Source organism: Spermophilus citellus (assembly GCF_964194105.1).
Source record: "Spermophilus citellus genome assembly, chromosome: 5".
Classification (NCBI taxonomy): domain Eukaryota; kingdom Metazoa; phylum Chordata; class Mammalia; order Rodentia; family Sciuridae; genus Spermophilus; species Spermophilus citellus.
This window is the reverse complement of record NC_138186.1, coordinates 147,002,875-147,147,053: the sequence shown is the minus strand read 5'-3', so window position 1 is coordinate 147,147,053 and position 144,179 is coordinate 147,002,875. Positions and strand designations below refer to the sequence as shown.

Sequence of the window (144,179 nt, the reverse complement as noted above, 5' to 3'; positions counted from 1 at the left end):
AAGGCGATGGGGACCAGCTGCCGCCTGGACAGTCCTCTGCAGGCTGGCCCCGGGCGTTCTCTAGCATCTCGGGAGAACAGCAACTGGCCCTAGAGGGAGCAGAGAGAAGGAGAGGGTGGGAACACGATGTCCCCTCCCCTGACGGTCACCACTCCTCTGACGGTCACCCTGGCAGTGGGCAGGTGGGCAGCATTGGTGACTCTGTGTCTGGAGGCTGGTTTCCAAAGCAGGGGCCCACGGGGTGGGCACAGGGGGGCAGGGAGGGGAGGGCTGCGTTCTCCTGGGCTCCCCCAGGACAGGCGTCCAGGCGGGCAAGGGTGCTCAGGCCGCTTCCCTGCTCGTCAGCCAATCAGCTTCTTGAGGAAGGCCTCCAGCTGGTCCTCATCTTTTTTTTTTTCCTTTTTTTTATTGGTTGTTCACAACATTACAAAGCTCTTGACATATCATATTTCATACATTAGATTGAAGTGGGTTATGAACTCCCAATTTTACCACAAATGCAGATTGCAGAATCATGTCGGTTACACATCCACAATTTTACATAATGCCCTATTAGTAATTGTTGTATTCTGCTACCTTTCCTATCCCCTACTATCCCCCCTCCCCTCCCCTCCCATCTTCTCTCTCTACCCCATCTACTGTAATTCATTTCTCTCCTTGTTTATTTTCCCATTCCCCTCACAACCTCTTATATGTAATTTTGTATAGCAATGAGGGTCTCCCTTCATTTCCATGCAGTTTCCCTTTTCTCTCCCTTTCCCTCCCATCTCATGTCTCCGTTTAATGTTAATCTTTTCTTCCTGCTCTTCCTCCCTGCTCTGTTCATAGTTGCTCTCATTATATTAAAGAAGACATTTGGTATTTGTTTTTTAGGGATTGGCTAGCTTCACTAAGCATAATCTGCTCTAGTGCCATCCATTTCCCTGCAAATTCTATGATTTTGTCATTTTTTATTGCTGCATAGTACTCCATTGTGTATAGATGCCACATTTTTTTTTATCCATTCATCTATTGAAGGGCATCTGGGTTGGTTCCACAGTCTAGCTATTGTGAATTGTGCTGCTATGAACATTGATGTGGCAGTATCCCTGTAGCATGCTCTTTTAAGTTCTTCAGGGAATAGTCCGAGAAGGGCAATAGCAGGGTCAAATGGTGGTTCCATTCACAGCTTTCCCAGGAATCTCCATACTGCTTTCCAAATTGGCCGCACCAATTTGCAGTCCCACCAGCAATGTACAAGTGTACCATTTTCTCCACATCCTTGCCAGCACTCGTTGTTGTTTGACTTCATAGTGGCTGCCAATCTTACTGGAGTGAGATGGTATCTTAGGGTGGTTTTGATTTGCATTTCTCTGACTGCTAGAGATGGTGAGCATTTTTTCATGTACTTGTTGATTGATTGTATGTCCTCCTCTGAGAAGTGTCTGTTCAGGTCCTTGGCCCATTTGTTGATTGGGTTATTTGTTTTCTTATTGTCTAATTTTTTGAGTTCTTTGTATACTCTGGATATTAGGGCTCTATCTGAAGTGTGAGGAGTAAAAATTTGTTCCCAGGATGTAGGCTCCCTATTTACCTCTCTTATTGTTTCTCTTGCTGAGAAAAAACTTTTTAGTTTGAGTAAGTCCCATTTGTTGATTCTTGTTATTAACTCTTGTGCTATGGGTGTCCCATTAAGGAATTTGGAGCCCGACCCCACAATATGTAGATCGGAGCCAACTTTTTCTTCTATCAGACGCAGAGTCTCTGATTTGATATCAAGCTCCTTGATCCATTTTGAGTTAACTTTTGTGCATGGCAAGAGAAAGGGATTCAGTTTCATTTTGTTGCATATGGATTTCCAGTTTTCCCAACACCATTTGTTGAACATGCTATCCTTCCTCCATTGCATGCTTTTAGCCCCTTTATCAAATATAAGATAGTTGTAACTTTGTGGATTAGTCTCTGTGTCCTCTATTCTATGCCATTGGTCCACCCACCTGTTTTGGTACCAGTACCATGCTGTTTTTGTCACTATTGCTCTGTAGTACAGTTTGAAATCTGGTATCGCTATACTGCCTGATTCACACTTCCTGCTTAGAATTGCTTTTGATATTCTGGGTCTTTTATTTTTCCATATGAATTTCATGATTGCTTTATCTATTTCTACAAGAAATGCCATTGGGATTTTGATTGGCATTGCATTAAACCTATAGAGAACTTTTGGTAATATCGCCATTTTGATAATGTTAGTTCTGCCTATCCATGAACAGGGTATATTTTTCCGTCTTCTAAGATCTTCTTCTACTTCTCTCTTTAGGGTTCTGTAGTTTTCATTGTATAAATCTTTCACGTCTTTTGTTAGGTTGATTCCCAAGTATTTTATTTTTTTGAGGATATTGTGAATGGAGTGTTTTTCCTCATTTCCGTTTCAGAAGTTTTGTCGCTGATATACAGAAATGCCTTTGATTTATGCGTGTTGATTTTATATCCTGCCACTTTGCTGAATTCATTTATTAGTTCTAGTAGTTTCTTTGTAGACCCTTTTGGGTCTGCTAGGTATAGAATCATGTCATCTGCAAATAGTGATAATTTAAGTTCTTCTTTTCCTATTTTTATGCCTTTAATTTCTTTCATCTGTCTAATTGCTCTGGCCAGTGTTTCGAGAACTATATTGAATAGAAGTGGTGATAGAGGGCATCCCTGTCTTGTTCCAGATTTTAGAGGGAATGCCTTTAACTTTTGTCCATTCAGAATGATGCTAGCCTGAGGCTTAGCATAGATAGCTTTTACAATGTCAAGGTAAGTTCCTGTTATCCCTAGTTTTTCGAGAGTTTTGAACATAAAGGGATGCTGTACTTTGTCGAATGCTTTCTCTGCATCTATCGAGATGATCATATGGTTCTTATCTTTAAGTCTATTGATGTGGTGAATAACATTTATTGATTTCCGTATATTGAACCATCCTTGCATCCCAGGGATGAATCCTACTTGATCATGGTGCACAATTTTTTTGATATGTTTTTGTATTCGATTCGCCAGAATTTTATTGAGGATTTTTGCATCTAGGTTCATTAGAGATATTGGTCTGTAGTTTTCTTTCTTTGAGGTGTCTTTGTCTGGTTTCGGAATCAGGGTGATGTTGGCCTCATAGAATGAATTTGGGGACTGGGGATGTGGCTCAAGTGGTAGCGCGCTTGCCTGGCATGCGTGCGGCCCGGGTTCGATCCTCAGCACCACATACCAACAAAGATGTTGTGTCCGCCGAGAACTAAAAAATAAATATTAAAAAAAATTCTCTCTCTCTCTCTCACTCTCTCTCCTCTCTCACTCTCTCTTAAAAAAAAAAAAGAATGAATTTGGAAGAGCTCCCTCTTTTTCTATTTCCTGAAATAACTTGAAAAGTATTGGTATTAATTCTTCTTTAAAGGTTTTGTAAAACTCTGCTGTATACCCATCCGGTCCTGGGCTTTTCTTGGTTGATAGTCTTTTGATGGCTTCTTCTATTTCATCCATTGATATTGGTCTGTTCAAATTGTGTGTATCCTCCTGACTCAGTCTGGGCAAATCATATGACTTAAGAAATTTATCAATGTCTTCACTATCTTCTATTTTATTGGAATATAGGTTTTCAAAATAATTTCTAATTGTCTTCTGTATTTCTGTAGCATCTGTTGTGATATTGCCTTTTTCATCCCGTATGTTAGTAATTTGAGTTCTCTCTCTTCTTCTCTTCGTTAGCATGGCTAAAGGTCTGTCGATCTTATTTATTTTTTCGAAGAACCAACTTTTAGTTTTGTTAATTTTTTCAATAGTTTCTTTTGTTTCAATTTCATTGATTTCCGCTCTGATTTTAATTGTTTCTTGCCTTCTGCTACATTTGCTGTTGTTTTGCTCTTCCTTTTCTAGGGCTTTGAGTTGGAGTGTGAGCTCATTTATTTGTTGGTTTTTTCTGTTTTTGAGGAATGACCACCAGGCGATGAATTTTCCTCTTAAAACTGCTGTCATTGTGTCCCATAGATTCCGATATGTTGTGTCTGTATTTTCATTTGTCTCTAAGAATTTTTTGATTTCCTCCTTTATGTCTTCTGTATCCCATTGATCATTCAGTAACATATTGTTCATTTTCCATGTGATGTAGGATTTTTCCTTCCTTCTTTTATCATTGATTTCCAGTTTCATTCCATTATGATCAGATAAAATGCATGGTATTATCTCCACCCCTTTATATTTACTGAGGGTTGCCCTATGGCATAATATATGGTCTATTTTTGAGAAGGATCCATGTGCTGCTGAGAAAAAAGTATATCCATTTGATGATGGTTGATATATTCTATATATGTCAGTTAAGTCTAGGTTATTGATTGTGATATTGAGTTCTATAGTTTCTTTATTCAACTTTTGTTTGGAGGATCTGTCCAATGGTGAGAGAGGTGTGTTGAAGTCACCCATAATTATTGTGTTGTGGTCTATTTGATTCTTGAACTTGAGGAGAATTTGTTTTATGAATGTCGCAGCACCATTATTTGGTGCATAAATATTGATAATTGTTATGTCTTGTTGGTGAATGGTTCCTTTTAACAGTATATAATGTCCTTCTTTATCCCTTTTGATTAACTTAGTCTTGAAGTCGATTTTATTCGATATGAGGATGGCCACCCCTGCTTGCTTACGAGGACCGTGTGCGTGGTATATTTTTTTCCCATCCTTTCACCTTCAGCCTGTGTATGTCTTTTCCAATCAGATGTGTCTCCTGGAGGCAGCATATTGTTGGATTTGTTTTTTTAATCCATGATACCAGCCTATGTCACTTTATTGGAGAGTTTAAGCCATTAACATTCAGAGTTACTATTGATATATGGTTTGTACTTGCATCCATGTTTGATTATTTATCCTTTTTTTAAAAAAAATTTAGTTTGTTTCTCCATGATTATCTTTCCCCTCACCCTCTGTCTTTACCGAGGCACTTCCCACTGATGGTTTTGGTTATTGTTTTTCATTTCTTCGTCGTGTAGTGTTTTGCTCAAAATGCTTTGCAATGCTGGTTTTCTGGCTGCAAATTCTTTTAACTTTTGTTTATCATGAAAGATTTTTATTTCGTTGTCATACCTGAAGCTTAATTTTGCTGGATACAGAATTCTTGGTTGGCATCCATTGTCTTTCAGTGTTTGAAATACATTGTTCCATGACCTTCTTGCTTTCAGTGTCTGTGATGAAAAATCCGTTGTTAACCTTATTGGTTTACCCCTGAATGTAATCTGTCTCCTTTCTCTTGTAGCTTTTAATATTTTCTCTTTGTTCTGTATATTGGATATCTTCATAACAATGTGTCTTGGCGTTGGTCTACTGTGATTTTGTGTGCTCGGTGTCCTGTATGCATCTTCAATTTGTATATCTGTTTCCTTTTTTATTTCTGGGAAGTTTTCTGTATTATTTCATTTAGTAGGTTACTCATTCCCTTGGTTTGAATCTCTGTAACTTCTTCTATCCCGATGACTCGTAAGTTTGGTTTTTTTATGTTATCCCATAACTCTTGGATGTTTTCCTCGTGATTTTTTACCAGCCTTTCTGAGTTGGCTAGACTCTTTTCAAGATGATATATTTTGTTTTCATTATCTGACGTTCTGGCTTCTACTTGCTCCACTCTGTTAGTGATACTCTCAATTGAGTTTTTAATTTGGTTTATCGTTTCCTTCATTTCTAGAATTATTGGTTGATTAGTTTTTATAATCTCTATCTCCTGATAAAGATGCTTAACTTCTTCTTTTATCTGTTTATGTAATTCATTCTCGATGTGTTCTTTCGCTGCTTGAATTTGCTGTCTTGTATCCTCTTTAAGGTTCCATTCCATCTGTCTAAGGTGTTCCTTGAGTTCTTTATATGACCATTTTTCTGATGACTCTAGGTCCTCCTGAATATTTAGGCTGTCCTGCATTGTTTGTACTCCTTTTCTTCCTTGCTTTTTGAAGCTGCTCATGTTACTTCTTGTTCTGTTTGACTGCTGAGTTACTGTTTACTCCTATAAATTTATTTGATGCTGTAGCTGCAGGTTTCAATGGTCCTCATCTTTGATGCCTACAAACTTGTCCACCACATCCCCATTCTTGATGGCCAGCACAGTAGGCACAGCTGACACCTCGTACTCAATGGCGAGGTCTGTGTGGTCATCAATGTCCACCTTGGCCATCACCAACTTCCCGTGCTGCTTGGCCACCATCTTCTCTAACCGTGACCCTAAGATCTTGCAGGGGCCACACCACTGTGCATGAAAATCCACAACCACTGTTGTCTCACTGTTAACAACTCGGTCTTGAAAGTCAGGTCCATCCTGGACATTAAAGGTTGTCCAATAGACTCTGGTGGTATATTGTCCGGGCTGGGCTGGGTGTTACTGTCAGGCCACCAGAACAGCATTTGGGGGTCTGCAAGGCCTTGGAGGTGAGGGGTGCCCACCGACCCTGGGGGAGCTTCCTGGAGATGACAGAGGCCAGGAACCTCCTCAGGAGAAGTCGCTGAGCCATCTCCCGGCAGCGCGAGCGGAGGGATGCACAGCCCTACCCCCACCTGTCCAGGATACTAGAATTAATTAGAAATTATTACCCTATGTGCATATATGACTACATGACCAGTGTGATTCTACATCATGTACAACCAAAAGAATGAAAAGTTTTACTCCATCTATGTATGCTGTATCAAAGTGCATTTTGTTGTCATGTATAACTAATTAGAACAAAAAGAAAGAAAGAAAGAAAGAAAGAAGTGAATGGCCCAAATGAGAGGGAAATACATCCTTTTGCAACAACAACAACAAAAAGGTATAACTTCCATAGTAAGACCAAAAATTTAGGGATATTCAGGTCCTCACCCCAGTGCCTGTGTTATCTAACTAGATGTTCTTGGACATTTATGTTTGAGATAACGTAATATGTATTTGGTGTTGAGACAAGCATTGTCTTAAGTTATTTAGTATTAAAGAATTTAATCTTCACAACAGCCCTGCTAGTTGGATGCCATTATTATTCTCACTTTACAGATGAAGGAGTTAAGGCACAAGCAAATGAAGTGACCTGCTTGGTGTACCTGAGGCCACCCAGGCTTATATTTGCCAGGAAGAGTCACAGAACTCAGCACATCGTTAAAAGCATGGCTATGATTTATTACAGTGAGAGGGTACAGTGGGAAAAGGTGCATGGAGTAATATTCACAGGGAAACAGGCCCATGCTTCTGAGAGACCTCTCCCTGTGCAGCCACACAGGTGTGCTTCATTCCCCTGGCACTGAATGGAAGGGTGTCTACCAGGGAAGCTCCTTAGAGACTGAGCACCTAGGGTTCTTATTGGCAGCTGGTCATGTAGGCAGCCTCTGCCCGGGAGGTTTCAGAACTCCAGAGTCGCAGAGGGAAAGCAGGGGTTGAGCACAAATCATATAGTTTGCACAGTTTAGCCAAACTGAGCCACTCTCGTCAGTTCTGAAATTGGAGGTGACCCTCGTGAAATCCAGGTTTTCAGATGACAGTCAAGGGCCAATCTGGCAAGAAGGACTTCCTAAGGACTAACAGTCAAATACAAAAACTCTTTTCTGCACATATGTCTGATGAGTGGAAGAGCTGGTTTCTACTTAGAGATAAATTCTGGAGGCCAAAGACAGAACAGCTGTCCTATATCACCTGTCAGAGATGCCCAATATCTGACAGATTCAGGAATCTGGAACTCAAGGTAAAAGACTTAGGTGGGACATTTCAGGGTGGAAGTTGTGATGTTGAAAGCCATGAGACTGACACAGTGCACAGAGGAAGTGAAGGCAGAATAAAAGTGGTCAGAGCACTGTGCCCTGAGCCCTTCAACATCCAGGGGCAGGTGTACAAACCCTAGTGCGTACTAAGGAAAAGCCAGAGAGCTCAGCAGAGCAAGAGGAGGAAGTAGCAACCACAAGTGAAGCAGGCATCCCAAGAAGGCAGAAACGGACAACAGATGCTGCTGGCAGACAAGAGGAGGAAGACTGGGGACTGATCACTGCGCCTAACAACACGGAGGTTGCTGACTTTGACAACCACTTGGAGGGCAGACCCTGATAGAAGTGTGTTTGAGAGAGCGTGAGAGGAGGAGTGGGGTGATCACAAGTGTTAGAAACTCCTTTGAGGAGTTTTGCTACATGAGGAAGAAGAGGAAAGTAGATTTCCATGTGTGTGTGTGTGTGTGTGTGTGTGTGTGTGTGTGTGTGTCTGTAACCTGGGAGATACTTCAGTGTTTGTGTGCTGGTGGACAGACCCACCAGAGGCGGAAATTAATAACGCATGACATTAAACGGCATCGGTGTTCCTGCGTAGGTGGAAAAGGATGGGATGTATTGTGCAAGTCCTCAGATTGGCTCATGGAGGAAAAGGCAAAGTCCGTGGCACAGATGCAAAAGAGCAGGGGTTGAGGAGTGGTAGTGTGTGAACTCTCTCGTCTGGTTTTCTCGATTTCTTAGTGAAGTGGGAAAGAACAAGTTCATCTGAGAATGAGGAAGGGGGAGAATGTGATGGAAGATTTTAGAGGCAAGAGGTGTTATATGACAGTCATCAAAAGGGCAGAAGAGAGAGCTGACGAGGGAAATGTATAACTACTTGGGCTACTGTGGACCCAAGAGAATCTTAGGCATCTACTGCCATGAATTTGGAATAAAGCTAGTTGCTATGGTTGGGTGATTCTTCCAGCCACAGGCAGCTGCAGGGTGGCTGGCAGTGACAGAGAGTGGGATCTGACTCAGGTTGGGTTTTGCCAGACAAGTGTGAGGAAGGGAGAAGGTGGTATGGAGATTGAGGGTGGGAGCTCACCTGAAGAGGAGTGGCAGGTGTCGGGTGCAAAGCCCTTGTCTTCCTTGGAAGATGGTACAGCCAGCAGGTTAGTATTGGAGAGCCTCAGAGGGTATTTCCCTTAAGGCCTAGTGTGTAATCCACACAGCACAGATGATGTAACACTAAGGGTACAAGATTGATCTGAAATGCAGCCGATTGCTTTGGATGACTCTGACTTGGCTTTGGACAGTGGCTCAGTCTGTGGTAACAATCTTTGGTTCTGAAGAGGAGCATCAAGGACAGGTTGTTGCAAATGTATCAGCTGCCTCAGACCACTGTGCATGTTGCCCCAAATAGGAGCAGGCATGCTGTCATATGACCCTTGCCTTTACGGTCAGCACACCACTCATCCTTCCCTTAATGGGAAGAAGTTTCCCAGTTCCTCCCTCACCACCTCTGTACTTGTCAGAGAAATTGGAACAGTTTTTTGTCTTCTCATTTAACCCAATGCTTCTTCTCAAGCCCATGCCTCTGGTCTTTCTTTATGACAGGATGCAGTGACTCACCCTGCTTTCCTCATCTTTACTGTCCTCTAGGGCCAGATCCCTTTACCCTCTCCCTAGCTCATTCCCTTGCTGGTCAACTCTAAAGATAAGTATTAAGGTCCTTTTGATTTTTAAAGTATACACACACACATGCACACACATACACACACACACATATGTGTGTGTAAACATATATACATATATATGCGTATATATGTACATTTGTATGTGTATATATACACATACACACATATATATGTGTGTATATATGCACACATATATACATATGTGTATATGTGTATAGCATATGTATGTGTATATATATACACACACATACAAAGACACACACATATGTGTGTATATATATATATATATATACACACACACATACACACATATGTGTATACTCACATAAATGACAATAAATATGGCACAGATACAAACCTTGGCATGGTGCAAAGCTTCTAGAATCCTTTTAATGTTTATACAGTAGTGATCTAATTTATGGTTTGGGTTCCTGCTGTGATTTGATGTGTGCATATGTGTTGGGGGATTGAGTTGGAGGATCTGGTGATAAGGAAATGGATTAAGTGAATTCCATTTTTAGACCTGCTCTGTTTAAGGTATTCACATCACCAGAGGGATACAAATGGTTGGGAGTTTTTATTAAATCTCAACTTTGTATTTTGTGAGAAGACTCCCTCCATACAATAAAGGAGTGAACATTTGTATTGTTGTATTGTTTCATTAAACAAATACTATTTTTACCCTTCAAAATATCACTCTAATGTCTGAGATGTATGCAGCTCAGTGGGAGAGTTCTTACCTACCATGCACAAAGCTTTGGGTTTGATCTTCAGCCCTGCAAAGAAAAAATGAATCTGTGTTTGTGTGTGTGTGTGTGTTTGTGTGTGTGTGTGTGTTCCAAAGTACTTAATTTTTGGTTACTCAATATCATGGTTTAACTAGACAGTTACCTTCTGTTAATACAGTAGAACTTGACAATAATTCATAATCTCCCAAACCTGAGAATTTCCTTCTAAGGACTACATAGGCCATAGATCTATGCCAAAGTTTTGTTATATGTTCAGATTTTTCTATCCTTACTTTGGGAATAAAGTATGCCTCCTGCCTGAGAGAAGTCACAGGTTTTGTGGGGAGAGGGACATAGTGTTGAGGATGGGGACTTCAACTGTGTGTAATATAACCTTGATCATTGGTTAACTATGGGGCAAATTCTTGGCTGTGCATTTTCAGAGATTTCAATAACTCCTAACTCTGAATTTTTTGCCCAGCTGAATATCTCAATTTACCACAAGGTGGCAGAAAGATGCTTTTAAAAAAAGATGACTGTTATTTATTTTATTTTATTTTTTTCCTGGAACCCTGGTAGAAACTCAGGGCTAGAAAGCAACCAAAACTGAACTTTTCATCTTGTTCCTATAATTAGAGGGAAAAAAAGGAAAGAAGTGACAAAGGAAGGAAGAAAGAGAGTCAGATGGAGGAAATGCGAAAGGAAAGGAAATAAAAAGAGAAAGTAAAAGAAAAAATGTTCAGATTCAGCTAGATTGTATTTAATTATGAAAAAAGAAAATAACTGATGTAGGAAATTTCCAAGAGAGGAAACCATACTATAACCACATTTATTCACAGCCCCAAGGTGTGAGTGCGAGGTAGACATTTGACCTTCTTATAAACGCAGTTGTCTCTTTGGGAAATTATGAGAATGAACTCACATTTACAGGGTTTTCTCCTTTTTTTTTAAGTATTACATGAGCATAATCCTGAGTTTGTATGTAAAGCTTTTTATTCAATATTCTTCAAGGAGGTCGTAACATTGGTTTACATGTTTATTTGTGTGTGTGTGGGAGAATAAAAGAAATTGTTTGAGGGAATGAACTGTATTCAGACACACGTTGACAGCAGTGCCTTGGTGTAGTAGAAATGAAAAGGTTGCTTCTAGTGAGCCGGGAGCCAAGAGGAATTCCTCCACTGGCCATCTACCACTTCACCTTGACCTTCTCTTTGTCTTTCAGAAATTTGTTCTCTCCCTAGTCCAAGGAACTTGGTTTAGCAGAGTTTTAGTAATGGTGATTGCCTGGGCATCTGGGGACTTTGGATTAGGATTTTTCAATCCTGGCACTAATGACATTTTGGGCTAGATAAATCTATTTTAGGGAGCAGTGTGTTGCCCTTTCCACTGTAGGATATTTAGAAGCATCCTTTGTCTCTACCTACAAGATGTCAATAGCATCCTCCAGTTGTGATATCCCAAAGTGTCTCCAGGCATTGTCAATATCCTCTGGGCAGCAAACTTGACCCCTTTCCCCATTTGAAAACCACTGCTTTCAGTAGACTCTAATTTTAGGAATGAAGGCAGTTTGTTTGTCTTGTCCTATTCGTGGGCAAAATTCTTACTGAATCATCAGAGAAATGTCTTCTTCATATCTCTGCTTGAGATTTCCAAGCATGAAATCTGGTCATTAAGTGTCCTTATTACAGCCAGGATGATGTTCTCTATACAAGACAAAGTGAGAAAATATTTATTGTGATTGTTTGATTGGGATAAAACTTATTTGTGTAGGGATACAAGGCTGTAGAAGTTTTTGTAGAAATGAAAACATTAATGCTGGTTGAAACCTTATTAAGTGTCAGACACATTTTCTGTCCATTCTATTCATCTCCTTTAAACTTGCAATTTCTCTATTAAGAAGTCTTACTTGTATGCGGTAGATGAAGAAACTGAGACTGAGAGAAGTCTAGTCACTAGTTTAAAGTTACATTAATAGTAGGTGTCAAAGGCCAGGTTAAACCCCATTTTCTTTTTTTTTTCTGTGCCTCCTATTTTTTTTTAATTTGTTCTACTTAGTTGTACATGACAGCAGAATGCATTTCAATTCATCATACACAAATGGAGTGCAACATTTCAATTATCTGGTTATACACAGTGTGGAAACGCACCATTCGAGCAATCATACATGTACCTAGGGTAATGATGTCCATCTCATTCCACCATCTTTCCTAAAATCCCATTTTCTAACACCAGTCTGGATGTGCTCCAGTTCTGGATATTAGCCCTTGAGCATCTTATGTCTAGTTTAGGGAACAAGACACATACATAGAAAAGATTTTTAATGTCATAAGACAACACAAGATCTAACCTAAAAGCCATTCAAATTATAAGTGCATTTCTGTAGACTAGAGCAATCCAAGAAATTGTTAGAACATCATGAGTTGGCCTGTGTGTATTTGGAGAATGGAGGATTTGAGAGATAGGGAAAGTGGGTGCTATTCCACACAGGGGCAGACTTTTAGGAGCAGTGGGACCACACAAGAGTACTGTCAATGGGTAGAGTGATGGGTACCATGCTATGCCCCCTGCCCCCATTCATATTTTGAAACCATATTCCTAATGTCATGGTATTGGGGATTGGGAGCTTTGGGATGTAACTAGATCATGAGGATGGAACTCCCATGATGGGATTAGTGTACTTAGAAGAAGAAAAGGAGAGCCAGTCCCCCTCTCTCTCCTTGTTCCCTGCCAGGTGAAGACACAATGAGAAGACAGCCATTAATTATCTACAAACCAGGAAGCAGGCCTTCACTAGATGCCAGATCTGCTGGCACGTTGATCTTGGGCTTTCTAGGAATAAGTGATTTAAGCCACCCAGTGTGTTGTCATTTGTTACAACCTGAACTGACTGAGACAGGTGAGACGGCTAAACAGAGTGGAAGACCCCTACTGAGAGAGCAGGATACCAATAGGGGCTGGCAACTGAGGGCTGCCAACCTGGACAGAGCCCAGATGTCATGAACTGGCAGGCCAACAGAATGAATTTTGTATAGCTTGGAGTTTTAAAAACTGTAGAACTAGGGCAGGATGTGGAATGTGTATTTCAGAACAGTCTTGAACAAAAAGTTACAGCCACACTGGGCCTGTACCTTGGCTCTTAAAGTCAAGGACTTGCTGTCATTCTTAGGGTCTATGTTCTCCAGTTCACCAAAATCCCATCATGCCTTACCTTTTTACTCTGTTCTTGCTTCATTTAATTTTCTGCTTAGCCCCTCCAAACAGAATTTGAAATCCTAAATTTAGAAACAAATTTAAAAATTAAAAAATATTTTAAAAATTTATCTGATAACACCAATAAAAACCTGCTATTTCTTCTGATAGTCTTCTAGAAATGAGAGACAAGAGCACATCTCTATTCAGTATTTCCCCATCTGTCCTAAGATTGCTATCAGGGTTTCTCTTCCTTCCTGTCTTCTCTACTGAAATGACTCCTGGTTTGTGTAGCCTTTTCCTGTGGCCATTGTGCCGATGGATGCTCCATGCCGGAATTGAGGCTGATTTTCATGTTTTTGTAAACTGTAAGCACCCTAGCACTTATGTCATTTCCTTTATCCAGGACTTGTTTGTGACATCTCTGCACAACAGACATTTTTGTGTGGCGAAAATGTACCAGGAACTGTCTTAGGAATCTGAGCTATCCCTCAACAAATAGACCAACCTGAGGAATTAGAATTTCATAGGAGAGACGGTCCATAAGCATTGAACATAATAAACAGGCAAGTTGCTTATTTTGGAAAATATCTGCCAAAGAAAAAAACAACAGATAGGGATGAGGGGGCTGGTGATGTAGGGCTGCAATTTTAAATAGGGTAATTCAACATAGGTCTCATTCAGAAGGTAATATTTAGGTTAAGACTTGAAAGGAGGGCTGGGGATGTGGCTCAAGCGGTAGCGCGCTCTCCTGGCATGCGTGTGGCCCGAGTTCGATCCTCAGCACCACGTACAAACAAAGATGTTGTGTCTGCTGAAAACTAAAAAAATAAATAAATATTAAAATTTTTTAAAAAAGACTTAAAAGGTGTTTTTTTTTTTTGTTTGTTTGTTTTTTTTACCTTGAAGCAATGGGAACCTCCAAGTATCGAACAAGCTGTTCTGTTAGGGAGCAGAGAGAGGCTCACAGATCAAACTAGGATGCTCAAATCACACAGATTATCACATCAACCTAAAACACACAATGGGATGCAGGAGTCAAGGAATGATGCAGGTTAGTAAACTTACGGTATGAAGCAGGTAGAAGGCTCACATTGTGTGAATCCTGGTTTTACATTGTGAATACATTCTCTCTCTCTTACCCCCCACCTCAGCCTTCCCCACTGACTTGAACTTAACACAAGAGCTCAGCAGGCTGAAGGTGCCTGGGGCCAATACACACTTGGGCTATCAGAAAGACTCAGTGCCAAGCACTTCTACTAATAGCAGTGGCTTAGGTACTGGTGATCAGCTGTGAGCTCTTTCTGGGTCTCTTGAGCAGAGCAAATACAGAATCAGAATGGAGACCTCAATGCATATGGGTGGCCAGTTGAGAAGATAGCTGTCACCCCATGGAGGTGGCACGAGACATACTTTATCACTTCCTTTTTCTACCCCTTTATTTCCTTGATTATTCTGTGTTTTTATTTATTTTTTATTTATTTTTTTAAAATTTTTTTTATTGGTTGTTCACAACATTACAAAGCTCTTGACAAATCATATTTCATACATTAGAATCAAGTGGGTTATGAACTCCCATTTTTACCCCAAATACAGATTGCAGAATCACATCGGTTACACATCACATTTTTACATACTGCCATATTAGTGACTGTTGTATTCTGCTACCTTTCCTATCCTCTACTATCCCCCCTCCCCTCCCCTCCCATCTTCTCTCTCTACCCCATCTACTGTAATTCATTTCCCTCCATGTTTGTTATCCCATTCCCCTCATAACCTCTTTTATATAATTTTGTATAACAATGAGGGTCTCCCTCCATTTCCATGTGATTTCCCTTTTTTTCTCCCTTTCCCTCCCGCCTCATGTCTCTGTTTAATGTTAATCTTTTCTTCCTGCTCTTCCTCCCTGTTCTGTTCTTAGTTGCTCTCATTATATCAAAGAAGACATTTGGTATTTGTTTTTTAGGGATTGGCTAGCTTCACTAAGCATAATCTGCTCTAGTGCCATCCATTTCCCTGTATATACTGTTAAAAGGAACCATTCACCAACAAGACATAACAATTATCAATATTTATGCACCAAATAATGGCGCTGCGACGTTCATAAAACAAACTCTCCTCAAGTTCAAGAATCAAATAGATTATTCTATGTTTTTAAAAATCAGATTTCTCAGGGCTGGGGTTGTGACTCAGTGGTAGAGTGGTCACCTAGCGCCGCAGGTGAGGCTCTGGGTTCGGTCCCCAGCACCACATAAAAAATAAACAAATAAAAATAGAGGCATTGTATCTACTTATAACAAAAATTCAAAAATCATATTTCTCATTGTATCTGTCCTTTCACGTGTCTTATGGGATACTTAATGTGTCTTATGTTTAACACCTTAGGAATTTCATTCATCCTGTTTTTTTTTTTTTCATCTTTCACTGTGGAATCGAATATTCTCCAATCCTGTAGTAAACATACAATGCAGAGATGGAAGAGTTAGACACAAGGGGAAGGCATATGAGCCAAAGGAATTAGCCAAAGCAAGAGTGTGCCTGGCATGTTTCCAGGACTGCAAGAGAGGCAGCATGGCTGGGGAGGAGGTAGGGGGTGAGTGGAATTGAGCAGAACAGGTCTTCGGATTTGCCAGAACTCATGACTATTTTAAGAACGGTAAAAACATACCAGCACAAATCAATCCTCTGCTGAGTTATACAGCCAGCTTAATTGTCCCACTCTAGGAATTACCCTTCACTCATGAGTAGGAGGAAAATCACAGTAGTGTAGTGTCATGGAAGTCAGGGGAGAGAAAGAATTTTGAAAAGAGGTCAACTGTGTCAACTGTCCCTGAAATGACTTTGATAAACAACACGCTTTGGCAGATGATGATAATGTGGTGGAAGAAAAAGCCATTTGAATTAGCAATAAAGATGTCATTGGTGACCTTCAAGGGACAAGTTTCGATGAAGCAGTCGGGGCAGAAGGCTGAGTACTGGTGTTGTGGAGGAAGTGTGTGGGGAGGAAATGGCTGTATTGCTTCCTCAAGCCCAGTGATCTGTCACAGGTTATTGTGTCTTCTTGTTGCTGGTATGAGACAGCCCCTCTCCCCTGGAGCACTGTGGCCCTGACAATCACACACTTCCCAGCAGAGTCCCACAAACTCTGTTCCCACGTATCACCTGCTGATTAAAGTATTTCCAGCAAAGTCTACCAGATTCTTTGAAAGGCCCCTGAGTTCCTCATTCAAGGGAATCCTTTTATCTGCTATATTTATTTTGTATGAATGAAGGGAAATATGAGAATAGTTATTCTGTCTGATAATTGACACATTTATAGGACTTAAAAATCTTATCATCTGATTCCAAAGATTATCTGCATTTCCATCCATCCACCCATCCATCTATCCATCCATCCATCCATCCATCCATCCATCCATCCATCCTCTTCTGAAAGTCATCTCTATGACAGCCTTCCCTTTTCTGAGGTTAGTCTGTCAACCTACACTATGGATTCCACCTCCCACCCCACCACTTCCTTCTCTCTCTTCTCACTCTTTCCCAGGGAACTTGCAAAAGACAAATTCCTTTTTATTTCTGATCTTCATTCTATTCCTTTCGCAAATAAACCTAAGATGTTCTTATCTTTCTGTTTTTAAAATGACACCCTCCCATATCCATCGATAGTTGTCATCTTAGGGTTCAGAACCAAGTTCCTTGAATGCAACATCTGCATAATTTTGTATCCACCCTTCCTATCTCACTAAAACTGTGCTCCTAAGTCCCTGACACATTCCAGGGCCAGTTCATAACACCTGCATTTACATTTTGTATTTCATATTGTAATAGCCTGATTTCTTTTCTGTCATCTTCATTAAACCAAATGCACCAAGAACAAGAAAATTTCCCATTTACCTTCATCCCAACACCTAGACAGTTCTTTATCAACACATATTGGACAGTCAATGTCTGATGAATGAATGAATCTGGGGTCAACTGAATGAATGAGTCTTGTTTGTGACCTCTTTCACAACTGACTCAGTTCACTGTGTCCTCCTTTTTAAAAACTATGCTTCCATTAGTTACTCAGATGATAGTCTCTCTGATTTTCATGCTAACCCTCTGCCAGTCCTTTTGTGGTTTCTTATCTTTAAATGATACAGTTTCCTAGGGGTCTGTCTTTGCTCTTTTCTCAACACTCTGCTCTACTTGGGCGAGTTCATCTGTGGCGTAGCTTTCATTATAGCCTTCCTTCTCCTTCAGCCCTGATCTCTCTCCTGCTGTTCAGACCCACATATCTAACTGCCTATGAAACATCGCTCAGGGACTTCAAGTACATTAGTGAACTGAACTCATAATTCTCATCTCAGAGAAGCTGAAATGTGGGACTTTTCTTAGATTATCTCCTTCCTCTTCCATCTGTCCCGTCTGATCAGTCATTACTTCTCTTTTAAGATGTTCTGAGATGTATCCTCTGCCTCTCCATTTTTATTGTCATTATCTGGAAGTCTTGGGTGAGAAATTAAGTTTGTTGGAGTTCTGCTCATATTCCTCCTTTGGCCCCTCCCTATACAGACACTCTCGAGCTTGTGTACACAAACAACCCTGTGTGTGTACACACACCCAGAGAGCAAGGATTCCAATTATGACATAACAGATTCCAGGCTGCAGACCTTCCAGCCATTTGTGAGACACAGTGGTAGAAGAGACCGGGAAAAATAGGATAAGTCTAATGAAATGGCTGTCCCTCCAAACCCTCCCATCCCCATCCCAAAACCTTTTCCTTTAAAAGCAATATAAAATAAAATAGGGGAAGAAAAACAGTAAAAAGGAATTAAGAGATATTTGATTGGGGCAATTCCAGCCACACATTTCACAACCCCTTGTTAACGTCCCTGTCTATTTTACTCTAGTGACTATCCCTTAATAAAGACGTCTCATTTCAGAGAAGGAGCATGTTCCTTGTTTCTGCATCATGTTAAAAGTTCCTCAAATATTAGTCAACTTCAGTCACGACCCCTACTGCAGGGTCCTGGGGACGGGGCAGCAGAATGATGGCAGGAGGGTTGGGAATGGCAAGGACACAGCTGGGCACAGGGATGGATTCCCTGTTTTCCCCTGGACTTTGAGTGAAGGAAAAGTGGCGCGGGGACTAATCACACACACACCTGGGATAAGAAGCAGGTTTATTGTCAGGAGCCTGAGGAGGCTGCTCTGCACAAAGAGAGGGACAGCGGCAGCTGGGAGGGAGAGCAGCAGCGACTCCCCCCTTGCATGTTACCTAGAATAGGCTGGAATCATGGCCGCACTCCTCAGCATCCCCTGGTCTTGTGGAAGGCAAGTTTGTTTCTTGGGAACAGAGACAGGCAGTTTTCCCTTCACTCAGAGGGGGAGGTCCCTTTATCTTCTCAAGGAGAGAACAGGGAAAACAGTACGTCCCCATCTCAGGGGCCAGTAAGTTGTCTCCTATCTCTCAATGAGAAAACAGGCAGAGATGGCATGTCTCCAGGGTGACAGGTTTTATCTCGGGCTAATTTCTATTTCTTGGGAATAAGAACCGTATTCATAAAGTGGGGCTGGGGCTTCGAAGGAAGATGGCTGCAATTCTGCTAACATTGAGGAGGCCATCAGGCCATTTAGTGCAGCGTTTCTGCGACTGTGTAATTTTGCTCATGGTGATTCTACGTTGTTACTTCTCTTCTTTCAGTTTTGGGGACTGAGATGGCTGGATGTTACCACTAAAATTCAGGGGATGGGAAAGGTTTCAGACTTTTATACTAAAACAAAAGGGATCATGCAAGGATTTTAAGCATGGGGATGATTGGATCAGATTTAAGTATTAGAATAACAGTAATAATATTTCATGTCTATACTACTTTTATATGCTAAGCATTGTGGGAAATGCCTTACGTGGGTTATCTTATTTAACTTTTAATGTTGAATAGTTCACAGTAGTTCTATGAAGTAAGTACTCTTAATTTTCTTCTTTTTATAGATGATGAAGCAAAGACTTAGAGAGGTAATTTGTCTAACTTCTCACAGGTAATAGGAGTGGAGTTGAAATTCAATCCCTGGCTCATGAGATTCAAGGTCACTTTCTTTTTTTTTTTTCAATTTTCATTTTAAAATTTGTTCTAATTAGTTATACATGACAGTAGAATGCGTTTTGACACATTGTACACAAATGGAGCACAACTTCTCATTCCTCTGACTGTACATGGTGCAGAGTCACACCACGAGTGTAATCATCCATGTATATAGGGTAATAATCTCTGTCTCATTCTACCATCCTTCCCATCCCCATAGCCCCACCTCTCTCCATGTTCTCCTCTGCATAACCCAAAATTCCTTCATTCTTCCTTATCTCCTGGCCCCCATGGATCAGCATCCGCTTATCAGAGAGAACATTCAGCCTTTGGGTTTTCAGAATTGGCTTATTTCCCTTAGCATCATATTCTCTAGTTCCATCCATTTACCAGCAAATGCCATAATTTCATTCTTCTTTAAGACTGAGTAATATTCCATTGTGTATATGTGCCATATTTTCTTTATCCATTCATCTGTTGAAGAACATCTAGGTTGCTTCCATAGTTTTGTTATTGTGAATTGAACTGCTATACATATTGATGTTGCTGTATGCTGATTTTAAGTCCTTTTGGTATAAACCAAGGAGTAGGATAGCTGGGTCAAATGGTAGTTCCATTCTGAGTGTTCTGAGGAATCTCCATTCTGCTTTCCATAGTGGTTGTACCAACTTGCAGTCCTACCAGCAATGTATGAGTGTGCCCATTTCCCCCCATCCTTGCCAACATTTGTTATTGCTTGTATTCTTGATAATTGCCATTCTGTCTAGAGTGAGATGAATCTTAGTTTTGATTTTCATTTCTCTAATTGCTAGAGATGATGAACATTTTTTTTTCATGTTTGTTGATCAATTGTATATCTTCTACTGTGAAGTGTCTGTTCAGTTCCTTAGGTCATTTATTAGTTGGGTTATTTGGATTTTTGGGGGGGTGTTAATTTTTTTCAGTTCTTTACATATCCTGGAGATTAGTGCTCTGTCTGAGGTGCACATGGTAAAGATTTTTTTCCCATTCTGTAGGCTCTCTCTTCACATTATTGATTGTTTCCTTTGCTGAGAAGAAGTGTTTTAGTTTGAATCCATCCCATTTATTGATTCTTGATTTTGCTTCTTGTGCTTTAGGAATCTTGTTTAGAAAGTTAGGTCCTAAGACGGCATGATGAAGATTTGGGCCCACTTTTTCTTCTATCAGGCATAGGGTCTCTGTTCTAGTGCCTAAGTCTTTGATTCACTTTGAGTTGATTTTTGTGCAGGGTGAGAGAGAGATGGGGGTTTAATTTCATTTTGCTGCATATGGATTTCCAGTTTTCCCAGCACCATTTGTTGAATAGGCTATCTTTTCTCCAATGTTTGTTTTTGGTGCCTTTGTCCAGTATGAGATGACCATATTTATGTGTGTTTGTCTCTGTGTCTTCTATTTTGTACCATGGGTCTACATATCTATTTTGGTGCCAATACCATGCCATTTTTGTTACTATTACTCTGTAGTATCTGAAGGTCTGGTATTGTGATGCCTCCTATTTCACTCTTCTTACTAAGGATTGTTTTGGTTCTTCTGAGCCTCTTATTTTTCCAAATAAATCTCATGAATGTTTTTTTCTATTTCTATGAAGAATGTCACTGGGATTTTTATAGGAATTGCATTAAATCTATATAACATTTTTATGGTATGATTAAGGCCATTTTCAGTTATCAACAGAACTAGGACAAAGGTAGTGAATGAAACATTGCTAGGTTAGGTTGCTTTTTTCTTTTCTTTATTTGAAGCTCTTCCATCTTCCTTATTTCTTTGTCCACCTTTCCTATGTGTTTAAGCTGTATAACCATCATATCCAAACATGCCAGGCTCTCTCCTGTCCCTAGGCCTTGGCATACGCTAGTGTCCTTCAGGAAATTTCTTCTCCTCTCAAAGATGGCAGCCATCCTTGGTCCTTCAAGATTGCTGAACCATTAACTTCTCCAGTCCACCCTCTGTTGACCCTTCTCACATTAACTCTACTCACACTCATTCTGCCGTCCATCCATGAGGGTCAGCTTCTTCCCATGCTCTTCTGGCATTGATCTTCAAGCATGCTTACTTTTCACTCTCTAATGCCACTTTTAAAACTTTGTATGGCCTTGTGCATTTTCAGGTACATTCACACACACTGAATTTCCCATTATAAGCTTAAATAGTTACAAAGGTATAATTTTTGATGTATTGTAAATGATAAATTTTTGAATAAAATATTATGCCACTTTAAAACTATCTAATGGAAAATAAATACCATAGCACCTGACTTCTGTCATTGTCCTTTGTTAAAAAAAAAAAGTACATGGGCAAGCACTTCTTTGACCATTGGGGGTTTATACCATCCCTTTCTCCTTTGAGTTTGCATTTCTGTACTTATGCAGATTTTAATCACCAACGTGATATATTTTTAGCTTTGAAAAGAAATAAAACATGATACTTTTACCAAATGTAGGTTATTAGGCAGATCAACTTTAGGAAATAGGAAAAATGGATATGATGATCTGGAATTTCTTCCTAACCATCCATACCCACATAACTTTATGAAGTCTTGTTGCTGCCCTGGGGCATAAACATTCCGATTTAAAGACCTCCATTCCCCTGTACTGTTTATGCTTTCCAACATTTTGTCTCATTGATTTATAATTATTATTTCCCTTGTTTTTATCTCTTGAACCAGTCAAGTTTGGAGACAATATCTTATCCCTGTCCATGTCTCTGGCACAAAGCAGACATTTTATAAAGGTTTGCTGAACCAATGGGTTAACTAATGCTGTGTCTTGTTCTTTTATTCCATGTTGTGGTTCCTTTTTCTGACTGTGTTATTCTGAACACTCTAGGTCAGGGCCCTTCAATGGGGGAAAAAAAGGGAATTTCCAGCAGGTGAATATAAACAGTTCACTTCCTCACCTGTAAGAAAGAAGGAAAGAATTTATGACCCAGGTGATGCTTTTGGAGCCTGGGAGTTCCAGTTGGATAGTGTGATCACTACTCCAAAGGAACTAACCATCTGGCACAGGTGCACAGACTGGAAAGATTAGCCAATAAAGTGTTATAAAGCAGGTGGGGCAGGAGTGGCCATTCTCTTTTTTATGCTAGAGCAAGGCATGCTATCAAGTTGGGCAAGGTCATAGTAAAGTGTTATATTCATTAGATAAGCAAGCCATGCTTTGGTCCCCCATTATAGACATTTTAAGAAGTGTTATTCAATTCAGTTTATGAATTGGAGAAGGAATCTGAGTGTCTCTTGGTGTGGCTAAAAATATCTTTTACAAGAGGCAGTGGTCTAGAGCAGACGGAGCAGTGACTTTGGCACCTGGCAGATTTGAGTTTGAATTTAAGATTTACCACAAACTTTGGCAACTTGGGCAGGTTCTTAATCTTTCTGAGTTTTTGGTTTCCTTGTCTATACAATCATAATAATGATATGTACCTCAATGTGTTTAATAAAAATGTAAGTGAGATTGTACATTTAGAGTTCCTGACACATGGAAGTCACCTACTATGTTATGGTTTGGATGTGAGGTGTCCCCCACAAACTAATGTCTAAGACAAGACAAGAAGGTTTAGAGGAGAAGTGATTGAGTCGTGTGAGTCTTAACCTAATCAGAGAATTAATCATCTGATGCGGTTAACTGAATGGTAACTAAAGGTGGGTATGGTATTGTTGGAGGAGGTAGGCCATTGGGGCATGCCTTTAGGTATATATATTTTGTATCTGGCAAGTGGAGTTTCTGTCTCTGCTTTCTGATCCATCATATGAGCTGCTTCCCCCATCACATTCTTCCGCCATGTTGTTCTGCCTCACCTCAAGACCCAAGGAATGGAGCCAGCTGTCTGTGGACTTAGACCTCAGAAACCATGAGCAGTTGTTCTGATGGGGTCTTTTAGTCACAACAGTGAAAAAGCTGACTAAAACACAATATATCCTTTTTGTGTGGCTCATAATACTTTACATGTACTTTCATCATGTTATTACTATTTTTATGTTTGTGAATTTGTTTCTCTTTCTTCTGAGGTCCTGGTTAATTTCTTTGTATATTTTTCAGACGTAGCAACATGACATAGTGCCTCCCCCATGGAGGGTGACCAGGAATATTATATTTGATTAGATAATAAAACCACCTTGGAACATCTGCTACAGAGAGCAAAAGAACATCTATTTTCAGGCCAAATTCTTGACCTTGGCTCTGAAATACTCACTATTTAACATTCCTTTGGGCAAAGCAATAGAAAGAATTCTCCTTAAGTTATGCAAAATGTTTATGGGGAGAACAGTTCTGCAGTCTGATAGGAGAGCTGACCAATGAACCTGGGTAGGATTGCAGGGAAGCTCCAGCACCTGTCAATATAGGACCCTCACCCTAGGCACTGACATAATACCCACAGCTCCAAATCTGTCCTTGCTTGGATTCCTACTAAAGGTCCAGACTCTCAGAACAAATGCCAGCTTGTATCAGGTACCCTTATGGCTAAAGCACCAAGAGCTGATCACAGAGGGAAGCAGTTAACAGTTTCATATCCTAGATTCTGGGACTCTCCCAGGACATGGGTCCTCCTTGGTTTCTGCAGAAGTCTGAGTGCTTTCAATTGCCACCTATTTATAGCATCTGTGTCGGATGTCAGGTCTCATGGCATCCCCTCCCAGCTGACTATGAAATAATATCAGGTCATGGGAAGCAGCAGGAAGAGAAAATGCCACAGAGAACCAAGTCCTAAAGCTAGGAAAAAAAAGTCGCTCATACTCTCTACCATCCTCCCTCCCTTCCTTCCTGCCCCCAGAAATATCCTTTGGTGTCTATTACATAGCAGCCACTGTGGGGATTCTAAGATGGGTACAGCATGAGTGAGTAGGCATTTAGTTCTGGAAAAATAATTGGTTCAAATTTTCCAAAGCAAAAATGGAACAGCTATTGGAGGGGGGAGGATGCTGGGGAGAAAAGTGTGAGTTAGGTAATGGTGGTCCACTTCTGTAATGGCAAAGTGGTATTGTCATCCACGTACGATGGAGGATCGTCTCAGGCTTCTTCCCTACCTGCCCCAATCTGAACAATCTGAACAATGCCCAAATAAGTATTTTTTTAGTAATGATCCTGGGCTAACATTATTTATATACACATGCACTGTGAATTGGGAGTTCAAATGGCCCCTTGCCCTAAAAGTTTTTTCTTGACTGTCCCAGTGTCTGAAGTTTCTAAGTTGGTTAGAAGGATTGTTCCCAGTAAGGTACTATGTGGGCCCCATTAGGATGCTAGGAGGTAACACCTCCGGGCCCTGATCTGATAGCAAGCACTAGCCCATCTATGGCAGTGGCTGGCTTTCTGTTAGCTGTGAGCTAGATCCACAGGGAACCAGTCTTAAGTACAAGGCGTTGGAAACAAGGGGTAAGAAGTGCTGAGGCATGAGACACCAGGCATCTTACAGAAAGAGCTAGACCACAAAGGAAAAAGAGAGAGGGCAAGAGGAAGGAGAGGTAGGGCCCTGGAGGAAGACAGCCTTCCTTCTTATGATTTAAGGGCACTGTCTTTGGAGGGTCCCCCAGGAGTACCAAAAAGGCATTCTCTAGCCATAGACAACTGGGGAAAGATGGATTAAATAAAGTATCATTTCTTATTCCTAAAATAATTATCAGATTCTTAATTAATTATGCTAACACATCTATAAATCTTAGTAAAAACATTATTAATATCAATACTACTACTACTAATAATAATAAGTGATATCTATTGAGGACTTGCTTCTCAGTGCTTTATATGATATCATTCTCTGAAGTCTTAGAACCCTGTAAATGCTGTTAATACAGATACTGTTTTATAGATATAAAAGCAGATGTTGAGAAGAGTTTAAAACACTCTCTGGGGTACAGTTGACAAAGCTGTAACACTGGACTCTGTTTGGAATTCTTGCTCTGGCTGCAGCCTGAAACCCTCAGCCATTGGAGTGGGGTCATGTCCTGCAGGGGCTGAAGTTCTAAATATGGGATGGAGAACTTTTCTGGCAAAGGGCCAGAGAGTAAATATTTTTGGCTTTGTGGGCAGTGTGGTGTCAGTGACAACTCCACCACTCTGTCACTCTAGTGAGGGCAGCCATGGTGATGTGTAAGCAGGCAGGTGTGCTTGCCTTCCTATCACACTGGACTTACAGAAAAGGACAATGGCCGGTTCTAAAGAGGTACAAATGGAGAAAATAACAGAAGATGCTTGCAAGCAACTACTTTAGCAATATTGGAAGCTCCCTTAACAGGGTAGCTGGGCCAATGGAAGAACAACAGCAAAAAAGTTAATATTTTTGTGTCTCTTTGCACTTTAGGGGTGATTTTTGTATTCCTTTGATGGTGGAGGACCAAGTCTAGTATGAAATGGAGAAAGAGAAATAGAGGATGTCAAGGATTTGCATTTTACTTTCTTTTGTGCAGGGTGAGGGCAGTTGAGTTCTGGTAAAATTAAAGGCCTGAGTGGTGCTGTTTCACTACATGTTCTTTTCCAAATGATTTCACTTGATTGTGCTTTGGGAACATGCAGAGCATTTTATGAACTTCAATATTCCTGTAACATTTTTGAGAAAATGCTTGCCTGGGGTTATTTCTATATTCCCTCCTTGGCCAATGGGAAAACTATATTTAGAAAGTCAGAACTGGAAGAAGTGGTTCGGGGCTGAGTACGGTCAGTAGGTGGTCCTGGGAGCAGCCTACTGACCAGATATTGTGGGGACATAACCTTTCTGGATAATGGATAAAGTTTATTGGAGGCATGTAACAGTGAATTCCTTCAAACTTATGGGGACATAATGTTTCATTTTAATTGACTTTAGGAACTCAACTTGGATCCGATTTTCAGGGAAAACAAAAACTAAACCCAAGAATAGAGAAAGTATTCCTGTTTGGAACACCTGGAAAAGTACTAAAAATGTTCTTTCATGCATCATAATATCTCCCAGCTGGGCGCTGGAAGGCACTAAGACAGATTTATTCTAGTGATTGAAGTTGAGCTTTCCAAGGCTTCCATCTTCCATTAACAAGCAGCTTTGGAGGTGGGGACAAGGGATGCAGATGGTGTGATAGTGCAGCACCCGGGCACCACAGTGGGCAGCCTGGCTCCATCCAGGTCAGCCCCCTCCGTGCTGTAACCTGTAGCATTCCACCCTCCAAACCCAGATGTCTCCACTGTAAGATGAAGGTGATAATAATGTCTGCTTCCTCAACACTTAGTGGGTATTAAAATGTTGCCTGGGTAAAGCATTTAGCGGGGGCTCGCTAAGCCTAAGCTACTATGATAAGCCATTAGAGAATCTTTGTTAGCCAGTATCATTGAAGCACAGTTGGTTTATCAGATTGATTTCCACAGCAGTAGAGCACCAAGAATATTGGACAGAAAAAAGAAGAAGGGGGAATTTTGCTTCTTGTGGAGGAAATGGAGGTGTTATATTTGTGGCTTAGGTGAAAAAAGGCTTAGTCATGGAACCAAACCTGAATTCCAATCTGATTTTACTATTTGTTCACTTGGGAATTTACTTCGCTCTTTGAGCCTTGGTTTCCAGGTACATACAAAAGTGAAAGGCAAAACCTGCAAGTTTCTCAAGCAGTGTCTTGGAGGAAGGTAAGTCAAATGAGTAGGTGAGAAGTAATAGCTACTTGATGCGGGTGTCAGCATTTTATTCTTTTGGGGGGGAGGGGAACACTGGGGATTGAACTCAGTAGCACTCAACCACTGAACCACATCCCCAGCCCTTTTTTTTTTTTTTTGTGTGTGTGTGTGTGTGTGTGTGGTTTTTGTTTTTGTTTTTGTTTTTTTTAGAGAGGTGGGGGTCTCACCGAGTTTCTTAGTGCCTGGCTTTGTTGAGGCTCACTAAGCCACTGGAGCTTTTACTCTTAATGTTGAGTTACAAGAAGTATCAGGTACTAGGTGTGAGCTGAGTACACTAGCAAAAGACATCACAATGTGGCAGATGGACCCTAGGAAAGTAGAAAGAAGTAGATCAGTGACAACCCTTATTTACTTCACAGTTTTATTCAAAATTAGCCTGTTAGAGTTGTTTTGCTTTTACCGAAACTTTTTTCACCTTTTAATATGTAATGGACACATGTGAGAGTAATGACTTAATGATTTGGATTCAGCTTGGTGTAAACTGACACAGATACAATGGTGAGGTCAGGGCAGTGGAGGAGGCTGGCAAGGAAAGATCCTCATGGGCTCTGTGGGTCCCAGGTGGGCTGGAGATGACAGGGTGGGCAGTGCGTGGGTGGGTCATTTTGAAATTAGATGTACATATTCACCATGACTTGCCATTAAAGAAATAAAAAAGCATCTAAAAAATCATGTTCCCAAGAAGAAAGTCATGTTTTAAAGTATGGAAATTAAGAACGTTCTGTTTGTCTTGAAGGCCATGGTGTGTACCTCATTTGCAGTGAAAAACAGTCTATTGTTTCAAATAGCACAGATTTTTTTTTCTAAGTTGGCAATACATGTTTATGGTTCAAAGATTAAAATGATATAAAAGGATATACATGTCCCCATCTGTCCTATCCTTTCTCAATTCTCACATCTTTTTATTAGTTTTGGTGTGCTGGCCTATTAGTTTATCCTTCCAATATTTATATATGCACATGTGAATAGATAAGAACACAATATGTTCTTTTCCCCACTCACTTTATCACATGAAAGGCAGCGTACCATAAGCACCGTCCTGCATTCGTTTTCTTTAGTCAACAGTATGACCTGAATCTCTTTGTATCGGTACAGAAAACGTCCTCATTACAATTTGTGCAGCTGCATAGTATTGTGTAAATGAACAATGGTTTACTTGGGTCTTGACCAAGTTCTGCCACAATAAGTAGTTGTGTACATGTTCATTAATATGTATGTAGATTTAACTGTAGGAAATATACCCAGAAATGGGGTTGCTGGCCCAAGGGATCAGTGAATCTGTATTTTGGTAAGAATTGCCTGTTCCCCTTAACTGATAGACTATTTCCTCTTCAATGGTAAACGGGGATTTTAAATTGTATATCTTGTATTGTTTTGTATTCTATTTGACCAGATTTATTTTCTTTGTTGTGAAATGTCTACTCATGTGCTTTGGTTATTTTCCTATTAAGTTATTCCTAATCTTTTTAATTCCTGGGTGGTCTTTAAGAATTCTTTATCTATTCAGGAGAACAATATTCATTGTTAATAGGATTTGTTAATGTTTTTTCCCCCAGTTTATCATCTTATTTACTTTGTTTGTGGTATATTTGCTTTGGCCATAAATTTTAAATAAAATTTAATTTACCTTCTTTAATTTTATGGCTTTTGTTTTTTGGGTCATAGACAGCTCTTCTTCACTGCAAAGTTATTAAGAAACCCACCCATATTTTCTTCTACAACTTATATTTATTCATGTACTTTAAGTTGTAAATATTTGATGTAATTGAAGTTTGTTTTTTTTTTAAGAGAGAGTGAGAGAGGGGGAGAGAGAGAGAGAGAGAGAGAGAGAGAATTTTTAATATTTATTTTTTAGTTCTCGGCGGACACAACATCTTTGTTGGTATGTGGTGCTGAGGATCGAACCCGGGCCGCACGCATGCCAGATGAGCGCGCTACCGCTTGAGCCACATCCCCAGCCCCGTAATTGAAGTTTTATCCTCATATACTCCATGAGGTATAGCTCTAATTTTATATTTTCTTCAAATGGACAATTATCCCTTTAATGTCTATATTCATCTTTATTCTACTGATATTAGATGCCATCTTTATCATATAAGAAATTCCTGAATATATTTGTGTATATCTAAACATTTTATTCTGTTACACTGGTGTTTCTATTCATGTACCAACACCAGATAACTTAATTATTAAGAGTTTGTGGTTCATTTTAATATCTGGTAAATTGAATCTCTCCATATTTCTTTTAGTTTTTGTAGCTATTTGTTTATTTTTCCCACATGAACTTAGCATACAGAAATTTTTATTGGGATAATAATACATTTAAAAGTCAACTCAGGGTCCATTGCTGGATAAATAGTTAAGCAAATGGGGGGATATATATGTAATACATATACACAGTAAAATTATTATTCAGCCTTAAAAAGAAGGGAAATTCTGACACATGCTACAACATGGATCAACATTGAGGTAAATTATGTTAGGTGAACTAAGTCAGTCACAAAGGGACAAATACTATAAGGTTCCACTTTGATTAGGAACCTAGAGTAGTTTAGAGGTGAGGTACAATGTGCTTGTTAGGAGCTAGTGGGGGCGGGAATGGAGTTATTATTTCTTGGGTTCAGAAGTTCAGTTTAACAGAACAAAAGAGCTCTGGACAAGGACTGTGGTGACGGGGGACAACATTATGAATGTACTCCAGTCTATTAATGTGCTCTTCAGGAGACTTTAAAATCTTCCGCATATACAGTTCTTGTGAATTAATTTTGCAGTGCTGAGGATCAAACCCAGGGCCTATCACATACAAGGCAAATGCTCTACCACTGAGCTATACCCCAGCAACTGTTAATTTTTTAACCTTGACATCTTCTCTTTTTAGATGCCACTGTAAATATGGTCTTCTATTCCATTTTATCTTCAGAACAGTTTTCATTTTAAAATAAAACATTAAAAAGCACCGTGAGACAGACCATGATCTCAACTAAGTAACTACTAAGGTCAGTTGAAAAAAAAAAAAAGCCAGAATGAAACAGCTCTGAAACCACTTCAATCAGTAAAATTTGCATAGACACTTATCTCTACCAGTAAGTTACTGTAATACAAGCTAGCTAAATAGCATCTAAAGTCTTAACAACAGAGAAGCTGTTATTGGAAATAATAATATGCCAGAGCACAATTATAGGTATAATTGCAAAATAAATTTTTTTCTCATCTGTAACTGTCTAATACCTTCTACTTGGTGGTCTTAGTGTCTTAGTCTTCTAAGGGACCTCTGTTTTGATGTAAGGATACAAGTTAAGAGAATGTTGGGTTGAATGGAAATAAATGGTTCAGGTATGAAATGGAAGAGAGGTTTAGACTTCGGGGAAAGATCCCAGAATATGAAAGCCTGGAGTCAGTTGGGCTGGAATTTTGAGGGGGAGAGACTGAGAAGGAAGTTGGATAGACAGTTTGGGGGGTAGAAGAAGCATGCCATGTTGGGATCTGAGTTGTGTATTGAGAGATGGGTCATGTTGACCTTACCTTTTCTTTCTTCCTTTTTTTTTTTTTTTTGGTTCTGGGGCTTGAACCTAGGGTTCATCCACATCCCTTTTTTATTTTGCAACAGAGTCTTGCTAAGTTTCCTAGGGCCTCTATAAATTGCCTATTGCCTCACCAAATTTCTGAGGCTGGCTTTGAACTTGCAGTCCTCCTGCCTCAGCCTCCTGAGCTACTGGGATTACAGGCATGCCCCTGGTGCCTGGCCATGTTGACCTTCCCCGACTCCCCTGAGAAGTGATTGTTACTGGTTTAGAAATCTATTATTATGGATATTTGCATCTATTTTTAAAAAGCAGTCAATAAACATTTATTTTTTCCAGAATTAGGTTACTTCTCCCATCCTGACTGAATTCATTCCTGTTTGTGAAATAAATTTTTGAGGTGAACAATGTTATAGAACAAGTAGTTTCTCTTTTGTTTATAGAAATTGACTCTAATATGTCCAGTTCTTGTTGCATTTTGGATAAAGAAAGAAGGGAATTGCTGCATTTATTTTTGATTTTTGTGGCTTCCATCTTGTTCTTCTGATGACCTCTACTGTTAGTGGCTTCTTCTTCTTGGGTAAGTTCTCAGCTCAAATGCTGTCATGTTGTATTTTTATTTCTAGGATATACCTGCATCTAAAATTATCTTAATTATTTTTGTTTATTTCTTAGTTGTAGCTTCTCTTAAAGGCTTTGATTTTAGACCTGTGTGGATCTTGTCTGCTTTGTCCTCTCTTCCATTCTTGACATTCAGAACAGTGGCACATGGTAGGCCCTTAGTATGTATTTGTTGAATAAACAAATAAATGAAATAGGATTCTGATTCTGTATTTCTTTTGCTCTTTATACACTTTATTTTATTTTTAAATTAAATTTATTTTAACTGATATATAAAAACATACAATTGTACATGTTAATAGACACCATGCTTTGATATATATATATATATATATATATACACACACACACACACACACACACACACACACACACACACATTGTGTAAAGGCTTTTGCTCTTTCAAGTTGCTCTTTTAAGTCGCATCTTCATTTCAACATTTACTGAATTATGTAACAGTAGTGAATTGAGAAAATGATTTTCCAATTTCCCTTCTTAGCTTTTCTATATTAAATAACTTCTAGTATCCCTGCAAAATGATAATAATAACAATAAGTAAATTCAAAACAATACTGAAAGTTAAAATTTTGGCATCTTAGAGAAAGAAAAGAAGGTTTATGGAAGAAAAGAATAGGTAGACTTGGTTTGTACTTGAAATTATTTCTTTTAACTCGCTAATGGATACCCCACTTTTCTTTTTTATGATATGTAGACTGTGATTTTTAGTAAAAAAATCATTTTAGTTCAGTTATAAAATATATTTTTGTAAACTGATCTAATAGTTGCAAAGTATTTGAAGGAAAATAATTCAAAGCAGAAAAAATAACTTGGTAAATTTGGAGTAAGATACATTTGATCTTAAATTTTTTCTAGGTTTAAAATTGCCTCTCATTAAAGCAAAAAGTATTAACCCACATTTATTGAGCAAATGTAATAAGACAAGATGGAACAAAATAAGTCCACTCTCACCACTTTATTCATTATAGTACTAGAAATTTGAGCTGGATCAATTATGCAAGAGAAGAAAATAAAAAGGATAAAAATGAGAAAAAAAAGTCAAATTAGCACTGCAGATGATATCATCTCATACTTAAAAGATTCAAAAAGCTCCACCAGAAGACTGCTAAAGCCAATAAACAAATTCAACAAAGTATCAGGTTACAAAATTAATATACAGTTGGGAGGCTGAGGCAGGAGGATTGCAAGTTCAAGACCAACCTCAGCAATTTAGTGTGGCCCTAAGTGGCTTAGTGAGACTCTGTCTTAAAACAAAAAATAAAAAGGGCTGGGGTTTTGAGTATGAATCAATGGTTAAGCACCCCTACGTTCAATCTCAGGTATAAAAACCAAAACCAAAAAAAAAAAAAAAAACAACAAAACAAACAAACCAACAACAACAAAAAGAAAAAACACTAACATACCTGTACATCAATAATAAATCCACTGAGAAAGAAATCAGGACAATAATACCATGCACAATAGCCTCAAAAAATACCCATGACATCCTTCATAAAACTAGGGGGGAAAAAGTCCTAAAGTTCATTTGGAAAAACAAAAGACTCTGAATAGCCAAAACAAAAAATTCTAAGCCCCCCCCCGCCTAAAAACAAAAACAAACAAACAAACAAAACCAACCCACCAATGCTGGAAGCATCATAATACCTACAGAGTTAAACAAAAACTGGATGGTACTGGCATAAAAAAACACATAGAATAATGGAAAAGAGTAAAACATACAAGACAAACCCATACAAATACAGTCAACTGATCCTTGATAAGGGTGCCTGCCAAAAGTACATTGGAGAAAAGACAGCCTTTTTAACAAATGGTGTGAGGTTAATGGATTATTGCAGAAGAATGAGACTAGATCCTTATCTCTCACTCTCCATAAAAATCAATTTAAAATGAATCAAAGATCTAGGAATTAGACCAGAAATTATGCAACTCATAAAGAAAACATGGGGTCAACACTCCAGCATGTAGGCACTGGCAATGACTTTCTCATCTGGATTCCTAAAGCTCAGGAAATATTGCCAATAATAAATGGGGTGGCATCAAATTAAAAGGCTTCTTTTAATTCTGCACAGTAAAGGAAACAATTAAGAATGTGAAGAGAGAATCTACGGAATGGGAGAAAATTTTTCCTAGCTACTCTTCTGACAAAGGATGAATATTCAGAATATATGAAGAACTCAAAAACTTAACACTAACACCTCCAAATAATCCAATTAATAAATGGACAAGTGAACAGAAAAGAAGAAATACAAATGGTCAGCAAACACATGAAAAGATGCCCAACATCTTTTGTAATTAGGAAAGTACAAATCAAAATTACACTGTGACATAATCTGTTAGAAGTCAGTCATCAAGAATATAAACAATAATAAAGACTGGGGGAATGTGGAGGAAAAAGAAACCATTTTACGCTGTTGGTGGAATTGTAATTAATACAGCCATGAAGAACTCAGTATAAAGGCTCCTCAAAAAACCAGGAATAGAATCACCATATGACCCAGGTATACCACTCCTTGGTATTTATCATAAAGAATTAAATTCAGCATGCTAGAACAATACATGAATACCCATGTTTATAATAGCCCAATTCACAATAGCCAAACTATGGAACCAGCCTGGGTATCCATCAGTGGATGAATGGATTAAAAAAAGTGATATATATATATATAGATGCATATGTGTACAATGGAGTTTTATTTGATCATAAGAAGAGTGAAATAATGTCATTTGCAGGAAAATGGATGGAACTTATTTTACTTAACACTATGTTAAGTAAAATAAGCCAAACTCAGAAGGTCAAGGGTCATGATGTTCTTTTATTTCATATGGGGAAACTAGAGAGGAAAAAGGAAAAGAAAGTTTTGGGGAGGTCTTATGACATTTGGAGAGAGATCAGTAGAGTAGAGGAAAGGGATGTGGGGGAGGAGGGAGTGAAGAGGGGAGGGGAAATGGAAATCCTGGGGAATGATATTGGCCAAATTATATTGTTATATCATGTGCATGTATGAATATGTAACAATGAATCTCACCATTCTGTAAAATTATAATGTACCCATAAAAATGAGAAGAAAAAATTTAAAAATTTGAGGGATGAAAATAAAATAGGCATTTGACTCAAGATTCTAGAGAAAAATGCAACAAATTACATGAAACACAGGAGGAAGGAATGAATAAAAAAGAATGTAGAAATAAGTGAGTTGAAAGCAAGTTCATCAACTTGAAGATAAAAGTTAATGTGTTAGATTACATCAAAAACAAAGATTTCAAGGTGGGAATATTGGGAGGCTGAAGCAGGAGAATTGAAAGTTTGAAGACCAACCCAGGCAACTTAGCAGGACCCTGTCTCAGGGAAAAAAAAAAAAAAAAAAAGGAAGATGTTGGTTAAAGAAAACATCTTACACAATGTTAAGAGACACATAATAAGAAGAAAGCATTTGGTTTATTTATCATAGACAAATAATAAAGTCTAGCAAATACAAGAAAATACTACAAATAAATAACAACAATACCAACCACTATCACAAATGAAAAGTGAAATGCCCTGGAAGAAAATGAGCATGTAGTCCAAGCAAGCAAGCAAGTATATCATTAGATATAAATCATACAAGCAATCAGAGTGCTTCAGTGAAAATCATGATAAACCCATTTTATTCCCATCGGAATAGTAAATAATTAGAAAATCAGATATCACCGAGTTTTAATAAAGATGTGCAGAAAATAAGAACAGTCTTGCACTGCTGGGGGAAGTGTGAACTGATGCAGCCATTTTGGAAGGAATGGTGTGTGCTGACACACTGTGAGCGATCAATAGTTCCCCCTTGTATAACCACAGCTTGTGAGTAGAATTGTGGCCCTTTAGGGAAAATTGGTTCCGGGTACCCTAACAGGGGTGGACTTGGCAGAGACCTTCCCATGGGATTTATATTGTTATGGAATCTAGGCCCTGGGCACTCTTCCAGAGAATGGGGCTTGGTATTTGGTATCAGTTTCCCCCAGCCTTCATTGTTCCTCCATATACTGCTGAGAAACTTTCACACAGTTACTTAAGAGTTGTATTATAGGATATTACTGAAGAGATGTCCAGGGTAGTAGTTGTTAATCCCTAGAGATATGGGTAAGTAAAATATGGTGTATGTATAACAGAGAATACTACAAGCTATTAGAAAACACAGCCTAGATGTGGTAGGTGCTTCATGGTCCTCCAAAAATGGCCATATTCTAATTCCTAGAACCCGAGCAGCTGGGATTAAGTTAATTTTGTGATGGAGGAGATTACTTTAGATGATCCAGGTGTACCCACTGAATAGCAGCAATTCTTCACAAAGGAGAGTAGTGGCATCAACAGTCAGTGGTAGGAGATGTGATGAAGGCAGCAGGAGGTTGGAGCGAAGCTAGGGAGACAGGAGCCAAGGGATGTAGCAGAGCCTCCTGAAAGAACCAGTTCTGTTGAGCCTGGAATTCTGTCCAGCAAGACTAATTTGGGGCTTCTGACCTCCGAACTGTAAGAAAATATTTTTTTTTTGTTATTTGAAGCTAATAATTTTGTAATGATTTCTTATAGCTGCAATAGAGAACTAATATATGCATACAATATGGATAAATTTTAAGATCACAGGTGAAATAAGTTTTTAAAAAGATGTATTTTTATAGAACACACAGAATTCAATAACTGGAAGAAGTCTATTCAGGAGAATAGAATGGAGGTAAGGATTGTGGTAATATGAGAAAGTAAAATAGAGGGCCTTGTACAGAACAATTATAATTATGGATAATGAAGTAGAGAGAGTATGATTAACTTACATCTCTACACCTCAGATTCCCCATAAAACTCCTATTAATCTAAAAATAAATGAAAGAAAGAAATGGAATAAAATTGAGTATAAAAAAACAAAGATGGTTCTGTGAAAAAAGTACTAATAAAGTGTTTTCCTGGCATTTGTGTTTGGCTTTGGAGAAAACAGCCCGGCATAGTGGTACACACCTGTAATCCCAGCTAATTAGGAGACCAGGGCAGGAGGATTGCAAATTCAAGGCCAGTTTGAGCCACTTAGTGAGTGAGACCCTATATCACAATAAAAAATTAAAAGGCTGGGAGTGGAGCTCAGTAATACTGTACCCCTGAGATAAATCCCCAGTATCAACAAAAAAGAAAACAAAACAAAAATAAAAACAAACACAGAGTAACACACACTTTGGTGTGAGAAATGGGTTTTGACTATAGAGAAATTAAATACCATTTATGACATTAAATACATAAATTGAATATTTAGATGAAATGAATACTTTTTTGGAAGGGAAAAAGAAATTATAAATTATCAAAATTGACTTAAAATATATTTTTAAAAGCAATTAGGTGGAAAAAGTCATAGAGAAATTGAAAACATTTTCTAGAATCTAATCCTCTTAAAGCTACATTATGATATTTTGAGACACCGATTTTATCAATTTCTTTTAAAAAGAGATGATTTCTGGGCTATTTAGTCTCATTCTAAACATAGAAAATGAGGGCATCTTCTGTTTACCACCAATAGTAAGATAAGATTGGTGGTGTGATTCAGAGGAATCTGTATTTAGGAATCAGGTGACTTTCCCCCCAAGCATGCATATTCTCCTTACAAAGTGTGCTCTCAAGGAAGTCCTCTAATATCCCTTAGCCTTATGGCCTCATTTGTCTACAGGTGTATAATGAGTGTTGCTATCATCTCTGCCCTTTAATTCCCTAGCTGTTTTAGTTAGGTTTTTTTTTTCCTTTGACCAAAACACTTGACAAGAACAACAGAGAGGAAGAAAAGTTTATTTTGGCTCATGGTTTTCAGTCCATGGTCAGTGGACTCCACAGTTCTGGGCCCCAGGTGAGGCCCAACATCATGGTAGAATGGTATGGCAGAGACAAGTTGCTCAGGACATGACAATCAGGAAGCAGAGAGCTCTGCTCTCCAGGGACAAAATGTAAGTCCCAAAATCATACCCTCAGTGACCCAACCTCCAGCCACACCCTACCTGCCCAGTTACTGTCCAGTTAATTCGTACCAGTGGATTAATGTACTGATGAGGTTATAACTTTCACAGTTCAACCATTTCACCTATGTTTAGGCTCCATCCCAAGCCAGTTTCTGACCCAGTACTGACTGAGAATAGTTCTAGTCCCCTTTTTGCTGCCTCCTTAATCGATGGCAGACTAAGACTTTGCAACTTTCATAGGTTGGGATCAAGAGGAGACTAGGGTGGCCATTAAATGCCAACCTACTCCCTAACACTCACAGTTTCCTCCTTCCCATACTGTTCATCTCCATTTCCATGTAAATAATTGTGCCTTTTCCCCTGCCAGCCTGTCCAGTTCTAGTTCAGGTTTCTTATGCTGGTGGCTATGAACACATGTGAGGTTATAGGCAGTAGTTGCCAGGGACAGGTGAATCCTTTCATATACTTGTAATGATGATGTGATACTCTACCAAACACTGTTCATAGATTGAATATCTCATTCACATGTGATGCCATATTTTTTTCCAAATGAACTTCTATCAGTCCAGGTACAATCAAGAGCCAAAAACCACGTGGTAATGTAAAACAGAGAAAGTTTACTATAAAAACTATTAAATGATTATAGAGGAGTAGCTATGAAAATGTAAGGAAAACTTTAAAGGGTATCCTAGGATTGAGGGAGAGGTCCCCAGGATAACTTCCCTCCCAGTGTATGGCATCTAGATCTTGTTAGAGAAGATGTGTTTATACTCCACCACATGTCAGAAAATATACTGCTTGCCAGACCAGGAAGGTGCACAGAACCAGGCCACCCCTGGGGATGTAAGGACTGGAGTAGGCAGTGCCTGCCTTGCAAGACATGAGAATGTGGTCATAGGCCCAGGATCAGGCTAAATCAGCACTGAGGTATGGTACCTTTAGGTCAATGGCAGGTACAGGGCTCTGCTGGGTGGCTCCACACATGGTACCACTGACCAATTATGTAGCAGGAGCAAGACAAAGCAAAATGCAGCACACCAGAACCAGGAGGAGATGCTCCCTTCCTCCTGCCAAGTTGTTCCAGGGGTCTCGACTAACATAGCTTATCACTGTGCTCACCATGAAGGGTAAACTCTTAAAGTGTCCAGACCATGTTTGTAGAGCAGCTACAGAGGGAATTTGAAACTAAGAGGCAATAAATTGGGAACTGGCATAGTACTGTTAGAAAGAGTGAAATAGAAATTTATTTTAAAACTCTATTGATTCCTAGTTGATCTTCACTGCTATGTATTTCCCAACTAACAGATTTTTATTATTACGTATTTCTCAATGAACAGATACAAACATAACAAGTAGCATGTCGTCCACAGGATACTTTGATGTTAAATACTAGTTCTTCTCCTTGACAAGATGGAAATGTGCTGCTCTAACATGCTTGCATCCTGAACCCCAGGTGATGGCCACCTGTTGGCTTGACTCTTAAAATAGCATCCTGCTTGTCCAGCTGTCAAGTTTCTGTAACTCTTGCGCTGTTCACAGTAATGTAAATCATTTGCATAAATTATGCTGGTGACTTCTGAGTCCCTGTGCATCACCTCTTGGTCTTCTGAGTTTCAGGATACAACTGTCTTCTGCAAATACCTGACTTTTCCACAAACTACCTGTCCATTTGTCTCAAAAAGCAGTCTGTACTTTTGTCCCTCTCATGAACGGGAACAGTGAACAGAATGAATGATGTCCAAATACTTTCTGCAGAGTTCTGAGGATTATTATAAAGAACATATACAGAGCAAATGATATGTGAAAGTGTCTCTAATAGTATAAATCATCATAACTGCAATTGCTAATAATAATATAATTTTAAATAAAGTTTTTGCATTTCTTATTTGAAAATTGGTACTTTTTTTAAAACAAGAGGTTTCTACGTTTATAACCAAGCTCAGTGATAACTAAGAAATTAAAAAATTCTGTGGCATTTGTGTTACACAGAGGATTCTGTCATTAGACTACTCACTAGCAAATCCATGTGAAAATATTACAGCCTCAGTGACATGCAGTTCCAAATGCTCCATCACCTGATCTGGAAGATAAAAACCATCTCATATTGTACCTGAGAACTCTGACCTCAATGGCATTTTTTCCAGGAAGCAGGCTGAAGTAGGGGAGAGGAGATCAGGAGGGAGAATTAAGAGCAAAAGTTAGTTTCGTTTAAAATGAAACGAGTAGGTTAGCTGGCAGCGTGCTAACTGAGCCTGCTCACTTTGCAGGTTGAAATTTTACCTTAAACCCATCTTTTCAGAAGAAGAAAAGGAAGAAGACAACTCTGGGATACACATTGTGAAACTTGTAATGATGATGTGATACTTTAAGTTGGTTAAAAGGCATGACAATATAAGTCAGTACAACCCTTGGCTGACACAAATAAAGAGTTATGCTTAAGTGCACCAAAGCTTTCCCATGAGCCACTTGTTTCCGATTTTAATAAGGCTCCATCTCTCTAAGCGGATTACCAGTAAATTCTTTTGCTAGTTTAATACTAGAAAACAAATGAGAAACTTGAGTTTTTTCCCCCCAAAGATGGCTATTTCTAATATCAAGATTGTCACAGAGATTTGGAGGATGGGAACATAGCAGCGAAAGAAGGTTTCAGAAACAAGTTTTGAGGTGGGGAAGTAACACGAAAGAACTCACGCTTACAGAAGAATATTTTCATAGACAGATAGTGTCTGCAGCTACTCAGCCTACTAAGCCAGTATGGCAATTCAAGTGTAAAAGTCTTCAAGCCTCTTTCTAATAAATGAGTAAGCAGCCCTAGAGATTATAGGGGGACTTGACCAAAATCTCATACTGGCTGTTGGCAAAACTGTCTACAGACTGGCCCGAGAACTTTTGTTTACTGCTCTTTTTGCCAAACTTCACCAAACTTTAGAGCTAACATGGCACTTGAATTTTGAATATTTGACTAGCAATAATAATTGTGTTTATCAAACCTAAGGGTTATAGATCTCAGGGGATTATTTCCCACTTGGGATCTCAGTTGTGAATGTTCTGTTCTCTGATAAAATGTCTGTACAGGTCTTCCCTCTCATTCCCCCCCCCCCAAATCTTCTCCATTTGTTTGTCAGCCAACCATAGCACAACATAGTTTTGTGACATTAGATAAGTTTATTAGTTACTCTGTGTCTCAATTTCCACTGTAAAGTAGAGAAACACATTAGTTAATATGTGTAACGTATTTAGAACTGTGCCTGGCCTATAAGTGTTATACAAATTCTAGCATTTTTTTTTTGTTCTATTCTGAAAAATTCACAATACCTGAGCCTGATTTTACAACCAGCTTTCATGTCCTGCAGTTAATTACCTTTTTAAGAACCTCATAAGGAGCTTCCAAAATGGGATGTTGTGGAGAAGGGTCTAGGAATAGAAAAGAATAAAGGAAAGGCCCATGGGATGGGGAGGTCGAATGGACAAGAAGAGGGGAGGCCCATAGGAGAAACATGCAGAATCTTTCAGTCCAAAGGAGTATGGTTGTGTTTCTGCCAACAGACTCTATCTGCACAGATATCCATGTATCCATAGATGGCATTACAATCACAACTGAGTAGTTATTGTTTTTAATGCTCAAGTCTCCAACTCCTGACCTGTCACCTGAGTAAAAGTTCTGCATCTTCAGTAGTTCACTGGGCAACCAGTCAGCACAGCACAAGTTCTCTTTCTGGGAGACACTTCTGTCTAAAACCCTTGTTTATGTCCTTGGTAACACTTTTCCTCCAATCATCCAGGCCTAAGATCTGCATTTATTTGCAACTCTACTTTCAGAATTCAAGCTCAAATGTGTTCTATGTGATCTTGATTGAGCTATTTCTATTTCTTATCTTTGTTTCCTTATCTGTGAATTATAGTAAATTTTAACTATCTCATAATTGCTGCTGGAAAGAATGATGATATTACAGTACCCAAGAGCTGATAATAAACATATGGTATTGGAATTAGTAATAATATAAGAGCATAGTAATAATAATAGTGGCTAACATTTATTGAACTCCTAACATTTTCTTATTTAATCCTCACAGCTATTCTGTGAAGTAGACTGTATTTTTATCTTTAGGACATGAAACTTAAAAATGAGGCTTATAGAGGTTCATACCATTCAATACTTGTTTACAGAGTGCCTCATCTCTGCCAGACACTCAGGAGAGAACCTTGAAACTCACTAGTGCATAAGACAGAGCCCTCGCTGTTGTGAAATTTACACTGTAGTAGGGAAAACCAAGTCAACAAATAAAATAATCTCAGACTTGGGATATAGCTCAGCTGGTAGAGTGCTTGCCTCCCATGCACAAGGCCCCCTGGGTTCAATCCCCAGCACTTCCCCCCTACACACAAATAATAATAATAATAATAATCTTGGATTGTGATGAGTCCTATGAAGTAAACAGTAGAGTCACGATAGAGTAATAGGTGGGTCAGTCTAGTATGTATAGAATGATTAAAGAAGGCATCTGGAGCCTGGAGAGGGCTGCAGGAGTGGGGCCAAGGCCTCTAGATAGGAAGGAGCCCAGCTGACCTGCCTGGGAGACTTAGGCAGTGGCTGGAGAAAGCAGGGGAGAGGGAGGTGGGAACAGCCCCCAGCATGAGGAATCCTGTGCACTCTGGAAACTTGGAGTTTGTTCTCATATGATGGGAAGGTTAAGCAGAGTGAAAGCTGAGTAGTGACTGATCAAAATTAAAACTTGTAATATTCTTCTGGCTTTAGGTGGTGAGAGGCTTCTAAGGGTGTCAGAGACAAAGTTGGGAGACTAGATGGGCAGCCAGTGTGGCAGTCTAGGCAGATGACAAGGCTTGGACTAAAGGAGCAAATGGAGATGGACACAGAGAACAGAGCAGGTACTTGTTTAGGTAGAGCCCTCGGCTGGCTGATGGGTGTGGAGGAAAGGGAGAGCAGAGGGGATCCAGAACAAGGCTTCTCATTTAAACAACTGGATGAATCCATGGCCAATAGTCAAGTTAGGGGGACTAGAGTAGCAACAGGTTTTGAGAAAGGGAAATGGGATATGCAAAGATGGGCAGGCATTAAAATGAAGAGGTCAGTTACAGGACTGCATGCGTGCATCTGGATGAGAAGTCTGGCAGGAGGTGGGTATATGGGATTGTTTGCAGATACATAGTGCTTAGAACTTTTGACCAGTGGAGAAAATAGAAGAGAAGGCATATCTGGCCTGAACCCTGAAGAACTTTAATATTTGAAGGGCAGGCAGAGAAGCATCCAGAGATATGAGCAGAGAAACTTGTCCCACTTCAGCCAGTTAGTGAAGAGCTGAGATGTGATCACTGGTAGAGTTTAGGAGTCCTGCAGTCTGCGGCACAGAGCACCTGCTCCTTGCAGTCTGCAACAGCCTCTTCCACCTCAGACTATTCCCCTTCCTACTCTGGCACCACAGATGCTCCTAAACATCCTGTAACTTACAAACTTCTAAATGCTTACAGGGTACTATTTCATGTAATAGTTGTCGCTACCATGACATTCATTGATTTGACAAACACTGAGTGCTTGCTAAGCATCAGGCCCCACTATTCAAACCATGGAGGAGACTCCAGAGAACAAAATAGATGGAAGTCCCTGCTCATGTAGGGGTTTCTCTGTTCTGTTTTTCTCAAAGGCCTCCCCATGGGTCGTATTCATTCCTATCCCACAAATGTTCATTCTGTCCTTTTCACCCTTCTTCCCCCTCTGCCACTTGTTCAAAACCTCCATTTCCCTAAAAGCCAGCCAGTCTTAAAATAGCATCTGTTATGTTCCTGCATATGAACACTGATTTATCTAAACATAACCTCCAACTTCTCACCTCTGCTCCTGCTCACAGAGATATGTACCTAACAACAGATGGATTGAGAGAGCTTCAAACAGAGACACCAATGTGGAAGTCTTTGCAGAGATATCCCAGTTTCCACATGCAAACCCATCAAGAGGGAAACATGGGAAAGGAGCCCAGAAGAAGAGGCCTGGGAGCCTCACTTTGGTGAGTGAGTTTAGGGTGCAAGGGGGGTGCTGAAGGGAAAAGGCCTAGGGCTAGGGAGATGGAGGACTGTGTAAATGAATGGTGAGCCAAACAATTTCAGGATGCTCATACAGAATGGTAACCCCAGCAGGCCCACCGAAGAGGTCCTGGTGGTCTTCCAAGTTCTCATGCTTTGCTCATTACCTACTTCCAAGATGCCAGAGGCAGTGATAACCACATTTCTCAGGAGCCCAGGCTCAAGGGAGGGCTCTTACAAGGAAGGTCAGCTCATCTCCAGCAGGTACAAGCTATATTAGGGAAATTTCTCAGGGTGTTAACCTATTTAGAACTAAAGCCTCCTCAGCCATGTAGATTAGTTTAATGCTCTTGCATGAGGCTACATAGATAATTCTCTCATATGCTTACCTACCCAACTCCCATTAGCACAGCTGACGTGGTCAAATAGTGAATTATGATTTAACATACATAAAGGATCATCTGTATTAAGGAACAGGGGGACACTGGTGAATTTTCTTATATTCCAGCAGGTGGAGCTATAGCTTGGAAGCACTCAATATGCTTCCATGGCTGATGCCCACCCACCCACCCCCCCAAAACTACAAGCTAACAAACAAAAAACACAAGAAGAAGTGAAAGGGAAAAGGTGGAGAATAAGAAAGAAGAAGGAGAAGGAGGTGATGGAGAAAGAGAAGATTACTTGGTATATTAACTATTCTATGCTTGTCCAAGTACCTGTCAAATGTCTGACCCATAGGACAAATCAACAAATAGTAAATGAATACATGTGACATGATTTGATGTCTAGACTGTGGTGTGAGATTAGAAGAGCAATTCTCCATTCCTTACCCTGCTTTGCTTTTCTCTCCTGTCTTTTTGATCATTTGCATATTCATGTCCTTTGAACACCCACTCCCATTAAATGTCATGGAAAAATTCTCTGAAACTTGCCTGTGGGGTCAAACCGATGTCAAAGGGAGATGGTGGGAAAGGCATGTCATAAAAATAGCCCAACGAGTTTCCCACCTGTTTCCCAGGCTTTGATGCCGGCTCTAAGTAGCGTTTCTTGAAGTGTTTCCCCAGCAGTTGGCATCAGAATCATTTGGATTGGTTTTCAAAAAGTCTTATCTCCAAGCCACATCTCCAAAAATCTGATTCAGTGCTTCTAGGCTCAGGCACACCAAGTGGTTTCTTCTGCAAAACCAAGCTTGAAAATGCTGCTTTCAGGGGAAGGAGAGCCAGCAATATTTTATCCACATCCTGAAATCTAAGGACTACTGAACACTCTGAAAAAAAGTGCAAGTTCTTCACAGTACATTTTGGGAGCAAAATCTGATGGATAAAGTGATATGAAACTATGTATGAACTTATTTATTGCCTATAATGCAAACAGTCACACACTTTGCTTCAAAAATACTAATGTGTTTGAATAGAGAGTGCTGCCCCTGACTTCCTGGAGGTGTGACGGGATGTGTAATATGAACTTCAAACTGTCTTCCTAAAATTCAAAAACTTTTTGAATTCAGAAACACATGTGGCCTCAACAGTTCCAGGTACAGGTCATCTTCACTATGCTTTCATGTCCTGACTGTAGGTGGTATTTAAAGCAGAAGTCTGATGATTTAAAGAAAGTCAAAATGCCTAGTAAAAGAATATTGGATTGGGAGTCAGGATACTTCACTTTTCTGTCCTCAGTTCTTTGAAAATGATGAAAGATGTCATGTGAGGCCTTCTGTCTAAAATTTGTATTTTCACACCTACTTGCTGTCTTAAGAAATGCTTGGTATTTCTTAAGAGAAATACCAATTCAAAGATTAGATTGTGGTTTTATTATGTTCTTTAAAAAAATTTTAAAGGTAAGATTCTTTCTCTGTATTTTAGATTTTTCAGACAGATTCATTTCTCTCTGTGCTAAGAAAGGACATTTACCTAGGCTTTATAAAGAAGGTAATAAATTATTGTATTCAGCAAAACCAATATGAAACTATTAGGATACAGAAGTAGACATGAACTCCAGCAAGTTCTATGGAACATTGTGGAAGAAATTGTTTGTTAATCATGTAGGACCAAAGAGATGTATAAGGAAGCTTAAAAAGCTTCCAGTACCAGTATAGAGCTTAATTAATACAGGGGCAGCTGGCTGTCTAGTAATATCCTTGTGACCCAAAAGTACACATGACTGGTGTGTCTCTCTTTATCCCTCTATGTAGTATTTAATACTTAAATAGTCACCCTAAAGCCCTGTCAAGTTCTGAAGGAAGATATTGAAAATTTTCCTAAATTAAAAAAAAATTCCCAAATATGAAATAGAACAAAACAATGAGCTCCAGTTTTCCCTGTCAGAAACGGATTGCATTGTGTCACCTGCAATATATATGTTGAAGTCTTCACCATGAGAACCTTACAGTCATGTTCTTATTTGGAGATGGGGATTTTAAAGAAGTAATCAAGTTAAAGTGAGATCCAAAGGAGATTTGGATACAGACATGTTCAGGGAAAACACCGTGTGAACATGAAAGTGGCTGTCTGTAAACCCAGGGAAAGGCCTGCATCAGATTTTCCCCTCACAAGACTCACAAGAGACCAATCCTGCCAACAACTTGATCTTGGACTCCTAGTTTCCAGAACTGTGAGATGGTAAGTTTCTGTTGTGTGATCCCCCTTCTATTATGGATTGGATCTGGAATGTCCCTCAAAATGTTCATGTATGAAAAGATTGGTCTCCAGTAGTGCAAAGTTGAGAAGTGGGCTTGTATCACAAGAACTCTGACCTCATCAATGGATTGATCATAGTTAATCAATGGCTTCATAGTTTAAGTGGACTATTGCAAGGTGGTGAAACTGTAAGGGATGTGATCTAATTTAAAGGAGTAGATCCTTGGGGGTATATCTTTGGGGACTATTTCTTGTCCTAGGCCCTTCTGCCCACCCCTTCCACTTCCTACCAGCCATGAGCTGACCTGCTTTCCTCTGTTATACCCTTCTGCATGATGTTCTTCCTCATCTCAGGCCCAGAGCAATGGAGCTGGCTGACTATAGGTTGAATCCTCTGAAACCATGAGCACAAATAAATCTTTCCTCCTTTAGTTGTTTATGTCATGTATTTTTGTGACAGCCATGAAGGCTAGCACATCTGTTAGGCAATTCTGGCAAAATAATCCAATAGACTGAGACACCTATGATCTCTTGGGCACCTATTTCACTACTGGGTTCCCATATACCCTGTTCTTTTCCATTAGCTTCATTTTTAAAAATTAAGTAACTAATTTTTTAATTAGGCATATATGACAGCAGAATGTATTTTGATTCATTTGCACACAATTGCAGCACAAGTCCAAATTTCTCTGGTTGTACATGATGTAGCCTCACACCCTACGTGCAGTCATACATGATAGGGTAATGATGTCCATCTCATTCTACCATCTTTCCTGCCCCCATGTACCCTCCCTCCCCTTTGCCCAATCAAAGTTCCTCCATTTTTCCTATGCCTCCCCCTTCCTCATTATGAATCAGCATCCACTTATCAGAGAGAACAATTGGCCTTTAGTTTTTTGGGATTGGCTTACTTTGCTTAGCATGATGTTGTCTAACTCCATCCATTTGCCTGCTAATGCCATAATTTTATTCTCTTTTAATGCTGAGTAATATTCCATTGTGTTTATATACCACATTTTCTCTACCCATTCATCTATTGAAGGGCATCTAGATTGCTCCCACAGTTCAGCTATTGTGAATTGAGCTGCTGTGAACATTGTGTTACTATAGTATGCTGATTTTAAGTCCTTTGGGTATAGACTGAGGAGTGAGATAGAAGGTCAAACGGTGGTTCCATTCCAATTTTCTAAGGAATCTCCATACTGCTTTCCAGATTGGTTGCACCAATTTGCATTCCCCCCAGCAACATATGAATGTGCCTTTTCCCCCACATTCTCACCAACATTTATTGTTGTCTGTATTCTTGATCACTGCCATTCTGACTGGTGTGAGATAAAATCTTAGGGTAGTTTTGATTTGTGTTTCTCTAATTACTAGAGATGTTGAACATTTTTTCATATATTTGTTGATCAAATGTACATCTTCTGAGAAGTGTCTGTTCTGCTCCTTAGCCCATTTATCGATTGGATGTTTGTATTTCTGGTGTTAAGTTTTTTGAGTTCTTTATATTTTCTGGAGATTAGTGCTCTATCTGACATGTGTGTGGCAAAATTTGCTCCCAAAATGTAGGCTGTCTGTTCACTTAATTGATTATTTCTTTTGCGGAGGAGAAGCTTTTTAGTTTGAGTCCATCCCATTTATTAATTCTTGATTTTATTTCTTGCACTTTGCAAGTCTTGTTAAGGAAGTCAGGGCCTAATCTGACATGATGAAGATTTGGGCCTACTTTTTCTTCTATTAGGTGCAGGGTCTCTGGACTAAATCCTAGGTCCACTTTGAGTTGAGTTTAGTGCATGGTGAGAGATAGGGGTTTATTTTCATTTTGCTGCAAATGGATTTACAGTTCCCCAGCACCATTTGTTGAAGAGGCTATCTTTTCTCTACTGTATGTTTTTGGTGCCTTTGTCTAATATGAGATAACTGTATTTATGTGGGTTTGTCTCTGTGTCTTCTATTCTGTACCATGGGTCTACATGTCTATTTTGGTGCCAATACAATGCCATTTTTGTTACTATAGCTTTGCAGTATAGTTTAAGGTCTGGTATTGTGATGCCTCCTGCTCCACTCTTCTTGCTAAGGATTGCTTTGGCTATTCTAGGTCTCTTCAATGAGTTCAGGAACCAAATTCCTGTACTTTGGCTATTCTGGGTCTCTTCAATGAGTACAGGAACCAAATTCAGTATAGTTCTTTGAAACTCTAGCCAGAGCAATTAGATGAAAGAAATTAAAGGGATACGGATAGGAAAAGAAGAATTCAAACTATCATTATTTGCTGATGACATGATTCTATACTTGGAGGATTCAAAAAACTCCACCAGAAAACTTCTAGAACTAATTAATGAATTCAGCAAAGTAGCAGGATATAAAATCAATACCCAGAAATCAAATGCATTTTTTTGCATCAGTGATAAATCCTCTGGAAAAGAAATTAGGAAAACTTCCCCATTCACAGTAGCCTCAAAAAATAAAATAAAATACTTGGGAATCAACTTAACAAAAGAGGTGAAAGAGCTCTACAATGAAAATTACAGAACACTAAAGAAAGAATTTGAAGAAGACCCTAGAAGATGGAACGATCTCCCATGCTCTTGGATAGGCAAAATTAATATTGTCAAAATGGCCATACTATCCCAAATGCTATACAGATTCATTGTGATTCAAATTAAAATCCCATTAGCTTCATTTTTAATTTTTTTCTCTATTTAAAATTTTTTATCATAATAGCTATATCTTTATAAGGTGCCTGATATTCCTTTTAGGTTTAGAAATGATATAAATTGGTAAATAAAGATTATCTTGTCTTGATCATATTTAGCTCAAACATCACTGATATAAAACAATTAAATATCAAACTATTAATTATACAACAAACTAACTAGCAAAATATAACTCTCCTGGAGAGACTCACTAGCACTGTGAGTAATGGTAAGCCTTAATTTCATAGAACAAATAATTTCTGCCCTCTGGAAAATAATTCTTCAGGCAGTATGTGACTTTAAAATGAAATTGAGTCCCCAGTTTACTTCAACTTCTCATGACACAGAGCACAGAGAGGGAGCTCATTCCTAGATAAAGGACTGTGGCGGGGAGTTCATGAAGTGCATAAAGAAGTCAAGTAATAAGAATTATCATTTATTCAGCATCTGCTATACACCAAGCACTTTGCTAGATATTTTTAAAATATTTGACCATTTAATTCTTATAATAATCTTGCAAGGAGATATTTATAGACCCTCAATTTAAAAAATATATAGCTCAGAAAAGTAAAGTTGTTTAACAGCAGACAATTAGTAAAAATTGAGCTGAGGATTTGCTAGAGAGAAATCTGACTCTCAGCTCCATCGTTCCACATTGCCTCCTTAAAGTCCACACATTGTTTGACTCTCTTCAATACAGATCAGGATCACCAATCTCTATAGGTTTATAATTGTTGAAAAATTCTGCTTTAAATTTGAACATTTAGAAATTTTAGGTCCAGAGATTAAAAAAAAAAGTATCAGAACTTAGTACAAAAATATACAAAGAATATAAAAAGAAATGATTATACCTTAATGGACCAATGTGACATGTTAAAAACTGTGTCACATAAGGGAGTAAGAAAAATATATGGAATCATAACAATAAAAGTGGAATGATTCCAGACTCCAGCTTTCATCAATTCGTCAGTGAGAAGGGATTGGAAATTAATTTCAGAACCATTCTCCTGCCAACTGTGGATATTATATGCCGGTGCTTGGAAAATAGAATGCAACAGAAAAGACAGTTGCCTTGGTCATTCTTTCTTAGAAGGACACATAATTTCCCAGGCAAGATTTTTTTATTTTGCAGCCTTATCTGCAGATAGGTGTAACTATAGACTTGGCTCTGGCCAGTGGACTGTGAGTGGGACGCTATGTACCACTGTTGGCTGCGCTCTTAAAGCTCCTGTGCTTTCCACTCCATCATTCTGCTGGGAAGCTGGTGTTGTGATGGCAGCTAAATCAGTAACTGTGGACTTTCAGATATTATTAAACAATTATTAAGGATGAAAGAGCAACAAAAAGATGAGTCTCAAGATTGAGGAGTTCCTTCCCCAGCCTGGATCAACAACTTATACTTTTGCGCTGGGGAGAAATAAATAAAAGTGTATGCCTTTAAAGCTGTGATTATTGTGAGTCTCATTGTTACTGCAACCAACCCAATATTTTAACAAGCTATATTATAATTAATAATTCAACAGAATACTCCACTTCCCAAATATTCTGAATTTGGGTGTATGTGAAAATTCTCTACAGAGAATTATATTTCAGTATTAATTTTGTGGTCAAGTTGCTCCCAACAAATAGAAATATTTTAATATTGGGTCTATTTCATTTCTTTGGTTCCTGTACTCTTCAATGAAAAGTCTACTTAGGAATTCTGATTTCTCAGGTTGTCCTAAAGGAAACTGAACTTTGTTTAAAAATCCTGACTCATTTGTTTTCATTGTAGGATAGGAGGAGCAATTGGGAAAATGAAGGCACCATGAGGCAGATATTAGTGATTTTGTTTAAGCTCAAACAGTACAAAAAGGAATGGAAATTTCTGCTATGATCTGACCTATAAGGACACCTTGAAACTTGGGCAGGGTGTTGGATCAGAGGTTTCTCAGGCTTGTCTGAGGTTTCTAGAGATAGTACATTGGCAACTTCCGGAAAAGGTGTGTGTGTTTGTGTGTGAGGTGTTATAACCAGAATTCCCCTATGGTCCCCTTTTCTAAAATAGATTTTAGAGAAGATGTAAGAGGAGTCCCACTAAACCACTAAGAAGTCTCAATTGTAAAACTTATGACTTATTGGTGAGCACATGAGGTCAACACCTTCAAGTTCTATAATCAAAAACAAAAGGGCATTTGCATCATTTCTTATGGATGTTTTTAACAGGCTGTTGCAGTAAGCAAAACTACAGGAAACTATCACAGTGTTTTAAGCAGAGTTGATTTCAGGTGAAACCAGGCATTTGCAGAAGTCTTTTGAATTCTTTGTCTTCATATTATGTATTTCATAGCAGAACACAAAAGGCCAACCTGAATTAATGGGTACAAGAATTAAACTGGATGAGATGGACAAGGCAGGGAGACCACCTAGGCAGATTAGCTAGAGCCAAAAAGATGGGCCAGGTCACTGGCAAAATTACTGATGAGGAAGGAGATATTAGAGTTATTGGGGTTTTGGGTTTGTTTGCTTGTTTTGGGTTCCGCAAGGAAGAAAGAACTGAGAAGAAGAAAACCATAGAGTCCACTGAATTAAGGAAAATATCAATAAATAATATTAGAGACTACATAAGACTACAAAGAAAGAAATAAAGAAATCAATCAATCAAAACAAAGCACCAGTAACTGAAATATATGATAATTTTATAATTTTAAAGAAGCTAAGTAAACTGTAAGAGATCACAAACGGCTAAGAGAGTGGGGTGCTAGGGAAGAGTAGAGTTACTTTACATTAGGTAGAGAAGAGTGAATAAAGGGGAGGGGATATGAAGATAGGAAGGATAGTAGAATAAAACAGATATTATTACCTTATGTACATATATGACTGAATGACTGATGTGATTCTACAACATGTACAATCAGAAAAATTAGAAATTATATTCCACTAATGTATGCTATATCAAAGTACATAAATGCATTCTACTGTCATGTGTAACTAATTAAAACAAATTCAAAAATTATTTTAAAAAATCATCACAACACAAAAGAAGATAGCAAGAAAGGAAGAATGAAACAAAGAACTACAAGACAGAAAACAACAAAATGGCAGTAGTGAATCCTACCTACCAGCAATCACTTTAAACATAAATGGATCAACTTCCCAACTTAAAGACAAAAAAAATGGCTGAATGCATAAAAACCAGGTGCCAAGTATGTGTTGCCATGAGAGATTCACTTTATCTTAAAAGATACACATAGGCTGGAAGTGAGGGAATAAAAATAGATATTGCCTGCAAATTGTAACCAAAAGAGTGGGGGTGGAAAAATAGACATTAAGTAAAAAAAAAGAAAGTCACAATAAAGAAGCTCATTATATAACATTCCATCCAACAGGACTAGAATATACATTCTTTTCAAGTACATATGAAGTATTCTCCAGGTAGATCATATGTTAGGCCACAAGACTTAACAAATTTAAAAAAAAATGAATCATATCAAATATCTTCTTTGAGAACAGTAGTATCAATTTAGAACTCAGTAGCAGGAAGAAAACTCAAAAATTGAAGATATGTAGAAATTAAACAACATAGTTCTGAACCAACAAATAAGTTAAAGAAGAAATTTTTAAAAATCTTAAGATAAATGAAAAGAATATATCAAAACATAGAGAATGTAGTGAAAGTAGTTATAGGAGGGAAGTTTATAGCTATAAATTCCTATGGAAAGAGAAAGAGAAAGATCTCAATCTAATCTTATACCTCAAAGAACAAGAAAAAGTCTTGCTGAAGAAAAGAAATCATAAAGAACTAAGAAAAAAAATGAATGGAATAGAGGCTGGAAAAATCAGAGAAAAATTCAACTAAAAGTTTATTGCCTGTAAAAATAAACAAAATTGACCATCTAGACTAATAAATTAAATAAAATTGCAGAAAAATGAGAGAGGAGGCATTACAACTGATACCACAGAACTACAAAGGATCATATAGAGACTTTTATGAACAATTGTACAGAAATACAAAGGATGATCATATAGAGACTACTATGAACAATTGTATACAACAAATTTGATAATATAGAAAAAATGGGTAAATTTCTAGAAACATATCACCTTATTATAGTGAATCATAAACAAATAGAAAAGCTGAACAGATCAGTCATGAGTAAAAACTTTAATCAATAATCAAATATTTCTCAATGAAGAAAAGCCTAGGACTTGATGGTTTTACAGGTGAGTTCTACCAAACATTAAAAAAATACTTAATACCAAATCTTCTCAAATTATTCCAAAAAATTAAAGAGGAGGAAATACTTCCATACTTACTTTGTAAGGCCAAATTTGTCCTGATACAAAAGTCAGATGAAGAAAATTGTAGGAAGGTTTACCTGATGAATATATATGCAACATAGTATCAAACCAAATTCAACACCACATTAAAAAATCACACCCCATGATTAGGTGTGATTTATTCCTGAGGTACAAAGATGGTTCAACATATATAAATCAATACATGAGATATACCACATTACAAAATGATGGATAACAATCATATGGTCTCTTTGTAGGTGCAGAAAAAGCCTTTGACCATATTCAGTACCCTTATGTGATAAAAAAAACTTTTAGCAAATTAGATATAGAAGGAAAGTACTTCAATATAATAAAGCCCATCTGGCAAATCCACAGCTAATGTACTTAGTGGTAAAAAGTTTAAATCTTTTTCTCCAAGATCACGAACAAGACAAGGATACCTACACTTATCAATTCTATTTGATGTAGTACAAGAAGGCCTAGCCAGGGATGTTAGGCAAGAAAAACAAATAAAAACATTGATGAAAGAAATTGCACGAGATGCAAGTGAACAGAAAGATAGCCTGTGTTCATGAATTGGATGAATGGATAGCATTTAAATGCCCATACCACCTACAGCCATCCACAGACTCAATGTAATTCCTATCAAAATTCCAATGGCTTTTTTTTTTTTTAAAAAAAACAGAAGTTGAAATAGCAATTTTGTTAGCTTTTTATGGCGGTCACAAAAATATCTGACAAGAACAACTTAGATATGAAAAAGTTTCTATGGTTCATCATTTTAAAGGTTCAGTCTGTGATGGGCTGTCCCCTGCTCTGGGCCCAAGATAAGGCTCAGCATCCTGATGGAAGGACAAGGAGGAGGGGTGTTTTCTGCTCACGAAGGCCAGGAAAGGGGTGTTGGGAAAGACCTCAGTGACAATTAACCTTTCCAAAGCATGTCAGTGACCCCCTCCTATAGCCACACTCCACCTGCCTACAGTTACCACCCAATTAGTCCATCCAAACTAGGATGGACTGATCAGGTAACTGTTCTCATAATCCAATTCTTTTACCTCCAAACATTCCTTCATTAACATAGGACCTTTGGGAGGATACCTCATAACAAAACTATAACAACAATCCAAAATTCATATAAAACCAAAGAGACCCCAAATAGCCAAAGCAGTTTTGAGCAAAAGAAAGAAGCTGAAGGCATCATACTACTTGATTTCAAAATATCCTACAAAACCACTGTAATCAAAACAGCACATAGACCATATTTTAAAAATACACAGACCAAGGGAACAGAATAGAGAACCCAGAAATAAATCTACACATTGATGGTCAATGATCTTCAACAAAGGTGCCAAAAACACACAATGGGAAAAGGACAGTTTTTAAAAGAAATGGTGCTGGGAAAACTGAATAGTAACATATGGAAAAATGAAATTGAATCCTTATTTCACATCACCTACAAAAAAACCATCCTGTAATGGATTAAAGATTTCAATGTAAGACCTGATACTGTACAACTACTAGAGAAAACAGGGGAGAATCTTCTTGACATGGGTCTGGGTGATGATTATTTTGGATGTGACCCCAAAAGTACAGACAACAAAAGCAAAAATAGACAAATGAGATTGCATCAAACTAACTAGGGTTTACACAGTGAGGGAAACTGTCAACAGACACTCAAAGAACTTAATAGCAAGAAAATAACCCAATCAAAACATGGGCAAAAGACCTTAACAGACATTTCTCAAAAGAGCACTTAAAAATGGCCAACAGATGCAAGCACAGTGATGCATACCTGTAATCCTAGTGGCCAAGAGGCTTAGACAGGAGAAATGTGAGTTCCAAGCCAGCCTCAGCAAAAGCAAGGTGCTAAACAACTCAATGAGACCCTGTCTCTAAATAAAATACAAATTAGGGCTGGGGATGTGGCTCAGAGGTTGAATGCCCCTGAGCTCAATCCCCAGTACAAAAAAGAAAAAAAAAATGGCCAAGAGATGTGTGAACAAATGTCCAATATTCCTAATCATCAGGGAAATGCAAACTAAAACCTCAATGAGCAAGTGTGGTGGTGCACCCCTGTAATCCCAGTTACTCAGGAAGTTGAGGTGGGAGGATCCTAAATTTGAGGTGATCCTGAGCAACTTAACAAATCCCTATCTCAAAATTTAAAAAGGGGCTGGGGATGTAACTCAGTGATAGAACACTTGCTTAGGATATGCAAGGTCCTGGGCTCAATCTTATTTTGGTACAAAAAAAAAAAAAATCCTCCACAGAACTTCAATGAAATATTCCTTAATACCTGTTAGAATAGCCATTCTAAAAAGACAAAGATAACAAGTGTTGGAAAGGATATGGAGAAAAGGAATACATGGTATTATAGTTGATGGGACCATAAATTGGCACATTTATTATTAAGGTTCCTTCCAAAAAATTAAAAACAGAACCATGATGTGACCCAGCACTCTCATTTTTGCAAAGGAAATGAAATCAGTATTGTCAAAGAAATTTGCACTCACCTTGTTCATTGCAGCATTATTCAGAATAGCTAAAATATGGAAAAAGCCTAAGTGTCCATTGATGGATGAGTGGATAAAGGAAATGGGATGCGCTCAGCACATGCTGGGATATTATTCACCCTCAAAAAGGAATGAAATCATACAATTTGTAACAATGAATGAACACAGAAAACACTTTGCTAAGGGAAATAAGCCAGGCACAGAAAGACAACTTCTACAGATTTCATTTATATATAGATTTTAAAAGTCAAACTTAAAAGCAAAGAGTAGAACAGTTGTTGTCAGGGGGTAGGGGAATGGGAGCTATTGGTCAAATGATACAAAGTCTCAGATCGGTTGTATAAATTCTAGAGATCTAATATAAAACATGGTATCTATAGCTTATATTACATTGTACATTTAAAATTTTCTAAGACAGCAGGTACTATATGTTCTTACCTCCCCCACACACAGACAGAAGGATAACCATGTAAGGTGAAGTATATTAATTTATTTGTGATAATCTCTTCACAATGTATACATGTATCAAAAAAATCACATTGTGTACTACATATACACAATTTTTTTATTTGTCAATTTAACTCAGCAAAGCTGGGGGTAAGGAAGAATATTGAGAAAAAATTATATTGTAAGGAGTTATTAAAGTATAAATTCCATTATCTTTGCCTGAGAAATCTGTTCAGCTGGGTGTAGTGGCTCATACTTATAATCCCAGAAATTGCAAATACAAGGCCAGGCTGGGCAACATTGTGAGATGCTGTCTCAAAATAAAATAAAATACCCATTCATCAAATTAATAAAGGACAAGGCTCTATGACTAACTATTCAAATAATATCATCACATAATATCTCTAAATCTTGGACAGATAGTAGGTGAAGAAAATTACACAAGTAAGGCACCTGCATTTGCCAATGAAGTCCAAGGCAGATATCAGTGACCTAGTTTGAGAAAAGTTGTACACTGTAAGCTGTACGGTTTGTGTCTAATTCACAATGTTATTTTCAGCATTCTTGCCAGAATGGTATCAGCCCAGAGAAACTCCTGCTGCCCCGAGTTAAGCTACAATTCAGAAATACATGGGTTAATAAATTTTCTCTAACAGAAGAGCAAATTATGCAAGAAAGTTGTTTTAATGGAAAGTAATTATAAGCACCCTAAGAAAACTTTGCATGGTTTTATTTTTATTTTTTTGTTGTCAGGGTGTTGCCAGTAGAAAAATAAATATTCTGGAACAAACTTGTGTGAGCAAGTCCCACATGTGGTTTCCAGCCAAAAGTCCCATCGTTGTACATGGCAAAAGAAAAACACCATAATTCTCTGAACCTTTCCCCAGACTGCCTGAAGTCCTTTGTTTACTGCTGATACAAGTTGGCCTCCAGAGCCAGTTTTACTGGCCAACTCTCACTTGGCAGACCAAAGTCTGCTCTTGTCTCAGGCTAAATACTAAGGAAGTGCCCAAGGCTAGAATGATTTGAAATAAGGGGAAAGTTGGAGTCGCTGTCCAGTTTATGATTCAATGAAACCAAACTCTGAAACACACTAGTCAAAAATTGAGAAGCAAAAATAGGAAGGGTTGAATGGAGCGGTAACCCAGCTGTCCTTGATAAAAAGAGTATCTGGAAACAGGTGGCATAAAAGATTAAAAATACCAGGCACAAATGGATTAATTAAGAATGACAGGAGCCAGCCAAGTAAGGAAATAGGGGTGGGTATGGAATAAAGCTTGGTTTATGAAGCTAAGAGAGCCCAAAGTGTTTCGGATTATATAAATGGGCTCTACCTTAGAAGTATGTGTTGTAGCCTACATGCAAGTCACAGTAGCGATTAAGACAGAAGAGTAAGATCTTCCATAAACATTTTTTTTTTGACACTGTGAGCTTGTATTCTGTGAATTGTAAATACTGACTTGCGGCAAAAGAAGGCCTCTGATAGATAGCAGTGTTTTTTTTTGTTTGTTTGTTTGTTTTTTGTTTTTTGTAAGACAGGAGAAAATAGATAGGAACTTAACATTTTCATTGGAACAAGAAGGAAAAATATATTTTTGGCCAAATGCGTTCAACTAAACATTATAATACCATTTTCTAACATATTTACTATTTTTTTTTCTCACATGCTGTTTCCTCAGGCTGCACTGCCTGGCAGTTCCTGCTTAAACTTTCATATTTACTATTTTTTTTTAAAATTGTTATATATGACATCAGAATGCATTACAATTCATATTACACATATAGAGCACAATTTTTCATATCTCTGGTTGTACACTGTATTTACTAATTGAAACCCTAATTTGGTTGAGTAGAAAATCCTCCACAGGACCCTAAGGGACCTGACTGTCACCAAATCAACATGGGACACTAGTCATCAGAGTTAACTTCTATAAGCTTTTAGTTTACTTTGCTGAAAAATGGTTCTATACTTTGTAGCTAACTTGAAAACTATAAATCACTATGCAGATGGGATGTATTATTCTATGAATTTGTCACTCTTTGCCCATAGAATCCTGGCTTAGATATCCCAGGAACCAACTGGGTTTCCTGTTATACTAAAAATAAAAAAAAAAATAAAAACAAACTTTGCGACTCTCTCATTGAGTTATAAAGAGTTCTGCTATTGGTCAAATTATCTAAATTCTACCTAGAAATTATCTTTCTTTTTCCCTTTTCCTGAAAGACAAGATTTGTGTACAAATTATCTACTGACAGTTTTCTGTCCTTGCTACTAACTTCAAAAGGCCTGAACTTTGAAAATAATTCTTTTCTCCGAAAAGGTATCATTAAGTTTAGCTTAGCACATAAATATTATTTGTTTCCTTTGGATCATAAAAAGGAGCATTCACGTTCTCTCTTTTCCTTGAACAGAACTGTATCCAAATACTTCAAGTCAAATATTTAAAAGAAAAAGATACAACAGAAAAAGTATTTAGACAATAGATGATAGATGAAGATTCAGTTTATAAAACAGCCCTTCATATTAAAAAGAAAAAAAGGACAATCCAAAATAAAAGTGGCCAAATAACATAAGCAGACAGCTCCTAGAAATGAGTACACAAATTATTCATAAATGCATGAAGTTAAAAACAATAAGATATATTTGCTTCCAATGAATAGTCTGAAATCCAAAAGACTGATAAGATGCAATGTGAATAAGAATATGGGAATATAAGCATACTCTATATTATTAATTGGGAGTACAAATTACTACAATCTTTGGGAAAAAAATCTGTTGACTACAATAATTCTAAATACGAGTGCTAGATAGAATGGTTGACTGCCATCTTCATTGCTTTTCATGGAACATTTATTGCTTGCCTATTTGTACCAGAGATGCAGAAGTGAAGGGTAGAAATAAATCTCTGCTCTTGGAGGGTGAATAATTTACTGGGAAAGAGAAGATAATAAGCATAATAAATAAGCATAGTACAAATTATATAAGAAAAAAGTAAGTACATGAAAGAAGCAGCAGGGTAAGAAAAAAATCTACAGTATTTAGCTGGGTGGCATGGGAGGCAGTTTTAAATAGGGAGGAGTCTGCGTAGGTATAGGCTACGAAAGAGAAATTTGAACAGACTTGAAGGAAATGAGGGAGTGGTTATACACATGTACAAATGATTAAAGTTTTAGGCAGAGGAATCAGCCAGTATGACTATAAATACAATCAGACCTCCATATCCCTAGAAACTTGGATTGGAAATATTTAAGAAATTGTATCTGTACTGAACATGTATAGATGTTTTCCTTGTCATTATATAACAATAGTATAATGACTATTGACATGGCATGTACAGTGTTTAGGTATTGTAAATAATCTAGGAATGAGTTGTGTGCAAAGGTTGTATACAAATACAATGCTATTTTATATAAGGGACTTGAACATTTATGGATTTTAGTCTTCCTGGGGGTTCCCAAAGCAAATTCCCTGAAGAAACTGCAGAATGACTGTACATCTTAATAGATATAAAAGAAGAAAGTGGTTGAATACAAATATAATGTCAATGAAAGAATGGATAGATATTGCTTCTTTCTCTTCAAAGGTTTACTATTTCTTTTTATCAGTCATTTTGGTTATTGCAACCTATTTTTACAGCATCTGAGGGGGGGGGTGTATGTTAGCCAACTTGCTGCCACTGTAACAAATACCTGAGATAAGCAAATTCTAGAGAGAAGGTTTATTTTGTTTACAGTTTTGCAGGTTTTAGTCCATGATTGGTTGGTTGTCCCTGTAGCCTTAGGGCCTATGGCAAGGCAACAGTCATGGTGGAAGCATATAGTGGAGCAGTCACTCACCTCATGGCTGAGAACCTGAAGAAAGGGAGGAAGAGATGGGGGTCCTGCAGTCCCTTTGAGGGCATGCCCCAATATCCTGAAGAACTCCCGTGGGGTCTCACCTCCCAGTAGTGCCAAGCTGGGAATCAAACTTTTAACACATGGGCCTTTGGGGAATATTCCAAGTCCAAACTATAATAGAGGGTGTGTTGAACCTTTTATTTAAAAAAAAAAAGTATTAGTTTTGGTCAGCCATGCATACTTGCCAAGGTCAGAGATTTGGACTGATTATTTCCTCCAATAGAATGACCCATTAATCCACACAGAGTCCACCTGCAACAAGAGCAGCTTGAATCCTGGTTTCCAGGCTCCTCAGTACTTTTCCTAACTCCTCTTCTACCCTCAGAATCTTCTGGAAACATCTTCAGAACCCAACACTTTTATCCAACTCCTAGAGGAGGTTTTAGATCCTTTATATTGTTCAGTGAGGAACATTTATGGGGCCAACAAACTTCTCTCTTGCTAATATGAACTTCTTTTGTTTCATCAATATTATTGCATTAATAGTGCAAATGAAAATGCCAATATATTCCTCTATCCAATCAGAGATCTCAATGACAATATGGTGGTCACCATCATGCCTCACAACATAATGGTGTATTTTTCTTATACTTACTGGCTCTTCTGATCAATTTTCATACTTCACAAAATTTCTTCTATTTTTTAAAGGTTTAATATACTTTGAAGTGTAGTAGGGATGAATTTTAAAATGTGGATTCACCCCTTTAATGCCACCCATATTAAGCTATAGAATATGTACAGCACCCCAGAAGCCTTTTATGTCTCCTTCCAATCAGTAACTACACCAAAGGAAGTAATCGTTGGGTATCTATCACCATGGGTTAATGTTTGGCTGTTTTTGGAAATCTTATCAATGGAATCATTTTATAGGTACTCTCCTGTGTCTGGTTTCTATAATTCAACACTATTTTTGTGAGATGTGTGTTTGTTATAGATAGCAATCCTTTTTCATTTTTATCATTGTATAGTATTCCTTTGTATAATTATATACAAAGGAATACTATACATTTGTTTATTCTACTGTTGACAGACATTTGGCTGGGTTTCAGTTTTGGGCAGTCATGCATAAAACTGTTATAAACATTCTTGAACATTCTTTTTTTGTGAATATATGCATTTATTCTCTTAGAGAGGAAGTAGCATACTTTTTTCTGTAAAGGGCCAAACAGAAAATACTTTAATATTTGCAGGTTATATTATCTTTATCACAATTATGCCATTGTAAAAATAGCCATAGATAATGAATAAACAAATGAATGTGGTTGTGTTTCAATAAAACTTTATTTAGAAAGATCAGATTTAACTTGCAGAACATAGTTTGTTGAACCTTAATCTGCTCTTAGGAAATTCTAAGTGTTAGGACAGTTGTATGTTAATTATGTCTTACCAGTTTTCCAAAGTGGTTGTATCAATGTATTTTTGCACTGACAATACAAGAGAATTACCTATTTTCACTAATATTTCTTCATTATTTTAAATTCCTGAAAACATTGTTTTCCCCCTCTCATTTATAAATAAGAATCATCCTTGCTAAAATGATAAAATATTATCCTTTTCTTCTTTGGGAAGTCACTGTAGCAATGACCTATCATTAATGTCTCTGATTCTTGTAAAGGATTGTTGATGACCTCTGATAGTGTTTTTCTGTACATTTGGTTTTATGGAGACAAAGGGAACTCTATTGCAGATGACAAACCTAAGCCAAGCTGCTCTATGACTTTGGTATTGTAGTTTCTGTGTATCATTTTCCTAATCTGTAAAATGGGGCTAACAACATCTGTCCTGGATGTTTCTCTAGGTTTTTATATGACAAATAAAACAATGTATGAATAAAATTGAATGGTAGGGAGATAATTACAGTATAATAGCTAGAACACATCATGTGATTAAACAGTATATCTAGAATGAACCTAACTATAGAGGTGTATGGTAGCAATGTATGTTTAAAGAGATAGAATGTTTTCCAATATGTAGAGTGATGGTTTAAGAGAGATGATATATATCAGTAATTTAATTTTCTTCTTGATGTTTTGCCATATTTTCCAGAATTTCCAAAGTAAACACGAATACCTATATAATTATTAAAAAATTAATTTTTACAAGTACTTCGTGTGGCCTGAGGGGCTGCATCTCCTCTTCCTTCATGAACTACCTCATTTGTACTATGTTTCTTGATCCTTGGATGAAAAAAAAAACATCAAGAGCTCAATCAAAGACAACAGAACCCAGAGTATCCTAAAGCAAGGGATTATGCTGAGGAGCAATGATAAGCAGTGCAAGACCTCTGTCTGTGGTTCTGTAAAATGGGATTTTAACCATTCTCTCATAAAATATAGGGGGTTTTGAGATACAGTTGTGCCTTAGGATTCAAAGAGGATTGATTCCAGGACCCCCTGTGGATACCACAATGGAGAAGCTCAAGCCTCTCCTGCTGCATGGAGTTGCATGTGTATTGCTAACTATGCATCTCTTCCTGGATGTTTTAAACCGTCTCTAGGTTTCTTACAAGGAAATAGTTATTATATTGTTTAGGAAATTATGACAAGAATTGTTTAGAGGATTATGACATGTTCAGAACAGGCAGTTTATTTTTTCCGAATATTTTCCATTCTCGGTTGAATCTGCAGATGCAGAACTTGCACTTACAGAGGGGGAAGTGTGTTATGTCAGGGATTTGCAGTGGAATTAAGTGAAGAAAAGATAGCTTAAAACTGCCTGGAAGCAGGTGACAGAGGCAAAGACCTTGTGCCTGGCCACCGTCATCCTGAGGCTGTTCAGTGGAGGATGGCCTGAGGCCCTTGCTGTGAGTGGCAGGGACCTGTCCTGAACCCAGTGGAAGTTGCCACAAACATCAAGAATGCAGAAGTGTCCCCAGCAGGCTGATTGGCATCCTAAATATAACCCAACTCAGACTGAATGTGGAAATGAACTTTGAGAGACAGGGTAAAGACACAGGCAAGCTCGGCTTTCTTTGTAAAGTGACCGTCATCTTTCCTGTATTTATACAGGAAAAGAAACTGCTGCATTTCTTCTTCAGTCTCTGGTAGAGGTTACAGACATGTATGGAGTACAGTTTCCAAAATGCTTGATTTTTTGAAAAAGAAAAGAAAACAAATATAAGCCATTTCTGAGAGAAGCACTGGCAGAAGTCCAGAATCTAGAACTGAAATGAGGTTTGAAAAGAAATGCTTTAAGGGATGAGTGTGTGACTTGGTGGTAGGCTCATGCTTAGCATGAGTGAGGCCCTGGGTTCTATCCTCAACATACACACACAGACACACACACACACAAAAAAATCCAACTTTAAGAGTTTAAAGAGAAACCTCCCTTCCATTTAAGGGGAACCACACCAGCACTAGGGATTTGGCTTCCATCAGAGGCAGCCTGTAGGCACCAGGTGTCACGTTTAACTGATAGAGCTTTTTACTGACCTTGTGGGTAGCAGGAAGGAAGAGGAGTGACCATGGCATTCAGCAAAAGACAGGCTTTGTCCTATCGCCAGAAGTTGAATTCTTAGATGGCTCCACCACAGGGTTGTGTGGTGAAAACGGGGATTTCCACTTTCAAAAATAGTATAACTTCAGTTAGGTTAGAGATTGCCTTTTTGGGAAGTTTGTTATATTTAGAAGGTTTCTCCCCCTTGGTAAGGCTTTTAAAGTCCATCTGCAGCATGGCATAAAAATCCTCAAAATTTTAATGACCTAATTTACTTCGGGGTTCAATTTAGAATCAAGATGTTTTCCTAAAATGTAGGAAGCAACCATTGCATTGACAAAAATACATTTTAATCAAAATGCTGAAAATAGTGAAATGGTCAGGGATCTTTATTCTTCTTCAGGGTTCTCTTTACTTTTCAAATGGTCTATATTGTGGTTTTCACAAAGAAGAGATTGCAGATGTGGGCATTGGGTTCTGCCAGCTCAGTATGATACTTGTGAAGCCTTGCTCTGAAACCAGGTAGCCACAGGAATCTCCATGTGACCTACAGTATCAGTTACACAATTTGCAAAAATGAACTGTAGAGAGCATTTTTGGTTAAAAAGTGAAATAATAATAGTAATAATGTATTGTTTGCAAAGGGAAAAATAATCCCTTTAATGTCAGTGGTCCCATAAGGACTGAAAGGTCAGTTTTCAAAGATGATTACCCCTGCATGAAATCTACACTGACAGCTTGCCTCTAGTCAAATAGGAGTTACTTGGTTATGTTTGGTTACTCAGTGAAGTTCACGGTGAGGAGCAGTTGGATCATGTATCATCCTGGATTTAATTTTGGATTTGGGGAGACATATGGTCTGTCCAACACAGTTTCCATTTTTTCCACTTTCCTCCCTTTCTGTGCACCTTTAATGTTCCCTGGCCTTCAACAATCTCAGCTTGCAGTGGATGGAACAAGAGTAGGGCTCTTTCTCACTGAATTATTAAAGGATTCATACAAATGAATTCCTTATCTCCATTAAAAAAAAAAAAGGAGGATAAACATGTTCCCCTGGTTTCCTGTTTCTTCTCTTGGAAGGCTGATACCAAATTCTTTGGTCAGTGGTTGTGGTTTTGCATCCAATATTTTCAAATATCTCTACCTGAGCATCATGAAGTTGAAATGACCAATTATTTCTGTTTTGGTGTCACCTCGCCACTTCCTCTGATCAAATTTCTACAGAATGTTTTATGACAAATCTTCAGTCTTCTTATAACAAAAAGTTGGTTCTTAGTTCCCAAGCAGGAACATCAGCAGCAGCTTTTTGGGGTAAACCTCAGACCACCTTGTTCTGTGGGTGGAATTTAGTTGCTATCAGTAGCAAGGCCAACAGCCCAGCCTGCCAATCTCAGAGAGGAGCTGGGTGGAAGATGCCTCTTCCCTCATGGAAACTTTCCTTTCATCTACCCTATCCCTTTCCAAAGCACATTCCAAGATGTTGACCAACTCATCTATTAATGAGCTCTGGGAGGGAGTGAAAGGGAATTTCAGTGCATTTTAATGAAGCCTTGTAAATGGACCTCCTGTTGACTGTAATGGTTATCACTGCACCTGGCACAGGGAGGGGACTGGTTCTGGCAGGTCAGGATAGAGACCTGTTTTGGATTTCCCTCCTTCCCCCTACATGACATCCACAGATGGTGACCAGCAACCACAAGTGTCTACGGAAGCCAACCAGAGCTAGGAGGTTCTGAGGTTATTTTCTCTCTAAAGCTGGACTTCACCCCCTATTCTCAGCACAACAACTTTATTCTGACCCACAGAGATTTGCTTTGTTTTTGCACAGTGCCTCCAACAATGTCAGCAAAATCCCTGGCATACAGGAAGTGACAAGTGACTGTGGCTGGAGGACAGGGAACCAGTCGGTTTCACTGAAGGGGAGGTGATTGGAGCAGTTTGGGGAAGGAAGCATACATCCCGGAGTGAGGGAAACATCCCTGGGGCCAGAACAGTCTGGGTGTGATCAGTACTGGAGCTGGCATTTGATGCAAAGAGCCAAAGGGCAAAAGCCTCTTCCTTGTCACTAACGTGTAAATTTGGCAAATCACCTACCTTTCTAGGGGTCACTTTCCTTTTTCAAATTGTGGGAATTAAATGCTCTGGATTAAATGCTTTCTCTGAAAGACCCCTTCCAGCTTTAGGTATTTCAGCAAGATGAGTTTCAGTAAAACTTCAAATTCAATGTCCGAAGTTCCTGGAAAGGGAGTATGGATGGGATGGCTCTTTCCTACACTAGCTGTGTCACCTGAGGATGTTATAGGGCCTCTCTGGAACTTCTTCAGCTGTATAGCATAAACCAGGACCATGCCAGGTACATGTGGAAATTGTGAGGCTGACCTGACGTAAGGATGTGAAGACCTGGGCTCAGTGCCTGGGAACATGTGCTGCTGCGGTTAATCTCGTGAGGATGCAGTCAGAGGTGAGGCAGGAGAAGAGCACATGGAAGATTTCTGAGACTCTGTGACTCAGGGAAATCCCTTCCAGAGGTAGGTTCTCTGCTTAGACAATGAAGCAGTCAGTATACACTAGGGGAGACTGGAAGAGAAAAAAACATATAGAAAACAGGTCCCCAGGGCCAGTGGCGCTGCACCAGGTCGCAGTGGAACGTGAAGTAAAAGACAGATTCAATTAAACTGGCCTCATCTTTATTTAAAAATTCATGAATTTTTTGCATTGATTTTTATTTCAAGATATGATTGAAAACACTATTCATCTTGGTTCCTGAGTTTTCTGTCACCTTCTCAAATTCTGTGCCCAGGGTAAGTGCTCCACTAGTCTCATCCTCATCCTAGCCCTGCCTAAAGCAAGGTTGGAGATTTGCTTAGCCCTCAAAGTGAACGCTATAACAGAAAAGAGAGTAATTTAATATAGAAGGCCCAGTGCCATCTAAATGATTACAATCAGAAGAAGAGAAGGAAATAATTTTTTTTTCTACTATGAAAGTCAGAGAATAAGATATTCTGTTGTCTCCCCTCTCTTGGCACCCACTTATCATAGATAAAAAAAAATCTGGGTCTCTTACCATGGAAAAGATAACTAGTGCCCGATAAATATAAGCTTTTACTCTAAAATGGCAGGTATGAGAAGATTCTGCAGCAGCCTTCTAATTTGGAGAGGGAAAGGGAGCTGCTTTCTGGGGCTTGAACAGGAGGGCTAGGCAGGTCAGTCAGCTTCAAGGCTGGTAGGTTAAGTAAGGGTTTTCTGAAGAAGGAAAACGTTGTTCCCATAGAGTGGCAGCTATGGGGCAATTTAGATGTTTTCAGGAGGAAGGGAAATGAGCAGTTAGGGGCTGCAGTCTTATATAAAGGGGGTTTGAAGGAATGGCTATGAACCACAAGGACAGGCAAAAAGCCCCTGTGACTGATGCCCAGCCTGCAGGGCCCTTCACAGGTCTGTCCTGGGGGTCCACAGCAGACCCCGACAGGCAAATCTGCATTTTCAAAGAGGCTCTGACATCACCTACCACTGTAGGCTCCGCTCTGTTTTCAAGGCAACACAGGTTCACACCCATCCACCAATGCTCACTCCTGGGTTCCATGCCAGCCCTCGGGCTGCTTCTAAGGGACCAGAGTGCTGCTTTGCTATCCAAATCATTGTGTAGACCACACAGATGGTTTCATTGTAAAGAGGTTTTGTACATATTAACCTAGTTTTAATTTTTACTCCAACACTGTGGATAGGGCAACCACTGTTAGCCACTTCTTATATGAATGAAAAGACAAATCCATAGGGTGGTCAAGTGGTTTGCCCAATACTATTCAATTGACTAATTAGAACACTGAAGACTGAGTTTCCTGATTCCCTTTCTATGGCTATATCTAGAAAGCCATGTAATGGACAGTTTGCAGCTATGGACATCTCTAGCCTTTAAAAGCTCTCCATTCATCCCTCAATATAGTGCTTCTGTTCCTCCAACTCCCTCACACAGGCTGGGAGAAGGCCAATTGCCTGAGTCCACCAGCCAGCTCTCGGGAGGCAGAGACCTCCAAACTTCCTTTCATGCCTTTCTTCCTATCTTTATTCCAGAGAAGGAGAAACACCTAGGTTTCCCCATCACTGGCCACCAAGTTCATTTCTGATTGATCTCCGTGGTCTAATCCTGGTTCTTTCTCTATTGGAGGAGAAATGCAGCAGAGGAAAACCCCACAGTTCACAAGGTAGTCAAATTTATTCGTTCAATGATAAAATATCACTTCCAAGCCAAAAACATCATCATCATATCAATAGCTATTAAAGTTTCTCTGGGAACTTCCTACAAGCAGGGAGACGGAGGGAGAAGAATAAAGAGATGATATCACTTTCTAAGATTGCTGAGGGACGGATGAAATAGGTTCTGCAGTAGGAACAGAGAGGAAAAGGTGCCTCAGTCACCTTGAAGGTGTGCTAGAAATCAACTCTCTGCATACAGATCCCACATCAGGTTGAAGTCACATGGGTATCTGTAGAGTGTCGGGGGAGCATTGTAAAGGAGATCCATTATGTGTAGGTGAATCCTACCTAATATTTTGAATTGTTCTTGGGGTTACAGGGTCACCCACAGTCCTGTAGCCAGGATTGACCACCAAGTTAAGTAACTGAATAAGAAATTCAGTGACAGTTTTGACTTAACTTTACGTCATCCCTGGGTAGTGCTCTGCTCTGCTTTACAATCACAATTTTACTACCCAAACAGTTTATTGAATGCCTTCCTATATGTTTGGTATTCTGGGAACTAGGGTAATTTTGGTGAAGAAAATAGAAAAATGGGATTTATATTGTAGTGGTATATGTTGAATATGCTTTTCAGATGACAGGTTTGTCTTGAGCAGCCTTCAGAATCATTGGGGAACCTTTCAAAAAATTCCAAAGCCTGGCCCACCCACGCCAACTTCAGCATGTCTCTGAGCAGCTTATAGGGTTTTTTTAAGATCCTCAGGTGATTCTCATGTACAAACATGGTTAAAAACCACTGGCCAGAAATTCTGATGCACTTCCCTAGGGAGGCATGCCATCTCCTCCCCACCTCCCATCAAGCATTTGAGAGTCATTTATATAATTCACAGATGAGGAAACTCAACCTAAAGCCTCAGAGTGATGAATCTAAAGTAAGAGGCACATTCAGAGAGCTGCCAGGCCAGAACTTGAAACTGGGTCTTCTAAGTCTATTTATGATTTTCATCATGCTTGAATTAGTTGAGAAAGAATGCCTTACTGCTTATCGCAAAAATCCTAGGGGCTCCCCAGAGGAGTGGGAGGGATTCTCTGCAAGCCTTTGGGTCACTTCCTGTCACACACTGAAGACTTCAGCGGCTGAATCAGTCTTCATCCTCTTAAGAAATGTGAATATCCAGAGGCCCATCGACCCAGAGCCCATTCCATGACTCTTTCTGTGACCTTCTCATTGCCAGGACATTTCTCCTGCACTCGGTCTCAACCATCCAATCCCATAGACAATCTGTGGACACCACCATGATTCATGGTTCCAACTAGAACTTCTCTAATGAGAAACCTCCTCCCTTCTGGGCTCGACTGGAGCTTCCTTGCTGTTGGAGTCCTCCAGCTTGCACCAATGAGCTCACTTGTTCTTTTGTCTTCTAGCACTCCCATCTTTTATTTCCTGACTGACTGACTGACTGACTGAGTCCCTTGGGCCATGATTTTCACCATTGTAAGGTGAACTGTAACTTTCATGGCCACCTCTCCCATCACACTTTACTTTGAACACCAGTCCTAACACGGGCTTTTATCAATGCCTGGTTCCTCTTCCCATATCACTTGTCTAACGAACCATCTTTTAGGTCTCAGTTTAGTTCCTTTGAGTCTAACCCCCAACCCCTCAGACTAAAAGAGAGGCCTCTTTGTTATGCCACTCCTTCCCAACTCTTATCAAATATTGTATTTCTACATGTGTTTGCATGATACTTTGTTTAACATCTTACTGGTATGGGCATGGGGCTCTGTGTTTCTATTTATTGTTGTATCTCCTGCTGTTGATAGACTTTCTGGCCCATATTAGGTCCTTTACCAGTATGTGGATCAATGAATGACTTTATTTATTAACATTCCAAAAGTTACTCAGAGTTATTCAGTAGCAGAGCCCTAAAATGTCCCTTTGGTTGTGGTTGGACCTGAGATGATTTTCTACCACAATTAATTCTGCACTTGAACCTCCTCGGGTACCCATTTACATGGGTCCTACTGCACAGGACTCCACCAGAGGCAGAGCTTGCCAAATAGAGTATCCTCAGCTCAGTTAAGTAGTCCATGGGATGGGTCATGGACCCTGGACTCTGTACTGCATCACAGGGGACAGCTGAGTGTCACAAGTTCAAACCATTGTTCTGTTCAGCTCTATCATTAACCCCAGAGATGGCTCCTCAGTCCTTTCCTAGACCAGGAAAAAGGTATCTTGCTTAATATGTGATTTCTCTGCTTTAATCCAATACTAAGTGGATCTTTTAAAATGTCATTTAAAAACTTTTTTCACATAAAATATTTGTTGACATAGAAGGACCTTTTAAATTCTGAATGGGCTCAACTTCTCTCTAGAAAATGCTGCCTTCTGGCAGGGCTCCCAGTTTTCATTCATATGAGTTATAATGATTTTTCCCCTTGGGAGATTATTTCAGATTCCTTAGGAATCTCAAACTTTGGCTGCTTCATTTAATATTTATTTAGGGTCTGACCGAGAAGACTGAGTCTAGGAGAATGATAAAGCTACTTCCTTAATGGGTTAATTAAGCACAAAAGGGAGGCTGCCTGTGGTCATAGTTTTACAGAGAGTAAGAAGGTGAACGACTTGGAAAGAGTGGGATGATGGCCATCTAAGGTGAGCTAGGGAAGAAAGGCGCCTTTGTTCTCGGCTTGAGATCCCACTGGGGATGACATGCACTTCTGTTACTCATCAGGCATCCAGGTGGAACACATGATCAGTGACTTCTGTGACTACTGTTCCCACAGAGGGCACGCGCGACCTTGGCTTCCACCCCTAAATTAATGGTGATGCTTGAACCTTATCTCCAGAGATCTGATTTAGAAGAGCCGAAAGAGGCATTGGATGTCTACAATATTAAAAAAACTTTTGAGTCAGCTGCTTCCAGCTTTATAGAAATCGTTGAGCAGGAAGACTTTTGTGATTTAGGTGACTGGTGGGACATTTTTTTTTTCCTTGTAAGAATCATCTAGTCCCTGAACTTCAGAGAGATCAGCGTTTCACAAACACACACACAAAATGAATCTATTGAAGAATACATGGGTGCTTCTAGTGTTTGGTATCCACTGCCAAGTGTTGGCCAGATGTATTGTCCTTAACTACAGTGGAGTATAGCAAATAGCTCTACTCAAGCTCCAGGGAAACTGCAGATAGGAGTTGAGGCTTGGGGGCGGCATCGAAATCAAGGATAGACTTCTCTGAGGATAGACTCTACGGAATCCTCCTCTCAACACAAGTTCCAATTACCCTTAGCCCATCTTCTTTCTTCTTCCTTTCTAAATCTGCTCAACTATTTTTTAGCTATGCTAAGATATTTTGATGAAAAAGGAGTGCTTCATTTGAAGTGCTTTCTTAGAAGGTCCGTTTTCCTTTGATAAAGAAACCAGGGCAAAACCAACAGGCAAAACCCCGTTTGGGTTGTTAGTCTTTATTGAACCATGAATTCCCCTGGACCAAGGCCGATGCTGAAATCCCTCATTCTTCGCATAAATAAACAAATAAATAAAACCTTTTGACTGGTACCTAATAAAAAACACATACAGGTAAATCAAGTTTAGTGCATATCCTGGGAAATCCCAGCTTTCAAACTTCAATAAGGTAGTCACAGGGTATCCAACCCAATTAAGGCGCACACACAAAATCCCCTGTTAGCCTGACAAATAACAGGGTCTTCACTTTTTTTTCCAGACCCTTTGATTGTGGTTTAGTGGCTAAGACTGAGATTAGTGAAGAAAAAATATTACTAATCTGAAAACTTTTTTCTTGGGAGGAAAGTGCCATTAAGTATCAAGATGTCCTAAGCAATTATTCAAACAAAACAAAACCAGGCTAAAAAATGATCATTTGGCACAGACATTTGACACTCTTGGCTGCTTCTTTCAAAAGGAATGAGGGGAAGAAAGGTGGGCATCGTACCCTTAACCTGGCCATATGGTTTTTGTTTTATTTGGTAGGTTGGGAATGAAACTTGTAAAAATAGAGATTGATCAGCTTCCTGCCTTTCAAATAATGCCAAACCAGTATATATCCCTAGCTTATTTGGGCCCCAAAGCCCATACCTAGCACAAAATGAAGAAGCATCAGAAGACTAACTTATTTCTAGTGGTAGACCTTTCACATTTTTAGTTTAGAAACACTGGTCTATTGTGTCAGAGGTACAGATTAAGATCTTGAGGGTTCTTCTACTTTTCTTCAAAAGCACATAATGTAGTGATTCTCAACCACAGCTGACTTTGTTCCTCCCCAGGGGCATTTGACAGTGACTGCAGACAACTTTGATTGTCCTGAAATGGGGAGGGGGTGATTGAGGGCGAGGAGGGGTGGGTTGCTCTTGGTTTCTAGAGGAGAGGGATCAGAGACGTGGTTAGACATCATACAAGGCTCAGGACTGACCTTCACAACAAAAAATTATCTGGCCCAAGATGTCAATAGATGAGAACACCCCCTGACTGGAGGGGTACCCTCAGCTGGCTTCAGAGGTTACTCTGGAATGGACATTCTCAGTAGAAAGACAGGAAATAATAATAACAACTGTTATTTATTGAGTATTCCTTGTGTACCAGACATTGCACACACAATTTTTCACTAATAGTCTTTAATTGTTTTTGGTTGTATGTTTACAGAAAAATTGAGCAAAAATTGGAAAGTTCACATAGTCCCCTCACCCACCCAGCAGTTTCCCTCATTATTAACGTCTTATATTGGTGTCACGTATTTATAACCATTTATGAGACCCTATTGATACATTATTTTTAACTAAAATCCATTGTTTAATGACAGTTCAACATTTGTGTTTCCAGATTCTATGGGTTTTGGCAAATGAATAATAACCTGTATCTACCATGATAGTATCATAAACAAAAAGTGCTTCACTACCCTCAAATCCTCTTCCTTCTCCCCAAACCATTGGCAGCTACTAAATTTTTTATGTCATTTAGCATGTTGGCTTTTCAAACTGGTTTCTATCCCTTGACGATGTGCTTTTACAACTTCCTTCATGACTTGAAGGAAGTTGTAAAAGCACATTTAATTTCAGCACTGGATAACATTCTGTTGTTTTTGTTTATACATTCACCTATTGAAGGACACCTTGCTTGCCTCCGATTTTTAGCAATTGTGAATAAAGCTTCTATAAAATGTGCGTGCAGGTTTTTGTATAGACATAAGTTTCAGATCATTTGGGTAAATACCAGGGAGTGCAGCTGATATGGCAGATGTATGTTTAGTTTTGTTAAAAATCTGCCAAACTGTCTTCCAAAGTAGCTAAACTGTTTTGTGTTCTCATGAAGAATGAAGGAGGGTTCCTGTCGCACCAGGTCCTTGCCAACATTTGGTGTTGTCTGTGTTCTGAATTGGGGCCATTCTGCTGGATATTTAGTTGTATCTCAATATTGTTTGAATTTGCAATTTCTTGGTCACATAAGATGTTGAACATCCTTTCATATGCTTATTTGTCATCTTTATGCTTTCTTTGGTGAGGAATCCAGATCTCTTGTTGATTTTTATTTGTATTTATTTATTTTATAAGAGACTGGGCTATATTGCCCAGGGTGGCTTTGAACTCTCCATCCTTCCGCCTGCCTTAGCCTCCTAAGTAGTTGGGACTGCAAATGTACACCCCATGACCAGCTTCACAAGTTTTTACATTGGATTGTATGTCTTCTATTGTAGTTATAAATGTTCTTGATAATTTTGGTTATCAGTCTTTTATCAAATGTGTTTTGCAAAGATTTTGTCCCAATCTGTGAATTTATTCTCATTTTTGTACCAATATCTCTTTTTAAAAATTTTTTATTGGTTAATGTTAGCTATAAATAACATTAGGATTCATTTTGATGTAATTATAAATATGTGGAATATGATTTGCTTAAATTCAGTCCCCAGTATTTACCCTTACCCTCCTCTCATTCCCTCCCCCTGTTCTCTTTCCTGTACTCTACTGATCCTTCTGCTATCTACTTACATTAAAAAAAAAAAAAAACAGTGTCTTTTGGATATACATAATGATGAGATTTGCTGTAGTATATTCATGTATGTACATAGAAAACTTACATCAGATTCATTCCACTGTTTTTAACTTATCCTGTCCCTCCTACCTCCCCCTTCTTCTATTTCCTCAATCTTTCTTTTATTTTGATAGAATCTGTTCCCACCTGTTCCTTCTCTCCCTCACCCCTCTCTCTTTCCCTTTATTTAATTATTTGATACAGGGTTTGAACCCAGGGGTGTTTAGCCACTGAACCATACCCTTAGTCCTTTTTATTTTTTTATTTTAAGACAGTCTCACTAAGTTGCTTAGGGTCTTGCTACATTGCTTAATCTGACTTTGAACTTGTGATCCTCCTGCCTCAGCATCCCAAGTCATTAGGATTCCAGGCATGTGCCACCATGCCTGGCTGGTTTTTTTTCCCCCCTTTATTTTAGACTTTAAACCTTCGATTTTCTGAGTCTGGCTTATTTTACTTAGCATGATAGACTCCAGTTCCATCCATTTACCAGAAAATGACATAATTTCATCCTTTTTTTATGGCTGAGTAATATTCTATATGTATAAGTACTGAATTTTTAAAATCCATTCATCTTTTGAAGCACACCTAGGTTGGGTTCTATAGTTTAGCTAGTGTGAATTGTGGTGCTATAAACATTGATGTGACTGCATCATTGTAGTATGCTGATTTTAGATCTTTTGTATATATACCAAGGAATGGGGAAGCTGGGTCATATGGTGGTTTTATTCCTAGGTTTGTGAGGAATCTCCGTACTTTCTTTCAGAGTGATTGTATTAATTTACAATCCTACCAACAATGAATTAGCATCTTTGTCTCCACATCCTTTGTATTCTTGATAACTGCCATTCTGACTGGAGTGAGATGAAATCTCAGTGTGGTTTTGATGGGCATTTCCCTAATTGCTAATGACATTGAACATTTTTTCATATATTTGTTGGCCATTCGTATTCTTTGAGAAGTATCTGCTTAGTTCTTTTGCTCATTTATTAATTGGGCAATTTATTGTACTTTTTGTATTAATTTTTTTGAATTCTTTATGTATTCTGGATATTAATGACCTATCTGAGGAGTTGGTGGCAAAGATCTCCCTTTCTGTAGGCTCTCTCTTCACACTCTGTTTCCTTTGCTGTGCAGAAGCTTTTTAATTTAATGGTGCCCACCTATTGATTTTTTTTTTTTTTTAGTTTTATTTCTTGCGCTTTAGGGTTCATGACAAGGAAGTTATTTCCTGTACTTACATGCTAGAATGTTGGGTTTACATTTTCTTCTTTTAGTTGCAGGGTTTCTGATCTAATCCTTGGGTCGTTGATCTACTTTGAGTTGACTTTTTTGCAGGTTGAGCAATGGGGATCATTTCATCTTCTACATAGGGATATTCAGTTTTCCTAGCCCCATTTGTTAAAAAGACTCTCTTTTCTCCAATGTATGATTTTGGCACCTTTGTCTAATATCAGATAACTGTATTGATGTGGGGTTTTCCTCTGTGTCTTCTGTCTGTTTTGGCGTCAGTACCATGCTGTTTTTATTATTATAGCTCTAACTGTATCATTTATAGAGCAGGAGTTTTTTTAATTTTAATAAAGCCCAACTTGTTAAAATTCTCTTTTAAGAAAGAGGTCATTGCAAAACTGAAGGCCTCTTAGATCTTCTTCTAGGATTTTTATAGTTTTGTGCTTCACATTTAGTTCTATGATCCACTTTGAGTTAGCTTTTGTGAAAAGCACAATATCTGTCTATATTCATCTTATTTTTGGACATTATTTTTAATCCTCAGTACAGCTTTTTGATATTGGTATTCTTGTCATTTTAACTAGAAGAAATGAAGGCTTAGAAGAGTTAAATATTGTGACCAGTTTAATTGTGTATTAAGTGATGGACGTGAGATCGAATTGAGGTGTGTTTTGGGGTCTGATACTGAAAACCATAATCTTTCCCAAACACGGTGCTTTTTTTTTCAAATTGAAACAAGAATGTTTTGGTGGGGAAGCTTTTACAAGGAGCCCTTCCCCTTTATCCTGTTTATTGCCCCACCTCTTCCTGTGTGTAAAACTTCCATCCAATACAATGATTACTTAATCTCCCCCTCCAATTCTGGCAGCCCTGATGGCTAAGTATTTTTTCTTGGAACTGTATGCATTGTTCGGGGAACCCAAGTGAAGAAGCGTAATTGTGGAAGGGGCAGTGCTCCTTTGTGCAAGGAACCCTCCCCAGTGGTGTTCTCAAATCCTGGCAGATTCACTTCATTGTTACGTAGTCCAACCAATTCGTAAGCACCACAGGGAAGACATCAAGAACAATAAAGAGGAAAATGTACAAAGGGAAAAGTGATCGAATTATGACATTAAGTCTCAAGTATGGCTTTCAATTCCTGTGTGGTCATCCTCAATATTCACTGGGATATGCTCAAGAAATGCATTTCACGATCATCTGACAGATGGATGGATTTACCGATTCTCACATTAGTGGCACTCAGCTACAGCGCAAGTAGCTCTCAGTGTTCATGGGTTCAACATTGAGAATGCACGTGACCTTGTACTGAACCAAGAAGGGCTTGGCTGGGCCATTTTAAATGCAGTACAAGACCATCATTGTGTGCATAGACCAAAGGAGCAAGGAGCATGTTAGAAAGAGAACAATCATGTCAAGTTGAAGCAGTTTAAAAAATTACAGGATACACACAGTCCTCTTCTCAAGAAGCCTCCTTTCTAACTGGAGAGAGCACTTAGTACACTAACAAGTGGAAGAAGGGCCCTGGGAATGCCCACCCTTAGGACACACAGAGGTGATCTTGAAGTTGGGTGGGATCAATGGAGTCTACTAGAGGAAGCATTTTCAATTAGGCTGACAGAGGGAGGCTGCTTTTGGATATAGTTCAATTTGATTTCAAAGGGTTTGGTTAAGAGATAGTTAAAAATGATGGAAGCTGTGGTAGACTGATAAAAAAAGGAAGCAGTCCTGCGTCTGGACAGATTTGAGAGCACGCCCTCAGGGCCTGCCCATGAAAAATCTCTAAACAGGAAATGAATTAAAATGGAAAGAATGGCCACCAGAGAAGAAGAGCTTAAGGGGCAGGATGGAGACGACTTGGCTCCGGGATATCGGTTGTTTCCCCTCACATCTTCTCTGCCTGTCCTCCTGCCAGTGGGCCTGCTTTGTAGCATGAAGGTGTTTCCCCAGCACACAAGAGCAGGGAAGGTGCCAAAAATCAGTCCAGTGTTAGCCATCCACCCTCACTTTCCTTCATTTTCTAAATCTGCTTGTTTTCCTGCTTGACTTGGTGGGAGGGGATTTTCTTAGCCTGGTGAGCTACACTGAAGCTAGGGAGGGACTTGCTCTATGATCACACCTGGGCTGGGTGTTTCAGCAGACACTGGCTGGACATCATATGGCCAGGCAGGGCATTTCAGATCCTTTCAGTTCATTTCCATCCAATCTGCATTTGTCCAGTGTTGACACAGAAGCCCCACCTTTACCTGGAGGCTGTGCCAGGCACAGAGATTTTGGAGTCAAGGTAGTGTGCTTGCATTATTGGGTTCACAGCACAGTCCACAAGGCAAAGGATTGTGCAGTGGAAACATGAGAAATCATGAAGCACAATGAAGTGGGTGGCAGCCCAGCAAGGAGAGTAGACAACTTTTTAATGGGAAATAATGCTTAAAACAAAACAAAACTCTGAGTTTTGTTTATTTATAGGAAAATCAAAAGGGAATGGAAAAAAGTCCTGTTGCTAAAAAGAGTATAAGATGATTGGGTAGGGGGAGACTTTTGAGAAATTACAGAATTTGTGGGGACATAGTTTAACTAGTGAACACAATAAATAATCTTTAAATAATTTGCTTATAATTGCAGCAAAACCAACTATAATTACATGATACTTGAAACTAGAAGTTTCATAGTTGCTAGATGTCAGGGCAAAGACAAGGGACCTAGAAGCCTATCAGCTGAGCAAAATTTCCTGGAATGCATAATATGGGTATTATAAGACAAAATAGAGATGTGCTGGCCTTATTTCAGTTGGTAAGAGTTCCTTAGGCTTCAAGTCTATAAAAGGAATATACTTTGGAGATTGTGCTTAAAGGCATGAAGGGAAAGGAGAACAGAGAGAGCCTCAACTAGGAAAAAATGAGGGTCTGAGAGCACTGGGGCTCGGCTTTCCCAGCACCGTCTATAGCTCTTCTCTTTCCTATTCCCTTCAGGCAAGCTGAACAGACAGAATTTCTTTCCCACACTCTTTTGTAGTCAAGGAAGTTTATTTCCCATTTTTTGGTGAAGGGAGCATTAAGTAGATTTGCAGGGAAATTTTGGTTAAGTTATTTTGCTCTCTGATTAAAAGGACAGAAAATTTCTCTTGCCCTAATTCCTGTCTGAGATGCTGAATTAAGGGCAAAATCTTACAACTGTAAGGCAAAACTGCAAGGACAAAAATACCCTGCATTTGACTAAGCAGAAAGGTAGATATGGCTTGGGAGCCCAATTGTCAGTGAGCCATCTAATGAACATGGAAGTGATTGTCTCCAGATTGCTTGTAAACAATGTCACTGAAAGAATGATTTTTCCATATGCACCAATAAAGGCACTCCTGATGCATGTAGAAGAATTAAGGAAGATTCCAGCTGGTAGAAGCAAGATTTCCTGGTCTTGAATCTGTCCCTTAACAAACATCTTTCCTTTTACCCCCTTGAATTATGGTTGATGGAAGTTTTTTGAAAGATACACAAAGCATACGATAATGTTATATAAAAGGAGATACACAACTTGTGTTTATTTCCATTTATGAATGCATAGATGTTATTGAAGAATTGAAGGAAGAACTGGGTTGTAAGATAAAGAGATCCCTGAGGAAAGTTCAAGCACCTCCATCCATGATGTCTTCAGAAATCACAGTGTTCAATGGAAAAAAATGTTCAACCTCTTTAGCAATCAGGGAAATGCATCTTAAAACTACACTGGGATTTCATTTCACTTCAGTTAGAATGACAAACATCAAGAATACAAATAATAATAAATACTGGAACACATTTACATTGTGGGTGAGATTGTAAATTAGGACAACCACTATGGAGATCAGTATGGAGAGTCCTCAAAAGAGTAGGAATGGAATCACTATAGGGCCCAGCTACACTGACCCTTGGTATTTATCCAAAAGACTCAAAAGTCATCATGTGGTCATTCCTGTGTTTATAATAGCACATTTCACAATAGCCAAAGTATGGAACCAAGCTAGGCATCTATCAACAGATGACTGGAAAAATAAAATATGCACACAATGGAATTATATTCAGTCATAAAGAAGAACAAAATTATGTCATTTTCGGGAAAATGGATGGAATTGGACAGCATTATGCTAAAAGAGATGAGCCGGACTCAGAAAGTCAAGGGTTGTATGTTTTCTTTCATATGTGAACACTAGAGAGAAAAAGGGAAAGAAAAGGAACCTCATGAAGATAGAAAAGAGACTAGCAGACGAGATGGAAGGGACCTGGGGAGGAAGGAGGTGAAGGAAAGGGGGACACCAGGGAATAGAACAGACCGACTGGTGTGTTGTGCATGTACGAATATATCAGAATGAATCCCACTGTTATGGGAAACTATAATGTACCAAGAAAGAAAGAAAAAGGGGAAATCACAACCTTGTTTAGAGTTGGAAGTTGAATTTCTTCATCTTTGGGAAACCCTTTTCCGTAAGCATGGGCAGGCTGTGTTCTGGGTTCTTAGTATTTTGCCTCCATCTTTCTGTTCCCTCTTCCCTTCCCCCCAGTCTTCCTATTTTGGTCTCTCTTTACCATGGATTTTTCACTCATGTGTTGAGGGTGCATCCTGCTGTCCCTCCAGGTGCCCCCTCCCCGCCACTGGGGGCAGCTCCGTGGTGCCTTCTGCTCCCTTGCCCCCATCTCCCTCAGGTTCTCACCTTTCGCTTATTTTCGCCCTCCTCATTGTGTCATCTGCCCTCCCTCTTCTTCTTCCCCCTCTATTCCTTCTTCCTTCTTCCCTTTCTTTGAAGGACAATGAGAAGAGTCAACTGTGAAAGTAAGCCTTTGTAAGACGTGCATGATTTATTAAGCAGATTAAAGCAGAAATGGGTACATCAGACCCAGTGGGGAAATGGCAGAACTCTCACATCATCTCATCTTCACAGAGCAACGTGATTTGTCGATCCTCTTTCTACTTGAAACTCATGCATTCCATAAAAGAGGAGAGACTTTCACTCCTTCTTTGTGAGTATCCTCTCTCCTACTCAGGATCTGTTCCTCCTCTGCCTCCCTTTTCTTTGGGGAGGCTGTGTTGGGGTGTTAATGGTGGACAATAGAATCTGCATGAGAAATCCTGTGAAGGGGCCACACTGTGACAGATCAGATCTGAATCTCACGGTTAGGCTCAGATATGGATCTTTGAAAAAAAAAAATCTTAAGTGAATAAATGTGTAGTCTGGGTGAGAACTGACATTCTGGAACATTCATTCTCAATACAGTACTGCGTATTAAATTTGTGTGAGCTAAAGTTGGGCTGGGGAGTATAAGGAAACCCCCATTGACTTGAGAATGGTAAAATAAAGCAGAAAAAAAAATCTCCACATGAGGGTATCAGGACTTCCCAAAAGGGTAAGAGGGGGCTGAGATGACAATGCGTGGGCACTGCCCACGTTTAGGGGTATGCCCCAAGGTTAAAACTGTTTCCAAAAACCCCTTCGTGACCACAGACAGCACCAAGCTTGTCATACTTATATTTAGAAACAAAGCAATAAATACATGAAGGAATTCCATCAGATGTAGTGAAATTAAATAGCTTCCCTTTACCCTATAAAGAAAAATAAAGTTTTACACACTAGTTATCTTGCTGAAAAGTGTCCAAAACCACACTTTTTTTTTTTTTTTTAATGACTCGCCGGCAGCATGCACAACAATTTCTAGGGCGGGTAATTTTGCAAAGTTTTCCTAGGTATTTTTAGTGAAACTTTTAGGAAGTTTTTGGTTTCATTTTATGATTTAAGGTAGAGTACTGGTGTTGGGATGTGTGTGTGTGTTGTGGGGCGGGAGGGTACAGAGAATATGGTTACAGAGGGATTGGACACACAGTTGATGGAAGTTCATGTTAGAACAAAATCTCTAGAAGACAATTTGGCAATACTGGTAAAAAAAAAAAAAAGAACTTTGAGTTTGTGGCTGGGAATACAGCTAGTGATAGAGCACATGCCTAGTATGTATAAGGTCTGGGGTTTGAACCTCAATTCAAAAAAAAAAAAAAAAAAAGATTTGCTTGTTGCTTCCAGAAATTTATCCTGAGGAAGTCATCATAGAACAACTGGAAGCTATCACTATTTGTAACATCAAAATATTGAATGGAGTCTGTAGTCTATAATAAATTAAATAGTTTATTTAATTATAATACAACAAAAGAAAGTACACTGCATTCATCAAGAAAAGATGCAGAAGACTTTTCAGTGATTGAAAAACATGGTTTCATATACCATTTGTAAAAAACATTAAGTACATAACTGCATGCAATATATTATCTCATCAGTGTTAAAATGTGTATTTATTATTAGAAAAAAACAACCTGAGTGAGTAAAACATCAAAAAGCTTACAGTAGTTATTTACCAGAAAACAAAATCCTTGAAAATGAGGAATAGTTGATTTGAATCACATGGAGATTCAAAATGTTTGGAGGTTTTCGTTATATCTATTTTCTAAAAATAAAATGTTACTTAAAAGTGAGAAAATGAATAAAAATGTATACTATAGAAAATTTATATATAAAGAATGAAATAAATATGTAAAAATAAAGCTAAATTTTGTTGAAATAGCAAAATAGAATGGATACTTTTTTAGTCTTTAATGTATCTTTAAACACATGTTTACACCCCCATGAATTGAAAATCACATGACAGGTAGTACAATTGTGTTCATGGAAAGCCTGAAAGAATCTACAAATAATTTATTAAAACATAAAACTTACACCTAAAAGTCAATTGCATTTTTATAGTATAGCAAACACATTAGAAAATGATACAATTAAAAAGGACAGCAGGCTTTAAACAACAGAATAAACAACAAAAGCATAAAAAACATAAGGTATATAGAAAATTGTAAGATGGAATCATCACATAACCTCCCATCTGCCAATTTTATCCTGACTATATACCTAGGGAATCTTAGTACATGTGTTCCAGGAGACTTGGACAAGAAGTTCCATTTGTTTATACAATAAAAATCAGAAACAAACAGATGTGAATCAATAAGTGTGGTAAATTCATACGGTCGAAGACCAGATAGCAGGGATAATGAGGTATACACTGCACTCATCCATGCAGATCGTGTGGGATGAGAAGAGCAAATTATAAACGATAAATTATAAAAAGTTCAAAACCAAGCAAAATCAACCAAAGTATTGTTTAAGGATAAATATGTAGGTAGTAAAACTAAAAAGAAAAACTCAGGAATGATACAGACAGAGTCTGCTTTCTAACTGGGTAGGTGGCTCATGCACATGTGCTGGGTGACAAACCTCTGGAATGATGTGGAAGGGTGGGAGTGGGGAGGATACTGGGAACCTCAACGTGTGGCCAGTGTTTGATTTCTTACATGGAGAGGTTGATTATACAAACATGCATTGTATTATTCTCATCTGTGTTAAAAACATGTATTTATTATTAGAAGAAAAATTGAATGAGTGTAACATCACAAAGCTTATAGTAGTTATTCACCAGAAAGCAAAATCCTTGAAAATGGGGAATAGAACATATATGTGTGTGCATGTGTGTGTGTGTGTGTGTATAATACTTTATAAAGTTTTATTTTATTATTATTCTTTATTTGTATATATGTACATATACACTATTATTATACTATGCACTTCTTTGTATTAAATATTTATTTACAGTTAAAAAAAATAAAAACATCAAAAATGAGTGAAAACTTTATTAGAACAGGTTTGAGGAATCTATCTGTTCCTTTTAAACATAGTGTAGTCCGGGCTTTTGAGATACATTTTTAGACTTGGCTGTGTGACATCTCTGAGACTCAGTTTTCTCACTTGTCAAATGGGGATAAGACATAACCCATAATATATTGTTAGGATGAAAATAAATCCTTATTTAAAAACCACTATTTTACTTAAGTGTGTAATATATGTGGTTCATTATTCTGAAGATATTATACTTCAATAGTAAAGAGATCTTTAAAAATAAATAAAAATAGTTGGACATGGTGGCCCACACCAGTAATCCCAGCTAGTTGGGAGGTTGAGGCAGAAGGATCACAAGTTTAAGGCTAGCCTGGGCAACTTAGTAAGTCCCTGTCTCAAATTTTTAAAAAAAGGTAATAAATAAAAAGGGTTGAGATGTAGCGCGGTGGTAGAATGCCCCTGGGTTTAATCCCTAGTAACACACACACACACACACACACACACATATGTAAATATAAATATAAACTTTATATATAAATATGTTATATATAAACTATAATTAATTTTTTGAAATTAAATATTCTGAGCTTAAATTAAAACTGCATTATTCATCATATTATGCCCAATTTTGTGTGTGTGTTATCCAAAGAACTCAGTTATTACTGTACATGATCTAAACTTTTCTGCAGTCTATTTTTCATGAGACACTTACTCTTAACTTATATTTTGCCTACAACATCAGGCTTGCATTAGAAGAAATGCTGTGGATCTTCAGATAACAAGGGATTTAAGATCATTCATATTAACAGTAATCTCCATCAAAAGAAGATAAAGGAAGAAAGTAAAGTTCAAAGAGACAGTTCAAGGCAACAGGTCTGAGCAACCCTAGCTGAGAAGTGACGCCTTGATTACCCAAGGAGACAGGCAGAGTTGTACGTGGCCTCTCCAGAGGTCAGAGTTGTATGTGGGCACACCATATAGATGACTTCTTATATCAAAGCAAACTGGTTTTACAACCCCAGAGAGGTGGGCTTTGGGTAGCTTCCACTGAAAAAGTCAAACTAGTACATGAAAGAAAGATAGAAAAGGTTACATTGCTAAAAACTTTTGAACCAGAAGGAGAAGATAGAATTTCCTCCAACTGCAAGGAACCAAGAAAAAATATCACACTTCCTGGCTGCCCACTCAACGTACCTCCCCCTCCCCCAGGTCCCCTTTAGCAACAGAGAAAGAAATCACAGTAGAGAATTAATAATGCCATGAGCCAGACTTTCCTTCCCCTGGTGTGATTCAGCCCCGCAGCTGGAGGAGGGGTAGGCAGCGAGTTCTTTAACTCTGAGCGCTCTGGACTGGCTTTCAGTATTAGACATCTGGAGTTTTTGAAAATTAACACTGGAACAAAAGTGACTATCATACTCCATGTCCCCTTTGCCCGCCCTCAGTCAAGACTTTATTTTAGGCTTCTTTGGGCCTGCTAAAAAAGAAAAGAAAAGAAAAAGGAGAAGAAGAAGAAGAAAAAAGAAAGGGGGGGGGAAGCTAATGGGAAACCTTATCGATGAATGTAGAGATCAAACCAGTACTAAAATCATGTTGTAGCAATTATTACTATCTGTGATTGATTTTACTACAAACTAAAGGAAAAATGTTTTACCATAAATGACACTAAACTCTGTGACAAGCCTCCTTCCTCTCTCTTTCCAGCATATCTATTTAATCATGCTTGAATGCAGGGGCAAGGTGATGCAATAGTTTCAGTGTAACTTTCTTATCTAGGTGTGGAATGACAAAACTCTGCAATTGAGGTGCTATAGTTGTGGACTACACCCTCCCCCCCCCCTCCCCTGCCTTGGGCATAAGAATAGCAGAGTTTTTCCACAGCCTTAGAGGGGTATTTGAGGTGCCTGAACCTCCACCTCCTGGTAGGGGGTCCCTAACAATCCACAGATCATATAGGAACTCCTGGGCACTGATATTTCTGACCTAAGAATCTAGTCACAAATTCAATTTCTAGTCCCTTTACCTGCTTTCTGGGTTTTCAAACCGTGAATGACTTACCCAGAATGATATACATGTCCAGAGGAAATCCTATTGACTCTCAATCAGATTGGTGACTGACGGGCCCTGTTGGAATTTGTTTTTTTTATCCCCTACTGGCATCTGTTGGGAACATACTTCTAGTGGGTGAGCTTCACACTAACAGGCAGTGTGAGCTCTTCTAGACCAACAGAGTAAACCCAACACTTGCTGAAATCTCACAGAGCTCCCTCACCTGAAGAGGTGGGTTATCATACCAACAAGACAACCGTGAAAACAGCTGTCTGGGGGGTTGTCTACCCCAGTGGAGAATGAAGCACTCCTTAAAAATGCAAGTCTCTGGGGCTGGGGATGTGACTCAAGCGGTAGCGCGCTCGCCTGGCATGCGTGCGGCCCGGGTTCAATCCTCAGCACCACATACAAACAAAGATGTTGTGTCCGCCGAGAACTAAAATAAAAAATAAACAAATTCTTTCTCTCTCTCTCTCTCTCTCCCCCTCTCCTCTCTCTTTAAAAAAAAAAAAAATGCAAGTCTCTTGTGAAATTTACTATTATCATTCTCTAGGACACGACAGAATATCCTAAAAGTTCCTCAAAGCTGCTTACCCACAAAGGAATAAAGAACTTCTGATATGAGTTGGGGGCTGAAAGGTGTTTGGACAACTGCCTTCTTCTGAGGAGGAAAGGTTGGGGCCAAGCAGCGAGAAGTCTTTTTTAACTCCTTTACTACCTCTTTTGGGAGGCCTCTGCATTGCATTTTGACATCACCGGTCAATATGGTTCTATTCATTAAATGTTTTCCACAAAAGTTACAAGCAAAATATATCAACATAAACTTTGTTTTCCAGTTACCAGCATGTTCCCACTGGTAATAAAGAAAATTAGCTCTAACATCTCTTAACAGTGCTAACATTTACTTTGAGAAGAAAACTGGAGACTAAACCTTGGTGTATTTGACTTTTCCACAGCCTTTTTGGGAACTGGGAGAAATGGACAAATAGTTCCTGGTATTCAATATGAATTTAAAAATAAATATATTCTGAGCTTGGTTGTTATTTCTAACTTCAGTGCCATTTGTGGAGGATATATATATTATATGCTGGTAACAGAAAGTACTTTTATTTTGTTGAAAAACATGATGTTTTGGTTGAGGATTTTAGAAGGAGGGACTGTAATACAGTTAATCAAATTTATCAGTATTTTCTTTTAGGATATCATATTTGGTTTCATTGAAGAAATTCTTTTCTATACTCAAGTCAGAGAAATATATACCTATGTTTTCTTATTGGATATTTAAAACTTTGTTTTTGACATACAAATTCTTTTCTCTCTAGAATTGTTTTTGAGTGTAGTGTGTGCTAGGATTCCAGAGTCAGTTTTATCCATAATCACAGACAGTTTTCCAAAACATTTTACTAAAGATTCCTTCCTTTCCCTCTACTTAGCTATGTCTCTCCCATCATGTGATACATTTCCATGCACACATGGAAGTGATAATCAATCTCACTGCTGGCCAAGATGTGCAACTCAGAATTACTGAGATATCATATATACCCATTTAACTGGCCTCTTTATTCTGTTCCAGTAAAAAATTGTCTGTTCCTATAGCAATAATAAACTGTATTATTTTTCTTTTATGATGATATTATTATCTTTATGCACGTGGTTAATTTAATTTTTTTTTACTCATAGTTTCTTATTTGTGTATCTATATTGATAGCTGAATTAAGCCTGTAATTTTCCTTTCTCATTCTATTCTTGTCTTATTTTACTTTTAAATATTATTATTATTATTATTATTATTATTATTATTATTAACAAATATTGTGGTTCTGGGGATGAACTACTAGGCCTCATACATGCTAGACAATCACTACCACTGAACCACGTTCCTAGCCTCCTTGTCTAATTTTAATAGCAAGAAAACATTGAATTCATAGAATGAGCTGTGAAGTGTTATTTCTTCCTCTATGGATTGTAGGGATAACAGGTGGGATTGATCTGTAAAGAAAAACTCTTTTTAAAAAGATTATTAAGGTAATATACATTCATTGAAAGACATTATAAAACACTCCATATCATAAATCGAAAATATAAATTATTCATAGCATAACCATTAAGAAAGTATTGTTAAATATGTTAGTGTATTTCCTTCTAGAACTTTTTGCCAATCTCTGCAAGATATATCCAATTTACTTTTTCTCTATCTCTCTATAAACACACACACACACACACACACACACAATAATAATCACATCAGCATATAGTACTCTTTCTCTCTTTATTTCACTATTTCATTAGCGTTCCCCATACCCTTAACTATTCCTCAAAAATAGGAATTTTATTAGTTGCATACTTAGCTGATTATTGAAATAAGTACAATGTTATTTCTTGTTGCCAGATACTTATTACTTACTCTCTTTGGGTAAAATTTTCTTTTTTTTTTTTCTGGTGAAAGGTTAATGTTTAAAAACTCAGTACAATAATATACTAATACATATTTCCATTTCCTGTTCAGCATTGGGCACCTGTCACCTTCATTCTTACCTCCATCATGGTCTTGATCTAGCTGCTGTAACCAGGACTAACTTGAAGCATATCCGGTGCCCCAACTCTCTCATAGGCACAATCTTGAATTTATGTTGGATCCAAGGCCATGGTGCCTCGTGGGCTCCAAATCTTCAAGCCCATTGAGCTACGTCCTTTTTCTTCCTCCTGGCTTGAACTCAGTGACTGGGAAACTTGTCCAAATTAATACTGAAATTCCCCATGGGAGCATGGAGCCAGGTCCGACTGCACTCAGCTTCTCTGGAGCCTTGACAATGTGATTTCTTGTTGCCAGATACTTATTTACTTATTCTGTTAAGTAGGTTAAGCCAATAAAAACCTTAATATTGATTGCCTACCCCATGCCAAACTTCTGTGTAGGGGATGTTACTGCCTGAACTTTGATATACTCCTTGGGATATCATTCCAAACAGACCTTAGCCAGCCCTTTAAAATGCCAAATTCTGAAATTCACTACTGCCTGGAAAGTTCTGTTTGGTCCCAAATTGGATCCCTTAGACCTTGATACCATACCAAGCTCATTATATCTCCTTTAACACTAACTTGAACACCTAGCCATGCATCTTATGCCTTAGTTCTGTAGCCATGTCAGTCTCCCATTAATTTTCGATTCCTTCCCTAGCTTCAGTTTCCCTTACCAAGATCCTGGCAGACTTTTCAGGTAAGCTTTATTGTGTTGTGACTTTTACAATTTTTATAGCTTACAAAAATATCTTCATATATCTATCTTCCCATTCTAGTTTTGAATCTTAAAACAAGCCTGCAAGGTAGTAGTGGAGGCTTGCTAAATTTCTTTCACTGAATAGGAGATTGTCTTTAAGAAGTCTAATGACTTATTAGGTTTACATAGTTAACAAATGTCCTCTTTAGGACTTGAATTCAGACCTCATTTCTTATAATAGTGTTCTTCCCATGTGGTGGGCCTGGGAGGTAGCTGACTTCCACTTTGAGCAGACCTTACAATTCATTTTAGGAAGCAATTTTCCAGTGTGAAGAATTAGTGGATCAGGACTCCCAGTACAACACCCTAACCCCTAAATAAGATTTCAAAAGTTGTAAACATGAAATACTGTGTAATTAATAGGATTAAAGCCAGTGAATGTGAAGGACTTTTGAGCAACATCCCTTCAATTCATCCAGGTCTCTTGTAGGTAGGGTCAGACCTTGTGTGACAACATGGTTCTTAGCTAGGTCCAGGTCTGTTCACATGAAGGCTTTGCACAGCACTTTTTTTTTTCTTTTCAGATTCAGGCCACTGGGATTATTTTAGAGTACAGACATTATCCCAATATACCTAGCATACGGGCACCATTTATGAGAGCCAAGCTTTCCTGTCTATGTTGGGACTAGAGACTTGGAATCAACATTTCTGGGGCTTTCTAGCAGAGTTCTTGCTTAGAATTCTTCTCTGAGAGGAACTCACCAGAGTGTTGAGAAGTCAAAGACAAGGAGAAGACATCATGCTCTGGTGATAGCTATGGGCAGTGGGTATAGACAGAAAGAAAACAAATTCCCACATTTTCATAGTTTCTGAAAGTCAATAGCATTCCCCTCAATTCTATCAGTTATCTTAGCACCACAGGTCCTACATTAAATCCCACATAGAATTTCTAATGCGGTATTTGTTTTCCTGACCTAATTTTGACTGATTGCTACACTTTTCCCACAGTGGTATAATTTTGATATTCATACTTACTTCTTTCTTTGGATGGAAGTTCTTGAGAACACGGATGTATCTTCACTTTTATATACTCAATGTTTGTGCTATACCAGGTGTTCAATAAATGTTGCTAAAAGGATACACAAAGAACAAAGTATGGTATAGACTTAAATAGAGATTTTTTTTTTTTTTTTTTTTTTTTTGTAGTACTGGGGATTGAATCCAGGGCCTTGTGCATGCAAGATAAGCACTGAGCTTTATTCCCAGCCCTTAAGCAGAGATCTTTTGAAAGCTAATTAAGACCAAGTCCAATAGTCACTAAACACAAAAAATTGTGTTTAGACTTTAGGAGTCTAGATTTCATGTAAGTCATTGCCCCTGAAGTCCTCCATGTCTGAGGTATTACATGAGCCCCAAGGGAAAAACATGATTAAATGGGCATTTGAAAAGATCTCACTGGCTACGTGTAGGATTGTTTGAAGAGGTTATGACTGGAATCAAGAGGGCCAGCTATTAAACTGTGGGGAGGTCAGGGGAAAAGTAATCTGGTTGATGGGCATGGTATGCTAGAGGAAATGAAAGATTTTGGAAGTTGTGCACGAACAGATTTTATTGTTTTTTCCTTTTTAAAAATTAAAATATATTTTCATTATTTTTTCAGGTTAACTTATTTTCATTTGTGTTAAATAACATTTTATGGTATAATCTTCTCACAATTTGCTTGACAATGTTGAACATGTGCTTACTATATTATCCTAACATCTGTAAGCAAGAATTCTGACAATCAGAACAAAAGAAGCACAAAGTTGATCTTAGTCAACTTGGTGGTTAAATAATTATAGCACAATTTACAGATCCAACTTAGAGATTCCTGCAAGGACTCTGTGTAGGTTGTATTGCGCCAGTTATAAGCAATTTCCTCTTCACTCTTGGGAACTACTCCCAATTTTTCTTTTCTTCAGGGGCAGAAAACTATCTCTTTAAAATACCAATTATGTAAATACACTATTGTTACTTATTATTTTTATTTTACCAGCAGTCATTTTAAATTCCTGTCTGTTTCGCCTTTTGGAAAGCTAGAAGTGTCAGACTTCAGTAAAAACGTCAGTCTTCTATTTTGAAAACATTCTCCATTTTGAATATGTCATATAAAATAAAGAATTGCTGAGAGCCATTAGCCAAGTAGGTATGACAATTTCCTTGCCAGCACACCCCATGTTGCTTAGAGGAAGGACTCGTGGAAATGGACTTGCCTTGGACATTTGCAGTGACACTGCATGTATGTTTGAGAAAGGTGACCCTGCTCAAGGACCAGGGTGGATCCGGGTTTAGGGAGGATCCTACTGGATTAGGGCAGATCCAGGTTTAGGGTGTGTCCTGCTGGGAATAGGGCGTATCCTGCTGCCTCAGGCGTGCGGGCTCCTTGAGTTCGCGTTGAGTTCTCGTGGGATTCAGAGAGTATTTTTGGGATACAGAGCCGAGTGGAAGTGTGGATTTCCCCAGAACGTGTGTAGAGGCCGGTGTGAGTTCGGGAATAAAGAATTGCTGTTTGAATTTACAAGGCTGTGAGTGGCTCGTGATTTTGTGCCCAGCCAGACTGCGGCAAAGAATAACTGTAGACAGGAGTTAGAAAACATAATGCTTTGAAAACTGAGGAACACATAGCTGGTCAAGTGACACTGTTATAAATTTGAAATACTTATTTCAGAACCTCAAACTTGTCAATGTCTTTAAATCCTCGAGATGAGAGAATACCCCCAGGCCTCCATGTAGCCATTTTATGTTTAAATTTTCTATGGTGAAGTGTAACAAATTTAAAGTTTAGTCTATTTTGGGGCTGGGGATGTGGCTCAAGCGGTAGCCAGCTCACCTAGCATGCATGTGGCCCAGGTTCGATCCTCAGCACCACATACAAACTAAGATGTTGTCTCCACCAAATACTAAAAAATAAATATTAAAATTCTCTCTCTCTCCCACTCTCTCCCTCTCTCTCACTCTTTCTTTAAAAAAAAAAAGTTTAATCCACTTTAAAATTGGTTTTCTGAAGATGATCATGAGAACGGTGAAGTGCTAGTGACTTCCTATTTTCTGACTCATTATTCTACTGGAAAATCTATTAAGACTGGAGTTTACAGAGAAACGTGTTTCTGAAACTAGTTTAATATTCAACTAACATGCTAGTTAATTTCAACTTCATACAATGTTGGAGTGAGGAGGTGTGGACCCAGAGGATTTCAGGGGCAAGCCCTTGAATGAAGTCCGGGTCCTTCAAACCTGAGCAGAATTTCAATGAATCATAGGACTGGAAAATGTTAAAAAATACCCAGATAAACAGATGGGTGCCACTTAAAGGCAGAGGGTGGGTGGGTGGGCCCATGCAAGACAGATTTATTCTATCAGTTTTCTTAGTCATGGCAGGGCTCCAAGTTTCTTAACATCAGGAAATTCATGCTTATGATTGCTGTGCTTCCTTGTGTTGTACCTGACATCTTGTTTTGATTCCTGCATATACTGACAGTAGCTGGGCACTCTTCATAAAGTAACAAAGTGTTATAATAATTTTGAAAAAGCATATGTCACATCTCAATCTAACAAAATTTAAGATTTTCCAAAAAAATTACTGATTTCTAAGAGTTTAGGGGATAACTGGAGAAGATAGTAGCTTGGAGGTAAGATTTCAGCCTAGGAGTTAAATAATAAACCAGCTCAGACATGGACATCTCCAGAAGAGAGATACTGTGTCTTAATTGCAGATGCTGACACGATTAGAAGAAAGTGGAGATGGTAAAGAACCAGCAGGGTTTCAAAGGCAAATATTGGCAGTGTCCCTTCAAGCTCTGTGTTCAGACACAGTAACCCAAAGGATTCTTGCTGAATTAGGAATGCAGATTTGCCCTGTTGTGAACCTGGAGATGGACATGTTTCAGTCAGCAGAACAGCACATTCATTGTTCAAGATCTGTCACTAGCTCTCTTTGGCCCGATTCCAGTCTCATCAGGCATTTGGATAATGAAGATCCCCCTGGAATGTGTTTCTAAGAAGCAGGTCACTTACCATAGAGTGCAGGTGTTTGTATTTCTTTGGTAAATTAATTACCATGCAAATGATCAATCCAGTAGCATATCTCTGATCTTTGCCTCTGGGACACTGACAATTATTTTTATGTCAAAGCAGACTCAGGATGGTAATAGCTACCACATAGTGCAGGTGTAGTTGACAAGCTGGTCACCTGCAGAAGGAGGCACCTGCTCTCTTCTAATGCACCAGGCATGTGAGGTTGCTGGGTACCCTTCACCTTGATTGCTTCTGTGAGAATTTTACTCTTTGGATACCAGTGATTTCAAATCCCTACTGCATATTAGATTTACCAGACTTAAAAAAAATCTTATATTCAAGACAGCCAAAAGTGGGAATCATTTAAAAGCTCTCTGAGTGATTCTAATATGAACCCAGGTTTGAGAAACATTAGCTAGATAACTGATATAAAGAGCATTTTCTTGTAGGTTGAGGAGGAAAATTTCCTGTGCACATATGATTACAGGACTGGTATAATCCCACATGATGTACAAACAGAAGAATGAGATCCATTTATGTATGACATGTCAAAATGCACTCTACTGTCACACGTAACTAATTAGAACAGATTGAAAAAAAAAGAATTACTATGTGTTTCAGCATCTTTATTTTTTAAAAAGTCACATAAACACAAAATACAAAGCACATTTCTTGAATAACACTGTTTTGTCCTTGATATATTTTTAAAAAACATTTCCTGAGCATTTTACAGATGAAGAGAAGTGGAGACACAAGACAGTTTGTTCAAGACTGAATGACTAATAGGTATTGGGGCTGGGATTTGAATCTAAATCATTCTTTTATAAAATACCAAGTTCTTTCTGTGACACAGAACAGAAGGCGGGAATGCCACCAGAATATGGTAAAGGAAGAGGAGAGAGAGTGAGTGGAGGGCAGGAAGGGCGTCCAGAGCATGCAGTGTTTTCCAGAGGCTCTATAACGTGTCATTGTGCTGGGTGCTATTGAGTGTTTGCTTTGTCATTTCCTAGTTTTAATTTCTAAAATGGTAAATATAATCAGATATAATAAGATATAAGGTGATTGAACAAAAGTCTTTGAGGTCCTAAATAATTTTAAGAGACCAGAAAGGCATCCCATTTTAGAGGGAAATAGGAAGGCATGATACGTATTTTATACATATAGTTGCAGAAGACAAGAATGAACCAAGCATGTGAGGTCGCTGGGTACCTTAGATTGTCAAGGGCCTAGATAACATGTTGGAAGTTGAACTCCTAATGCTTTTGATCTCACACCATCTTGTAAAATCATTTTCAAGTATTCATCCACAATGTGTGTATTAAATATTAAGTCAATTTCTAATGTACTATTATGTAAAATGTTAAAAATTACAAAACCGAAGAATTTTAAACAATGGAATAAAACAAAGTGGGTAATATTTTTAAATACCTATTTTTTTAATGGTAAAAACTTCTGATCTCCAAAGGAAATAATAAAATTGGTAAAAAGGCTTTATAATTTGTCTTGAATATCATTTATTATTTTGTGATAAACACATTCAAATTGTAAGCTTATTTTATTGTGAAAATTTGGTTTCCAAGTTTAAGTGTGGAAATAAGAGAGCTTGTGGGTGACACCTACAGCATCTCTGAATGAATGGATGGAGCAACTATTAGCACCCCTCCCCCAAGCTGAGTTCCTTCCAAGCTTTACTTTTGAAAATTCTAGTTCCTTATTTGCTTTTTGGAAAGTCATCAATTTCTTAAAGACTCTGAAGAAAGCCTTGGGCCTCAGTTTGGGGAAAAAAAATGAATGTATGCACTACAACATGAAATCACACACCTGCTTTCTGGGTCCCCTCTCTCCCAGAGGTTCTGTAGCCCTGACACCCACTCCAGATTGGATCCCTGCTCTACCTGGCTCCCTCAGTACACTCCAAACCTGTTCGGTTCCCTTGTCTATGTACCATTCCTCTGAGTCAGAAACAATCTGCTAATTATCAGTCATTTCCTGTTTTAAAATTCCTGATGACTTAAAATCAAATGCTTATGTTCATCATGCTGATTGAAGAGTTGTACTTTTTCATGTTGGGTGGAAGATAAGAGGAAGAATAGAGAAAAAAGGAGACGGTCCATTCCAAGACTTCATGATCCTCTGGGCAAGCATTCATATGGCTCAGACAAGATGGAATTCAACAGCACACCCAGCACCAAAATTGAACCAGATCTAATAGGAAATACAGAAAAATAAGTAAAATGACACCAGAGGTAAATAATGAAACAGATCTAGAATGTGAGAAATGCTACAGCATGAAGGACTCAATCATTAACAAGTTGATCTCATCACAAATTAAAAGGGAATATTAAAGAATAAAAGTCCTATTAAAGTTAATGGTCAAAAGCAAAATAGGCCTTTGCCAGATGCAGTGGTGCACAGCTGTAATCCCAGCTGCTTGGGAGGCTGAGGCAGGAGGATTGCGAGCTCAAAGCCAGCCTCGTCAACCATCAAGTGCTAAACAACTCAGTGAGACCCTGTGTTTAAATAAAATACAAAATAGGGCTGGGGATGTGGCTCAGTGGTCAAATGCCCCTGAGTTCAATCCCTGGTACCCCCCTCCCCCAAAGAAATAGGACTTTATGTTGTGCAATGGACAATCTGAGAAACTAGAATGGAGTCACACAATGTGATGATATTTCAATGATGGACCACATATATGATGGTTGTCCCCTAAGATTATATCACCCAGTTTTGTTGCCCTGTCAGTTTGTGCAATTACTATCTATGATGGTTGTATGACTAAATCAACTAATGACACATTTGTTAGAATGTATCCCTATGTTTAAACGAGGCATGATTTTATCTCCTTGGGATGTGAACCATATGAAATGTAAAATAGTCTAGCTAGGTGAAATGAGTTGGTCATGAAAAAAAGAACACATTCATTTCAATTAGAGATGTATACTGAATTTTTTGTGGTTGTGAAGATACAGTAATTGAGATTTGTTTTCAAATAGTCCAGAAAATAAATAAATCAATAAAGGGTATAATAGATGAAACAAATTTAGCAAAATAGTAATATAATAAAGTCCATTATACTATTTTCTGCTTTTTTGTATGCTATGATTTTCTACAACTTAAAAAAAATCAATAATTTTTGGAAGGTGTGGTTTCAGTCATCAGAATCTCCTGGGAAGCTTATCAAAATAGATCCCAGGAGTTGTCCAGAACTCTTAAATCAATCTCCCATGGGTACATCATGGATAGAGGAGGAGATGAAGGCTTGTGGATGGAAGAATGTTTGTGTATAGATGATATATAAATTCATACATCATCCACGACTCCTGGCTCATAACTCCCTCCCCAAATCAAGCTAAAGAAATTAGAATTTCACTTCCCAAAGGTGGCTCATAGAACTGAAAATGTACTCTCATCTTTCTGTTTTGGAGTTGGACATAAAGAAATTCTCTGACCTACCTTGTCTGACAGATCTTAACACTCCCATTTCAGAAGGGTCCTGCCCATGCCTGCAAGAAAGGAATGTTGCACAGAGAGGCCGAGGCAATCCACACCGACAGGCCTTGCTGGGTCTCCCCACCCAGTCCATTAGCATGAGAACATACCCTTTTGTCTAATCACATTTCTGCACAGTTGTTCATCCTTCAATCATGCCTGTGCAGTGACATTTCCCAAAAACCCCCAAAGGACAGGGTTCCAAGACATCTAGACATCTAGATACAGGGAGTTCCTGAAGAGGGGGGCACCCAAAGAAGGCCTAGAAGCCCCCTGCCCCTTCTCTCATGCCTAGCCACATGCATTTTTTTTTTCACTTGTATTCTTTGTAACATCCTTTGTAATAAACCTGTGAACATGTTTCCCCGAGTTCTGTGAGCCACTAAAAGCAAATTCATTGATCCTGAGGAGGGGAGTGTGGAAACCCTGATTTATAGCCTATTGGACAGGTAAAAACACCCTGGGGCTTGTAATTGGCATTTAAGGTGTGTATGTGGTGGGGGCAGTCTTGGGGTCTGAGCCCTCAACCTGTGGGATCTGATGTGGTCTTCAGGTAGTTTCAGAACTGGAGGGACACTAAAGCTAGTGTCTGTTACAGAATTAGTTGCTCTCTTGCATTTTGGGATCAGAGATCTGTTGACTGTTGTGGTGTAAATTCATTATCTCCCAGTTCTGATGGCCATCACAGCCAGAACCCTTCTTCTTATGTATCTTTCCCCGGAAATCTTAGACCAGTCTTCCTTCTTCCCAGCTGATTTATTTCTTCCCTATTTCTTTTTCCTCACTTAGGGGACCTTAGGACCTCCAAAGGAAAATAGGGACCTCAAAAGCAAATCCTAGCAGGCCCAGGCTAACCTTTCCCTCTCCTACGGGCTTCTGGGTCCTCACTGTTTGACCCAGTGCTCTGCTTGAGTAGATGGGCCTACTCTCATACAGTGATAATTTTTAAAAGCTCCCTTCCTCTCCACGTGTAAAAGGTGGACCTGTTCACTGCCCAAGTGTACAGCAAAGGGGTTAGTTATGTGGAAAGCAGTCTTCATGTTTGAGTCTGTTTTTTTTTTTCTTTCAGCATTCATCAACAGAAAAACATCAAATTTTGTTCTTAAATAATTTATTTTTTAATATTTACTCTTGGGAAAAGTTACATTTACTTAGGAAAACTTGTAAAATCCAATAAAGATATACAGAATTATATAAGATAAAACCAAATGTGCAAATTTCAAATGCTTTCTATAATAAGTATAAATAATTTTATTTCACATTAAGAATGAAAACATTGATAGACACAAAATATTAAGCTATCAACTTTGAAAGGATTATATGAAAACACTGAAGTTTAGTTGACTTCTTTGGAAAAAAAATCAGAAAGATTTATGTTGGGGGGAAAAAGACATGTCAGAATACAATAGAAGACTACATAGTCATGGGTCACAATATATTCAGGTGCTAAGTTCAGACCTCTAAAATGGCCAGCCGACTTTTATTTCTGGGAAAATGCATTTTCCTCCTTTTTTCCTAAAGCAAGCACAACGATAACACAAAGCACACAGGGAAGATGTAGGCCAAGGGCAGAAAGAAATTTCCTTACAATTGCTAATTTTTTTCTGTCCCAGGGCTGGGGTGTCAGGGTCTCTGCCCAGCACCCTCCACACAGCATGAACACACACACAAAAAAACCTTAATGACAGCCCATATCTATCTTGTTTCCACTCCTTCCCCATCTTCTCTCCAAGGAGGTAGAATTCTCAAAGGCATCTACACAACACAGACAGCAGTTTCTTATCCTGCAGCTGGAGTTTCATAGGAAAAAGCATGAGAGTTTACTAGATTCACTCTTGAAGCAATTCCTTCCTTCCGAGGGAGGCAATAAGCAAAGGGTATCAAAGAGATCACCTCCTCACTGCAGTCTGGAGCTTGCCAGGTTCTAGAACATGACCTAAAGCAATGCAGCATTTTCCCCAAAGGAGAAGAAACATGTCACTGATTTCTGTAATAAAAATAAATAAAGTGAATTACAAGAATATGACTATTGAGTTCATGAAATAAGCTGTATATACAGGTTGTGACCCAGCAACAACCAAAAAAATAGGTTATTATTATAGTCTTTCAACTTAAATCTCTGGGCAACATTTCAACATTAACAATCCCTCATACACAATATAAGGGTATATTATATCTGTTCACACTTTTACATGCACCTCAGTTCAAGCAAACCTCTTTAGAGGGGTAGACAATGATAAGCCAGAGTTATCTGTCTTCCCACTAAAATATTGATTTCTAAGAGGTGCTTACTATAGAGAGCAGCTCATTTTCAATGTGAACATGTTCAGTATCAGCAGCCTCTGAATCACAGTCTGTGATTGATTCTGTTTTTTTTTTTTTTTCAGAAAGGAGCTAGACATAAAGTAGCAGGATATAAAATTCACACTTATAAATCAATTGCATTCCTATATGCCAATGATGAATCAACTGAAAGAGAAATTAAGAAAACTATTCCATTCACAATGGCTTCATTAAGAAAATATTTGGGAATCAATCTAACAAAGTGGTAAAAGACGTCTACAATGAAAATGACAGAACACTACAGAAAGAAATCAAAGAAGACCTTACAAGATGGAAAGATCTCCCATGTCTTTGGACAGGCAGAATTAATATTGTCAAAATGGCCATACTACCAAAAGCACTAAACAGATTTAATGCAATTCCTATTAAAATTCCAAAGACATTCTTCATAGAAAAAGCAGTCATGAAATTTATTTGGAAAAATAAGAGGCCCGGAATAGCCAAAGCAATCCTTAGTAAGAAAAGTGAAACAGGAGGCATCACAATACCAAACCTTAAATTGTGCTACAGAGCGATAGTCACAAAAATGGCATGGTATTGGCACCAAAACAGACATGAAGGCCAGTGGTACAGAATAGAAGACACAGAGACAAATCTACATAATAAGTACAGTTATCTCATGCTAGACAAAGGTGCCATAAACATACAAAGAAACGATAGCCTCTTCAACAATTGGTGCTGGGAAAACTGGAAATCCATATGCAGCAAAATGAAATTAAACCTCTATTTCTCACAATGCACAAAACCCAACTCAAAGTGGATCAAGGACCTAGGCATTAGACCAGAGACCCTGTGACCACTAGAAGAAACTGTAGGCCCAACTCTCCATCATGTTGGCTTAGGAACCAACTTCCTCAACAAGACCCCTAAAGCACAAGAAGTAAAATTGAGAATCAAAAAATGGGATGCTTTCAAACTAAAAAGCTTCTTCATAGCAAAGGAAAAAAGAACACGAAGAGAGAGCCTACAGAATGGGAGAAAATCTTTGCCACCTGCACATTAGATAGAGCATTATCTCCAAGATGTGGGGAAAAAGGCACCCTCAAACATTGCTGGTGGGACTGCAAATTGGTGTAGCCACTCTGGAAAGCAGTACGGAGAGTCCTCAGAAAACTCGGAATGGAACCACCATTTGACCCAGTTATCCACTCTTCAGTATACACCCAAAGGACTTAAAATCAGCACAAGATAGTGACACAACCACATCAACGTTCATAGCAGCTCAATTCACAATAGCTTAGCTATGGAACCACATAGGTGCCCTTCAACAGATGAATGGATAAAGAAAATGTGGCATATATACACAATGAAATATTACTCAGCCATAAAGAAGAATGAAATATGGCATTTGTCAGTAAAAGGATGGAAATGGACACTGTCATGCTAAGTGAAATAAGCCAGTCCCCAAACACCAAATGATAAATGTTCTCTCTGATATGCAGATACTAATACGGGTCAGGGAGAGAAAAATAGAAGTTCATTAGATTAGACAAAGGGGAATGAAGGGAAGGGAGGGGAAATGGGAATGGGAAAGACAGTAGAATGAACTGGACATAACTTTCCTATGTTCATCTATGAATACATGACCAGTATAACTCCACATCATGTACAACCACAAAAATGGGAAGTTATATGCCATGTATGTATGTCAAAATACACTCTACTGTCATGTATGTCTAAAAGAACAAATTTTTAAAAAGACTCTAAAATACAAAGAAAAAAAAAGATAGAAAGGTGCTAGGTAGGTGGGGACAACCATGAACTACTGATATTTTCTGAATACATGAATTCTCCCTGAGCTTCTGCAAGCACTTGCAGAGGGCTTTTTGTGCCTTGAGGATTCAACTTCACAACTCTGAAAAATGCTGATGGAGGGCAAGTGGGATGGCTCTGGGCCTCCTGACCGTCTGTCCATGTGTCTTTTTCTGTTTTTGCAAGATGATAAAGCAGTCCTGGCGGGTGGAGGGTAGGGGCTACTGCTAGTCCTAGCACACATTCCAAGTCCAAAGTTGTCCCAGCCCTCTGCTTGGCAGGAGAGGAGCAACGAGAGCCTGGGGCTGAATCTGACAGCACACACTGCTAGTCACAAGCTTTGCTCTGAGGCTGCTTGGGAATATTCCTGGTTACCAAATCCCTGAATCACAGGCATGACGAAGAGCTTATCTTCCCTCCCTTGCTTGAAGACACCCTCAAGGCCACTGTCCCAGGGCCTGCCCCTTCCATGGCATCCAGGGGTTTGGAGCATAGCACCACTCTGGCTGGTGGCCTGCGGCCCCTCTTGGCGGGGCTGGCCACATGTTTCTGCTTAGCCATACATCTGCTTGAACTGAAAGCATTCATTGCAGTAGCCGTTGCACTTGGTGTTGCCAAAGTGATCGCAGGCAGGGGCCCGGCAGCGCTGTTTGGGGGGCTCTTCAGGAGTAGGTTCACCCCGGTGGGTCCCAGGGCCCACCCGCTGGCTGAGGTGCTGGCACTCCATACAGAGCTCTTCACTGCGGCAGGCCAGGATGTTCTTGCAGGAGGCTCGGGCACACTTGGGCCTTGAGGCGCCCTGTGTGGTTCGAGGCACATCTCTGTGCTGGCTCGATCTCTGTGTGGGAAGAACAGAGAGAACTGTTGCTCTCATTTCTCTGGAAGAACACAGTAAGCTGTCATTTGGGCTCATTCTGCCTGACAACAAGGGACACAGGCACATAGCAGTGGGATATTTCCTCCAAATCTCAAGGCAGCTGACCTGGCCCCAGGGAGGGCATGGGGAGCTACTGATCCTGAAAGGACTGTAAACTGGCCAGGAGTGCTTCCCCGGGAATCACCATGGGCACCCATACTTGGATAGCTCCTCAGCCCTTGTGCACACAACAGGCAACACATCTGTCACCATTTGCTTTTCTGATATGCTTTTAAGTGGAGTACCCGTGAGGCTCTGCCTTCTTTCTGGCTTATGATAAAGGATTATTTAAGAAGTCTGCTTTTTAGATGTCTGTGCTTCTGCTACAAATCAGTCGAAATTCTGATGCCCATCTGGCTTTCTGGATGCTGGAAGCATTTTTATTTTATGGCTAATTTTATTGGCTTTTCAAAAACAAATTCTAACTTGGTTCATTCAGACGGACAACAGTCCTTCCAACCTGGTGATGTCGACATTTTCCCCAGGTTCTTTCAACAGACTTTCTTAAGCAATCCTTTGTCATGGGAAGACAGAACTGGCAGGAAGGAGAGCCTGCTTGTCACATAGCTGGGAGAAACTTCCAGCTAAGGGGACCCGACATGCACACGCTCCTTAAAATGTCTTACCAGTTGCTGGTCAGTCCTTTTTGCTTCATGAAATCTCTGGTTCTGAGCTTCAATGAAGCACTTCTGACAGTATCCTTCAAACATGGTGCTTCCAAGGGTGCCGCACTCCCTCCCTAGGCACGGAACAGCGTTCTGGAACCGGGAGGCTGTGGGACTGGCTTTCCCTGAGGCAGCGCCAAAATCTACAAGAGAGTCGATGCTACTCAGTACCATATCTGGGTCGCTAGGCAGACACAGACACTGATGTTACAGAAGGAAATGGATTCTAAGTAAAGATTAGGATAGCCTTCAATATACTTGAGACTAGATATTTATAAACTTAGCAAAATAATAAAATCATCACTAAACATCTTTGGCTTTACGGATTGCTATTGGAACAGTGATCAGTCACACAGAATAAACAGCAGACATGAATTGCCCCTCTTCTCTCGAATCAGAGATTCCAAACCACATATGTTCTCCTATAGTGTCAGTGGCGATTGCCCTCTCTCTAGGTTTTCAGATTTTGAGTTTCTCACATTTGAAAAAGTCTAGCTTAAACTCTATCTTATAAATGCCAGGCACCAAATGGCCTTATGAAAACACAATTCCATCAACTATCAATGAGGGTACTTTGGATTTCTGGCAGGGGGCAGCTAAGAGCTGCTTGTCTCACAGTGCCTACGGCTTCCCTGTGCGCCTGGCAGAGGCACCCTGAGTGTCACCAAGGGCAAGCTGCTGGAAAAGCAGTGGGCTCTGCCCATTCCACCCGGGCACTCAGGCAGGCTTTTCTTTCTTCAAGTTCAGGAACAAAACCCCTTCCAGGCAGCAGCTGCTGCATTAGGAAAACCTATCATTTCACTCACGTTTGTTTTCTCTGTACTCGATGAAACACAGCGTGCAAAATCCCTTGTTTTCTGGAGTTCCAAAATACACACAGCCAGCTTTTCTGCACTTGCTAGTCCCGGTCCTGTCCCCTGGAGTCCTTGAGGCTTGGGAGAGGCAGCCAGAGGGGGCATCGTTTCCAGCTCTGTGGCAACTGTGCGGGGAAAGACTCTGGATGAGCTGTGAGGGGTCTGACTTGGACCGCTGGTGACAGGAAGGAGGGAGGCTGCAACCTAAGCTGGAGGAGGGCTCTACTGTAGTCCTTTTGAAGCAAGTACTGCAGATCCCATTAAATGTCCTGGTAACGTCCTGGAGGCAGGCTCGGCACTTACCAGGATCTAAATGCCTGGTGGTGTCTGTGGTGTGGTTGGCATTGATCTGCCGGGCACTGTGACAACGCTCACAAAATCCATTGTGTTGCACGTTCAGCGTGAAAGGGCAGCCGGGACTCCTGCACTTCATGGCGGTGGTCTCGCTGAACAGGAAAAGGCTGGGCGCTGTTGGTGGGGCTGAATGAGGCCCTCCAGCTGGCTCCTCGGGGTTCCAGGCTGAGGGCTCATAGGCCTCTCCCCGAGAGGCCCCAAGTGCCACCCCGGGCAACCCATCTGGGCCTGGCTTGAAGTTCAGCTTTGGCAGTTTGTTTTGGGTCTTCTGCCGTCTCTCTGAGCACTCATGGCAGAAAGGCTGGGTGTTCACAGACATGAAGAAAGGGCAGTTGGGCGTTTCACATTTTACATCCATGAGAGAAAGCTGGGGTGTAGAAGGTTCCACAGGGTTCTGCGAGCGTGCCCCTCTCCTCCCCTGCTCGTTGTTCTCCTGCCACTTCTTGTACTCATGCTGAACCAGTTCAAAGTAATCATCTACCAGGTTGATCTCCTTTGGTAAGTTAGCTTCATCCAACCTGAAGCCCAAATGGAAAACGTGAGATAACAAAATGACACCCAAGACTTTTACCTCGTTACCACGCCCTGGGCAGTTTCAGAATATGGATCATGGCAACAACTTTATGGCCATTCACCAAAATCACTGCAATGCACTGATGATATAACTCCATCCAACACATTTCCTATATATGTTCGAGTGAAAGACGAGGCCAGTTAGTCAGCTAAGAAGACTTCATTATTTCTAACAGTTCACAGTCTCATTTAATCTATCTTTGTGTACCCCGAATTACAGGTAATGCAAAAGAAAGAGCCAACTCTACATCTTGCTACTCCAGGGTTCCTTTTAAAACATTAGTTTTACTTTTTAACTTCTCAGACATCAAATGTTAAGTGAAATATTACTCAGGCTATTCATTTGGGCTGGTCTACTCTACCGTACAAACAACTTTGGAACTCTGCATTCTGTATTTTGCTGTTATTGATTTCAAACTCTTGTCTGATCTCTATTGAAGTTCCCTGCCATGAGTAACTAAGAGGTGAGCATGCCCATAGGCACTGTCTGTTTACTTCTGTTTACTAACTGGTTAATCTCCACTTTGAGAAACGGATTCTTGTAATGTGCGGGCATCATTTTCTTGTTTTCTTTTGTTGTTTATTTTTGTGGTGCTGGGGATGGAACCCAGGGCCTGGTGTTGAGCATGCTGGGCAAGTGCTCTGGCACTGAGCTCTGCCTCCAGCCCCCATCTCATACATTTCAAGTTCTCAAAAACTTTATGGTTGAGCTTTGGAGTGGCAGCAGCTTATGTGGCTAAAGTAAAGGCAGTCACAGATGACAAAGAAGGTGCTAAATATAAACGGCTTACTTTGCAGCATTAATCAGATGAGTGGTGCCGTGGTCCCAGCCTTGGACCGGGATTTCTATCACCATCAAGTACTCTTTTAAGAGCTTGTCCTTCATCTCATTTTCAGGATCTGTCAGAAAGTGAATTTTTAAGTCTTCAAATCTTCCTCGGTCTCTGTTGACAAGTGGTACAGCTCGGATTTCTAAAAGGGGGAAAAAAAAACCAGCACATGAGTAAAATATTATTCGACTAAAAGAGGCTGCATGTAAGGTCGTATGTATAGAAGGATTAAACTGTGAAAATGCAGAAAGCATACAATTTAAAGAGGAGAAAAATATCATCTAGGCATAGTTAAGCCCAAATGGGAAAACAAAGTACACTAAACGCTAACATAGGATTATGTTCCAGGGAGCTCACACAATATTAACCAGCCTGCAGAATCAGACTGACCTGAATTTGAAGTATGACTTTGTCACTATCAAGCTAAGTGACACTAGGCAGGTTATTTATAATCCCTCCTGAGTTCTAACTCCTCATCTATAAAATAAAGCTACCTATTCCTGCATCTCACAAAGATGCCATAATGATGAAATGGAAAGATATAATGTACCCAAAGCACTCAGCACAGTGCCTATTACACATTATATGACTATCCTAACAGCTAACCTCACAGATATTTATTCACCTGCTCCATGCTAGGCATTATATTGAGGACACTGTGTACCTTCATCTGCAGGTGTTAAGAGTGATGGTGGTAAGGATATGTGTGTGTGTGTATTTAACCTACTTGTGATTAATGTGCTAAAAGTATCATACACAAAAAGATATAGGAGTATTATGATTATTCTACTGTATTACTATTGTAGGTCATGTAATTCTAATATAAAAATTCAAAATCTGAAATGTTCCTCGATCTGAAACTTTGAAGTGGACTTTGGAGGAGCACTTTGGATTTTGGATTAGGGATGCTCAACTGGTAAAATCCATGCAAATATTAAAAAATCTGGGCTGGGGATGTGGCTCAAGCGGTAGCGCGCTCGCCTGGCATGCGTGAGGCCTGGGTTCGATCCTCAGCACCACATACCAACAAAGATGTTGTGTCCGCCGAGAACTAAAAAATAAATATTAAAAATTCTCTCTCTCTCTCTCTCTCACTCTCTCTCCTCTCTCACTCTCTCTTAAAAAAATATTTTAAAAAAATCTGAAACACTTCTGGTTCCAAGAATTTCAGATAAGAGATGCTCAACCTGTACTAGCTAAAGCAAATGACAGAATAATGTTGTGAAATAAAAATAGTATACTTAAATTAGACTATTTTCAATTAGGAGCAAAAGAGCAAAGCCTGATGTTCTAATATCTAGCAGAAGTTATGAATGTGAATGGATGATGTTTGCTCACCAGGCCCACTGTCCTTCAGAGTCACCAAGGGTACAAAGTGCTGGCTGTCATAACCAAGAACAATGGGGTATCTGTAGCATTCCTGTGCAGGCCAGTGGAGAGGCAAGTAAATTCCACCCACTTTCAAAGGGGCGAAATTGGAACCTGATTCCAAACTTCTCAGCATTTTATCTGTTTAAGGAAAGAGAAAGAAAGACAAGGCCCTCAGGTGACTTTCATCAAATTCCATTTGGCTACTGTTACTTGAAGTAACTTTGGGAATGTGGGTATTTCCTAGGAATCAAAGCATTAACGCTGAAAAGCACTTAAATACAAATAAACGATCTGCAGGCATCTCACCTGAAATGACAATGATGGGCCTTCTGAGGATGTTGCAAAGGACAAATATATGAATTTCTTCCAGTGAATTATACTGAAGTCCACTTCGGGCTGCTGGGGTGTCTGTGGATGCCATTTTGATAAGGTTGTCCCATTCATCATTCCAGTTCTAAGGGGAGAGGGGTCAGGAGAAACAAAACAAAAGGCACAATTGAATGTACTCTGCACCAAACAGTCATTCTGGTATTACTCTACAATTATTCATTTATATAACTCATCTTATATTTTCCCCTTTCTTAAAATCACCATTCAAATGATCATCCCCACCCCCCACCCCCATTTTGGTTTTCTTCCTTTACTCTTTTCCACTACAGAGCAAACTCAAAACCAGGGGAAGCAGGGGACAGCACCTGCTTTCAAAAAAATTCCCTGGTGAGGCATAACATTGAAGCCCCTCATCCAAATGTAAACAAAAATTCCAAACTTGTGACCAAGAATGGTAAAGTGATGAGTCTGCTTTTATTTGGCAGGCTCAGTAGTGCACGTGAAGGGCACTACTGAAAAACAACAGAAAGGCCATGACTGGAAGAACTCCTAAAACACTGCTGGGAATCTGCACCTCAAAGCCTCGGAACAGAGTCATGATCCTTGGGTTAATCCCACAGGAGGTTTCTGGTGTTTTCCACTGAGTATGCTTGGCTTACCCAAATTCATGTGACCTAGTAAGTCATTTGCTCCTCTGGCACAGGGACTGGCCCAGAAAAATCTTCACCCACCATGGAGCTGTCAATAGATGCTTCATAGAGGAACAGAACATACCCTAGTGTCATAGCAAAGTCCCGTTTCCACGAATTCCTGAGATTTCAGAGATTCCAGCTGCCAGCGGAATTTAAAGTTGCGTGTGTCAGTCTCCTTGAGAGTGCTGAAAAGTGCCTTCCTCAGGACCAGGTCTGTGTCCTGGACACCCCACATATACTGACAAGCAGCATGCATGAGGCAATTTCCATCACCTGAGGACAGAAGGGAGTCATGAGAAGCAAGGTTAAATCATCTGCACTCAAGGCACTGCACAGGTTTTCAGAATGAACGAGGCAGACTGCTCCCACAGCGGGCTGAATGGTTTGATTTCTTAGTCAAGGGCCAACTGATGATGTTCAACAAGGTAATACAGCTACAGGGGAAAAGTAATTCTTTTCATTCTTCCTTATAATGAGTAGCTCCAACAAGGCAAATGGGCCAGAGGACCTTGGTTCCAGTGTGGCTCTCCTCCTACCTGGATAAGGTGACCTTGAGGAAATTCCTTAAGGTCTCCAGGTACTTTCCCTCTTTTAGAAATGAGAACACTGAATTATGATCACTACAGTCTATCTCTAATAGCCCTGGGTTTGCTGGCTAAGGCACTGTCACTACTGTTCTCTAAAGGGCAATAAGCACAACCAGGAAGCAGGCTCTGCTGGGCTCACTACACAGGGAAGGTCTGGCTATGACTCAGTGGTAAATGCCTTGACCAATTCCGCTGGAGCTTTTGGGACCTGGAGTTTCCTCTCCTGGTTTGTTCAGTGGAATTGACAACACCAAATTACCCACAGCCTGCAGCCCCAGGTTCCCTGAGTGCATTAAGGGACCTTTTTTTTTTTTTTTAAATAACTCAGTGTTTGGGGTTTGCATTTTGAGAAAAAAAAATTAGGTCTAATTTTCTTCCATTAAGTTATGACTTCTCCATGTTAAAACTCATGACTCAAGAGACTGCACTATTTTCCAACTCCCAAACAATGAACATTTTGGGAGAATGTTTAATACAGAAACAAAAATTCTTAATCTCCTTTGGCAAGTGCAAGATAGGTTTTTTTTTTTTTTAAAAAAAAAAGTTAAACTATTTTCTTAAATTATTCTCTAAGTAAGGCAATAAAGCTATCTGAAATTTATCAAAGTCTAATTACAGTCGAACTGTAAAAAAAACAAACAAAACAAAACAAAACAAAAACCTCAAATACATATCCACAGCCAGTTTTCCTTCAATTTATACACTTAGAAAACTAGCTAAGTAAGCATGATCACCAATGAACAACAGATAACTCAAGCCCTGTGTCTTGGCAGAAGTGTGGCAATGATTGCGTTCTGTTGAAATTTCCCCTTTGCAAAATCTAGAGCAAAGATAAGGCTTTTTTTCTTCTTCTTGTGCTTACTTTCAGTTCTTTATTGAGATGCACCAGTATAAAATTCCCTAAGCAACATCTGGAATTCCCCAGTGCTAAGTTATTTGACTAGCAATTGAGCAACAGCTATTGTACGTTTTGTTCTGGTGTGTAGACATTTAAACTGCGAACTGCACCCTGGACTTTCCAAGTGGGTGTGGTCAGGGTGAGCTGGAATAGGGCTACTCATTATACAAGTGAAATCGCCGCAGCCAATAGACGCTGGAATTTTTCACACGAAGTTTCAATTTTATGCCACCTACTCCCTTCCTCATTCACCACAGTCTCATATCCTCAAATGCAAACTTGTGAATCACCCCCTCCCCAAACAGACCACTGCCTTTGAAGAAAACCTCCTATAGGGGGAAGGATAAAAAAAACAAAAAACAAAACACACACACAGAAAAGAAAGAAAGAAAGAAAGAAAGAAAGAAAAGGAAGGAAGGAAGGAAGGAAGGAAGGAAGGAAGGAAGGAAGGAAGGAAGGAAGGAAGGAAGGAAAAGAAAAGAAAAGAAAAGAAAAGAAAAGAAAAGAAAAGAAAAGAAAAGAAAAGAAAAGAAAAGAAAAGAAAAGAAAAGAGAAAAGAAAAGAAAGGTGCTAATAGAAATCATGGGAGAAAATCCATTTGTCTGTCCCCTTCCTCAACAGCTTTTCTTCCTTTTTCAGCAATTTAAGAAATTTTCTTCAAAGTGGAGAAATAAGAATTCTGAGACTAAAATTCCATTTCCCAGACAATGTTATCCAAATACACTTGCTCTTGTAGTTTTATTAGTAGTATGAATCCTTGTTCACATAGGATTGCAAAATAAGTGTTTACTATTTCTATTCCTTTTTTTCATTAAGCAATAAAGCATTTCTTAAGGAAATAGTATATACCATGTTAATTCTGTTAATGATAATAAAGTTTTTCCCTTTGGCCCCATTTCAAATTTGCCCAAAGTTAACTCCATCTCTTTTTTCTAACAAAATGGGACAGAGTTAAAACCACAAACCATCAGGTATTATAAGCCCCTTGACAACACCTTCATATAATTACCCACTTGTATGCACCATTTGATTTAATGCCAATAACAACGTAGACAATTCCTATCTCTAGTTTCCTTCTGACCTGAGCTTCTAAGAATTCAAGCTTCATGAATACAGGTGAAGCTATAAGATACTGAGGTGATAAATGAGAATCAAAACAAACAAATCCCCACACCTCCCAATTTCTCTGAGTCACTCAAGTCCAAAATACTCAAAGTTAATATAACAATTAAGTTAATTAAGTTAATGTTCTCATCATTACTGCCAACAAGGATTTTCTGCTCTTGGATGTATTATTTTGATTGGGGTAGTTTAGTCACTGATATTAGGACCTAAGATTATTGCTGTTAACTAGACTGTAAGTATTTAGTTGATCTTGTGTAGTCTACTTGCTTATTATAATAAATATCTATATCCAACAAGCAGAATTTTGCATCTGCATAAAATAGTATGCTTGGATGTTTCTGTTGATGTCCACATTCTTGCTCAAAGGAAATGATTAAAAAATAAAATAGTAAAGCTTGGAATAGGAAATAACTATTAGCAGCATCGTGATATTATCACAGGCAACAGAACCCAGGTAAAGGTAAAGGAAAAGGAAAAAGTCCTCAACTGGTTAACACATAAAAGGCCACCAACACAAGAAGTGTGAGGACATCACAATAACAATCCGGATCGACAGTAAAAGCAGTTTTCACACCATACCTTTCCAACTTAAAATACCTTTTTAAGTATTTCCACTACTGGCCAGGAAAGGGTATTGTACAGATGATTCAACAGTTGTTAAGAATCAGAAACACTAACCTCTTTGGGGTCTGGTGTTTAAAAATGCATTCCTAGGGCCTCAATGCCCTCTGCAGTCTAATATATACACTTCGGACATACTATCATAAAAATAGTCATCAAATAAGCCTGCTCCTGTCACACGCCCCTCAGAGACTTTCTATAGGAAGACGGCTATAGTTAGTGCCATTAAAACTTCATGAACAAGGACCCGGCACCAGGGAAGCCTCCCCCAAGCAGCAGAAGCACTACAGAGCAATCTCACCATTGGTTTTCAGTGCCACGAGCTTCCTCACTTCACGACACCAGTTGAGCTTCTTCTGGCTTTCCAGGGAAGCCTGGATGCTTCTGTCAATGAGAGCTTTGTGGATGATTTCCCGGAATTGGGGACAAAACTGGCAAGTTCTGAACATTTCCAGCGTGTATCGGTGCATGGATTTAAAATGATGAATGATCCCATTGGTAGGTTTAAAAATGTCTTCTGGTGTTCGCTCTCTTATCTTCACAGCTTTCCGCATATTGCTCAAATACAAAGCCTGAGGAAGAAGCTGCTCAGCCATTGTGCTCTGCAAGGCCTGAAGAGGAGGGAAAAATCATTCCGTTAGGCAGCCTTTGTACTCCTATGTACCTGCCTGCAGGAAACCCCGCTGTTTGATCTTGTCATTACCCTAATCTGTAGGCAAAAGATCTTAGTCACCTCTACTCCCAGGATACTAGCTGGCCCCAGAGATTAACTCACACTGGACTGTTTTAAGTTACATCACTTTAAAAGATTAGTCTAAACAAGAGAAGGAAGGTGGAGAGTGGGTACTGAGGAGGAGGGGAATAACCCGTGTTTTCAGTAACATCTGTCAGGGAGCCAAGCCTGTCTGTCAGCAATAGGTACAGGTACTGCTGCACAAAACCCACTTACTCGCCCAGTGCATTCTGACACCACCACTGCACAACAGCTGCTGGATTTTAGAAGCACTGAAGCCAGTTAAGGGCACAGCATCCCTGAGTAGTCCAGTGTCTCCAGTAAGAACACCACCATTCAATCCCTGTCCTTGCTGCACTCCCTCCACAGTAAATCTTTTATGGAAGATCCTACAATTTTAGGCTGTTATCTAGGCTGCTGCTGTGTTTCTTCTTTAGCCCCAAAGAAAAATATGAAGTTTATTCATACAGTTTATTATAATGTTTATAGAGAGTCAAAACTGTATTGCTTTATAATCAACAAAGAAACCTATTCCAGCAAGATACTCTGCAATGTTAAGAGCAAAACAAGCCAGACTTGGTGGCATACACCAGTAATCCCAGCTACTCAGAAGACCAAGGCAGGAAGATTGCAAGTCTGAGGCCAGCCTCAGCAATTTAGCAAGACCCTGTCTCAAAATAAGAAGGGCTGAGGATGTGGCTCAGTCATAGAGCATTCCTAAATTCAATCCCAAGTATGGAGGGTGACAAGAGGACAGCAAAATAGGCAGCAGTCCTTCAGACCCCTGCCAAACTTTACAACATGAAAAGAAGAAAGAGTAATAACACAATAAATAAATTGTGAATAACTGTTCACTTCCAAGAACAGACATCAGAGCTCAATTATTTCAACTTATCTGCCAACCAAATTTTATCATTGTCCTCTAGGAACCAGCATTCCCAAGAATTAATATTCTGCCCTTCACCTAGAAATCATCAAGCATAATCAACAGGTGAAGAAAATGAAAATCTAGAAGCAGACCAGAAAGAAAGTTTCAGCTAGGGAGCCATGCAGGACAAATGAAAGGTGTGGGGCAAAGTGCAGCATCTGTCGCCCATGCCAACAATGTGGAATGATGGACACAGTGGGAACTTCTCAATGTAGAGCAGTGTGGAGAGCCAGTTCTGCTTCACAACCCTTAGAGTGGTGCTTGATCACACTTCCTAATTTCCAAGAAGACAAAGATGACTTCAGAGCATAAAGAGATTCCCTAGGAAGTTTCACAGCAATGGTTAATCCCACTCCTGCATCATGCTATCTGCCAGGGCAACTCTCCAGGTAGGAAAGATGTTAAACCTATGTAAGATGAAGGAGAAGAAATCTAGAGCTTCAGGAAACCTCTCCTGGGTGGATCTAGGCTCTCTTAAGCAGCTGATAACGTGGTCTAAATTCCTGTGACCCACTTGAAGGGGAGAGGTTGGACATAGAGGACCTTGAGGTTGCTTCTAAGGATTTGCACTGGGATTCCTAATCCAATAGCTAGGTAAGGCCTGGAAGAAGTCATTCTCTGGTCAGATGGTGATCCCTCCTTTGATGTCAGATATTCCCCATAGGTGGAATTGGGCAAAAGCACAGCAGGGCTACAGACACAATGATGAGACAAAAATACCTCTCTCTCTACCCGCCGCACCCTACACACAATCTCTGTGGTGTAGCAAGGCTCTTTCATAACAGCATTAATCCATCTATCCATCCATGGAATCTACCAAACAAGCACTGCCTGACCACCTAATTTGGCCAAACACTATGCTTGGCACTGGGGCTAAAAATCAGAGCTGACTTATCCCCCTCCTTGAAATCATACAAACATCTTGGGCTGCAGCTAAAACACTGGAGGTACTGGTCCAGCCCAGATCCCACAGCCACACTGGAGCTGAGCTTTGCTTAGAAGATCTCCTAATACCTGTCCCTTCCTATTCCCATACCCCCACATCTATGCTAGTTGCCACTCTAAAGATGGAAGCAGAATAGCAAATACTAATTTAAAATACTAATTTTAAACAAATTAGTATTGCCCCTTTTTGCTTTTCTGACTTCTATTCTTCTCTTCTGGGCCTAAACATCTTTCAGTAAAGATCTAAATTGCTTATATGGAAGTTATACAAGTGTCAATATATTTAATAGCCTATTATGATATCATTCATAGATTTAGCCTTGCATGGACTACAAACTGCCTACTGAAAACAAATCAAAACCCACTGCCCAAGTTTCCAGTTCTTCGACTTCTCCACACTTAATAATAAAGAATAAATTTTTCCAACACATGACTGTAATGTCCTTAGGGAAGGAAAAACAGTATACCCCCCCCCCTTTTTTTTTTAAAGCACTTGTTACTTCACTGTCTTACTTAAAAAGAATTTTCCAATTTGATCACTAGGATCAATAAAATTCTACAGAACTGACTCATTAAAGTCCCCCCCCACCCACCCCTTGTTTTATTTTTTCCACTCTGGGCAGACATTTTTTTCTGCAATGTAGAAATTTATGGTTTATTTGTAAACAAACACCTCACTCAAGTGTTGGGAAGTACCCCTCCAAAAATTGTACAAAGAACTGCAAAAAAATGCAAGAAGCACCTTAGACAAGGAGAACAGAGCATTAGCTGGCTCACATATGAGACATTACTAGAGTCGTGGTACAGAAGACTCTTTTTAATTAACAATGATTCTCCCAAAAATGCTGCCCTGAGACACTTGATCAGACTGGCTTTCCAAGGAAAGAACTGAAAAAAAAAAAAAAAAAAAAGCAGACTTAAAAAGAGCTGAACGCCTTTCTTACTTAATACCACTGCTTTCCTGAGAGGCCAGGTGGCAGGATGTGGGACAACCCTGGACTGACAAAGACTGTCAAAGTGTGCGGTTGGGGATGGAGCAGGGAACCTGAACATTACTCCTCAAGTGAACCCGCAAAATGCAAGCCAGCGACCCACTTCTACAGTACACTTCTCATACACTGTTGCAACTGGAAAAGATAAACGCCGTGCCCTGACCCACCCCCTGCACAGAGCTCTCAGTATATGGAAGCTTCTCTGGGAACGTTAGCTGACTGCAGATTCCCCACGCCCACCGGATTTGGCTGCCCCTGAGATACTCATTCCCGGTTGGGCTGGTTCTGCACAATCTGCGAAGAAACCACAGTGCTTCTGCAAGGTCTACGTGGCTATGAGCATGCAGTGCTGGATTCCAAAAAAGACACCCAAAGTAGCAAAGCACCAACGACCACCAGACCAAAGGGCCCGAGGGGAGACTCTTCAATAGCCAGCTGCAACTTAAGTTTTCTGCATTATCATACAGAAACAGCTAGCAGGCTGTCACCCCAACATCTGACACGGCGACCTGAACTCCATGAACTTGAAAACCCAAATAGGCACAAACGGCGAACTAACTCCTCTCCAGGACCTCTGCAAGACCAATGCCCAGAGAGACACCGCCGGCCCGAGGGTTGTCGCCCCGCACGCACCCGCAGCCCTCGCCCGCAGTGAGCCCTTGCACCCTGCGCAGGAAAGCGACGCGGTTACCTTTTCGGGCCGCGCGATCCTCCAGCAAAATCCCAGGTCCGGGTCAGGACAGGCGCGCGCTGCAGTCTGGGGTCGCGGTCAGGGTCAGGCCAAGAAGGCGCCCCATAGACGCCCGGGCTCGGGCTCGCTCCTTGGCCGGGGGTGTGAACGTCTCCGGCGGCCGCTCTCGTCGCTCCGCCCCCGCGGGTTCGGAACTCGTTGTGCTCCGCCCGCCGCGACGGCTGCAGACTGCCCAGTTTCCTCTTTGCCTGCTGTTGTACCAGCCAACCAGGGGATTTCCACTAGGGACTTTCCAGTCAGTCACGTGATACCCAGCCCGGCACCGGAGCCCGCGTGGCACGTCGTGGGCCACCAGAGGGCGCAGAGGGCGCTGAAGGCAGCCACCGAGCTGCCTGGCCGGCTGCCCCGCCTTGCCCGGCTCAGTCGGGGAGAAACTCCTGCGCCCCGCCCCGGGGTGTCCCCGCGTGAGTCACCTGGGCATTTCGGAAGCTGGCCTCAACGTCACATCCATGTGGAAATCGCGGTGATGGGAACTGGAAATCAAATGGGTTCTTTTTTCGCAGCTTTTTCTGCAGAATCAACCGTGGCGAAGAAGGAGGGAAATAAGAAAGAAAGAAAACCCTAAAAACCACCCAGTGCAGGGGACCGCAGGCCTGAGGACGGGTTTGAAAAGTTTGCGCATTGCACGTGATGAGTTGTTAAGGGAGAAGCCTAGATAGGGCCGGAGAGGGGATTTCGAGAAAAATAAGCGTGGTCCCCAAGCGCATCTTTCTTGTCAACCCCAGGCTAAGGACTGGGTGGGATGCTGGGCCCAAGGTGACTGACGTCAGACCCTGTGGTCCTGCAACCTTGAGTTCGCAGGGGTGATGGGGAGTCTTAGAACTAGAAATCAGAACAACTCTCACTCCCATCCTACACTCAATCCATTTCCCCCATTGAGCACCCCAGTGAAACATTTCAGTTTAAAATCATTTCAGCCGTTACTTACTTTGTCTTGTCTGCCCAGGGCTTTATTAGGTTATTTTAGATGTCCAGATAGTTAGTTTACCTCCAGGTACCAAAAGCTAATAATACTTGTTATACCCTCACCCCATACCCCACACCGCACATGCTGTTTGCTTCATGAGGACCCCTGAGTCATGTGAAGGTAGGTGTCAGTCCCATAAGTGGTGGATGTGCATGAGCTGTGGAGGGAAGGCATTAAGATGCTTTTACTGCTTTGATGCCTTCTATGTCTAGGTGCCCCCCAGGCCCAACTCCTGGAATGCCTAAGCTAGAACCAGATGGGAATATTAGGTGCCTATTAGGTGCCGTTGTCCCCTTAAGCATGCTTGTCAGGTTGTCAAAACTATATATTGCAAGGATTGAATTAGAAAAACATGCTCTCCTCCCTAGTAAGGACCTGCTGTGGCTGGGCTGGGGTCTTAGTGGAGGGTGTCACTCTTTTGGCAAAGGGAGGTTTAAAGCAGTGATTGATGTCCCAAAGCTGGTCTAGCTTTTTTAAGCTGATGGCTGAATTTTTTTCCAACTTCATACCTGCTAGTGTTTGTCCTTTTCTTGTTCACAAATGATCTGGGTGATGATGTTAGCCAAATTATATTGATATATTCATGTATGAATATATAACAGTGAATAGCACTATTATGTACATTTACAATGCATCAATAAAAAATGGGAAAAATGTTTTCAACTGCCAGTGCTCAAGCAATGGATAGTCAAATATGTTGTACAAAATGACATTATTTCTTGAGGACTTACTGTATGCTTACCTATGCTTTTATATGACACATGGGAAATAAGCCATTTGCCCAATGTCTACCCAGCTGGTAAATAACAGAGCTGCCACTGGAACGGGATCTGTCTCACTCTAAAGATTATACTGGTAAGAAAACTGTGTGAACACTCCTCTCAGGAAAGCTCCAACATGGTATAAAATCTCAGGGGCCTTGTTGGTATGCTGATGCCCACCCTCTAATCACTTAGCCAAATACGGGCCCTGGTTCCACCCTCAGGAAACTTCCTGGGCACATCAAGATGATAGAAGAGCTGAATGGAAAAAGAGCATCTTGTACAAGATGGTAACACTCAGACCACCTCCCAGGTGCTCCTTTGTCAACAGTATTTGTCTGCTCTCTTTGGTCTCTCTCTGGTTCCTCAACTTGCCCTGCAGCTTCCATGGCCCCTTTCCAGCTCATATTTTGTTTCCTGGTTTGAAAATCTAGGTATGTGATAAGGCCCTCTTCATACCTTCCACATCCAAGTGTCCTGACATAACTGCTTTACCATCATGCCTCCCAGGATGTGTGATAAGGTGAGCTAGCCGTCACATGCAGGAGTGGTCTGTCCCCCTTAATTTTGTTATTCCATTTCTTCTAATTCTACCACTTAGCTCATGAATGCTCACACAGCCTGCACCCCATGCCCTAAGCCAGAGTGAGGGGTGGTCTCTGTGAGGAGGCATCCTTAGCTTTGCCCTTCCCTAGTCCCTGGCTGTACACTTACCTTTTTCCCTTTCTAGTACAACACATGGGTAAGACCAAGGAGAAGTTTCTTGGTGGTGAATCGGAAGGAAACAATAGAAGGGGAGAGTGCAGAAGTTAAAATTGAACATTTTGTGTTCATTGCACAATTGCCCCTTCCCTTTTCCTAGAATTGTGTTTTTTTGAAAAGGTGGATACATATTTAACATTCTGAAACACCCTTATGTCCCTATGGTAGTTTAGTTATTACATGGTAGCTTTGAATTCTGCTTCAGACTTTAATCACCCTTGGCTGAGCTCTGAAATTACTGAAGAGTACTGTTGGCACTTACAAAGCCACTACAAGGACTAGTTCTGAGAAAATAATAAAAGCTCTTTGTGGATTAAAACTACAACTCAAATAATGATGATGTCATAGATTTCATCATCTCATAAATGCCATTTCTTATCTAGGAACCTCAGGTCCTTTACAGGTATTATCTGGATTGAATGAAGAAATCTAAGACTCACAGTAGTGGAGGGACAACTGAAGCAACCCAGTGAGTCATTAGAGCCAGGAACAAAGACCCTCTACTGGAAGGGAGGCTGTTGGTTTCATGCCAAGTGAGCTCCTCTTGTTCCACTTTGCCTGAAAACATGCAATGCTGAAATCCAAAACTGGTCAGAAAATACACTCCTGTGAACTCCAGTTTAATTTACTGTCAACACTTGGCTGAAATTTTTGGCAAAGTAATTTTATTTTACATCATGAATATAAATATTCAGTTCTTACTTTCATTTCTGTTTCTGTGGAGGCTGCTATTAATGACCAAATATGAACTATGACAAAAGGCCCTGAAATGGGTATTCTTAGGAATCTGCTGTTTGTGGGGTTGATTTCAGCAATAAGCTGTATGCTGAAATCCATTAGTTCCTGGTATTTGTAATAATGCCCGCCTTTGTGACAATTTGCCTTGACTGTACCTTTCTCTCCATCTATCCCTTAATCTCTTTAGTCCAGCTTGGGTTCCCCCAATCCTGCTTCCCTGTTCCTCTTTCCTTTCCCCCCTCTTATCTCCATAAAAAAGGGATTTGGGTTCTCATTCTCTCAGGGACCTGTTTTCTGGGTCTGGCTAATAAGACAATACATATTCATTTTTTTCAAGCAGACTATAGTGTGTTTTTATGTTATGTTTCTTAAGAAAATACTCCTGTTAAAGCTAGAACTTCTCAGCTTAATAGTGGCAATTCCAAGATTCTTAACAGGCTGGAAGAGGACCGGCTGTTTTTCTATGGTTCTGAGTCCAGGGTTCTAAGACACAGTGAATTCAGTAACAGCATGAGGCGTGGGGGAAGTGGCCTAGCTATACACATTCCTTCTTTCACTCCTGACAAAAGATTACAGTTACAGATGTGACTACATTCCTTTCTTCTTCACTGTCCCCATCCACATTTGATCCTAAGGCTTTTGGATTCTTCTGAACTGATTCTGGTTCATAACTCTTGTACAGGGCAGTGTTTGGAGAGACTGTTTTCACTAATCTGCACTGTCTAAGCTTTAGTCAAAAGGGTTGGCTTATTATCTCCAGGAAACATTTAAATGGCTTTTTTCTCTATCTGGGGTCTAAAAAGACCTGTGGTCCTTGCTTCACTAGAAACACTAAAAGAGGAATTATTCTAAGAATGAGTACTTCCTTCCCTTAGAATATTCCTATACACGTTTGTTCTGTGTCTTGCTCTTATAGCTTCAATTCAGCATCATGATGCATTCTCAAAGGACATTTTATTCAACAAGCAGGAATCTGAATTTAAGTTAAATGGAACTTTATGTTGAGATAGAAATGCAAATTACTAAGTGGGAGTGAGTCTAGCTATTCCCTGATTTCAGTAATTGGGTCTGCTTGCCTCAGGTCCCTGCCCTTACCCTTATGTTTTTCTGCAAGTACTCCACATTCAACTTCCAGCTCTCCTGTCATTGAATTAGAGAAACCTCCTGCTATTCCTCTTTCTGTCTTATTTTCAGCATTTATCACAAATGAAAGTTGGTTATTTATTGGTCTAGTTTTTTATCATCTATTTTCCAACTATGAAACTTTTTGAGAGCAGGATTCCTGCTTGTCCTTGGTGGCTTCTGTATCCTCTGTGCCCAGAGTGTGCCTGACACAAGCAGGCACTCAATAAATAAGAATTTGTTAGATGAATGAAATGGTTGAATGTATGAGGATATTTCTATATATATTTCTAAGCTTGCAAAGGCAGAGGTAATGAGAACCACCCCTGCCAGGCAATGGATGCTCTTTTTTTTTTTTTTTTTTTTTTGAGGAAAAAGGAAAATGTTTTTATTGCTTTGCTATCACAGGAGAAACACAGGGGACTGTGATTCTGCCCATTTTGGGGAACAGTGCTGTGGGGGGTGGTGGTTAAAGAGGTGATTCAGAGAAAAGAAGATAAGGGAGAAGGTCAGGGAAGAGAAGTTTAGAGAAAAGATCAGGGAGGAGAAGGCCAGGGAAAAGATTGGGAAAAAGAAAACATGTAAGTTTCAAAGCGACAAGGGATATAGTCAAAGCATCAAGTGAACCCCTGTTATGGATGCTCTTAATATGGATTTTTACACCAATTAATACATTGGAAAATTTTAAATGCTAAAAAAAGTGTCATAAAATTGAGACTATGTAGTATTTTTTGGTAGTTCAAACATTCAGTGCAACTTACTGAGCCTCAGTGTTGGGTCAATCCTGTAAAAATGATTTATCTTTTCACACAGGTTAGAGAACAAAGAAAAGACGGGGGGGGGGGCGGGAGGGGGAAGGAAGTTACTGCTTTTGAAGTTTAAATTCCCAAACCTACTACTATGTTGTCTGTGTAACCAAGCAAACCATCAGGTTCTAAATGGGATTATGTGTCCCTGAGATGGACCAGTCCAGTCAGTTTCTTCTTCCTTATTTGAATACATAAATATCAGCAGGCAGAGATGCATCAACCCTCTGCAGGGTATGTTGAGTATGTATGTTTATCATGCTTGATTACCACATGCTATGGTTTGGATAAGTGTCCCTCAAAGATGCATGTGTTAAAAGCTTGTCACCAGCCTGTGGTGCTGTAGTGAGGTGGTAGAACCTTTAAGAGGAGGGTCTTAATGGGTGGAAATAAGGTCACTGAGGCTGTGCATTTGAAGGGCTTATCTGGCCTAGTACCCTCCTCATCCTCTCTCTTTCACCTCCTAGCTAGGTTTCCACACCTCACCAAAATAGCAGGGCTAAGCAACCATCATAGACGGAAAGTGTGAACCAAATAGACCTTTCCTCATTATGAATTAATTATCTCAGACATTTGTTACAGTTACAGAAAACTGAATAACATGCAGTGAAGTTGGTTATTTTCCCATGCAAATGTTTAGAAATTTAAAAATGTGTTTTCATGTACTTTTAGTTTTATTCACTTATAAAGGAGCTTATCATATGCAAAAACATTTCATTTATGTTTCTAAACAAAGGTTCACAAGAACCTTTATTAACTGATTCTTTTCTCATGAAGTCATTAGAATTTAGCTGTTGATTTTTAACTTTCATTAGAGAACTTTTAGAAACCTAGAAGAAAAGTTTTCTTTGCAGGGAGGTGGAATGAGAAGTGGGAGAGGGAGTCCTTGAGTTTTTCAGACTTGAAATAAATCTACTTAGTCTGTCTTGAGATGCATTCAGTTCTCTAGAGGAAAAAAAAATAGATGGGTAATATGCTTCATCTCTAGAATGAAATGTAATATTCTCCTGGAAAAAAAACAAAGTGACTTTCATGGTATTTTATAGAAGTTTCAGGGGGAAAAAAAAAGAAGAAGAAGGAAAAAAAAAAAACCCAAACACACACACAAAACCCTCAACTTGTTACATTTCAACCCTAAAATGAACTTGTAAGGAAAAAAAAATGCTTAAAGATTTTGAGATCTCTGATTGAACCAAACTGGCATTCCTTGCCCTTCATGTTGAATATCCAAACTTGAGCAAATATGGAATTTGAATTTTTTAAAAAAAAAATTATGAACTTAATTCATTTATAAATCTCTGACTTTGAACTTCAGGAAAAATTTTTATACATCTTGGGTGGCTGAAAAATTCTTAGCCCTGGGGCATTTTAACTTTAATCACTCAAAAATGCACAGCCTATAATGTCTTCTTCTATAGCTACTGGTAGTTTTTTTTTTTTTTTAATTGTACCTGAACTATCAGTGCAGAACCCTAGAATCTGTTGTATTTTTAGAGCGACTTTCTTTCCATCTAATTCAATTGATTTGAATGAATAACTCACCATAACAAAACAAAAATTACCTTGTAAACTAATGATCATTTGTCTAAACCTCAAAGCTTGTCTTGTTTATTTGATTTAATACCCATTTTTAAATTTTCTCTTAAAAATTTAAGTCTTCATGGGCTGGGGTTGTGGCTCAGCGGTAGAGCACTCGCCTTGCACATGTGAGACCCTGGGTTCCATCCTCAGCACCACATTAAAAAAAAATAAACAAGTGAAATAAAGATGTTGTGTCCCACTACAAAAAAAAAAATAAGTCTTCAAATCATAAATTCTTATAGAAATCATTCGGAAACTTTAGGATAAATGGTAGAAACTTAAAAGTTTACCCAAGAGAATAAGAAATTATTTCTCTCATCTTGAATTGGCCTCATTTTATTCATTTATAAATAAATGGATGCACTGGTTGATAAGTCATTCCAACTCTGGCATTTTATCCGTTTATGGTTCCATCAGGAAAATTGTATATGAATTAATATTCCAGTGTGTAACAGTTAATAAAAAAAATCCAGGTACAGGGTCTGAATGAAACTACTGGATTCAAAGCTTAATTCTGCGTCTTCCTAAGTAAAATGACCTTGGACAAATTATTTGCTTCTCTATTTTAGTTCTGCACTGAAAAACAGAGATAATAATAGGGCCTAGAGTTATCAGAAGGATTAAAGAAAATTTATACATACGATGTGTTTAGAACAATGACGGGCACATGGTAAGAACTCAACAAATGTTATTATTGGTTCATTTTATTGCCTGGACAAATCTTCTTATTCTAAGGTTTGCTTGGAATTCAAACAAAAAGTTACAATATGGCACTTCATGGTTGTTATCCTATTTGGAAAGAAGGGGTATTTCCTTTACTTTACAAGAAAGTTCAAGAAATCCTTTACGCACTTATTTGTTTTTGCAAATGTAGAACTACAGAACAACTGAATATTAGAGTTTTATGAGATTTTGGAAACCATCAAGATTTTCAGACTCTGATCTACCCAGGAATCCTGGACAGAGGTCTTCCACAGCTATGTAGGATAGGTGAAAAGGGTTAGGCAGCCTCCTTCATCTGTCTTGTAATTCAACCACACTGGCTTTGCTTCATCTGCTTTACACATTGTAATTCTTGATAGGATAATATCTGCTTTGATGCAAATTTCCTCAGTGAGTTTCTTCTTTATGAAGAAAACAGGTGCCACAGTGAGGACCCACATGTGAACATATAGCAGCTAAACAGCACACCAAAAATAAAGCCCAGGTTTCCTGACCACCCCATATACCACATTCTACCTTGCTACCATGGAAACTTTCAAACAATTAACATAAAAATAAACAATAACAACAACCACCAAAAAACCCCAGAGTGTCTCTAGGAAATACCAACCTGCTTTTGCCAATCAGGGTTTCTTCCACTTGATAAGAGCAGTGGACACTAAATCAAGGGAACTAGAATTGAGGGGTTAGATAAGACATCAGCAATCGAGCTTCTACATTGTTTTGTAATTTCTGTAGAATCTTAATCTCATTTAACTTCCCTATCTATACGAAAATGAATAATTGCTTTTCTAGGAAGCATTCCAAGGGTGGTATAATTTTTATGTGTTAACTACATGGGATTCAGGGATGAAAATTTCCCTGCAGTTCTAAAGCAAGGTCTCCTTGCAATTTTGCCATAAAAGAAATACCAACCTTTCTTTTCCAGGCTAAATGCCAAGTTAGATACTGTAATTACCCTTTGCCCATTTTCTTTCCCCAAGCTGTTTTAATTAGATAAGAATTCTGCCTTCACTTCCTTTCGCAAACTGAATTGTGATGTTGCCACATGCCCGTCAAGGACAGGGAATGATCCATTCTGCTGAGTGCTTTTCCTTCAGGGTGGAAAAGACTTTGCCATAAGTACCTGGCTTTCTCCAAGGTACAGAATACTTTCCAAGGACAGAGGGTAGAGAGGGAAATTTTTCATGGTTTCCAATACTACATCCTTTGGCTTTAAGCTAGTTCCAGTGACTTCAAGAGGAATCTAGAAGTCATACCTACCCTGTTTGTCCTGGATGTCTCTGACAGATACTAAGGGGAAAGTCTTATTAAATTACTCAAGCTAGAATTGTTAAATGGATCTGTCTTTTTTTTTAATTTTTTAATATTCATATTTTAGTTCTCGGCAGACACAACATCTTTGTTTGTATGTGGTGCTGAGGATCGAACCCGGGCCGCACGCATGCCAGGCGAGCGCGCTACCACTTGAGCCACATCCCCAGCCCATGGATCTGTCTTTGAATCCACCCCCCACCCCACACTCTATTTCCCTTCTTCTTGAATAACTACCCAAATACTTGCTCCACTGTCACAAAAGATATGGCATCCATTGACTTTCAGTATCTTATTGACAACATGGTTTCCCCACAGGAGCGCAAGAGCAGTGCCCACTGCCTGTTATGAGCAAGACAGAACTGAATTCTACTACCAACTGCCTCCCTAAGTAGCAATACCATTTTAGGCAAGTTACCTTCTAGAAGTTTCTTTCCTCAAGCATACATAGATTTTTACTTAAAATAGCTTGGAGCTGTCCATATCAACACATGCCTAAAACCCCAGGATTTTTTCCTTTTTTTTGGAGGTACCAGGGATTAAACTCACAGGCACTTGACCACTAAGTTGCATCCCCAGCCCTATTTTGTATTTTATTTAGAAACAGGGTCTCACTGAATTGCTTAGCACCTCACTTTTGTTGAGGCTGGCTTTGAACTCAGGATCCTCCTGCCTCGGTCTCCTGAGCTGTTGGAATTACAGTTGTACGCAACTGTGCCTGGCTACTTTAGTATTTTTTAATGGCTTCAGTTACATTATATTTATGTACCATTATTTAACTATTGATGGACATTTAGGCTGCTTCCAGACTTGGTCTGGAAGCCAATGTGGGTGGGTCATTTCACCCATAGACATAAGTCTCTCTAAGATACATTCTTAGTGGCGTAGATGTGAGAAATTGATGTGACTTCATTTTTGAAAATAAATAAATAACAGCAGCTTCTACCTCAAGGCCTGTCCTAAGGAGGGGGGTGACCCTTGTCCTTGGAAAAACCCACAGAGCGGTCCTAAGCACAGACTCACCCTGCTGAGTTGTTTGTAAATAACAGGAAAGATCTGCAGCGTCAAGTGTCCCTGAGTTAGGCTAGGTGAGGATCCATAGCAACCCCCTAGCAACCTCCAATCAGCATGAGACAGGGAAAATAACTGGGATGCCAGATGACCCCCCAGTAGTTTATGGTGGTTGATAACATGTTGGGAAACCATGTTGTTTAGCAGGTACACCCCTCGTGGCTTAACCCAATCAGTTCACAATCACCCTTACCCAACTTGTTTTTTTTTTTTTTATTTATCTTTTAGTTTTCGGGGGACACAACATCTTTGTTTGTATGTGGTGCTGAGGATCGAACCTGGGCCGCACGCATGCCAGGCGAGCGCGCTACCGCTTGAGCCACATTCCCAGCCAGTGAATATGCTAATCAATGTTAAGAGTTGTTGTTTGATTTTCCTGAGGTATGGAATGATTTGCTGTGTGATGTTGTGATGCATAGAGTAACCCCCAAAAACCTATAAAATCTCACTGAACAAAGGACCTGGACTCACTCCCTGGGACCGCTGCATCGGAAACTGTTGTGAGTCCAGGCTCGAGCTTGCAATAAAGACTCTTGTGTGATTGCATCGGATTCAACTCCTGGAGGTCTATTGGGGTCCCACAAATCTGGCATTACAGATGGTGCTATCTTAGTCTCCTTTATCACTGTCACCTTATAATTCTGGTGATATTTTGAAGTTTTTACATATAAATGACATAAACTGCATATAATATCAAGAGGAATAATAATAGCACCTACCTTAAAGAATTTCTGTAAGGATTAGTGAAAATAATCCACAGTGATTGACGCTAACACACATTCAAAAGTATAACGTATGACAAATGCACACTTATTGCCATATCCTGGAATATATGTGACTAATTCAATAAGATAAATCAGTCTTTCAATAACCTCAAATTTCCATGACTGTGACTCATACTCGGCTTTATCCTTAAAGCAGAAACTCCTTCCCTCCCTGTGTCACACTCACCTTATCCTACTCACCTCTGTGGTAGGTTCAGTGAGGCGAGCACAGGTCCCACCAGGAGTACCTGCGGGCATCCTTGTTGCCATGAGGTGACCTGATTATGTCTGTCTCCACTGTCCAAGGGAGTATCAGAACTCAGGAGAGCGTGGCCACCTGGGAGTCACGTTTCACATCTCTCTTGACAGTTGTGAACAGGATGAAGAAAATATTGCCATGTATATGATTGATTTCAAAGCTGTTTTATTTCTGTTTTAAAGGCAGAGGGTAGGTTACAGCCAGGCTCTCTCCTCTGGAGATAGGTTAGTAGGGAATTGATTAAGATCATTTAGTTGTCAATCACATGGTGAATCTGGATTATCATCTCATGCTTGGTGTCCCATATTCATATATTTTATACACCTTGTGGCACACTCAGTGTCTATTCAGTATTGAGCTAAATGTTTTGCCATATTTAATCTTCTGAAGTAGGTATATAACTCTCCTTTTTTATAGATGAAATAACTGAGGATCAAGATCACAGACCTAGAAACTGGTAAAACTGCTATTAAAGATTTGCTTTGTCTCCAAAGTCTGTGTGATTGACTTCAATGTTTAATTAAGCAATTAAAAAAAAGTTAAACAAAATCAACTGTAACATAAATTGAAATAGCATTGAACTGTATGCCAGAGCAAGCTCCACCACCTGGAACAGAAGCTTTGTCATGCCAGGTATTATTAATATGTGCATCCTTTTTGTTAATAAAATCATTCCTTGGCTGAGGGCTACAGTTCCTGTTTAAAAAATCAACCTGGAACAGTTAGCTATCTTTTCAGATATATACCTTCAGGAGTCAAGATTTGCATCTTCATGTGACCTGAAGATGCAAAAGCAGCAATACCCAGTGAATACTCTATTCAATTATTTGTCTTCATTCTTAAATGTCTTCATTGGGTTAAAAAAAAAAAAAAAAGAAACTATTTGCATCACATCTCCGATTGACCTTTCCTAAGGTAACCTCTCCAACCTTTGAGAAATATACTAGCAACTAGGAAAGCTGAGCCAGAGAAGTACTTATTCCCCAAGGGAAAAAGCATGTGACTCATGAATCAGGTGAAACTGATTTGCCTAAGGAGGAGGATGCCCAAAGCATTTCTACATGAGTCACAAAATTTAAGGACAACCTCATGGTCACAAAAGGTGAATGAACAAAGCCAGAGTACCTTTCCTAGATTCCATCAATGACATCAGAATGTGCATATTTCCTGCTGTGTAAAGAATGAGAGTCTGTCACTGAAACACTTGAAGAAATGCTCCATCAGGGAGGAGACAGACTCCAACTAGGTATGGAGGGTCCTTGGAACCAAGAGCAGGAGCCTGGGTCAGGCAATTGGAAGATTGGTATCATGTTGATGATCTAACTGATCTAACAAGGAAAAAGCTAGGAGTCTGGGAGAAAGAGTGTTTGAACATCCACATAGTCACAGAGCTGCCAGGACATGGTGGCAGAAACAGATGCTAGAGGACTTCATTCCTAGAAGAACTACAGAGAGAAAGTGGAGCGTTCAGTGTTTTAGCAAGACAGATACTTGGGTGAAAAAAACTGATTTACTGAGGTGGAAGGGAAAGGTTTGTTCCTAGGAACACTGTGCCTTTTGTCAGGCTCAATGCTGCACTGTCTGCAGGAGGTGGCCCTGTGCTTTGCACATAGGTGGTACTTAATTAAGTGTATGTAGAATGAATTCACAAGGCATTAGACTGACACCCAACTTCGGAATGTAGGGCAGGTGATGAGAGCAGTTCTGAGAGGAGTTGACCTGATGCTGAGTCACCTGAACAATGACTAAGGACACGGTTATCTCAGAGCTTGGGGTGGGGCTGAACCTGCAAATGGTGGTCAAAGGCCCAGTCAGTTAGGGGAAATTAAGAGGATGAGGAACAGTTAAAGGCAGTTCCTCATTCATTTTGGGACAGCTTTATATTATTATTATTGGATCTTCACTTTCAATCAAACACACAGAAAACTTTGACAGTTTCCCTGGTTACTATGAGCCAAAATGATAGATTTTTTTTTTTTTTTTTTTAATGAAAGTCACTTAAATCCTAAATGTCCAAGGCTCACAGTCTTAGGAGCTGTTAGGTGCAGGGCAGGCTGAACGAATGTTAGCTGCAGGATAACCCGGGCACTCAAACCCCTCTCTGTCTGGTCCTTTATCACCTGTTTGTGTCAAGTCTGAACACTCAACCCCACTCAAGGACGAACACTCGACCTCCACCCATCTGGTGCAATGGAAACCCACATCTGACCCCTGCCCTCCATCTTCCTGAAGGCAGAAGATGACACCCTTAGAAACTACTGTGTGATTCAGTCATTGTACGCCAACAAGGCAGCTTGCAGACCCAAAGACTGCATTAGATTTTGGCTATAAAAACTCTCTCCTGCCGCCTCTCCACCTTGCTCTCTCTTTCTTCTCTTGCTTTCACTCTCCCTCTCTCCTCTCCTCCCCTGCTTTCTCTTTGCTCTTTCCCCCCTCTTTCTTCCCCTTTTCCCTGCTCTTTCTCTTTTTTCTCCTCTTTTGCACTGCTGCAATAAAGATCTCTTGTTCGCTCCAGTGTTGTGGTCACTTTCCTTTCAGGAGCTGCCATTTAGTGTAAATTTATTTAATGATTGCTGGCATTATAATAAGTCCAGTAGAGCCAGTAACACTCTACCTCCAAGTAGTCTTTAAAATATTATTGGATCTACCTTAATTGAGAAAACTTAGGGTCAAGGTCAATGTCTTGCCCAAGGAAACATGGAAGCAGGAGTGCCAAGTCCAGAATCCACCTCTATTCTCCAAACCTCTCTGACATAGGCCTCTCCTTAGACCAGCACCCTCAATCTTTAAGGTGAAAAAGGATCACCTTGTTAAGATGCAGATTCCAGTTCAGATTCTGAAATAGGCCAAGACTCTGTTTTTAAGCTCCCAGGTGATGCAGATGCTGCTAGTCTTGTTGCTGAAAGCTTGGTCCTTGTCACTGATCCAATAATGGGGACACTGTTTTAAGAAGGAAAAAGAAGGTTTATTTCTTTGCTAGCAAAGGAGAAACACAGAGGACTCCTGTCCCAGAGGCTGTGATTTTACCCATCAAAGGAACTGGGGGCTTTTAAAGAAGTGGTCCAAAGGCTACATTCCATGTGTTCTTTGTTGTTGGAGTTGTCATTCACTTGTTAATTTGGTAGATAGTCATATCTGAGCTCTTTCTGGTACCATCCCCAAAGTCTGGATTACTTCATTCCAGAGGTGGGTGCTGGCAGCTGGAAGTTTGGTGGGTGTGTACTCAAGGACAGATAAATCTGCCTAAAAAGGGGAAGAAAGGTAATCCTGTTTCCTGAGTTTAGGAAGGGGGAGAGAGATTAGGGAGGAGTATGAGAGAGGAAGAGAAAGAAGCATGTCCATTTAAAAAAATAAGTTGCAGTGGCCAAGCAGCAATGGCTATATTCAAAGCATAAAATGGACCACTGTTACATACAGATCATGGAGTTTGATTTGCTTCTGTGACAGCCTGTGATACCCCCCAGTTAGAAATGCAGAGCTTCGTAGTCTCTTAATGTCTCAGTTTCCTCATATGTAACGTGTGGCTAGAAAGTACCCACCTCACAGGGCTATTGTGAAGAGAAAAGGAATGAAGTAATATACAAAAATGCTTTTGCAATACTTGACGGAGATGAATTATAACTTCAGAATTCTAATGTTAGCCTCATTGACTAACAGGGCATGAGGATGAAGCCCCTCAGAATGGACTGTACCTCAGGCCCGATGAGCTTGAAGGATTACCTGAGAGAGGATTTGTGCATCATCTACCATGATTATAAACAACTGAAGGATTTTGAGGAAAACACTTTGAGGAATTGGGAACTAAGTGCAGTTCTATAAAGCAGGGGTGAGATCAATAAAGAGTCCTATGATGTTTTTAGAGCAGGGAACAGAAACCCTCAGGAGAACTGTGAGAAAAGCACAGTGACAAGGTTGGTCTTAATGCCATCAGAACAACTTATAACTGCATTATATAGTGCTTACCATGTGCTTGACCATGGTCTAGTGTTTCATAAGCAGTAATCTATTTAATTCTCACTTTATAAAGGAGGCACTATTATAATCTCCATTTAACAAATGAGACAAAGAGGATAAATGACATTCCCAAAGCCACCCTTTCTTTAAGGGGTGGCACACACTGGTTCCAGTGCTCTTGCTTTTAATTACCGTGTTAGAAGTTTTTACCCCAGGAGCTCTGGGCATCTGGGCATGGGGAGAGTGGGATAGGAAGTCCTGGGATTTGCAATCCTCTGATGCCACTAGGTCATCACAGATAACAAATAGGATTTATGTGGAAATGGAAGTAGCTCTTCTTGTCTTCATATTTCACATTAACTAACCACTCAAGCCAGCATTCTGGCCTCGTCACACAGCATGTAAAATTTGAGACTCTGAATCTCTGTGTAGATTCATTTTCAGAAGCATGTGGGGGTGGCACATACATCTTTATCTTTTCCTCTTTTCTGTGTGAGGAATGACTCTGGCCTCATCTGTGGACTATGCACAGGCAATATGAAACAGAAAGAAACCCGTTATGGATCAGAAGGAAATGCCACTTGAACCAGGTCTCCTGAAATTGGTAGCTCTGATTACTTGGATCCTATGAGTCTATAGAAAACTTTGGGTTATTCCCCACATTATTACTATAGTTTTTTTCCCATTAGTAATCTTTTAACAATTAAATAGATCTTTTAAAATTGAATTTTGGAAGAGGAATTTTTAATAAGGGTATTCCCAACTCCATTTACTTCAGATGATTTCCACTGGAAAATTGATCTCACTGTGTGCGTCCATATTTGGTAACTTCCTCATTGATGAGATCAGATTTCAGGATGTTCCAGGATTGCCTTCATCATGTTTATTTTACTTGCAGAAGGAACAGTGAACTTAAAAATGTTATGTTACCTTTTCTTAGAGGATAAAGAATGATATAGGAAATTACTGTGTGGTATATAAAAAACTGTATTCATGAGGGTGGACCATGATCCAGTGCTGGCCCTCCTACTTAAGCCACAACTTAAATTCTCTGAATTCTCCAAGGATTCCTTCCAGCTGATCAGTGACTGTGTGCCTCTACATCATTTCCTAAACAGTAATAGATATGTCTTGGATCCTAGCCATGCAAATAATTAGTATATTTATTAATATGATGATGGCAAGCCCTGAACCACATAGACATATAACTAACTGGGTGTAGATTTATTATCAGTTTTCTTTTTTAAATTTTATTGATTTAGTACTTACAGTTCAGCTTTTTAAAATTATTTTATTTGTTTTTAAATTATTTTAATGAGACCTGTTTGAATTTTATAAAAAAAAAACTTCAGCAACTCAAAAGGCAAAACTTGCCTAATTTTTACAGAATATACAGCCAAGAAAATCTTTGGTAATAACTGTTTAGTTAAATGAGAGTCATAGAAAAAGTCCTGAATTGCTTTAAACATGTTTTGTAGCCATTTCTTAACATGGTACGAGAGCCAGTGCAACCAATTAGAAGAAAACAAGTGAATTCCATGAATTCCTATCTTCAGTTTAGCCGCTCTTATAAATATCATATGACCTTAAGTAACTGACTTATGGCAGTGAAATGTTGATTTTATGTTCCTGGAAGGGATTGTTTGTAATTCAACCCAGACATAGTTCACTAACTAATGTTCACAAGAGAGTAGGGAAAAAATACCCACACACAGGAAAAGAGGTTCTAACCTAAATTTTCTTAAAATTTTAAGTTTGAAAAGAAATTCTTGATTTCTAAAAATGTTTGGAATTTAGACATTCAGTAAACAGACAACCTAATCAGCATGATAGTGTGAGTGAATGCAAAGCTCATTTTGGTTATTTTACCATTTGGTTCCTCTTATTTGGAGAGGAACTTATTATCCGTTAGGAGATTTGTATAACTTCCAAGAAGCTACACAGCAATCCAGGATATCATCATTAAATACTATTTTGTAGTTACCAAATGCTGTTGGAATTCAAAGGATGATATAACAACAAGGCAAGAAATTGCCAGGTCTTGAAGCTCTATGGAGGAACTGAATTAAGCCGGGGCCTTGAATGACAGGGACAATGTCTATTGGGTTCCAGAAAAAGTCAGGGGCCTTCCAAGAAAGGGAAGCTAGGAACACCAAATCACTGAGGTGGGAAAATGAGCCTGGGACGTGAACTAAAGAGTAAAAATGTAGGGGCTGGGGATGTGGCTCAAGTGGTAGCGCGCTCGCCTGGCATGCATGCGGCCCGGGTACGATCCTCAGCACCACATACAAACAAAGATGTTGTGTCCGCCGAAAACTAAATAAATAAATAAATAAATATTAAAAAAAAAGATTTAAAAAAAAAAAAAGAGTAAAAATCTAGCCTGACTTGAGCAGAAGATTGGGTTGGTTATACTACAGAGGCCACTGCAAATCAGGGAGGGACAAGAGCCACGGAAGAAGGAAAATGGGGCTCTGGAAACTCTAAGCAGGGAGGTGTCTGATAAAAAGCTGTTGAAGGAAGATGGATCCCACAGTGAGAAACTCCAGGGGAGACTGAAAGTTGGTCCCTTGGGTAGCAGTTTTGAATATTTTTATATACAGTCAGGAAATAACCTGTTTGGCCAATCAATGAACCACTTACCTTCACATCTACTTAACCATATACTCTAATATTTTAAGTTTAATTAACATTATATTGTTTCAGTATTCTATACCAAAATAGTCATATATAATTACACTGGGCCACTTCCAGTCCTTATGGACCACGGTTTGGTAAAAATACAGAAATGTGCTCTCTTAGGGGCGAGGTTGTATTGCAAGACAAGGCAGATATGGGGTCTGCCCTCAGAAATGGCTCAGAAGGGCTATAAGCAAATCATTCCAAAATATTGAGTTGCAATTATGGTCAATGTTGAGAAGGACGAGGTAATGTGGAAAGAATAACAGATTTCAACACACACTTAAGGCCTGGGGATCTGGGGAGAGTCTCTCTGGGGAAGTGATATTCAAAATGAGATATGACTGGCATGGAGGGAGGGAGAGAAGGGTGGAAGGGAAGCCATTTGTCTTGTTGTTGTACAGAAGCTGAGGGGTATTAGAAACTCTAGGAAGAGGAAACAGCACTTGTGAGGGCTCTGAGGTGAAACAGAGTCCACAGCATTCAACCAGCTGAGCTGGAGTGCCAGGGCAGGGTCTGAGCATCTGAAGGGAGGCTGGGGTGAGGCAGATGGCACTTGGCCTCATAGATCACTGCAAGGGCTTTCAGTATCCTTCTCCATCGTCCTCAAGATTGCCCTTGACCTCCCTTGCCATAGTCACAGTGACTTCAACCCCCATGATTATTGTCCTCTGACATTATATCCTCATACTACAGTTGTCCCTGAGTACTGCAGGGAACCGACCCCAGACTGTCCAAAGATTCCCTAATTCAAGGATGGTCAAGACCCTTATGTAAATGCTATAGTATTTGCATATGAGCCACATCATCCTCCTGTAAACTTTATTCCTAATTAATTGAATACCTAATATAATGGAAATGCCTTGAACATAGTTGTTATACTGTATCGTTTTAAGAAGAAATGAAAAGGAAAACTGCCTATACATGTTCAAACAGATGCCATTTTAAAAAATATATTTTTGATCTGTAGTTGGTTGAACCCCCATTTGGTTGAAATTCATGGATGCATAACCTGCAGATGTGGAGGGCTGAAGGTATCTGTGTCACATCAGGACAAATAACCTGCATCTGTGCGTAGGCACATCTTAGAATTCCAGGTCAACTGGAAAAGCGTTCCACTTCTTTCATCTGAAGGCTGAAATTCTCTACTTTGATGGTAGACATTTGTCTCCTTGTCTCCCACTGAAGTGCAGCTTGACCTCCCAGCACCTGTTCTCTTCACTGTTCCCAAACTCATAGTTTCCAGGTTTTCTTCCAGGTCCTCCTCTGCCCAGTACCGAGCTCAACCTCACCGTCTTCTAACCGGATCCTCATCAATATCCTGTGCTCTCCATCTTGGCCTTCTTCCTTGCTCACATCCCCTACCTCATGCTAGAGTAGAGATGGGCTGAATGCATCTGTGTCACATCAGGACAAATAACCTGCATCTGCTCCTGGGCAAATCTTAGAATTCCAGGTCAAGATGGAGAAGGATCCTGAAAGCCCTTCTGTTTCACTCTGGAGGGGAAACTCTGCTCACTTTGAGGCAGCTTTACTACTGGCTTCGACTTGACCTTTATGCTGCTCGATATCCATTTATGAGGGATCGCTTATTTCATTCCTCCCACCTCTTTTAAACTTTGTCATCTAGCCCCCAAGCCTACTCCCCAACTGTATTAGATGATCATCACTTTCCTCATCTCATCTGGAATTCTTCCAATCCTTTCTCCACGTGACCTGAAATCTAACGTAGTTACTGCTTTGTTTAAAATTTAACAATAGCTACCATCACCTATGGAAGAAAGCCCAACCTCCTTCTTATATGGAAACCTGGACCCTGGTGGCCTGGCTGCTGCCTCTCTCTCCTACCTTTCTGCCCAGGCCTGCCACCTCCTTCTGTGCAGTTGAACATTACACTCTGACTGTTCAAACCTGCCTTCATTCTCTAACCTCCAGGCTTCTGCCAGCTTCTAGACTTGGTGTTCTCTTTCCCTGCTCAGGTTACTCCCCTCCCACTTGGTATGTTTTAGGATTCAGCACATAAGTTATAGAAAACCTTTCCTGAGCCCCTTCTCTCCCTCCTCCACAGGTGTTCCCAATCTATCCTTCCTCCTTGTCCCCACCGCTCTCAGTGGATATTTCTCTGAGTATTTGTTATGCTTCGTTGTAATATTTTGTTTTCAGACTTCTCATCTTCAACATGCTAAAAGCTCCTTGAAAATAGGGTCTGTGTATTATTTGACTTTGCATGCTTGGGGCCCAACACAGTTCCCGGTCTGCAGGGACCACTCAGAGAAGGTTGCCAGGTCAAAAGACAATGCCTGGCTTGACAAGTGCTCTTATGGTCCATCTTACTAAGATTAATTTCTCCTTTGGTCTCTTTCTTTTCTATTCTTTTCAGAGCAAAAATTTTATACCTCCTGTATTAGTTTTTTTTAATTAATTTTTAATTTGTTTTAATTAGTTATACATGACAGTAGAATGCATTTATGCACTTTGATATATCATACATAGATGGGATATAATTTCTTATTTTTCTGATTGTACATGTTGTGGAATCATATTGGTCATGCAGTCATATATACACATAAAGTAATAATGTCCATTTCATTCTACTATCTTTCCTATCCCAAGATCCCCTCCTCACCCCTCCTTTCCCTTCCTTCTACCTAATCTAAGGTAATGATATACTTCTGTAGTCCCCCCACCCCCCACCTGCACCCTTTCAGCCTTTGATTTTTTTGGGATTGACTTATTTTTCTTTAGTTTGTTTTTTATTACTATAACAAAATACCCAAGTCAGTCTACTTTATAAAGAAAAGAGATTTATTTAGCTCACAGTTCTGGAGGTTGGAAGTCAAACCAACATGTGCAGGCTATGGCAAGAGCCCCACTTGGTTGCATCAGATTCTGGTAGGAGTATGTGTCATGAGCAAGCAAGTGATCGTATCTTAAACCAGAATAGGGGAGAGAAATGCCAGGCTGGGTCTCCTAATCCCTTCCAAGGACACCCTTCCCATGACCTCCCACAAAAGCCCACCTCCTAAGGATTCTACCACCCAATAATGCCAACCTGAGGACCTAGCTTTTAACAGATGGGTCTTTTGGAAGGACATTCAGATTACACCCAAAACATTGATCCTCCTTCCTTTCTTCACTCTGTTTTGAGGAAGAAGGGTCCCTGATTGTTTCTAAGGTTCACCTCAACCTTGTGCCCAGGATCTAACATACTCCCATTTCTCCTGTACTTTGCTCCACGAGTATTATTTCTCTATTTTTCACTTTCTGTTTCCTCCATCTATTTTGTCTTTTTCTTCCTACCTATTACAGTGGCCCATGCCTGTAATTCTAGTGACTCAGGAGACTGAGGCAGGAGGACCCCAGGTTCAGGGTCAACCTTGGCCACTTAGCAAGACCCTGTTTTAAAATAAAAATTTTAAAGGGCTGGGGATGTAGCTCAGTGGTAGAATGCCCCAGGGTTCAGTCTCCAGTAAAACACACACACACACACACACACACACACACACACACACACCACGGCTCTTTCTCTTCCAGGAAAACAGAACAACTCTATTTCCTTAACCGTTCCAGATCATCCTGTCAACAGTAGCTTTTCTCTCCATCCGTACTCTCACCCTCACTCTCTCATTTACTTAATTGCATTCACTACAATACTGTTGTTTTATTTTCCTTTTAATTCTTTTTTTTTTTTGGTCCACACTAGAATATAAGCTGCTTGAGGGATGGGGCCTATCCCCACTGTCCAGCACAGAGCCTTGTGTAGAAGCACAAATTCTTTGTTAGATAAATGAACTCATTAAAGAGAATAAGCAAGACCCCACGTCTTCACTTCAAACCCCTTTGAATTCTGCACCTCAAGGCTCTTTCCTAGCCTTTCTGTTTTCTGGTGCAGTGAAATTGCTCTTTCAAAGTTTGTCAAGGACCCTTTATTACCAAACCAAATGGCCCTGACATTCCTGTGTCATTTGAGAAGCCTTCCTTGAAGTCCTCTCTATTACTGGTTCCCGAGGAAATGCACTGACCTGGTTTTCTCCTAGATCCCTGGTCACTCCCTTATCTCTTTCACCAATTCTTCTTCTTCCTCTCCACTTCTTCAGTTTTCTGGGAAATGGTGTCTTCTCAAACTCCATGGCCCTGTTACCTCACCCATCTTGGAGGTTTCAACTGTGATCTCCAGGTGAATAAGCTGCACACCTGTGTCTCTTTCTCTGGCTTCGACCTGAGCTCCAGGTTGGCCTGCTATATTTTTCCAAATAAAAGTCCTGCTGGTAACCTCAAATTTGCCAAAACTCAGAAACAAATCTACAGACTTCTCTCTTGGGCTCCATCTTTCTGTCATTAAGAGTGTAGTCTTCCCACTCACACAACCTTACATCCTAGGAATTATCTCTGTTAATCTTTCTGGTGCCTTCCACTAATCAGCCACCAAGTTCTGTCAGTTCTCCTACTTAAGCAAAATCTCTGGCTTTAATCTCCATTTTTTAAATTTTCCTTCGTAACCAAACCTTCATATATAGCTCAGTTGGTTAAGTGCTTGCTTCACATGCACAAGGCCTTGGGTTAAATCCCCAGCACCACACACACACACACACACACACACACACACACACACACATAAATAAAAAAATAAAAATACCAGTTCTGAGCACCCCAATTCTGAAATAAAAACAAAACATGATTATATAGAAAACTTTGGAAAGGATTAATAGGAAAGTGTGGGGCTGGGGATGTGGCTCAAGCGGTAGCGCGCTCGCCTGGCATGAGTGCGGCCCGGGTTCGATCCTCAGCACCACATACCAACAAAGATGTTGTGTCCGCCGAGAACTAAAAAATAAATATTAAAAAAAATTCTCTCTCTCTCTCTCTCTCTCTCTCTTTCTCTCTCCTCTCTCATTCTCTCTTTAAAAAAGATAGGAAAGTGTGCTAAATATATAGACTTTGTACTGTGATTCTTCTTATTATTTTCATAAAAGTCTAATTTGAAAATTTGTGTCATTCCTTACCAAGTGAATTTATGGAAATCCTCACTAAACCTCTGTGTCCAGCCTCATCATAGTCCTAACTTAACTTTCCATCTTTATTCTTCACTTACTTTATATTAGAGCTGATAGATTATTTATTATATATATATTCATGGATGAACTGATATAGGAGGAAATATGTGGAATAGAGACGAGGATTTTAGGTTAATTTCCTAAAAGTTTTGGTCATCAGTAGACTTTATTTGTACATAAGAAACTCAGAAAATTGAGCCCAAACAACCCATATGTAGAGATATCCTGAATTAGAAACATCGAATTTACAACTCTCCATAGCATGGCTCAAGTTTCTTAAGCTATATTTATCACCGACTTGGGGCCTGCATCAGTGTCACTTTGGAGCAACCACAGAAATGCTGACTGTAATCTACTTTATTGACTGCTGGCCTCCTATTTTCCAATATCAACATATTTCAGAGTCTGGGATTCAGGATCCAGAGTATGAGGACACCTTGACATTATTCATCCTAATTTTTCCTATTATAGGCAACAAATCTCTGGTTGGCAGAGACACCAACCATCTGGAATGTGGACCTTGCTTTGATTTTTCTTTCCCCACTCTGCCTTTTTCATACCCTATTTTTTCAGGATGCCAGTTTCCCTGTCAGCCCGAGGCCACCCTAGATCCACACATGCTCACCTTTGCTGCCATCCTAGAGACAATATTTTCATCTGCAAATTAGAAAAAATGGGCTGTGCTTGCAGTTCTCTTTCACTAACTCTGAATTTCAGCTTCTCATATCCCCCAAGTACAATGTTATCAAAGGAAACAGAACTGCCCATCCCACTAATATCTGGCTGACCTCACTCCCTTACCCAGTCATGCTGATCTAGTAAATTTGTACCTCAAGGATAGACATTTGAAATACATTTTTAAAATATTTTAAGTCATTTTATTTTTTTGTACAATAAATGTTATTAGAAAAACAATACATTTTCCTAATTGCTATACAATTACTGTGAGACCATGCAACTATGATATTGTAACAAGAGTTTTGCATATTAACTAAGTAAGCTCTTTGGTAACTCTAACAATCTTTAATAATTTTATTTTTATAGGAAGCCATATTTCAGGTTTCAAAGAGCCAAATATGTGCAAGCCTTTTAATTTTACAGTTATAAATACTATGATTTTAACTTTCTAACATTCACACACACACACACACACACACACACATACACACTCACACACACATTTGTCCTTACAGACCAAGGCTGAGTGGGAGCAAGGGGAAAAGGTTCTTTTATTTATTTATTTATTTATTTATTTATTTATTTATTTATTTATTTATTTATTTTAAATTATTTTATTGTTGGTTGTTCAAAACATTACATAGTTCTTATTATACCATATTTCACAGATTGATTCAAGTGGGTTATGAACTCCCATTTTTACCCCGTATACAGATTGCTGTGTCACATCAGTTACATTTCCATTGATTTACAAATTGCCTTTCTAGTGACTGATGTATTCTGCTGTCTATCCCATTCTCCACTGTCCCCTCACCCCTCCCCTCCCCTCCCCTCCCCTACTCTCTCTCCATCCCCTCTACTATAAATCATTTCTTCCACTTATATAATTTTCCTCCTACTCCTCCTTTCCTCTTATATGTAATTGTGTATAACCCTGAGGCTCACCTTCCAGTTCCATGCAATTTCCCTTAACTCTCACTTTCCCTCCCGCCTATCATCCCTGTTTAATGTTATTCTTCTTCTCCAGCTCTTCGTCTCTACCCTGTCCTTGGTTACTCCCCTTATATCAAAGAAGACATTTGACATTTGTTTTTTAAGGATTGGCTAGCTTCACTTAGCATAATCTGCTCTAATGCCATCCATTTCCCTCCAAATTCTATGATTTTGTCATTTCTTATTGCAGAGTAATACTCCATTGTGTATAAATGCCACATTTTTTTAATCCATTCATCTATTGAAGGGCTTCTAGGTTGGTTCCACAATCTTGCTATCGTGAATTGTGCTGCTATGAACATCGATATAGCAGTGTCCCTGTAGCATGCTCTTGTTAGGTCTTTAGGGAATAGACCGAGGAGGGGAATAGCTGGGTCAAATGGTGGTTCCATTCCCAACTTTCCAAGAAATCTCCATACTGCTTTCCAAATTGGCTGGGAAAAGGTTCTTAAAGTGCAAAATGGTGAACAATGTTCTCCTTAATCATGTTATTATATTTATTTATCCAACTAAAGAATGACCAGGGCTAGGGGTATAGCTCAGTGACAGCATGCTTGACTAGATACATGAGGCCCTGTGTTTGATCCCCAGCATTTAAAAAAGAAAGTCTATGCAGTAGATAACTGCAAAAAAATTATCTCCTCTCTAAGGGTAACCCTTTCCCATATCATGATACATGTCTCTATGTTCTCATTGAATCGTATATATGCATCTTAATATAATACTCATATTGTAACATAATGTATAATTATTTGTTTGTATGTCTATATTTCCAATTAACTGAGATTTACTTGAAGGTGAAGATTAAGTCTCTGTACATTAGTTCAAGGACTAGCACAGTGTTATGGAACAAGCATTTAGTAATCTATTGATGAATGAAAAATAAATAGGTAAATTTCTTCACGTGGCCCCACATTTACAGAAATAGCTCATTTACACACTCAGCCACTGCTAGTTTGGACCTTGAATGCCCCCCAAAGCCTAAGATTAGTCCCCAGAGTAGTACAATTGGGAGATGGTGGAAACGTTAAGAGGCGGGGCCTTGTAGGATGTCTTTCACTCATTGGGGGTGTGCCCTTAAAGGAGGTTGCGGGACCCTGGCCTCTTCTTTGTTCTCTTTCTTTCTCTCTCTCTGTGTTAGGAGGTGAGTAGTTTTACTCTCCTGTGTTCCCACTGTGATGTGCTGCCTCCCCACAGGCCTAAAGCAACACAGTTGGCCAGTTGTGGACTGGAAACTCCAAGTTCATACACCAAATTAAATGTTTTCTATTTATAAGTTAATTATCTCAGGCATTTTGTTAAAGTGACAACTGATTAATACAGCCAGTTATGATCAAAATACTAGAATATCATCCACATCTGAAAATGTTGGTCAAAGTAGAAAATAAGTTTCTTTGAAATAGATCCATGAACATAATTTATAAATGAGTCCAGAAAAAGTGTGAACACTGGATCTTGGGGCTTGTTCCTTTAGCATAATCCCTGACTTCAGGCCTCAGACATCTTTGTTTCCTCAAGATTTTTTTTTTTAAATTTGGTTCTTCCTTATAAAATCACTTCCTCTCTACAAGTTTTCAAAGGTCTTGAGATGAACATGTGTTACTCTTAGGATTCTAATGGAAGGATGATCACTCAGTAGGAAATGGACGAGAACTGAGGCAGGCCATTCAGACTGAGATCTGTTTGCCTTGCCACCTTACCTGGAGGAGATGAGAAGAAAGTGTGGGCAAGTGCGGGTGGGGACTGAAGAAAGGACAACTGGAAATGTCCACGTTAAATGCTTGTTTGCTTTGTAAACACTTACCAGGTGGAATATTACAAACAGAGCAACGGAATTCAGTTAGGTCAGAATCCCTATACCTGCCTGGTGACAGGAATCAACAGGATCCACTGGTTAACCATGGAGGTTTCTAGGCTTCTCTCCAATCAGAATTTGAAATCCGTCCCTTTAACATGTGATTCCTGGTGATTCTGACAAGCAGGCAAGTTTAGAAAATATTGAATTGGTTCATTGTAATTCCCTGATATTGAGTTTAGAAGGCACAGTCCACCCATTCTCACGCTCATACACTTGCCCCCACGGGTGTGTGTAGAGGTTTTCTTTCTTTTTCTCTCTCCCTCCCTCTTTCCCTCCCTCCTTGCCCCCTCTTTCTTTCCCTTTCCTTCTTTTTCTGGCATAGTCATTAAATGTGAATGTTTATAGTAGCAATATGACTACTCATCATGGGAGAGGGAGTTAAAGGAAATAGAAAAAAGCAACTCCAGGCTCCGCGTGTCACTACTTGATGCAATTTACAAACTTAGAAACTTCCATGGATGATTTGGGTATATCACTAACTATCTAACGAGGCGGGTTTTATGTGTATGTACATGTGTTTGCTTTTTAAACACTTATCAAGTAAGTTTGGATAATCAAGCTGAGTCATTTAATCCCTTTAAAAAAGCCCCTAATCCATCTTCCACTTGGGAATTTTGAATCTGGAAACTTCAAGTGTTGTACATATGATGTTCTCTTTCTAAAAAAATGACTTGCATAAAACCCAGGACTATTTTCACTCTGTGTGTTCACTGTACTCAGGCAGCATCCGGGAAATTTGGGCTTGAATTAGCTCTGCTCCTGTTCTGACCCGCATCCTTCTCATTTTTAGATAGGCTCTTTTCGGATCCCAACCAGTCTTTTACTTCTTTAAAGTTTCTTGAAAATGAAAATGAGCATGTTGTATTTCCCAGGTTGTGTACATTGAACTTACAGCAGTACTAATAAATGAATTTATGTCTCTACCTGAAATGAATTAGGAAAAAAATAAATATAACAGCACAGATAGAGATTCATAGTGAGGAAGAATGTTGAACTTGGGTGGTGTGAATTCTTTCTGTGTCCCGAGTCCTTTCATTAATTCATGCTGAGGATGGAGCAAAGCAGATATGTGTACGTGTTTATTAAACTTGAATTTGATTGAAGGGTGCCAAGGAAGAGTGATTTCTTTGTATGTGATCCAAAAAATAGGGTAATTGGTTCTTGTGTAGGTTATAATATACTTTATTTTTCTTCCTTCTAATATGTGTTACTGATAAAAAGAAATAATTAAACATCTTGCTTAGTATGTTTTTATAAAACTTATTATTATTATTATTATTTTGTGAAGCTTGTGTCTGACTCCCGAATGTCTTTTCCTAATATGGTAAGTAATACATTTCAGAGAGAGCTTTCTTTGACTTGGTTTTACTATTAGTTAATTCCTCTACCATGTCCTATTTTCACTATCAGAAGTGGCTCATTTCTTGTTGGGAGCTGTGGTTTATTGAGGAGGGGAGTTCCTTTAAGGCTAGTAATACTTTGGAATCCCCAGGGATGGTCCATGACAAAAAGAGATTAGAATTCTGAAGTGACACCTTTCAAACCACAGCCAGTATATCATCTGAGTCATAGTCATCAACGGGGTTAGTCCACACAGAAAAGGGGAAAATAAAGGAAGAAATCCTATAAAAGTACAGTATACCTAATAGAAAAACTTTCAGTCATGCTTTAGATTTTTGAGATCTAACCCTAAAGCATTTTATGCTTAAAATTACAGAGACCCAAACCAAGTACCAACCATAACTTTCCCTTTACTATCATAAGCGGTTTTGTTTTTATATATTTTGTTGAATACACATTCTTTGAGTTGGTTCTGGACATCTTCCTTTTTTTTTTTTTTTTTTCTAAAGAGGTTTTCCTAACACTCCATGCATCACATTAATTAAGGAATAATGGAATTTATCTGAAAAAGTGTAAGCCACTCAATCCTTTTTAGAGGTGTCTATGTGACTGACAGGTCTGAAAGGGCTTCCAGAGCCAGCCATGCACATTAGTCATTGAAGGGGTTCTAGAAGTGGAGCTCACATATCCTGGCAATAAAAAGTGAGAGATAATCAAATTATTTTCTTTCATAAATAACATTGTGATTACTGCTAATGAGAAGGGCTGAGTATTTTCAGCTGCTACTGAGCAGAGCCTTCTCTTTAGTTCGCACTGTGGCTCAGTCTTGGCTGGCTGACAAGTTGCCTGACTATGGTTGTGACATCCATTTTTAGCTTCTGTCACTGCCACCTGTTGTAAACTTAGCTTTCATTTTTTGTATTATCTTTGCCTCTCACATGCAAAAGGTCTTCACATATAAGGAATATAGTGTAATAAATAGAATTCATGTCTCATGAGCCCTGGATTGACATGCCCAGGTTGCAGCTTTGAGAGATAGCACTCCTCTCCTACCCCATCCCTCCTCACAGAGTCCTCTGCAAGACTGAAGAGGGCTGAAAGGACTTACCTTTTACCCAAAGTTGTAGCCCTGGAGGTATAGCTCAGTGGAGCCTGTGCGAGGCCCTGGGTTCAGTCCTAAGCATCCAAAAATTAAAAAAAAATTGTAAAGAGTAGATTAGAAAATATAATGGTAGCTCCCCAGACAACATTGGAACATAATGAATAATCAGATGTTAATGTCTTTCAGCAGAGTGAAACCTACGAGGAGATGGCATCAAGAAGCCCTAATCAGACTCAACTTGAAGTTCTGGCTCCAGCACTTAATTCTACCTTGGGATTCTCAACTCTCTTTCAACCTCAGTTTCCTTATTTGTAAAATGGGCAGAATGTTTTGTAACCTACCTAAGTAGTTTAAAAAATGTTGTGTGTGTGTGGTTTTTTTTTGTGTGTGTGTTTTTGTGTTTTTTTTTTGTGTGTGTGTTTGTGTGTGTGTGTGTGTGTGTGTGAAACTATGGAAACTGAGAGCCAGGCACAGATGCTCATGCCTATAATCCTAGTAGCTAAGAAGCTGAGGCAGAAGGAGTGCCAGTGTAAAGCCAGCCTCAGCAACTTAGTGAGGCCCTGTCTCAAAATAAAAAATAAAAAAGGGCTAGGGCTGTGGCTCAGTGGTTGAGCGCTCCTGGGTTAGATATTAAAGTACATAAGGTGCTACAGATATGACTACAAAGTTTTTGGGAGTCAGGCATGGTATTTTTTCAAAAAGAGCTCAAACAGTTCCCATCTGCTAAACCTTGTTTCCCTTTTTGCTTTTCCTAAAAACTCTGTTGGCACTTGTTATGAGCTATTTTTTTTCTTCTGTCACTTAAACTCTGTTCTAATCTCTTCAAGAGCGAGGACCTAACTTTGTGGGCTGCATACTCCCAGCTGGCAGGAAAGATGGGGGAAATCCCCAAGGACTACACCAGAGTGGGAAGGCCAGAGTTATGAGAGGAGCAGAGGTGGTCTTCTGCTGAGGGCCATTGCCAAGTAGAAATGACGCATCGAAATTTCCTTGCTAGCGTACCCCATGTTAAATGGATTTCGCTGTTGACATTGCATGTAAGGTGACCTTGCTCAAGGAAGGCGGATCCGGGTTTAGAGCTGATCAGGTTTGAGGAAGTATCCCGGTCCTTGGGTTTAGGGCATTCCCGGTTTAAGACAATAGGGGTTTTAGGGAAGTTGGAGGTTGAAGATTATTGCTGCCGGGATTAGGGTGTTCCTGCTGCTTGTTCCTGTTGAGTTCTCGTGAGAAAAAAGGAGATTGGAAAAAAGCCTCGTGGAGTAGGTGAATTGGGGGGAGGAGAACTGGGATTGCCCCAGAGCGTGGGTGGAGGCCGGTGTGAGTTCGGGAATAAAGAATTGCTCTTTGAATCTACAAAGCTGTGTGGTGGCTCGTGATTCTGTGCCCAGCCAAGACATTGGCAGTCTTCTCAGAGAGCAAAGAAAAATGAGAACTTTGATGTCATGGAGAAATTCTGAGATGAAGAGGAGTATGGAGGGGCTTCCATGAACTTGCCATGATCTTTGTAAAGAAAAAGGTCAATCAGACAAGGAAAAGAGGGGAAGGGAGGAAGGGTCTTGAGAAAGAATTTATCAAATTATTGTGTCAATCTAATGCATCCCATACCTTTCCATTCCTGTGTGAGGAACAAAGGCCATGTCTTGTTAGTGTTTGAAAATCTCAGTGCCTATCACAATAACTCACACACAACACAGTTTTTTTGACTCTGATGTGAGTAGAAAATGATGTTATTGTTTAGTCATTTTATTATTTATGCTATATAATAATAATAAAATATGTGGTATATGATAACACATGTACATGACATCATGTGAGTAATAGCACTTATTAGCATTTAAATCATGTATTAGAACCCTATGTCTATTATTTCATTTAATGTTGAGACAAGGTAAATGCTATAATTATGTCCATTTTAGAGATGAGAAGACTGAGGTTTTGAAAAGAAGTGTTGCAACAGGGTTATAGAACAAGAGTATTGAGTTAATGAAAATTCAAATAATTAGAGGAGAGAGTTAAGAGTCCAGCTGAGGCTAACCAGATGACTTTGAGAAGGAACTTAGCATAATTCCTATTTATCCCCACAATGTTCTGAAAGCTGGGGTAGTTGATTGAGTTATCTAGACTTATAATGCAATGGTTATGTGAATATCACCTGCGGTGTGCTCCACCTTGGGCCTAGTAGCTATGAGTCACGTAATAAAGAGGGTATGCCTGTAATCCCAGCAGCTCAGGAGGCTGAGACAAGAGGACCGCAAGTTCAAAGCCAGCCTCAGCAACAATGAGGCACTAAGCAACTCAGTGAGACCTTGTCTCTAAATTAAAAATACAAAGAGAGAGAGAGAGAGAGAGAGAGAGAGAGAGAGAGAGAGA

At 39.5% G+C, this 144,179-nt stretch overlaps 1 protein-coding gene, 1 long non-coding RNA gene and 1 pseudogene across 3 annotated transcripts; all 3 read right to left on the bottom strand.

Annotated features, from left to right (window-relative positions):
- Nucleotides 1-6,028: 6,028 nt before the first annotated feature.
- Nucleotides 6,029-6,543, bottom strand: LOC308649522 (thioredoxin, mitochondrial-like; annotated as a pseudogene). The gene has a single exon. The product of its transcript is annotated as a thioredoxin, mitochondrial-like (transcript).
- Nucleotides 6,544-35,550: 29,007 nt separating this feature from the next.
- LOC308650314 lies at nt 35,551-63,149 on the bottom strand. Its single transcript, XR_014022317.1, has 3 exons — nt 63,070-63,149; nt 59,579-59,772; nt 35,551-35,670 (listed from the first exon to the last, which is right to left on the bottom strand). It is a non-coding gene; the product is annotated as an uncharacterized lncRNA (long non-coding RNA).
- Nucleotides 63,150-98,239: 35,090 nt separating this feature from the next.
- On the bottom strand, nt 98,240-113,661 carry TNFAIP3 (TNF alpha induced protein 3). The gene is made up of 9 exons (XM_081294735.1): nt 113,223-113,661; nt 109,235-109,544; nt 105,785-105,975; nt 104,987-105,134; nt 104,648-104,818; nt 103,271-103,451; nt 101,505-102,424; nt 100,660-100,841; nt 98,240-99,955 (listed from the first exon to the last, which is right to left on the bottom strand). Exons 2-9 carry the CDS (start codon nt 109,527-109,529, stop codon nt 99,671-99,673), a joined length of 2,373 nt encoding a protein of 790 aa, XP_081150861.1. The 5' UTR covers nt 109,530-109,544; nt 113,223-113,661; the 3' UTR covers nt 98,240-99,670.
- Between the last annotated feature and the right edge of the window lie 30,518 nt (nt 113,662-144,179).

Coding starts and splice junctions, on each gene's coding strand:
- TNFAIP3 (XM_081294735.1), bottom strand. CDS start 109,529: ATGGCTGAGCAGCTTCTTCCTCAGGCTTTGTATTTGAGCAATATGCGG. Junction 102,425..103,270: donor CATCTGATTAATGCTGCAAA/GTAAGCCGTTTA, acceptor TTTGGGCTTCAG/GTTGGATGAAGCTAACTTAC. Junction 99,956..100,659: donor AAAGGACTGACCAGCAACTG/GTAAGACATTTT, acceptor CTTCCCACACAG/AGATCGAGCCAGCACAGAGA.